We start from the raw sequence: 144,179 nt of genomic DNA on the forward strand, positions 1-144,179 counted from the left end.
AATAGTTCATTTTTCCTTTTGTTTCCCTTGCCTCTGGAGACATGTTGGTAAGAAGTTGCTGCAGCAGAGGTCAAAGAGGTTGTTGCTTTATTTCTCCTCTAGGATTTTGATGGCTTCCTATCTTACATTTAGGTGTTTCATCTATTTTGAGTTTATTTTTGTGTATGGTGTAAGAAAGTGGTCCAGGTTCATTCTTCTGCATGTTGCTGTCCACTTTTCCCAGCACCATTTGTTGAAGAGACTGTCTTTATTCCACTGGATATTCTTTCCTGCTTTGTTAAAAATTAGTTGGCCATATGTTTGTGGGTCCATTTCTGGGTTCTCTATTCTGTTCCAGTGATCTGAGTGCCTGTTTTCGTGCCAGTACCATACTGTCTTGATGATTACAGGTTTGTAATACATCTTGAAGTCAGGATTGTGATGCCTTCCGCTTTGGTTTTCTTTTTCAAGATTGCTTTGGCTATTCAGGGTCTTTTCTGGTTCCATACAAATTTTAGGATTATTTGTTCTAGCTCTGTGAAGAATGCTGGTGTTATTTTGATAGGAATTGAATTGAATATATAGATTGCTTTGGGTAGTATTGACATTTTAACAATATTAGTTCTTCCAATCCATGAGCATGAAATATTTTTCCTTTTTTGTGTGTTGTCATCAATTTCTTTCATAAGCTTTGTATAGTTTACAGTGTATAGATTTGTCACTTCTTTGGTTAGGTTTATTCCTAGGTATTTTATGGTTTTTGGTATACAATTGTAAATGGGATCAATTCCTTGATTTCTCTTTCTGTCACTTCATTGTTGGGTGTATAGGAATGCATCCAATTTCTGCACATTGATTTTATATCCTGCGACTTTGCAGAATTCATGGATCAGTTCTAGCAGTTTTTGGTGGAATCTTTTGGGTTTTCCATATAGAGTATTATGTCATCTGCGAAGAGTGAAAATTTGACCTCCTCCTTGCTGATTTGGATGCTTTTTACTCCTTTGTGTTGTCTTATTGCTGAGGCTAAGACTTCCAATACTATATTGAATAACAGTGGTGAGAGTGGACATCCCTGTCTGGTTCTTGACCTTAGGGGGAAAGCTCTCGGTTTTTCCCCATTGAGGATGATATTAGTGGTGGGTCTTTCATATATGGCTTTTATGATCTTGAGATATGATTCTTCTATCCCTACTTTCCTGATGGTTTTTATCAAGAAAGGAAGCTGTATTTTGTCAAATGCTTTCTCTGCATCTATTGAGAGGATCATGTGATTCTTGTCCTTTCTTTTATTGATGTGATGTATCACATGATTGTTTTGCAGATATTGAACATGCCCTGCATCCCAGGTATAAATTCCACTTGGTTGTGGTGAATAATTTTTTTAATGTATTGTTGGATCTGGTTTGCTATTATCTTGTTGAGGATTGTTGCATCCATGTTCATCAGAGAAACTGGTCTGTAGTTCTCCTTTTTAGTGGGCCTTTGTCTGGTTTTGGAATCAAGGTAATGCTGGCTTCATAGCAAGAATTTGGAAGTTTTCCTTCCATTTCTATTTTTTGGAACAGCTTCAAAAGAATAGGTGTTAACTCTTCTTTAAATGTTTGGTAGAATTCCCCTGGAAAGCCATCTGGCCCTGGACTCTTGTTTGGGGGAGATTTTTGATTACTAATTCGATTTCTTTACTGGTTATGGGTCTGTTCAAATTTTCCACTTCTTAAGTTTCAGTTTTGATAGTTTACATGTCTTTAGGAATTTGTCCATTTCTTCCAGATTGCCCAACTTATTGGAGTATAATTGCTCATAATATTCTCTTATCATTGTTGGTATTTCTACAGTGTTGGTTGTGATCTCTCCTCTTTCATTCTTGATTTCATTTATTTGGGTCCTTTCCTTTTTCTTTTTGATCAAACTGGCTAGGGGTTTAGCAATTTTTTTTAATTCTTTCAGAGAACCAGCTCCTGGTTTTATTTATCTGTTCTGTTCTTTTGTTTGTTTGTTTCAATAGCACTGGTTTCTGCTCCAATCTTTATTTTCCATCATCTGCTCGTTTAGGGTTTTATTTGCTGTTCCTTTTCCAGGTTAAAGAGAGACTGTTTTAAATGATTAAAGAAATTAGAGGGGCACCCGGGTGGCTCAGTCAGTTAAGCGTCCGACTTCGGCTCAGGTCATGATCTCATGATTTGTGGGTTTGAGCCCCACATCAACCTCTGCTAACAGCTCAGAGCCTGGAGCCTGCTTCAGATGCTGTGTCTTCCTCTCTCTCTGCCCCTCCCCCACTCACGTTCTGTCTGTCTCTCTCTCAAAAATGGATAAAAATTTAAAAAATTAAAAAAAAAGAAATTAGAAGTCCTGTAAGAACAAGAAACTTTGAAATATTAGCTAACAAAAAGGAAATGAAATAAAATATTTAAAGATGTAAATCACAGAAATTCAAAATGCAATAGGTTTAAGAGTGAGTTAAATGCCTGTGGGGGGAGAATGAGTGAGAGGGGCAGCTCTGAGGAAATCACCCAGCATGCATCACAATAAAAGAAAAGATGGAACTCTTTGAGGAGTTCAAGAACTATAGACTAGGATGAGTAGAACTGACACATATCAATAGGCATTCAGGAAGGAAGGCATGTGGGGAAGGGAGGAGAAGTGATCTTTGAGAGGTTGGTCACTTTAAGAAATTATTAAAAAAAAAAAAAGTGAATCCTCAGACTGAGGAAGCAGAAACAGTCATGAGCAGGAAAAATGAAAAATGAACCCATGGCTATACCTCACTAAGAATCATTTAAAAGGCAAAAACAAAAAGAAAGTCTACAGAGCACCCAGAGAGGAAAGACCAATGACCTTGCAAGGCAATGACCATCTATCTGACTGACAGCAGGTGTCGAAAGAGCAATAGAAGAAGCCATAAGACAAGAGAAGGAAATCTTCAGCACACCGGAAGCACATACCTATTAACCTAGCATTCCATACCCTGGTGTAGAATAATAGTTCCAGAATGAGGGGAAATAAAGTAATTTTTCATTCAAGTAGAACATGCCATTACAGTCACTCATTTACTCACTCACTGTGATAACTATTTAGAAATGTACTTCTGAAGAAAAACACTGGACCTAGAAGTAAGGAGTGAGATGCTCACAGCAATAATGAACAAAGAATTGAGTGATCTGTAGGTACATCTAAGTGAGCTTAAGCTGTACAAAGTAACACTATGATCAGTGGGCATCACTGGAAACAAGACAGACCTAAAAGCAAGACAATGAGCATGCAAGTTAGGGGGAGAGATACAAAAACAGTTCAAGGTCCTGTGGCTCTTTTATTTTTCAGAAAAATTATAAAAATGCTGATTTTTTAAAAAGCATATTCAACTTTTAAAGAATAGGGATAAACTATATAACAAGTAAATAAAAGTTAAAGGGAATAACAAAAATTCGGTTAATTCATAGAGGACAGGACACAAAAAATGAAGTTGAGGATTGAAACTAAGCATGATAATAATAAATACAAAAAAAGAAGTAAATACAGATTTATTAGTAACCTCAGTTATAAACTGACTATATTTTCCCATTAAAATACAACAATTTCAGATGGGATTTTTTTTAACCCAGCTATATGCTATTTTGTAAGAGATGCAGCTAAACACTATGACACACACGAAAACAGATGAATGTAAAAAGGTGAGAAAATATAGGAGGAAAATATTATTCAAAAGAGAGCAACTGTAGCCATACTTATATTGGACAAATAGACATGACAAAAAGCATTATTAGAGTAAAAAAATCATACATGATGATAATGAGAACAATTCAGCATAAAGATATAAAAAATCCAAATTTGTACATTTCTAACAACATAGTTATAAAACAAAGAAAAAAATCAATACATTTATAAAAAGAAATTGAAAACTCCACATCATAATAGAATTTTATAACCCCCCACTCTGTAATTGATAAAGTAGAGGGAAAAAAATATTAGTAAGGACACAGAACATTTAAACAACACAGTTTACAGGTTTTATCTGACAAACATTTACAGTATACCCAACAATCAGCATCTACACAACAAAACTGACATCAGCAAATACAAAAAAAATCAATACCATGCAGATCATGGTCTCCAACCACAGTAAAATAACATTAGAGATCAATAACAGGGGTGCCTGGGTGGCTCAGTTGGTTGAGCATCTGACTTCAGCTCAGGTCATGGTCTCATAGTTTGTGGGTTTGGGCCCTACTATTCGTGCAGAGCCTGCTTGGGATTCTTCTCTCCCTCTCTCTGCCTCTCCTCCACTCACGCTTTCCCTCTCTCTCTCTCAAAATAAATAAATCTTAAAAAAAAATCAATGACAGTCAACCTTGCAAATGTATTTGAAAATTCAACACTTTAAATAGCTTATGAGGTGAAGAAGAAATAATACTGGAAATAAGAAGTTAGAACCAAACAATGATGACTATATAAGCTTAGAAACTTTAGGATCCACCTAAAGTAGCACTTAGAGGGAAATTTATAGCTTTAACTGCATGCACTAAAATACAAGGAAGATTGAAGACTCATGAAGCAAGAATCCAACTCAAAGTGTTATTAAAAGAATTAAAGCTAAAACTCCAAAAGCATAGAAAGAAGAAAATGGTTTTTAAAAACAAGTTCATTTGGGGAAATAAATGAAATTGGACCTCTACTTCACACCATGCATAAAAATTAATTCCTAGGTGCATTAAGTACTTAAATGGCAAACTAAATTTTTTTGTAAAAAATGTAAGTAAACATCTTTCTGAATTTACTGTAGGAAAAGATCTTTTAAACAGGAGATAGCAGGTACCAGCATTAAAATAAAAGTTTGATAAATTTGACTGTATCCAACTAAGAATTTATGTTTATCAATAAACACCTTAAAAAAACAGCAAAGACAAGCTAACTGGGAGAGAATATTTGTAACATGCACAGCCTACACTAGATTAGTATTAAGAATATGAAGAACTCCTACAAATCAATGAGAAGGACAAACAACCCAATAAAAATGAACAGGAGAAAGAAATGAAGAAGAAAGAAAACACATATTAGGAAATGTTCCCTATCATTTGTGAGTCAACGATCAAGGGAAATCAAATTAAGATTAGGAGATTTTATACTCATTTGATCCACAAAATCTAAGACGTCAATAGCATCAACTATTGGAAAGGATATGAGTTAATAGGATTTCTTATACTTTGCTTGAAGGGATGATTTTTGGAGCAATTCATACAATTGTATTCCTGGCTATTGTCCAGTAAAATATGTCCAAGAGACAGCCCTACTCATGTAATACCAGGAAGCATATATCAGAATATTGATAGGTACTGTATTTATAATTTTAAAAACCTGGAAATAACTGAATGCCTTTCAATAAGTGAATAAATTATTCACCAAATGGCATGTCATACAATGGTGAAAATTGAAGAAGTACAGCTACATGCAGCAACAATGGATGAGACACAGTAGTATAATATTGATAATATTGACTTTAAAAAAACAAGTCCCGGGGCACCTGGGCAGCTCAGTGGGTTAAGCGTCAGACTTTGGCTCAGGTCATGATCTTGTGGTTCGTGGGATCGAGCCCCATGTTGGGCTATCTGCTGTCAGTGAAGAGCCCACTTTGGATCCTCTGTCCCTGTCTCTTTCTGCCCCTCTCCTGCTCACACTTTCTTTCTCTCAAAAATAAAAAATAAACATTAAAAAAAAAGTCCCAGAGGGGTGCCTGGGTGGCTCAGTCAGTTGAGCGTCCAACTCTTGATATTGGCTCAGGTCATGGTCTTGTGGTGGTAGGATCAAGTCCCACATCAGGCTCCCCACTGAGCATGCAGCCTGCTTGGGATTCTCTCTCTCTCTCTCTCTCTCTCTCTCTCTCTCTGCCCTTCCCCATGTTCTCTCTCTCTCTCTCTCTCTCTCAAAATAAATAAATAAACATAAAAAATAAATCCCAGAATATCATGTACCGCAATATTCCCTTTTTATTACATTAAGAGCACCCCAAAATAAACAATGTTCTTTTAGAAATATACACAAATACGGAAGCAAGAAAATGAAAAGCACATGGTCCAGAATAGTAGTACTCAGTTGGAGGAGAAACCTGAGGGAAGGGGGGAGGAATAAATGGGTAGATGTGAACTACTGGGGTTGTCCTCTCTCTAATGTTGAGCAGTGGGCTCCAGCCTGATTATTATTACATACATAAACACAATAAAACAGGCCATGGCAGGATAATGATGAGCATCCTGAGCCAAGAATTCTCGCTTATCCAATTCTGAGCACCTGAGGTCCATTAGAAAGTTAATAACATAGTAATCGAAGAAATAATAGAGAGAATGACAAAACCTAAAAGCTGGTTCTTTGAAGAGACTAATAAAAGAGACAAACCTCTAGCACAATAGCGAGATTAAGGAAGGAGAAACACAAAAACAATCTCAGAAACACAAAGGACCATAATTACAGGTACAGTCAAAATTGAAATAACCATTTGAAAATCAGATGAGTTAAGTTTATGCCAATAAATTTGAAAACCTGGATAAAATGATATATTTTCTACAGAACTATAACAATAAAGTAACACAAAAGGAATGAAAATGCAGAATAGATTCGTACCTATTTAAGTAGAATCAATAGTTGAAACTCTTCACACAAATACGGACATATACAGTAAAACAGGTGGGTTCTTTCAAAATTTCTAGGAACAGATAATCTTACACATATTACTCCAAAGAGTTGAAAAAGCAAGAAAACTATCCTAACCAACATGTATTCTAAACAAGAATAGTACACAAAAGGAGAGTCATACTCTGGATTCGTTTATGAACACACATGCAACTACCCTACATAAAATAGTGGCAAATGGTACCTAACAGTATATTCAAACATAGTAGCAAAGCGGGATTTATCACAGGAATATAGTGATGGTTTCACCTTAGACACCAGAGCAGTGTGCTTCATCACATGAAAAGATCAAAGCAAGAAATAAAACCACAATCACCTCAACAGATGTAGAAAGAGGATTTGGTAATATTCAAAAACCCTTTTGTGATTACCATTCTTAGTAAAATCAGAGAAGGAAATTTCCTTAGTCTGATAAAGGCCAGCTACCAGAACCTAAAGCAAATATCATACATAATAGTGAAACCTTGAAATCATTACCTTTAAAACAAGGAATAAGAATTTTCTGCAGAGGAAAAAGCAAGAGACCCTACAGATAAAACTAATAGACCTAATCAGAGGATTCAATCACCAGCTGATAAATACATCAACAAATAATGAGAAAATGTACATTTCTAAAAGGTATTAATCCCAATAAGCAATAAAATCTATAGATACGTTTGACTAAATCTAACAAAATATGTGTATGAACTTTTATTGTTAAAAGTATAAAACTTTACAGTAGGCTATAAAAGACCTACATAAATGGAGAGCATACCATGATTAATGGACTATTCAAATCATAAATACAGCAATTCTCACTAAAATAATCTATAAATTCCATGCAATTCTAACTTAAATCCAAACAGGATTTTTCATAGAACGCAAAGAGCTGATCTTAAAATTCCAATGGGAGGAAAAAAACCAACAACATGAAAAGCCAAGTCTGTTCTAAAGATAGAGATAATAGACTTTCTACTTCACATATCAAGTCTTACCACAATGCTACAGAAATTGAAACCATGAGATGTTATATATATATATATATATATATATATATATATATATATATATAATTTATATATATATATATTACATATATTTTTATATATATTTATATATTTTATATATATTTATATATTTTATATATATGTATAAATATATATATAAAATCATGTACACATATATTGTATGTGTGTGTATGTAAAACCTGTTATCTGACAGAGGTAAAATTATCAGAGGAGAAGAAATAAATAAATTATGCTGGGTCAATCAGCTATCCATATGGAAAAAGAATCAGGCTCCTGTCTCACATCATCCACAAAAACAAATTCCACACAGATTGAATACCTAAATACAAAAAAACTTTAAAACTTTAAATGAAAACACAGATGATCTGGGGCATCTGGGTTGCTCAGTCGGTTAAGCATCCAACTTCTTTGGCTCAGGTCATGATCTCACAGTTTGCGAGTTTGAGCCCCACGTTAGGCTCTGCACCGGTGGTGTGGAGCCTGCTTGGGATTCTCTTTCTCTCTCCCTCTCTCTGTCTCTGCCCCTTCTCCACTTGCTCTCTCTCTCTCAAAATAAGTGAATAAACTTTAAAAAATTAAAAAAAAGAAAATACGGGGGGGGGGGGGGGCACCTAGGTGGCTCAGTCAGTTAAGTGTCCAACTTTGGTTCAGGTCATCATCTCACACCTGGTGAGTTTGAGCCCCGTGTCGGGCTCTGTGCTGACAGCTCAGAGCCTGGAGCCTGCTTCAGATTCTGTGTCTCCCTCTCTCTCTGCTCCTCCCCGACTCATGCTTTCTCTCTTTCTCTCTCTCTCAAAAATAAGTAAACATTAAAAAAATGTAAAAATAAAATAAAATAAAATAAAATACAGATGATCTTTATGACATTGGGGAGAGGGAATGATTTAATAAACATAGGCTCAAACCCTAATAAAAAGACTAACAGCTGAAAACTTCTCTGATAAGAGATACCTTGTACAAAGTAAAAACACAATCTACTCAGAAGCAGCTTTTGCAACATACAGATAGAAAGACTGGTGTCTAGACTATGTAAGTCAGTCCTAAAATCAGTAAGAAAAGAGTAATATAAATAAGCAAATGATATAAACAGCCAATTCACAGAAAAGGAACATGAACAGTCTCTTGAGCAAATAAAAAGATGCTCAACGTTCCTAGTAATCAGAGAAATGAAAATAAAACAATGAGATACAATTTCACTATCTATCCATTTAAAATATATTTTAGGGGCTCCTGGGTGGCTCAGTCAGTCAAGCATCAGACTCTTGTTTTTGCCTCAGGTCATGATCTCACGGTTTGTGGGATTGAACCCCACCTTAGGCTCCGTGCTGACAGCACAGAGCCTGTTTAGGATTCTCTCTCCCTTCCTTGGCTCATGCGCTCTCTCTCGCTCTCTCTCAAAAATAAGTAAAAAATTTTTTAAAAATCACTCAGAGGGTGCCTGGGTGGCTCAGTGGGTCAAGCATCTGACTTCGGCTCAAGTCATGATCTCAGTTTCGTGGGTTAGAGACCTGCATTGGGCTCTGTGCTGACAGCACCAGGGCCTGCTTGGGATTCTTTCTCCCTCTCTCTCTGCCCCTCTCTTACTCACATTCTCCCTCCTTCTTAAAAGAAATAACAACAACAAAAAAAAAATGAACAAAAAAATTCCATTTAGTGTATGGCTAGGCATATAGTCAATAAATAAAAATATGCCTGGAAGAACACAGGTCAATTTTAGAGGGTTAACATATGCCAACATTAGGAATCTAGTTACCTCGAAGAGAGGACGTGAAAAGGAATTGAGATGGTGGATCCCTTTGTCACATTTAGTCTGAGAAACAGATCTGAAACAAATTTTGCACAATCTTCACATTTGCAAAAGCTCGGCAAAATATTCTGCCTTCATGAAAGAACATAACTTAAAAGGTACTTCATTGAAAACTAGTAAGAATCTACTTAGAAAAAGGGGAAATGCAGGGGGTAGGGAAAGCACCATACAAATGAAGATTTATCCCCAGGAGTGAGAAGCTTGAGAGTCGGGGCTGAAATCTCTGAAGAACAGGTGAGCAGTAAGGCAGAGAGTTACCTGGGTGGAGGCAGAGAGAAGCAGCTGGAAACACTATTAAGATATCACCTTCCTGGGGCACCTGGGTGGCTCGGTCAATTAAGCCTCCAACTTCGGCTCAGGTCATGATCTTATGGTCCATCGTCCATAGGTTCGAACTCCATACTGGGCTCTATGCTGACAGCTTGGGAGCCTGCTTTGGATTCTGTGTCTCCCCTTCTCTCTGCTCCTCCTCCACTCACGCTCTGTTTCTCTCTCTCAAAATAATAAACATTAAAATTATATATATCACATTCTTGCCTTGATATCTCAGAATGTTTGAGGTTCCAAAGTGTGGTTATTAAATGGAGGGAGACTCCTTTTTAATGCAAATCAAAATTATTCTAAAATGTGACCTATTATAATAGTTCGACAAATGAAAAAGAACTTTAAACCCACTTTGTCCTCTTAAAGGCAGAACAGCTGTTTACATCTTTCCCTGTTCCTCTGCCTTTTACCCGGATACAAACTCATCTTATATGGTGCACAATTCTGCATCCTGATTTCTTAACAGTGAAATGTGTGGTCCCACAGTTCCCAGGGTCTCTGCGGCCACTCTCCCAGGGGGACATTCTGTGCACCCCAGGTGTCACCCAGGGCACAGATTTTCCAACCCTGAGCGCCCTCGGGGCTGAGTTCCATCCACAGCACCAGCAGCCTGGACCGACTACAGCACAGCTTTACAAAGCCATTTTCCTGATATCATGGGTTTAAAAATGGAGCTTTGGTTATTGCGATTACTGGTTATGACCCACTAAAAACCAAATGGAGAGGAGGCAGAAATGTGAAAGAATGAGGAAGAAACAAATGAAAGCAGGGAGAGATGGTGTTTCAAATTTAAAGTAAAACTTTACCTTGTGAGATAAGCCAGGACGGTCTCCTGGGAGCAAGGGAAACCTGAGGCACCTCTGTCCCTTGCTGACCATCTTCTCCCACCCCTGGTGTTTGTATCCAAACAAGACCCCTGCCCTGGAGGTGTCGGCCTCTCCCAAAAACTAAAGTGGACAGCCACAGTTGCAAAGGTCTAACTCCCACCCCCCCACAGCCCCGACCCCCCGCCAAGGCTGGAGAGTTAAACGCCTAGTTTTCAGAAGCCGTATCACTGTTTTCCAAATTACAGTTAGAGCCCTAAGGTCAAGGTTACCAGAGAATGTGAACCACCCTCCTCTCTGGGCCTCCTCCCTGAGGGTCCCCATGTTGAGTGGGAGTGGTCTGGTCTACCCTGTCGTGAAAAACAAAAAATGTTTGTAGATTTCTTTGTACAGTGCCTACAAGGTTGAAAGCACCAAATTCGTTGCGGAAAAGAAAATGATAAATGGAGGTGGCCAATATTCAGATACACAGTTTCTCAAACCAAGATTCAAGCTAAGGTGCTGTCCTATCTTCTCCTCCAAAGAAGCAGCGTGTTCTAACAAGCAGCTTAGAAGAAGTTATTGACAGTGACAATACTAATGAGATGCATCAGTCAGATGTAAAGATGTGTTTGTCTTAAATTCAGACTCTATCCAAAGCCATAATCTAGATTGAAGCTGGTTTTCGACTTTTTTCAAATCTGAAATCCACAAAACAGGTAAAGGAAATAGGCAGAACAAAGGTTTTTAGATCTGAAATCTACAATACACAGATGCAATACATAGGTTTGGGGGCACAGGTCTCCCACACTCTTGCTGGGTTGGTCTTACCAGGGGGCAGGTGGTCGTAGAACTGCAAAGAGCCTCTTCTGTGGGGATGAACTGATTATGGTCCTGTTAGATTCTTCACCTCCCAAATTTCATTCCTATAGTTAGTGAAAAGTATTTTCCATTTACTCTCAGGTTACTTGCTTAGCAAAATGAAATTTTTATATTCCAGGGAAAACAATTTCAAAATTACATTCCAGGCATTAATTTGAGGATTAAAACATGTCCAACAGACTAAAAATGTTAGTTGTCATTCTTCTCCTGTAGATAGTTACTTAGTTTGCATTCACTTCAGACACTTGTGCCAATGGAGGTATAAAATGTCCCCTTGGTGTGACTGGATCATCAGGAGGTTACCTTCCCTTCCCTCACTGCATAAATGAAGCTCCCAGAGATTTAACAACAGAGGACACTGAATGGGAAAGTGAAATTCAACTTCTGAAAGAACCATTCCCACTTGGGCAGTAAATTAAGATTCAGATAAAAAATATGTTCTAAAATTACTCCCATGAATTAAATGTTAATACATTTAGGTTAAAGAAGTTAAATCGGAGTCATTACATGGAGACTGAATGAAATGGTAGACTGAGCATAAATATTTGACACCCCTTCCAGACAAAATATATATACACATATAAAAATAGTTACATATAGTTGTATGAGATATATAGATATATCAATAAGTGTTGGAAGATGAATAAAGGAGGGCCCACTGTGAATCAGAAATTATGAAGCATCCCTGAAGGGCAGACACAATGGGATGAGAGCAGGTGGCGGCTGCCAGGGTGGGAGTGGCTGGGTGCTGAGCCCACAGTCAGCGGTTCTGCAGGCAGCAGCAGGTCATTTTGTTAGGATGAGGCAGAGGTTGGGCTCTCTCCCCGCGACCTTCGCCCACCCCTACTGTGGCCTTGCAGGCAGGTACTTGAACAGAGGGGCTTTGCCATGCCCTCTGCTGGAAGCAGTCAGGAGAAAGGGGGCCCGCACGCACCTGAGACTTGCTTTGGAACTCCCTCCCTAGCAGCAGAGCCCGGTTCCCTCCACAGTGCTCAAGACAGGTTAGGATAAACATGAGCATCTGTAGACAGACCGACAGAGGAGCTCAGAGATATCGATGCAAACATTAACTAAGAATCAATCATCAAAGAGGAAAACCAGCACCATAAAAATTAGTACCAAAACAATGAACTGCAGCACTGGAGTTCAAGGAAAGGAACTGACTAGAGGCAATGAAAGGAGATATTAAAGATAATTAACACACTGGAGGGATAAAAGAGCCTCATGCATCCATGACAAAGGAATAGGATATTAGGAAAGAAGGACCAATGACAAATCTCAGAAATGAGCAGTATTTTGTGAAATTAGAAGACACACAGCAGGGCATAGACAGACTAACAGAATTAACATTGCTAAAGATCAATTTAATGAATGGAAGGATCAAGCAGAAACATTCACCCAAAAGGACCAAACCCAAAGAGTTTTACAAGCATCCCATCAAATGTTCATATAAATTCCCATGTTGTATGAAATCTTCTTAGAACAAGGTGAGAAGTGTCCCGATTCATTTTCCAAGAGTAATATAACCTTCATACACACACATGTGCACACACACACACATGTACACACACACAGAGCACATCAAAAAATGAGAAAAAAACCTGTAGAGCAAATTCCCTTATGAACTAAAGGGTTAAAAATCAAATGAAGTATTAGCCAACTGAAACCAGCAATATATTTAAAAGCAAACTATTATCATGACCCGATAGGGAACCCCCACCTCCAACCCAGTATTGAGAATATCCCAGGATTGATTGAATGAATTGATTCAACAAAAACTAGATCGACTATACTAATTTCTGTAGCAAATTAAGGAAAAGTCTTGTCATCACAGTAAATGCAGAAAATGCAAATGAAAAATTAAACATTCATTCTTAATAAAAATAATTTGTAAGCTAGGAATAGGAATAAAAGTTTTTAACGCATTAAAAAGTATCAACCAGAGGGGCACCTGGGTGGCTCAGTCAGTTAAGTATCCAATTCTTGATTTTGGTTCAGGTCATGATCTCACGGTTCATGGGATCAAGGCCTGTGTTGGGTTCCACGTAGCACAGAGCCTGCTTGGGATTCTCTCTTCCCCGCTCTCTCCCTCCCTCACTCGTGCTCTTTCTCAAAATAAATAAAAATAAACATTAAAAAAAAAGAAGTATCAACCAGAAACAGCACAAATACTCTTAAAATATGGGAAGTGGCCACCCTTATCACCAATCCTGGCTATCACTGGGCTTGAGAAACTAAGTAAGAAAAAAATAAGACGTAATAGTATTGAAAAGCAAGAGAAAATTCTGTCATTATTTACAGATGATATTTGAAAGACCTAGAATATATAAGAGAATCAGCTGTCAAAATCTTAGAACTATAAAGATAATTCAACAGTAACAACAACAACAACAAAATAATAACAGCTAAGCTCTTATTTTTTGTGCCAAGCACTATTGTAAACCCTTTTTACCAACATGACTAATCAGAAAATACCATAGTTTCAGCAATATAACACATAGGATCATCTAAAGGTCTTTGTAAATAAGAAACATTCTATAATGTAAAAGCTGAGCTCTTCACAAAGTAAACTGTCAGAGCCTACAAATGAAAAAGAACCTGAAGAATATAGAGTAGTGTATGCACAGTGTAAAGTGCTATTTCTGGGGGCACCTGGGGGGCCCAGTCCGTTGAGCGCCCACCTCTTGTTTCGGCTCAGGTCACAATTTCATGGTTTGAGCCCTGCGTTGGGCTCCACGCTGTCAGTGTCACTGACAGCGTGGAGCCTGCTTAGGATTCTCTCTCATTCCCTCTTTCTCTGTCTCTCCTTCACTAGCGCACTCTTAGTGAATAAATAAACTTAAAAAAAAAAAAAAGTGCTGTTCCTGAAATCTAGAAATTTAGATTTACTACCAAAACATGGATAAGAGACAAGGGAGTCAGAGCAGGACCCCCACTTATAGCCACAATCCTCAGAAAAACAATGGGCTCCTCCTGGAACAAAGAAGCGTTTCTCTTTGAGCCTGAATTCTTACTGGGGGTTTTCCTCTCCTCATACCTCACCCCTACACCCACTCTCTGAGAATTTATAACTATAGGCTCATATGGGTTAGAGTTCAAATTTACACACTACCATGTGATCCAGGAAGCCTCAAGCCAAGAAATAAACACAAAAATTGGTCTCAGGCTGATAATATCATGGGACATCAACAAATGCAAAACCACATTGGAGAGGCATGGTTTACACCCACAGATAACCATCCCTCTGAAGAGAATTCACATCCAACGTTAGAAACCACACAAAACAATCCACTGTGGGGAAGAGCCAACAGACACAACACAGAACAGGACAAATACCAAAAACTTCAGCCCTTGCGGTAATTGGATGCAGTCTTTAAAACAACTGCTTAAAATTATAACCATAAAAGAAAAATTCAAAGAGAAAGATAGTGTGAAACAAACTCAGGAAGGTTTGGGGTGGGGAGCAGCTTTAGAAATAAAAATTTTAGTTTTAAAACTACAAATGGAGTTACAAAATAAAAAACTAAAAATGCAATGGATGGCTTAAATAGAAAACTAGAAAGAAAGTGTTCCACAAGGATGGGAATAGAGAAAACTGGGAGATGCATATTCAAAGAAATAATGCCTACAGTTTTCCAGAATTATTGAAAGACACAAATCTTCAAATTCAGGAACCACAAAATCCATATATGATCAAAATAAATCCACACAAACTAGAATGAAATGCAGAACACCAATGACAAAGAGATGATACCCACAAAGGAACAGCTTTGAAAACTTAGATAAAATGCACGATTTTGCAGAAAAAAATGTAACTTACCATATTGACTGAAAGCAATATTGAACACCTGGAAATATTTTAAGGGCTCTCACTTAAAATTCAGTGGCCTTTAGTACATTCACCATGTTGTGCAGCCACCAACTCTGTTTAGTTCCAAAACATCCTACTCACCTCCCAAAGAATACTGCGTACGTATTAAGCAGTCATTCCACATCCACTCCCCTACTCCCAGCCTCTGGTAACTTCCAGTCTACATCTAGCTCTATGGATTTGTCTATTCTGGACATTTCATATAAACAGAATCATACAGTATATAGTCTTTTCTGTCTGGCTTCTGTCACTTAGCGTAATATATTTGAGGTTCATCCATGTGGTAATATGTATCGGGCTTTCATTCTTTTTCATGGCAGAGTAATATTCCACGGCATGGGCATGCTATATTTTGTTTATCCATTCATCTGTCCTCCTTTACTCTTTTCTTTTGCATTGAATTCTTTTGTAATGTAGTATTTTAATTTCATTAATGATTTTTCACTATTTTTTTAGTTATTTTCTTAGCAGTTGCTCTAGGGTTTACCATATACCAGTTAACAGAATCTGTTAAAGATTGTTTTTCTAGTTTAATTCCAATGATGTATAGAAACATTATCCCTCTATAGCTCTATTGCCTTTTCCTCTTTTTTGCATTAGTTATACAGATTTATTAATGTTACAAACCCAACAGTACACTGTTATAATTATTATTTTGTCACCTGTCGCCATTTCATCAGCCCATTACAGCTCTGCTCCCACCCACCTCCTTTGTGTTGTTATTGGCAAAGGGTTGCACCTATACTACATTTCTGCATGTTATAGGCTCAACAATACAGTACACACATACTATTTTATACAATTGCTTTTTGAATCAGTTTAGGAAAGAAAGGAGAAAAAATATGCATTTATAGTGTCTTTTATAATGACACGATTACTTTTACTGGGGCTGTTTATGTGGACTTGCATTTCTATCTGAAATCACTTGCTTTCAGTTGGAAGAACTTCCTTTAGTATTTCTTGCTAGGCAGGACTGCTAGCAACAAACTTCCTGTTTTTATTTGGAAAAGTATGCATGCCATTTTTGAATAATATTTTTGCTGGATCTAGGATTCCTGATTGATAGTTTTATTTCTTTGAGCACTTTGAGTGTTGTCCCTGCTTTTTGACCTCTATTGTTTCTTCTGAGAAATTGGTCATCTTACTGAAGTTCCCGTGTAAATAATGCGGCATCTTTCACTTGCTACTTCCAAGATGTTCTGTCTTTGATTTCAGCATGTTTACTATGATGTGCCTGTAGGTCCCTTTGTGCTTATCCTGCTTGGAGTTCCTTGAGCTTCACGGATGTTTTTCAATAAACTTGGGAAGTTTTCAGCCATATTTCTTTGAATATTTTTTCTTTTTCTCTTCTCCTTCTGGTACTACCATTATGCACACATTGGTGTACCTAATGATATATTACATTTTTCTGAGGCTTTGTACATTTTTCATCATTCTTATTCTTCTCTGCTCTTTGGATAGCATCATCTCTATCAATCTATCTGTAAGTTGGTTGACCCTTCTTCCCTTTCAAATCTGCTGAGCCCATCTAAATTTTTAAATGTTATTATACTTTCCAAATTTTTTTTTACAATTTATTTATTTTTGAGAGACAGAGCACCAGCTGGGTAGGGGCAGAGAGAGGGAGAGACAGAATCTGAAGCAGGCTCCTGGCTCTGAGCTGTCAGCACAGAGCCCAATGCAGGGCTTGAACCCATGAACTGTGAGATCATGACCTGAGCCAAAGTCGGATGCTTAACTGACTGAGCCACCCAGGCACTCCTGTTATTGTACTTTTTAACTCCATGAACTTAATCCCTGCAACTTGGAGCTGGAGGGAATGAGAAATGCTGGTCACATACTCCTCCCAGTGAGATACTGTACCCTTTGGGAACAGACGAAGGGAGCCCTGTCTTCGTGGCTAAATCCACCTGGATTACAGCATCTGTCATCACAGTGAGGTGGGAAAAGGCAGGGAAGAAATGAGTTGTGGCTCAAGAGTCACAGACTCTTGCTGTTCTTACCAAGATTTAGTTGATTTTCTTGACTGTGTCTTCATTTGCAGTATGTCCTTAGGACTATTTCCAGAAACATTAATCGATCTGGCAGGGGAGGGGGGCTCTCTTGATATTTTGTCCAGTTATAGTTGCTTCCTGGATAGCAGGTCCATGGACTCCCTAGCACTGTCATTCTGGAAGTCTAAGAGATATTTTAATGCTGGAAAACTTGACTGTACTTTATGACACTAAGAGAGATATTTAAAGGAGAAAAACAGATCAGTAGATGCAGAAAAAGCATTTAATAAAATTCAGCACTGGATTTAGGACTGGAAAGGGCATTTTCTTAACCTGATAAAGACCATGTGCTAGAAAATAACAGCAACTGCATATTTAATGGTAAACTTTAGAAGTTTGTCTTTGATGTCAGGAATAAGACAAAGATGCCAATGGTTGTCACCTACATTATCAGGTTACCATATTGGAAGTATTTAAAGTATATAAGAATTGGAATGGAAGAATCACAATTGTCATTATTTGCAGTTGACACAATTGTTACACACACGACAATTTAGAGACTAATTAGTAAAATAGTTTAGCAGGGTTGCTACATACACACCACTATATGAAATCAACAGTATTCTTATCAACTAGAAAATGTCTTTCTAATGTTATTTATTGTAGCAACCAAAACTATAGGATAATTAGAAATAAATGTAAGATGTATATGATCTTATTGTAAGTGAAAGACCCGGTGGAATTAGGTCTTCATAATAAATATGTATTAAAAATGCCCTATTTAAAATATGGAACTAGGAACTAAGGCATTTTTGGAAGATGAGGGAAATCATTCTATCATATACAATAACCAATTATAAAGCTACAATGATTAAAACAGTGGGTTATTGGCAAAGTTAGATAGGTGGACCAATTTAACAGAAGCCCAGAAATATTCCCATAGTTACATGAAAATTGGATATAATCATAGCGACAGCCTCACAAATCAGGAAAGGATGAGCTATTTTTTTTAAACGTGCTAGAAAAATAACTATCCATATGGAATTTACAAGACAATTTATGAGAATGCAATAATGACATCAGGTTAGGAAAGGGATCCTCAAATAAGGAAAAATATGTAAAGACTGAATTTGACTACACTTAAATTTAAAACTTCTGTATGATAAATGGTATCATAAGGAAAGTAGATACATGAATGTTCTGATTCTCCAAATTTTTATGTAAGAAAGATCTCCAACGAAAACTAAAAATCTATATAATACCTAGGAATAAGCCTAATATGAAAAGTGGCAAGATCTTTATGAAGAAAGTTATTAAAATTTTATCCAAGAATATAAAAAACTTAATAATTAACAAAATGAGACCTATCATGATCCTAATGGGAAAATTTGTATTAATTTGAAGAAGTCTATTATCCTCAAGTCAATAAACTAATGCAATCCCAATCAAAAGAACAATACAATCTCAGTGACATTATAAACTGATTCTAAGACTCACCTGGAACAGGAAATATACAAGATGACAATGGGAGCAGAGGCAGGGAGGACTAGGAACTTGCCTATAGAAAGCAAAACATAGTACAAAATCAAATGATAGTGAAGAGTGTGGTTGGTAGAATAGACATCTAGATCCATTCTCCTTGAAAAGACAACTTAGCATATGATACACCTGGCATTTCAAATGGGTGGAGAAAAGAATGAACGGAGAAAAGAATGAACAGAGAAAAGAATGAAGAATGAAAAAGTTCAATAATAGTTGGGGCAATTGCCTCTTCATTTTTCTTTGGGGGGAGGGACCCTGAAAGATTAGTAACCAATTGTAAAACTAGACCAACATATGAACAAGCAACACTCAAGAGAATCTACAAATGGCCAAAAAACATGGAAATCTTTGGTTTTCAGGGAAATTCAAGCTCAAACAAGGTGTTTTCAAACACAAGACTTGTTAAAAACAAAACAAACATCCCAAGATTGATGCTACCTACTGTTGGCAAGGGTGTGGAGAATGGGGTCCTTTCATGGATGGAGTATAAACGGAAGGAAGCAGTTTCACTATATCCATTAAAATTAAAATCTATGTAACTTTTAAAAAAATTTTGAGAGAGAGTGTAGGTCAGGGAGAGGGGCAGAGGTAGAGAGTGAGAATCTTTTTTTTTTTTTAATATTTATTTCTTTTTCGGAGATAGAGCACAAGCAGGGGAGGGGCAGAGAGAGAGGGAGACACAGAATCTGAAGCAGGCTTCAGGCTCTGAGCTGTCAGCACAGAGCCCAATGCGGGGCTTAAACTCACGAACTGCGAGATCATGACCCAGGCCGAAGTCAGACGCCTAACTGACTGAGCCACCCAGGCGCCCCGAATCTTAAGCAGGCTCCATGCTCAGTGCAGAACCCAATCCAGAACTCAATCCCACGACCTTGGGATCACCCGACTGACTGAGCCACCCAGGCACCCTGAAAAAAATCTAAGTTTTAAACCAGCAGTTCCATGAAGGTAAAGCCATAATTGTAGGGATGAAAAGATATCTTGCATATAATGTTCAATGAAAAGCTAGCTGCAAAAAGGATGACATAATCCCATCTACATAGATCACATACCTAAAACAAAACTGGAGGCTGTAATAAACAGACTATAAAAGGCAGCGGTTAAATCAGGAATTTATTTTATTCTTAAGGAACAGGTAAAAAGAAAGCAGTTCAAGGCTGGCAGGCCAGCTTTTCCAGCCTCAACACACGACCTATGTCGATCCCATGTCACTGCTTAAGGTCCCCCGGACGTCTCGGCAAGAAGAGTGTACACCAGTCCCTTATTTAAGGGCCCGATCTGGAAGTTCTGCTCATATCCCATTGCCCAGTCACAGGGCCACACTTAACTATAAGGGAGGCCGGGAAGTCAAGTCTGCAGCTGAGTAGTCACGTACCCAGGTAAAACTCAGGAAATCTTGTCAGTAAAGGAAAAGGGGAAAACGCACATGAGAGCAGCAGTCTCTGCCATGGGTATTTATAAATGCCTGGGACACAGCCTGGAAGAATACACACGACATACAGTACTTATCTCTGGGACAGGAGCAAGAACAGCGAGGAGACAAAGTATTGCCTGAAATTTTTTACACAGTGATAGTATATTCATGTATAAATTAAGGAAGTTTTAAAATTACAGAAAATTTTATAGCTTGATACCAATATAACATGTTAAATACATTAAACCTATCTACATTGTACAAAGCCTTTAAAGTTCCAAAAAGTAGATTTTATCTAAATGAATAAGTTACTATTATTAAAATCATGACCCTTAGAGCATCGTCCTCTAAGCCTGTCCACCTGGGAGGCATGGTGACAGTGTTCATAGATGTCACACTGAGACACAGGCAGAGCAGCGACCTGCCCGAGGTCCCAGCATGCCAGTGGTAGTGCTGAGACAAGAACTGGAGTGAGGACCACCCTGCTTTGACTGCATCATCCCTTTTGATAGCATTTTCTACTTGACAAGAAGGCTGCAACTTCTCTTGCTCAGCAGACTTCAGATCTCAGACAAGAAAGATAGAGTGAACTAAATTCAATCAAAGAACAAGGGGGAAGTAGTTTTCTTATAGGCTGATTATTACAAAATTAAATAAAAAAAAGAACTTCCCAGTTCTTCCCAGAACTTCCCAGGGAGTTTTAACTCCCTTCTGAGCCAAATTCTCAAGTTCAGGATTTATTGAGCTGTTTAAAAATCCCATCTATGACTTCTAGATAAAGACAGCAGACTAAAGAAAATAATAGCATCTTCTTCCTCTAACATATAAATCACTCTAAAAACAGAATAAGATGAATAAGACAGATTTTTTTTTTTTAAAAAAGCAGAAAATCCTAGTGGGAATGACTCTCTGCCATCTCCTGTCTACGGGTAGGGATGCCTGGGCCCAGGCTATCAAACAGAACCTCAGACCAGAGAGGTAAAATGCAAATCCTCCAACCAGGGCTGTGTGGTGCCCAGCAGAGGCTCTCCCGGACCCCCAACCCAAGTCCTTTCCCTTCCCTCTGCGTCACAGGGAAGAACATACAGATATGGGCAGAGCGGCTCTCTTGCAGCAGAAGCAAGATGTAAAGAAATGGCATAGGAGGAAGGCAAGCCTGATACAGAAAAGGCAGACAGGAAATATAGCAGGCCAGAGAAAACAAATCCAAGAAACAAACTGCACTGTGACCGCTCTAGAAGAAATGCAAGCAATACAACGAACTTAAGAAAACAAGATTTCAGAGCTGAGATGATAAAACAAAGGGCAGGAAACGAGAAAATCAAGGCTAAGAAAACAGAGGATCAGAACAACACCATCACAACGGCCAGGAAACAGCTACAAAGCAAACCTCTGGAGCAGGAGAGTCACAGCAAATGCAAAGCACAAAGACAGATGAAAACCGCTGGACAGAAGATAACACACAAGGGGAACGACGGTGCCTAACACAAAGTAATCAGCATCCTCAGAAAGCAAACAACAAATAAAATAAAAAATGCTCCAAGTTACCGCTCGGCATGTGAACAGAGGGAGCAGTCCGCCAGGGTGGTCACTACACAGTAATCATGGTATATCGGCTGTGGTCTGGAATGACATTTGCGTGCACGTGTATGTTGGTGGTTTCATTTGTACTTACTTTTGGTTCTGCTTAAAGTTTTGTGTATTTTTTTAAGATAACACATTTTATATTCCTAAAAGACAGTCCCCATAGGGGGGAAGAAGATGCACTTGGCTTAAAGTAAAGCCAACATAAGCTTAGTAACACTACAACCTTCTGCAAGTATAGGTCTTATTTATTACCAAGCTATTTCATGCTTTACTAATGAAAATGCCTGCTGATTTAACAGTACCTTAAAAGGAAGACTATGAGACAGATATATTCATAAGACACCAAATCTCATTTTTTATGGGTAACAAATAAGTTTAAATGTTTAAAACCTATGCCCCCAAAATAAGTATCTGTTACCAGATATTGATGAACTAATTTATTGAACAGGTCTGAATGAATATAAGACATGTTTTTAGCACCAATAAAAGAATTCTTGAGATTTCTGGTCTACAAACATCTAAACGAGCAGTAATGTGCTCCCCGACAGCATCTTTTGGGTAGAGGAACAAATGCGATCCAAAGATTAACTATCAGGTCCCTGATTTTATAACATAATTCATAGTGCCAAAATGAAAATATCAACCCAAGTATTTTTAAAACTTTTAAGTTTTGGAGATGAATGTCTTCTTCCTTGAAATTTTAAATTATGAGGTAGATATCATTCAAAGTAAACATCAAATGCAGCCAACTTCTGTTGACAAACATGATTATTAGTTATAGGATTAATAACCAGAAATTTCCATTAGGAAAAGTCAACTGAAAGTTTAGAAAGTAATGTCAGCAGTATTCTGGCTTGAGTTTCCAAATTCCTTCACCACTAGAAGTCCTATGAAAAGTGCACAGATTTCTCAATAGTTCTCGAAAGACACAAGACTGTGAGGCTGATAACTTGCACTCGAACTCCTGCAGGATCTCCCGAGTGCTGGCCTGGCCATCAACACGGGCCTGAAAAGCAATGAAGTTTCTCATTTCCACCAGCAGATCATCGTGTTCCGTGGTGGCAGATGGCGGAGCAGATGCCTCTTGGTGCGCACTGTCACTTTCCAGTCGCTCTGGCAGAATCAGGTGGTTCCTAGCTCTCATTTTAGCCAACAGTGAAGACGAAGGGAGGGCCCCGGGTGAAGACTCTGCATCTTCCACTTTTCCACTGAAGTGCTCACAAGCATTATCCTTTCCATCCTTTCTCGTGACACCGTCCTGGAGAAAGAAGACCACTGCAGTGATATGCCAGCTTCTAATTCACGCTCCTACTACTTCCCCCAAAACACTGAGGAGCCATAAGCAAATACTAGAGCCCAGGGTAGTGAGGCTGACAGGAAAGAATGAGATGGCATCGAACAAAAAGGGGCAGGGGGCATGTCAAGCACTGAAACCCACCCACCATTATATACCATTTTTCTAAAAACCCAATTCCCCCAAACTACACTCTTCACTCCATCCCTTTCTGTGTGGTGAGAGGACGGGGATGGGCAGGGGGCAGGGGTTGCAGCCTCCCTTCGGTGGGAAAGCCGGCTCTAGGAGGTGCGGGTTGTGCAGACTTTTCCTGTCCTTCCTCGCAAGCCCACCCTGATCCAGGCACCGTGGGCTAAGAACAATCATAGAGCTGCACTTCCTTCTCTTCACTTTTAAATCTTTTGACTCTTTCCTACTTTACACCTCATGTGAGTTTCCCTAGAGCAACAACACAAATCTAACCTTTTTCACATCCCTATTGCTAAAAGAACAGAACATGGAAAGTCAAAGAAACGTTCTCTGTTCTACACATGTTCATATTAATCGAAAATAGGAGTCTGAGGGGTGCCTGGGTGGCTCAGTCGGTTGAGCATCAACCCAACTTCAGTTCAGGTCATGATCTCACAGTTTGTGAGTTCGAGCCCTGCGTCGGGCTTGGTGGTGACAGCTCAGAGCCTTGAGCCTGCTTCGGATCCTGTGTCTCCCTCTCTCTCTGTGCCTCCCCCACTCATGCTGTATCTCTCTCTCAAAAATAAACATTAAAAAAATTTTTTTTTTTTTTTAAGTTTGAAACAGGAGTCTGAACTTGGGGAGTTTTCAACTTTTATCAGTAACATAACCCTTAACTAGCAAAGACCAAAGAGAGCACTGAATGATAGAGTCTGGTCCAGTCTTTACTCAGTGAAGCACTCAGGGCATCCGGGGGTTACAGGACAGGGAGAGATGGGCACAAGGTTCTAGTGGCTAGTAAATTACAAACAACATCCCAGGCAGTTTTCTCAACATTCACGTTAGAGGGTAGGGCTCTCCAGAACTGGTACGTCACCACCGAACGGAGCAGGCTGCAGGGGCAGCAACTCCCACATCCTCTATCCCTGTGTTAACTTTCTGAGGGCAAAACAGAGATTCTGCTGTAGATTTGGGTTAAAGACTGTCTTTTACAAAGTTGGCTGGTCCTTTCAGTTTCACATGAAAGTGCTTCATTAATCAGAGCATACAACACAGATACTGGGGGCCATTATGCCAGCGATTTTCTTCACATCTGAATCAGGTTAAATTTTCACAGCAGTTCTATTAAGACTCACACACGAAAAGCAGACAGGCTATCATATTACCTGGCATTTCTCCTTTGAAGATGTTGAAGAAGGATGCTGCAGAGAGAAGTTGGAATTCCTTTTCTGACCAAATCTACTCCTAAATAAGGAAAAGAGCCACAGTAGATGAAATGTTTGCTCCTGTGGTCTTAGAGATGAAAATGCCCTTCCAAAACTTAATCTTTTGCTGGAAAATTTTCTTCTTCATGGTTACTCTTTCATAACCATGATGCTCATCCCCTTCAGTCTTTCTACGTTGCTCTCCTGGGAAGTCACAGCTGCATCTCAAGTAAGAACCACTCAGTATCTTGTTCAACAAGTGATGGCAACTACCCACAAATTCCAGGTAGAAAGATTATTCTGAACAAATGAACCGAATAGCATAGTAGTTACTGATTGCTGAACACTGGCTAATCATCTTAAGTTTAGTTATTATTCTGTATCTCTTATTTTTAACATCTCTTGAGCAAAACAGATCATGCCGCCTTCCCTGAAAACTCAGCTTTGGAAGGCAGGAGACAGTGTGAGGAAGAACGTAAGACTATAAATGTTTTTCCCCAAGTCATGCAAATCTGATTGACCCAACCCCTCCCTGCAAGACTTTCTACCACGCCTGCCCTGGCTTTATTCCTGGCCTAGGCGGTTTGGCCACCTCACATGCATGGGAGAGCAGCAATCTCTTACTTTATTCCTGCTGGTGCACCAGAAACCCCCCGATGGCCTGTCCAGGTGGGAACACCGGACACTGCTCCCAGACACCGTTGACGAGAGAGCCTCAGCGCTTTCAGGGCATCCTGGGCCACTCGGTTGGCCTCTGCCTCCACCAGCACATAATCTGGATTGGCCCCATCTATGATGGCATCGTGTTTCATGACACTGTGCACACCAACTAACAAGAACAAAGGAAATAGTAATATGTTATTCCGGTTTGTACACAATATGTTTTCTTCTATATTGGCTAGTCTTGTTGTGGGTGGAGGAAAAACAATGAACATTTTTAGCTGCCATTTGCCAAGTTGACTATCATGACCCAGGAACTTTATAAATGCTGTTGCTAGTCACCTTCATCACCACCCTACAAGGTATGTGGGGATTACTAATGACCCTCAACATATCTGCTACCTGGAAATTTTTAAAACCGTCTATTAATTCTTTACTGAAGGGAAAAATGTAAAAATATAAGCCAGAATTACAGAGTTTCTAAAAACTAATGATCATGAAAATGCCACTTATCAGCAGAATTTAATGAAGTTTTCAGTGGTAAATTCATAGCCTTAAATATTTATGTATCAATAAAAATGAAAGAATAAAAATGAATTTCTTTTTTTATTTTAAAAAAGCATTTTTCTCTTTTTGAGTTAGAGAGTACCCTTGGGCTTGTCCCCTACATGCACAGACGAGGTGGGGAGGGGCAGAGGGACAGGGAGAGAGAAAATCTTAAGCAGGCTCTAAGCCCATCACAGAGCCTGACTCAGGGTTTGATCTCACAATTGTGAGATCATGACCTGAGCCAAAATCAAGAGTCACGCACTTAACTGACTGAGCCACCCAGGCGCCCCAAATGAATTAACAAATTTCTAAGTCAGTCTTATAAAAATTAAGCCAAAAAAACTCACCAAAACGCAAAAAAAAAAAAAAAAAAAAAAAAAAAAAAAAAAAAGGAAGCACGGGGAAGAAAATAATAAAGATAAAAGCAAAAATTAATGAGGTAGAGAACGATAGACCTAATTAATAAATCAAAATGCTGATTTAAAAAAAAAAAATCACAAACAAACCACTAGCTTAACCTGACCGAAAAAAAAGTGTGGCAGAAATCTACAAAATTAGAAATGACAAGGGAGCAACTGTCTTGAAACAGAAGCAAGTTTCTAAAAAATTACAATAACATTTTCAATGCCTCTATGCAAATAAACTTGAAAACTAAACAAAAGAGATCATTTCCTAGGAAAACAGACCAGTAAATGGAAAAGAAATAGAAGGTAGGAGGCCCAGAGGGTTTCCTTCTGAAATGCCATACAGAAACCTGCCCTCCCGAATTGAGACCCACAAACGGTGATCTCTGGTCACTCGGGCCATCACACTGTGAACACGATGACTGCAGAGGCCTGAACAAGACAACATTCCCAGGGATGACTACGCTGTGCAGGACTGCCTGTCCTCCCTGGTCCTGAGCAACTGTGGAATCTGCTTTCCTGATTGTTCTCCCTCGATATTAGTGATCAGCTTTCCCACTTCCAGAGTGCCTGCCTCTGGCCACGTCCCTGCCTCTCCCCTATGACGGTTACTTTAATCTCCTGTGCTGGAAAATGACATAAATATAGCATGTCCAGGAACTTCCTATTAGTGTTCAGGTCACACAAATCTACTTAAAGCACTGCACCCCTCCTGTATGTGGTTGTAAGTCAAGTACTGTTGTTCCCCAAAGGTTCAATTTCTTTGAGGTCTTCAGAAAAGAGAGGTGAATAAGATTTTCAAAATGTCACTATATTCCAAATCTGAATTTTAGAAGAAAAACTACTTCCAGCTGAGAGCCCATTTGGCCCTGTGAGTAAAGGCTGCTACTGCTACAAAGAGCCTACCCATCTTCTGTTCCTAGCACACCTGTGGCATATTCAGCAAAAAGATTACCTGACTTTTTGAAAAGCTTTTCCAAGACATAATCGTCATTGCTCTGCGGGCTGGCCTCATTCTCATTTTCACTGTCTTGCTTCTGGTACCGCCTTTTCTTCACTAGGTGTGGAATTCGAGTTCCTTCAAACTTGGCATCTCTGCGATGCTTAGAGTTCTTAGGCTTTTGCTTCAGCCTGCGATGGTGTGGGGTCTCTTCTTCTGGTGCACTATGTTTTGTTTTAGACTTGTGCTTATAAAAATTATTTTCCGTTTGCTTATTCTCCCGAAGAGGGTCTGTTGGAGCCTGGCAGCTTTCTCTTTTGTCAGAAAGACCTTGTTTTTCATGGATGCTTTCTTCACTAGACAGTCCATCCATTTTGCTGATTCCTGGAGAATCTGAACATTCCCCATGTCCACTAATCACTGATGACTCCTCTGGTCTAGACACTGCACTCGTCTCTTCTCCAGGCCCATCATCACCAGTCAGATCTCTAGGCGTTCGAGGGGCATCTTTCAAAGGATCAGATGTTACTTGATCAGATGTTACTGCATTTACTTCAGCTCCTGTCGCTGTAGACTTTTCTTCAGATGATGTGGCATCATTTGCAGATGCATTAGAATCAGGGCACTTTTTGCACATTGAAACATTAGGGTCTGTTCCAAAGGCTGGCAGAAGTTTTCTTTTTAAAAAGCGTTTGGGAGTCTGAACATCTGAACCAGTTCCTATAAAGGGGAAAAGCACACTCAAGTTACACTACATAATTCTGCCGTGATTTACTACTCTAAGTTAAGTTACTTTATGTAATACCTGCAAAAATAGCACTTGTTTCAGTGCTCTGGGATGCATCGGGGCTTGTCAGAGTGAACAGCTCATAAAGATCGTTGGACTTGAAAAATCGCCTTTGCTTCGGATCTTTCAGCACTCTATTTGTCAAAAACTGCTTGAAAATTTGTCTAAAAAGATAAAAATTAAACTCGTATGAAACAATGCTTAGCCGTGCCTCAAAATCCTAATTATAAAACTATGACTGATATGATAACTGCAGCTGAACAAATGTCTAAATAATACCCAAACTTCTTGCCTTGGAAAATTACAATTCAGAAAGTACATGAAACATTGGATGGTCTCCATGTTTTATAGAATCTGAAATACAAAGAATATCATATTATTTATACCCAGTGAGCTTTTTCAACCTCCAAGATTCATCACATGTCAGACAACACTTTTCTATATGTAATCATGTGATTCACAGCCTCTCTGAGCTGGAAGGAGTCAGCTTCCTGGCAGGTCCCCTGCCCTGCCCTCTTCAGGACCCTTCCATGATGGCATTCGGGAAACTCTCTTAACTGAGCTTTGTACTTGAAGCCGTCTCACCCACTTCCGCGTGCTGATTCACACTCTATGCTGAAGCTCCACACCATCATCACCCCTGCCCAGACGTCCCCACAAAGCAGTCCTGCCCCTATCACCCAGGCTACAACATGTCTCTCTAAAAGGAAGCTCTCCCTCACAGGACTCAGCTCATCTCCAGCCTTCTCAGAATAAGGACTTGAGGGGGCACCTGGGTAGCTCAGTCAGTTAAGCGTCCAACTTCAGTTCAGGTCATGATCTCACGGTTCATGAGTTCGAGCCCCACGCTGGGCTCTGTGCTGACAGCTCGGAGCCTGGAGCCTGGAGCCTGCTTCAGATTCTGTGTCTCCCTCTCTCTCTGCCCTTCCCCCAGTCACACTCTGTCTCTCTCTCTCTCTCTCAAAAATAAACATTAAAAAAATTACAAAAAAAAGAATAAGAACTTGAAGAACACACACCTATCTGGCAGTAACCCAGTGCAGGGTAGAAAGCAGGAAGCCTTGCTTTAAGAGCTGGGGTACAGTTTGAGAATAAAGTCTTCAGCAGAGGAGGGGGGAGAAGGTGGCAGTATCTCCACCCCACTGTTAAAGCGACCTTTGCCCAAACCCCTACTCATTGTAGAGAGAGATGGAAAAAGAAACAGGTATCCTGGTCAACCTGTCTCTCAGGGGCATCTGAACCAGGCTACCCCACACTGATCACACCTGCATGTTATGTGAAAATTTCAGTATGTATTTCAACTCTGTCACTTCTTAAAATTTTTGAAAAAAGATGGTACACTATAGTAGATAGGTACGTTTCTCTTAAATAAGTTAACATGAAGTTTACACATAAGCAGTCCTTGATGTTTAATAAGGTACGAAGACATTCAGGTTCAAAGACTTTTACTTTTTTTTTTTTAATATTAAGTAAACTCCATCCCCAATGTGGGGCTTGAACCCATGAACCCGAGATCAAGAGTCACATGCTCTACTGACAGCCACCCAGGCACCCCAAAGACATTTTCTAAAAACTCAAAATAAGCCATCTGAGCTTACTTTAATAAGAAAAAATACAAAACCAAAACAACAACCAAAAAAAACCCCCCAAACCCTCACATATCCTTTAAGTTACAGCAACTATTGCTCTAAGATGAAAAGACTTTTAAAGCAATACATGAAAAAAATTCCCAGCTCCAAGCCCTGGAGGCATACTTCTAGATCTACATCCTGCACACGCCGCAGCGGGGAGAGCAGTCTCCAGTCAAGGAGCGAGCAGCCATCTGTACTGACCGGTGGTAAATCTTTTCTTCGATGGTGCCTGCAGTCAGCAGCCTGTACACCGTCACTTGCTTCTTCTGGCCGATCCTCCAGGCTCGCTCCCGGGCCTGCAGCAGAGAGATGCATGGTAACAAGCACCCTTCCCAATGACAAGCACTTACCAAAAGAAAAGAGAGACAGCCGGTTGCTTCCTTCCCCTGCCAAAGCTAAAATTTTGGCTACTGATGCTAAAATACATATAAGGCCTATTAAGGAAGATAAATAGGCAGGTGACAAAGGCAGACGGAGCCATCTCCACCTGAAAAACAATGTGTGTAACTCTGCACTCTCTCTCTGTACCCCAGGTGTAGCGATGAATGTTACAGATAAACTGCTGGAGACTCTTCCTGTCTGTGAGGCCAGACGGTATCTTCCTCCACGCTGAAGACTGGGCAACAACCAAGATGTCAGCTCCATGCAGAAGCGGACAGGGGCGCCGAAGGACACTCCCAAGTGCTGGCCACTCACCTGTATGCCACTAATACACTCCCTTACCTGTGTGTCTGTACTTGGGTTCCAGTCGGGATCATAGATGATGACTCTGTTTGCCCCCGTCAGGTTGACTCCTATGCCACCCACCCGAGTGGTCAGAAGAAACACAAATATAGATGTGTCCTAGAGGTAAGATGTGCAACTTTTAGCATGCTCATTTAAGACTAGTTACAGCTCTTCACCTCTGTCTTTACATACTCTACACATGGAAACCTCTTCCCAATACAAAAAATGGGTTATGTCCTGGAGACCGTGGGTCAGTCAAGATCTCATCTCACAACTCCTACTTTTAGTATCAATTATATTAGAAATATCTCAGAGTTGGCTTTTCAAGAAGGAATACACATTCTTTGTTTAGACACACAAACATACACAAAATACAGAAATGCACAGAGTTTAAAGCAGTAAGTCTCTCCCTACCCACTGCCTATTCCCCATGTACGCATGGCTCAGGTGAGTGAAGCTATTCTCCTTCCTTCCTCTGCACAGAGTAGCACTACTTGGTTTTACTGTTATATACACTGGTTACCTCGTTGTATCTTGTAATCAGTGGTTGTCTTGAAGCTATTGCAGTGGTACCATCCATCTTGAGGTAAGAATACTTTTGGGCTCTAAGGAATACTTCAAGTATGTCCAACATCTGTTTGGGAGAGGGGGGAGGGGAAAAGAGTTTAAAAATCAAAAATACACTTGCAGTGAGTACTCTCACATTTCTCTAAACAGTCAAACCTTCCCCAACAGGCTTAAATTAAAAGGGGCTTCTTGCTCTGAGGCAGATAAATATAATACTTACTACAAGAGTATTTTTGGTATTTCTCTACTATTAATTCTTCTCAGTTTTGTAAAGAGCAGGACATCTATTTGAGTTCAGACCCAAACCTACCCACACCCTAGAATCACATGGTAAACCTTTTTTTTTTTTTTTTTAATGTTTATTTTTTTTTTTTTTTTAATTTTTTTTTTTTTTCAACGTTTTTTATTTATTTTTGGGACAGAGAGAGACAGAGCATGAACGGGGGAGGGGCAGAGAGAGAGGGAGACACAGAATCGGAAACAGGCTCCAGGCTCCGAGCCATCCGCCCAGAGCCTGACGCGGGGCTCGAACTCACGGGCCGCGAGATCGTGACCTGGCTGAAGTCGGACGCTTAACCGACTGCGCCACCCAGGCGCCCCTTAATGTTTATTTTTGACAGAGAGAGACAGAGCATGAGTGGGGGAGGGGCAGAGAGAGAGGGGGAGACAGAATCTGAAGCAGGCTCCAGGCTCGGAGCTGTCAGCACAGAGCCCGACGCGGGGCTTGAACTCACGGATCGCGAGATCATGACCTGAGCCGAAGTCAGACACTCAATTGACTGAGCCACCCAGGCGCCCCTTTGGTAAACCTTTTTAAAAAGCTAACTTCTAGGCACCAATTCTAGAGAAAGATCCAAGCTCCCAAAGACATCTGTAGGCTTTCCACCTTAGTATCAGGGGGTGAATTTGCTTTTAAAATCATTATTTTAAATTACATCTCATTTTTAAAATTACTGGTTGTTAAGTCTTAAAGAATTGTTGTTTCTTGTATGAGGTCTGTATACTCACTTGTCTTGACTGCGAAAATAGCAATACTCGTTGACCTTGTTTGTGCCATATTTTCAACAAGGACTCAACTACTATCATTTTCCCAGAACGTTTCCAGTATCCAAACTGATCTTCTTCTAGTTCATCATCTGGAATACCTCTGAGATTCTTGGGGCCTCCAGAAAAGAGATCAGGGTGGTTGCAGATTTTTCTTAGGGCTACAAGTCCAGAGAAAATCTATGGTATAAAAGAATTACGTGCATTTGATTATCCCACTTAAATAACATTCGCTTGGAAAGGGAGGGAAGGATGATATTCAGTATGTAACACAGATTAAAAAGGAATTCTTCACCAGTTTCTTAGCTTCCTCCACATCCACAGCATATTAGGAGCTGGAAGAAATCAACCTTCATTCATCTTCTATCTTGCTAAGGTAAGTAAGTTCTCTAGAAACAAAAACATCCTATTGGACTGAACATCTACTGGTCATATTTAATTTACTGATGATTTATTTTCTCTCACTAGAAAAAAAGGTATGCAGTTCACAGCATATAAAAACTGACTCATCTTTTATGTGAATAAAAACATGCCCATCTAAATGTGGAGAAATCGGGCAGGTGACTGAACAAATGCATTTAAATATTACTAAGTACACCTCACTGAAAGTTCTGCAGTTGAACATGAGTCAGAGGTTGAAGTTCCATTTACTTTTAACTTTTTTTTTTTTAATGTTTATTTAGTTTTGAGAGAGAGACACACAGAGTACGAACAGGGGAGGGGCAGAGAGAGAAGGAAACACAGAATCTGAAGTGGGGTCCAGGCTCTGAACTGTCAGCACAGAGCCTGACACAGGGCTCAAACCCACAAACCATGAGCTCATGACCTGAGCCAAAGTTTAGACGCTTAACCGACTGAGCCACCCAGGCGCCCCAAGTTCCATTTACTTTTATATTAGAATATCAGAAAACGTGTCTGCCTGGAAAATATGCAAATGGGAAAGACATGAGGGTGGTTCATTCAGCAGAAGGGCGTAAGAAGAGACCAGGAGTGCCTGCCCTCCAGGCTCCCAGCAGAAGGGCATCCTTCACAGCTTTCTGAGTATGACTCAAATCAAGCTCAGGAGTATAAAAGCTCAAGTAGAAAAAGATGAACCATAAGTGAAGTCAACAATGGTAGTTTTAACTAGCAAACAACAGTTAAACAAAATAAACAATAAAAAAATCTGAACAAATCAGGAACATTGTCAAAATTCCTCCAGTCATCTGTAACTCTCCATCTGCCTCTAGATCTGTGCCTCCAATACAGTGGTCACAAGCCACAGAGGGCTACTATGCACACACAGTGTGGCTAGTGCAGGGGCACCTGGGTGGCTCAGTGGGTTGAGCATTCAACTCTTGGTTTCAGCTCAGGTCATGATCTTGTGGTTTCATGGGTTCAAGTCCCACATCGGGCTCTGAGCTGGCAGTGCAGAGCCTGCTTGGGATCCTCTCTCTCTTTCTGCCCCTTCCTGATTCGCACTCTCTCTCTCAAAAATAAATTAATTAAAAAAATAATAAAGCATGGTAGTCCAAATTGAGATGTGCTGCAAATGTAAAATATCCAATTTTAAAGATGTAGTTTTAAAAAAGGTAAAATATTTCATTAATAATTTAAAATGTTTGATTATGTATTAAAATGACATTTTAGATACATACATCAGGTTAAATAAAATTCATTATCAAAATTGATTTCACTTCCTTTTACCTTTTTTAATGTGACTAGGACAATTTAAAATCCCATATGCAGCTGGCATTGTGTATCTACGGGTTGGTGCTAATCTAGACCACCTACGGCTTCCCAATTCAGAGGCACACGAAGCTAAGTTAAGGGACGATTTTGGAGAGATGAATAAATGTGAATGATTGAAGAACCTCCCATAGATGCCAAAGACAGATGAAGTAAGAAACTGTGCACTGAAAGAACTGAAATGACTTCATCTGGAAGAAACAGCACGCAGACAGTACAGGACACGGGCAGCCCGTCACCCATTCTCATCTCTTTGTCAACCTCTGTGTATAAGCAGGGAAGTGTGTTTTGGAGAGTAAGGTGCTTGCCACTCAGCTGTACCTCCCAGGAGGACAGACCAAAGACTAAGGAAGTTTTATGTGTCAAATAAACAAAACACAATTCACACTTTAGGACACTGAAGCACAATGAAATTGAACAGTTTATACGGAGCTTCAAACTAAATGCTGATTATAAGGCGACTATGCTTATTGAATAGACCTTTACCCCCACCTACTGCTGAGTACTGCCAGTAACTAAAATGTTATCACTCACACAAACATTTATAATCCTAATTCTTCCTTCATGCACCTGCTAACCCCAGCAGTCCAGAGCCACTTCCCTGCTTTCTGCAAAGGACGAGACATCCCTGCAGGACTCACCACTACAGACCCTGTGTCTGGCACTACTCTTCTGGACCACGAGACGTGGGGCTCAAGTGTAACCGTGCTGCAATACAGGCAAAAGGAAGCATGCTCAAATGGAACTGTATGTTCTCTTACTTCTGGAAGGGCTTTGAATTAAGTGACGGTGCACACCCGAATGTTTCTAAGAGGTAACCATGAATCCTTGACTAGTCCTAGGTTCCTTTCCTCCCCTGCTTCCCTGCTCCACAATTCATTTCTCTACTTTCCATTATTTAGCTGACCTGCATATCTCCATTAAGAATTCTGTAAACTTCTTTGGAATCAATAAAATTTTGGTAGACTTTAAGTTGTTCCTCTGTAAGACGGCAAAATAGGACCTATAGGGGAGGAAAAAAAGAGAATTTTTTTTTAAAAACTGTGAAAATAATTAAAATATCAACAAAATTTTCCAATTAAAAATGCACAACACATACAATTTTAACAATGTACTTCTTATTTTAAAAAGCCAAAATTGTGCCACATCTCAAGGTGAACAAAAACATAGTCACCCCTTTACATCAGCCCCTCCATTTCTGTCATCCATCCACCTCCAGATTCCCACCCACTCTCCCAACAGTCCCTGAAGACTGGCTTCCTCTCCACAACAAAGTTCAGGGACAGGTGCACAGAGCCTCCTGCATCCTAGCCTCCAAGAGTTCAGACCATGTCACCACCTGTGCCCCGCTCCCACCTTCACTTCCGTAGACCTGACCAGGGACCCTACCCTCGCCTGACTTGTTCCCTTTCCTGGAGATGGAAGCACAGGTCCGTAAGTTTACCAGACTCGCCCACCCTCCCAACCCAACTGTGCCTGTTACTCCATGCCAGAACATTCCTTGATTTTCTGCCTCTCAATCCTCCTTTTTCCACGTCCACTGCCGCCACCTCATGGCTTGACACTATTCCTTAGTCATTAAAACAAGACATTCTCCTTCAGCTACCCCTTTGCCACCCGCTATGTCTGCCTTGTAAACTTTCAAATGAAGACTGACTCAACCACCTGCCTTCTCTAATCCTTTCTGGTAAAGTACTGAGCACTGCTGAAGAACACTACCCATCGGGGCAGTGTCCTGCCACTCCTGCTCCTGGTCTCCAGGGGAAGTCTCTATGCACTCCCCACTCAGCACCTTCTATAAACCTAGAACAACTGTGACAACACTCCTCATTCTCCCCAAGCCTCCCACCTACCCACCACCTTTGTTACCCACCTTTGTCTCAACCTCTACTTAAAAGCAATCAAACGGACAAAACATCAAAAATAGAAACTGAAGCTATCAGTCATGATTCCCTGACTTTCACTTCCTAAAATTCATCTACTTTATCCACCTCACCTGGTTTTCCTTTATCCTCAGAACAGCTTCCTATTTGCAATCGGGGCAACCCTTTGACCTTCACACTGGATCTGAAAACCCTCTCCTCTTCCTTACACCTAAGTGCTCCACCACCTTACACTTTCCAAAATCTGAGGGGGAAAACTGCCTGAATGGATTATGCACAATCACCATCCCCACATCCTCTCCTGGACCCAGCACAAGCCTGGAGCACATCCACCAGGAAACTGCCGTGGATGAGGTCACTAATAACTTCCTGGCAGCCGGCCACACAGGGACCCTAGACCTCATGATCCATTTCCCCTACCCTACCTCCTGCCTTTCTACGTAGGCCTCCTATCCTCCTGGCTCGTCCCTCCTGATACCCTCTCCACAACACTGCAGCTTTTCTCTTCTCGTTCCGTGCATGGGCCTCAGGCAAACTCATCCCTGCCTGTAACTTTCACCCCTTCCCTGCTCAGAGGTCACAACTACATCCCAGCCTAGAACTCTCCTCAGAACCCAAGACTCATTTATAATTGCCTTTTAAGCAGGCAGATATTTCATGGGTGCTTCAAACGACCCAAATTAAACTCGTCAGCTGTCTCCTCCATGTTCTGTCCTTTGAAGCCTCTGGCAGCAGATCCATCCCATCAACTACACAGGAAACCCCTCCTTGGTTCAGACTCATCTTTCCCCTCAGACTCTATAAGGACCGGCTAACTCATCCCTGTGCCTCCATTTTCCTTCTCCTCCAATGCGTTCATATGCTGCCTGAGTAATCTTTCTAAAATATGAACCTGAGTATATGTAATTCCTGATTTCTTAAACTCATATTTCAGTCCTTTGAATACAAAGGCAACAGGGAAAAGCACTTCCTGTTAATTACAAAGTTAACTGAACAAATTATTCACCAGATGCTTCATGTACGCAAATCACTGTTTTAGGTGTTACGTGGCATTTTAAGATGGGTAAGACAAAGTCCCAACCTCAAGGAATTCTAGTCAAGAGCCTCGTGGGATCTTAAAACTCCTGTGTGTAGGTTTGCTGGAGTGTGGGATGGGTGGATGCAGTGGGGTGGAAAACCTCCAGGAAGAGGGAACGTCCAAGCACATGGAAAGACAAATGGCTCATGTTTGGAAAACAAGAAGTGATTTGCTTTGGCTACTACATGGAATATAAAAAAGACACATTCTGGGACTCCACAACAAAAATAAATTGGTGCAAATAAGCTAAATCAGGTATTCTTGATGGGAAGAGGGACATTGAAGATAACTGGCAGGAAGATGAGCCTTGGAAAAACTAATCCAGCAACACTATGCAATACTGAGGAGAGTGCCAATCAATGGTGGAAAACGAGACAGACACTGGCTGCATTAATTTAGGAGGATGTAGAGCAAAGAAGTGAAAGCATGAAAAAGGACAAATAAAACAGCACAGCAACTGGTGGATTTGGAATTAGACAAAGAACAGAGCACTGTGGCCTGAGACACTGGTGGGAAAGAGAGACCTGCAAGGGGAATGCTAAGATCAAGGGCTAAGTTTGGAAATAAGTCTGGGGGAAGGGAAGAGGCAGGGATAGAAAAGCCTTGGTGACAGATCTCCAAGATCTTTTATATTTTCAACACTGAGAAATCTACAATGTACTTACTTTCAAAAGAAGGTGTAGTCATTGGTGGAGATAACAGACCACCAGGATGGCCTTTAAAAGGATGCCCCTTTTACAACCTAAGTCAGATGACATCATTCCTTGGCTCAGTATCTCCCTGTGAACCACCTCCTCCCTCACAGTAAAATCCAGTCTTCAGCGTGACCAGCAGGCCCTGTTGATCTGGCCAGCCATCTGACTTCTCCCTCTGACCACTGTCATCCTTCTTCCTGCCCTCAGGCCACAATGCCTTCCTTGAAGGTACCAACGCCCTTCCACTTCCATCTACCTAAAATGCTCTTCTTCCAAAAACTCCATGATTCACTCCTTCACCTTCTTTAGGCCTCTGTTAAATGTCCGTTTACCAGAGAAGAGACCGCTAGCCATCCCTTACAAGAAGCCCCCTTCCCCAAATCCTCGCCCTTACTCACCCCATCCCCCTTACCCTGCTCATTTTTTCCTCCACACTACTGCTGCCTGCCATGTGACATATTTACCTATGACTATCTCCCCTCCTCAAGAATGAACGTGAGTTCCATGAGAGTGAGCGTTTGCTCTGTTCATTGCTATCTCCCAGGAATGTGACTGGTACCTACTATGATTTGTGGCAAGAATGAGTTGGGGCTTGAGGAAAATAGAGAAGTTTACAAGTGCAGCTGGAGGAATATGTGTGTTAATAAGCAAAAGAGCAAAGCCTGTGGACAGAGGAAGAGTCCTGCCGAGGGCAGATGACACAGCAGGCTCACCTGTCACATACAGATGTATACAAACGTAAAGCAGCAGCCCGGCAGCACCAGCGACCACACCTGTTAGCCTCGCCAACTTTGTGCATGAAAAGTAAACAGAGAGGTACACCCACGCTTCAGAAATGTTTTGGTAACTCCTCGATTTACAGACCTGTTCATTTTTATCTGGCAAAGAAAGGCTCATTTTGACATCTGACTTCATTCTCCGCAGTAGGTATGGATTTATGGTATCTCGTAAGACACATGCACATTTATAAGCAGTTTTAACCTTTAATAAGAGAAAAAGGTTAACAATTACTTATGTTTAAGAAATACATTTGTTCTTACCTCTCAACTGATTCCCATGTTTAAAACAAAATTTTTTAATGACCTCTGGTTGTACAAAAGTGGCTGGAAATGGCTGGAAAACGGTTTGGAAAAATTAGGATAAGCTCCATATATTCCATTAGGTGGCAGATTTCATAAGATCTCATCAGTAAAAAAAAAACTGACTAATCAAATTTACAAAAAAGAACTGGTAATTCTGTGCCCTATTTCTCCTCCATACTTTGCTTTAATTATTATTATATAGTTAGACCTTAAAGTAGAGATTGGTTTGGTTCTCGACTACCCTCTAGGGAAAAAACAGCTTTCAAATGAATCTCTGTTTATAATCTTGCATTCTCCAAAAGCAACAAAGAAACTGCTGCCCTGCAAGACTGAAGATCAAAAGCTAACTCTGGGGGAAAGCTGCAGCAATGGGAGCAACCAGATAATAAGCTGAGATTACTGCCCACTGGGGACTTAGGAGAGTAAGTTCAAGAAAAGCCCTATGATCCCAGAAATAAAAGGTCACTCTAGCCTAAGACAGAGCATATGGTTCTGTAATGGAGCATAGCCACATGAGATGGGTATTAACTGTATGTAGAAAAACAAAGACCCACAGCTCGGGAAACACTCCCTCTGCAATTCACTTAAAGGCAAACAACGAATTCAATAAATTATTGATACCTGGAAAAATCTAAATAGGCTTAACAACCTAGTAGGGAGGACTATTTAATGAAACAAGAAAAATTCCAAACAAAGTTTAAATTTAACAGAGTTAGCTGCAAAATGAAGGGCAATAAAAAGAGTATGACTGTGTAATACATACAGAAAAACTCATGTTAAAAAGTAACATGTAAAAAACATTTTAAAAGACCCTAAGAACACCTTACTCAAGTCTGTAGACATGTTACGTGCATGTATGTGTGCGTATCTTGTGTGTATGGGCATATATAAATATAAAAACAGGATTTACTTGGAATAGTAGACAATAAACAAACAAGTTCAATAAACAACTTTTAATTACAGGTAACCTCATAAATGTATCACTCAGACACTGATAAAAATTACCCTGAAGATGATGATCAGGAACATATTATTGTTTGTAATACAGAGATGATAAATTTCAAAATTTAACATGACATTATAGTCCCACCAAGGAAGCAAGTGCACGGTTTAAATTCTTCCTAAAAATATACACATTATGTTAAGGAAACTGTCCCCACATCCCCACCTCTACCCACATTTCTGATCTCCAGAAGCATGGGTGAGTAGATGATGATTCAGGAAAACCAGGGCTGGGCTGGTGGATCGCCTGGCTACTCATTCCCACTCTTTCTTCTGTCTGTCCACCCCTCTGGAGAGTTCTCCTTCCCCCACCCCTCCCTGCTCCTGGCCTACTGTGGTGAACTCACAGGGGTCAGACCTCAGAGTGGCTGGGGATGGGTCTGTTTTTCATACCCAACTCTCTTCAAAGAAAGATCTAAAGCTCTGGAATGGGGTGGAGATAGGAGAGCAAGGAACACCAAGAAACCCAATTTTAGCCTGGATGTCAAGCCATGTTCTCAGTGCAACTTTCCTAGGCTATCCTGTGCTTCATGCAATAAAGCTGATTCTATATTTACTCCCCCTCTGCCTCTCTGTCTCTCTGTGAATAAACATACATGGTGGGGATCCAACTGTATTTCTCTTAACTATCCCTCCCAGCTCTCTAGTACCATGGAAAATGGAGACCTAGCTGAGCACGCCCGTGCTTCCTTCCTACTCCTGTCAAGGTGGAGTGATCATCACTCCCCAGTTCTGCCTGTTCCAGAGCTGAGTGACCTTAGGCCAGTCACCAAACCACCGAGTCTCAATAACCTTGAGCAAGAAATGAGGAGGTTCTTTTCAGTTCTAAAATCCCTGCACAAGCTTATTAACATGCAAATCCAAGAAGCAGTCCATATTCTTGGCAGTTAATGTTCTTCTCCCTCACCTTCCTCAGCCTAGCATAATCCTCTCTCTCCCAGGGAGCCTTTCTTGACTCCCACAAGCTCTGATATTGCATTATCTCCCCTGATCACAGTCCTCATTACCCTGTACTACGATCATCTGTTTATCACGTTCCCACTGTGCACCCACCACTGGAGTGGATACTATTCAAGGTAAGGTTCTGGTTGCCAGCCACTTCTCATCATTTTAGCCCCAGCCTGACACAATAAATTATCTGCTGACAGACTATCTTCTTGGGATTCAGTAATTGATGGCAACCATGGACGTATAAAAGCAAATGTAAAAACAACACCTCTGCTCCCAAGGACCTCATAACCAAAAAAGAGAAAAAAAGAGAAGTACACAAACTTCTGAAACAAGGCCTTCAAAGAAGAAACAAGACCATGTTTACAGGTCTCAAAGTCTCTCCCCATAAGTGATTTATTAATTCCGAAGGAAGTGGTTAACTTCAAAGAGTTTAGAGATCTGGTAAATACCACCTTACCCAAGTAATCAGACCACCACCACCAACTACAACCACCACCAATGAAGGGACAGACCAACAGCATGAGCCTCCAGATGTGAAGAACTGAGAAACGCAAGTCACAGAGAATGTGAGACAAACCCAAAGTGAGGCACTTTCTACAAAACAACAGGCCTATAGTCTTTAAAATTATCAAAGTCATGAAAGGCACAACAAAAACAGAGGAACTGTTGCAGATTAAAGGAGGACTAAGCAGGGAAAGTACTGGAACAACTGGCAACATGTGAATGACTACACCTCAGAATTATACCAGTGTTGAATTTCCTTCTGATTTTGATGTTTTTACTGTGGCTATGTTCTTAGGAAATACACCCTGAAGGATCTGGAGGAAAAGGGCATAATGTCTGCAACTTGCTCTCAGATGATTCACACAAATCAGTATAAATTTGCATGCACATGTACAGAGATGGGGAAGAGAGAGAGAAGGAAAGACCTAACAAAGGTGGCAAAATGTCAGCAAATGCTAACAAGTGGTGAATCTAGTGAAGAGTATAACAGTTCTTTTTACAATTCTTGCAACTTTCTGTTAAGTTTGAAATTATGTCAAAGTAAAAATTTGTTAAGAGAATGGTATAAATGATGGACAACAAGAACTCAGTGGAGGAAGAAGGCTCTTATAAAAGTTAGTTATAAGTCATTCCATCTCAAAATGTAAAAGGTATTAAAATGGTTTTAACAATCCTCTAATTTTAAAGGGCTAAAATTCTTTCTCTAAATATTTTAAAACACGTAAATGTCTCTTTTGGTGGATGGCTTTATTTCTGGGTCAGTCATGACCTGGCAGGTACAAGTCCCGCAGGAGGTCTGTGCAGAGACCCTCCTCCTCACCGAGGCCGAAGCCTGCCTCCAAGTGCCACAAACTGCCCTCAGGTCAGCCTCCTGACATTCCTCTCGGAGCAACTCCCTTTTCCCAGTCACCCAGACCTAAAACCTCAGGGTCTGCTGCAGCAAGCTCACCACGTCCGCTCCATTTCCTTTATCTTGTCGGCCCCCACATCTTGTTTCTTCTGCCTACAAAGATGCCACTTAGAGCTTTTGCTCTTCACCTTCCTCCTAAGAACCACCGCCCAAGTCCAGACCCAGGTCCTCATCACCCTCACTCCTAACGATTCCTGAGGGTCCCTCAAAGCCAGCCTCCCTCCCACAACCATCTGCAGCCTGGGTGACTCTCCGAGAGCAACCTCCTTTCAGCCTCCTACTTGGATACCTTCTGTGGCTCTTTGCTGCCTGAGCACCTCTGCCTGCATCCCTTTCAAGGCCCCCATTTCTGGCATCCACACCTTCCCTGTGATATATCTCACAAGCATCTCCAGTGCAATCAGGCATGTCTCTTCACTGCCCATGGCCATATAACGTGGCTGCATTCATATTGCTGCCCTAATCTAGAATGCCCTCGCTCTTCTTAGAGGGAGGCAAACCATACGAAACTCTTAAATACAGAGAACAAACTGAGGGTTGATTGGCAGCGGGGGGAGCAGGGGAGAGGGGAAAATGGGTGATGGGCACTGACGAGGGCACTTATTGGGATGAGCACTGGTTGTTGTATGTAAGTGATAAACACAGGAATCTACCCCCAAAACCAAGAGCACACTGTATACACTCTATGTTAGCCAACTTGACAATAAGTTATATTAAATAAATAAATAAATAAATAAATAAATAAAATGCCCTTAAATAAATAAATAAATAAATAAATAAATAAATAAATAAATAAATAGAATGCCCTCACTTTTCTTAGGCTGTTTTCCCAGAATCAGGTTAAGGGTCACTTGAGTGTTGCATTAAGTCCTCTCTGAACAACTCAATCCTCCCTGGCTTCCCCTTTTCTAAGCTTTTACACTACCTTGTAAATATACTAAATTATATACTGTCCAGAACTGATTCATCCTTGTTTCATAATTCTGACTGCTCCTGAAAACTTTACATGAGTTTTTAAAACTCATCTGGAAAAATATATGCTATCAAGCACAAATGATTTTGTGATTTTTGGCAGATACTGGTTTATAAGCTTGGCCATTTCCCTTATATTATGAATGACTTGGCTACAAAGTATAGTACTTAGTAGGCACATTTAAATATTAAAATGCCTGAAGTGTTACCTGCCCAATACATTACCTGTACTGGGGAGGCATTTGAATATCCCCCCATGGTGATAGGAACCGAGAACTGCTCCATGAACACAGGCAACGTGCCTAACTTTCCTGGGAAGATGAAGTCAAAGAGCGACCACAGCTCCCGGAGGTTATTTTGCATCGGTGAGCCAGACAAGATGATGCGATGAGGGGTGCGGAACTATTTCGGGAAAGAAAACACTTTTTTATTAAATTCACTTTCCAAGGGATGACTACCATCCCAACCCCAAAATACTCCCATGCAATCCTGTTAAATTTTAACACTTTTACATATCATTTTAGTCATCTCCAAAACATGGACACTTTATGCAATTTTAATTCTTCAATTACATGTAAATAAATAGGGAAGAATTTTTCTTATTGTTCAAGCTGAATACTACAGATCAGAGTCAGGTTTGGTTACATCTTAACAAATGACCCCTACAAGAGACATTTAGTAATGTGAACAATTAGAATTTTTAAAAACATGATAATGGGCAAGAATAAAGAATTTTCTGCATTAAAGCAAAATGTGTATTTCAAATCCCTTATGCAAAGCCCCTAAGTGTGTTACTCTCAATTAAACACTATTTTTCACCTGGAAATCCCCCAGTTATAAAAGGTCATACCTGTTTGCAAGCAAGGGTGACAGCAGCATTTGGATTTCGAATTTTGTGCCCCTCATCCAATATCACATAGTGCCAGTCATGCCTGCTAATGTCATCTTGCATCAGCCGAATGTAGGAGTAAGAAGTGATCAAAATGCCATGACAATGAGCAATATCTCGAATTAGTTTCTCCTAAAATATAAAATGGAAAAGCCAGTTTTAAATAAGCTCATTTAAATAAGCTAAATGAGTGTTACTCTTTGAGTGGCAACCTTTCAATCATGATATAATCTAATGCACTTTTAAAATATGTATACAAACATAATATACACAATTATGCATTATTAGCACTGGAAGTTTACTTTGTTTCATTAATCTGTAAGTGGTAAACACAGACTGCCATATCTACTATTAAGCGGGGGAGCCTCAAAAGAAGACTAGAAAAAGTTATAATATGTAAACACTTACCCAATTTTTATTTTTCTAAAATATCCTTCCGTGTCAATCCTTGTTAAATTTAAATCAACAAGGAGGATGGGAAGTGATTATTTTAAAACCAGAAAAAGAAAATGAGAGAAAAACCAAGGAGACAAGACAAATCCAGGAGCTCTACCAGTATAAAACATGAAATCCGAGAGAAGAGAGTAGAAAAGGACATAAAAGCAATGATTTTTTTTTTTTTTTAAGGTAGCAAAGGGACAATCTTTCCATAATTGTAGGGGGAAGGCTTTGACCCTGGAATTCTGCATTGATCCAGACTAGCAGTCATGCCTGAGAGAAACAATAAATTCACCTTCAGACAGGCAAAAACAGAAAACAAACTAGAGACAGATTAGGTAGGGTATGTTATATATCCAGCCAGTGAGAGGTGACTGCACCAAAGAACATGGTACCTTTCCAAGGGCAGAAGAAACACACAGCACTCTGCAGAGTGGCGACAGCAGAGCCTAGAACACATAGCACTCTGCAGAACGGCGACAGCAGAGCTCCCTGAACCGAAATGCTCATCACACACAGAGCACTTGCAGCAACTCTATGAAAAAGGACAGAGGTCCTATTACTAACCCGTTTTACAGATTTTGAGGAAACCAGTAACAGACCAGGTCACACAGGTGGTAAGTGGAGGAGTCACGATTTGAAAGTATAAAGGCAGCCAACTCCAAAGCTAGTATTAACTAAATATTAGGCAATGCTGCCTCATACTTAACTGTAAAAGAAAAAAAAATTTAAGGGAAAATTACATGTAATATATATATACCAGTTCTCAATATAAATAACAGGTATCCTCTGCTTCCAACTAGCCACTTCACTTTTAGGAAAGACCTATATTAGTATCTGTTTTTGCCAACCAAAAGAAATCCAAAGAGGATTTCGCTTTTATGAAAACAGGTGAAAAGCAAAATTAGTGTTCAGTGTTTGTTTAGCAGGGAGCCATTCTAGAAGCATTATGCACCCCAGCAACTAGAGTGGCGCCACCAGGCTCCTTCTCCAGGAACTACACTCAGCATCTTGGCAGTAAGCTGCCGTGCGCGGAAGCGGGTCCATATGCGTTTGGTGACTTGTTTCGTGCATGTTAGCAAGATGTGTCGTAAAGTATCAGAAAAGCCTTAGAGAGGTTATTTTTGCGGTCTGGGGATGCTCAAGAGTTTTTCCATATAAATTAATGGCAAGGGCTTCTTCACTTCATGCCACTTCAGTGTATGAAAGGTTTTATGGGAACGCTCTACTTTTGGGTAGTGGGGAAACCTATATTAAAACAGTAGGTGAATATGAAAGCATTGTTTTAAATGCTAATGAAACTGTTCAGAATAAATCTAAAACACAAAAAGGGATATATTTTTAAGCGTCACTGTAATTCCTGTTTGGTTTAACAAAACCTAGAGTGTGTACCGGAGAAAATAAAAGTGTACTAAAAGTGCCACCCTAAGGACAGAAAGGGGCACAGGTGACACACACTGTGTGGTTCTTAATTGTGAAATAAAAATAGGTTGGATTTACATTTGTAAAAAACAAGCCCACCTACTGATCCACAGTTGCTACTTCAACTGTGTACAAATACAAGAAAAGAAACAGACTGCAGAATTATCAAGGGGGAAAAGTAAGAGAATATAGGGGAAAAAAGTCAGGAAAATAGAACACAAAAAATACAATAGCTGGTTTCAGACTAAATGTACCAGGGGTCTCCACAACGATAGCAGGTCACTAGCAGCGAGACTTTCCAATGGGTGGGTACACACTGCCAAACCCTTAGACCCAAACTAGACTGGCACTGAAAGTTGGAAATATGGGAATTACCCAAGAAATGCAAACAGAAACAGGGCAGATGTAGAAATACAAATATCAGACAAAAGGAACTGACCAGACAAAAAGAGAGGCATTTGATATTTTAAAGGAGACAACACACCAAGGAAGAGGAGCCAGGCATGGCCAGGCACCTGTCTACCAAAAAGCCCTACAACAACCCACGAGCACAAGCGCTCAGAGCTGCACTGACGAAACAGTACATCCACAGCCTGCAGGGCAACCGACCACAGCCTCCCAGAGTTTTTGACAGGTCAGAAGAGAGAAAGTAAGATTAAAGAAAACAAAAGGTCAAAAATTAAGATACAAATGTTCTGATGTGCACTCTCCATGAGCTCCTTGTAATAGCTATCGGCAGAGCTTTCGACCACACAGAGAATACTCGTTCTTTACATGCCACTGAGGCAGAAATCAAACTAAGCGGTCAATGCAATCTGCTAAAAAAGGAAAATGAGAGAACACGATAAAAACAACAATTAGTGGACATTAAAAAAAAACAAAAAACAAAAAACCCTGGTAGAACTAAAAAAGTAAAAATCTAAACAGCTCACTGAAAAGACCAGACAAACCTCTGTAAACTCAGCCCAGAAAGCAGACTCAGATGCACAGCATGAGAAATGTCAAAGGAACACAACCCAGATGTAGACAATACACAAATATGTATTCTCACCAACACCACTGGTGAGCTAATGCCAAAACCCTGAACACTTTGACAGAAGATGACTATTAAAAAAATAAAGTACCAAAATGGACCCAAGAAAAATGAGACAAACCGATCAGACCAATTACTGAAAAACCTGAAAAAGATGGTATGCTCTTCTCACCAAAAGTCAACCAGACCCAAAGGGTTTCATGAGTAAAGTAAGAATCCATCCTGTTGTTTAAACTGTTCCAAAAAGCAGGAAAAGACAGGACACATTTCAATTCATTACTGTAAGACTAGTAAAACCTTGTTTTCAAAACTAATAGACACAACACACACATGTGTGCACTCCCTACTAGAGATCCATTACTTTATAAATAAAATCTAGTAGTATATTAACCTAATAAGGCTCATCGCAGGAATACAAGAGCGAAATATTAGGAAACCTGATGTAATAATTCATGTAATCACAATCATACCAATTTTGTAAAACTCAACATCTTCAAAAATGACTTTAATATTACGTTAATAAACTAGGATTGGAATATTTTTCAATTCAATAGAGTATAAAAGGGTACAATAGGAGCCAAAGAATTTTGAAAGAGAAATATAAAGTGGGAGAAATGACCTCCTCATGTCATAACACACTCAAAACTTCCAAGTTAATAAAACTGCCTTAGAGGATAATTAGGATATCTGGTATGTTAAAGGTTCAACGGGGAGATCTGTATTATCATTATCATTATTATCATTACTATTATTATTATTATGACTACTACTCTGCCATCCCCCTATTCCCAATTTTCAATGCCTGCACAGTACTACACTGAAGACCACACCTGATTAACCATTTCCCAACTTTGTACCTTATGATGAATGTACAGTAAAAACCTCAGGGCTCACAGCTTTACAAACACACATATAGGTTCTCCTGGGACTCACCTCCCTCCATTTTGCCCTTGCAACACTGCTATTCCAATGCCACTGGCCCCACCACAGCTACCAGTAGCGCCCATGAAGAAAAACAGGCTGTCCAAAGAAGCACTACTCTACCTCAAACACCTCATCCCGTCAGTCCTGCGATTTTTTGAAGCCAGAGTAGATGTTAATAATTCCTCTGCATCTAAATTTTCCCCTGAGACTGTGGACAGGCAGCTACCACAACTCTACCCCCATTTTCCCCTCCAGGAGAGCAGTGGCTGCTCAAAGTCATGAAGCAGGTAGGACCCAAGAAGATAGCAAACTGAAATACAGAACGTGAGTGCTTAATTTCTCCTCTAGACCTGGAGCTCTGTGTATACATAGAAGAGGCGGGTGAAAACAAGTACAAATGTTTGGGGCTTCAAAAACAGCACAAGTCAAATTACCACTCACGTTTATAAAACATCCACTGCATTGTAGCCAAACCCTGCAAATGTAGGCCTACTTGCGCATGACCCTGAAACTCCTAACTGTTAGATTCAGGATGGTCATTCCATTAACCCCCCAGGAATACTGCTCCAAACTGGATTCTGGACATCACTTCAACCGAGTTAAACAAATGAGATGCCAAGCCCCTCAAATACACACCAGTGGAACCATGTTCAGCTTCTTTTGCAGGTATAAGGATCAAAGTTTATTTGGAAAATTCTGTAATGTTAAGCTATAGAAATACAGAATTTCTACCATATTCAGAAGATATATGACAGTGATTAAGAATCAAAAGGACACTTTTATAAAAAGAGTAAGAATCTTTTTAAAAAAATATCCCTATTGAAAATATAACCTCCACTTAACAGCCACTGGGTAAAAACACCATCTAAGATTATTTGTTTTCACCTGATTCAATCTCAGAATTCTATAACTGCCTAGACTGGAGTTTCAATAATGGTGAATTGTTGAATATTATGGACGTCTCTATCCAAACACTTAAGACAAATCATCTCGGGCGGTTTCAAATTAAAAGCTTGTAAAATATGTAACCTCTCCTAGTTTTTGCAATTAATAGGGTACATCTGCAATTAGCCTGACTTACTGAATGCAGTGCTGTTGTCATTAAAAGATGTCTGTGGAAGTGCTGCTGTTATTATGGAGGCTCAGGAGACCAATCCCTCCTAGAGGGCAAACAGTGGACTGGTAGAAAACAACAGCCATAAATCACACTGTCAGGCAGCGGGGAGAGCGGAGTGGAGCACAGGCACATGAAGGCCATTCACGATAAACACAGCACGGCAGCTTCCCGGGCAGGATTTACTGCACCTGTAATTAATTAAAATTTCCTTCAAGCTAAATCTTTAATAAACAAGGATTTGTGCTGACAATGAAGAAAAAAGGGCTCCAGCAACATAATTTTACAATATACTTCACAGAACAAGCATAGCATCTATCATTTCTTGTATCAGGTGTATACACTGTCTCCAAAGTTAATAGGAATTACATCACTTTGTGTTATAATTTGTGTACTTGGAATGGGTCTGAAATATTTAGGATGTTTGAGGGACCATGTGGTCCTTTTCTACTTTTATCTGTTATATCTCTACTTGACTCCCTTCCAGCTCGTTAAAAAGCCAAGTCTTTTGACTCCTAACATTCCAGAAAACAGGCCTTTTTAAAAACACGTGATGGCAGTTTCATCAAACAGCCACGTTTTCCTGTGGTTTGTTCTTTAATCGTACCTTGCATTTTGCAAAAAGAATTTCAACATGCTATTTCATTGTTTCCATTTGGGGCCAAACGTACCTGGATGTGAGAAAAAAAGGTCTAGAAGTGAATGCCCACGAACGTGTTTGATAAAGCAAGTGTGAACCTTCTATCTAGAATGTATTTATACTCAATCAGTCAGAAACATCAGAGCATCTTTTCTTGACTACTGAGAAGAAGGAGTCTACAACATTCTTTGTTTCTAACAGTAAGAATTGTAACTGAGTTACATGCCAAGGACAACACTAAGCTTTTGTGTACATCTGTTACCCCAATAACTCTTCACAAAATTACCAAAAAATACTCATTTTTCAGGACATCAAACTAGGCTCAGAGAAGTTAAATGACTTGCCCAAGGTCACAAAGCTATCAAACGGCAAATCCAAGATTGGAACCCTAGTCTGGTAATGACAAAATTTATGCTTTGGAGCCTTTAAGTTATTGTTGCATTTCCCACTCTTCTGCCTCTAAGTGCCACAAATTTGTCACAGTGAGATTAAACTCTTTGAATTATCGAAAATATTCCACATAATTACTATATCCTGCGTAGCAGGAAAAGGTAGGAGAGACAAAGTGACAACTGTTTCAGAATATAAGCATGAAATTTCTCATTATGTATCTTCCAACAAATTGAAAAAAGGGTCCTTAATAATTAAACTTCATAACAGTGCTAAAGACGCCACCACCCACTGTGAATTATGTGAGAAGTATCACAAAACTGCCTTCTTTTATTATCTTTTCATATATTTTCTTTCCCCAAGAAAATGGTTAGCTTTTCAAGGTCAGTTAAAAACATCACATCCATTTTTTAGAGCCCTAACAGCATCAAATACGTACAATATCATGTTTATAGTTATTCAACAAATGTATGCTAATTGACTCATATCAAGTTTCTCTATGTTAGAAAAAAGGGATCATGAAACATAATGAGAAATGGAAAATCTTAGATTCCTATTAGATGAGATTTCAATTGACCATTAAAGATGATTCAGAAGACTGAAAATGTCTTTATCTGATTTGATTGTTTGGCTGAAATATTAGCCACATATATTTTTGCATGGCTCCTGGGTTTGCACTTGATAATTCTAAATTATGCTGTCAATCAAATACAATATTAACAAAGACAATATAGGGTCACATGCTGAGAGAGGTGGGAAGCTACAAGGCAATGTAAGGAAGAAGAATGATAGATGCGTTCCATTCAGAAATGGTTTGATCATTTGATGTCTGTTCTCTAAATGAAATTTTTTTCTAGTTTTTAAATTTTTACGCCATATCAGCTACAACAAATCATTACGAAAATCAAGACAATCTACTTGAATAAGTAGAACAATTCTTGAGTTATTACTTTAAGTTTTCTAAAGAGAATTTCTCTTCTGTATTTTCTCTATCACTGAATGTCCCTATGCCAGAGCACCATTATCACATTTAGATAGGACAGCTACTGGACACAGAAAGCCCCACCATGGAGAAAAAGAATCTCAGCTGATAAGGACAGAAAGTAAGTTAGGCATTACATGCTGGGTTAGACGCCAGACTAGCAATGACAGAATATTTGAAATACGATTAAAAAACATAAACTGTACTGCAATGTAACACATTATCTGTAAGCCAACAGGAATGCATGGGGTGGTGACAAAGATCTTCACACATAAATATAAAAGGAAGGGGCAAAAGTATCAAATGTCACTTTGGTGTTTGAATCCAACAGCTGGAGTTCTGATCTCAGGAAGTGTTAGTAACAAGGTCTGTGCAAAGGATTTAAAGTATTTTCAATGTGTCCTCATCACAAATAACAAACTGATACTAACAATAATGAGTAATAAACTGATTGTGTTTCTAAGTCAAGACTAGTCTGTAAGATGCAAAAAAAGATTTTATCTTTTGCATAACAACTTACATCTTTAGAGATCTGGAATACTTCATAATGGAAAAGAAATGGTAGAGTTAATTAAGGGTCAGAGGAAAAACACAAGTCTACAGCTTTTCCTCAAAAGTTAAATAAGAAACTTCAGGTTAAGGTCCTTGGTAAATGGTAAAGCACTGAAAAAATTATGAACATTCATATGTATGCAGGTGTCTGTGTGTGCAAAACGACCTCAGAAGATGAAACCACTGTAAACAAAAGTGAAATATCTATTCTTTAAAGTTCTGCCCTCCAAACAAGGAAGCAAGTCGCACCAACAGAGACCTTACACTTACATGAAGACAGTTCTTCAGTTTAAAATAAAAGAGGAAATGCAGGTAAGCCACGATATACGGTGAAAGTGAATAAATGCCCTTCAGTATCCCAAAAGAAAAGAAAAGGTTAAAGAGGAACATATGAAAAGTGTACCTCTTAAAGAGAAGCATCAACTAATGAATCCTGCTGCAAGAGTTTGCAACATAAAACATTAAGAAACATCAATAGACAAACAAGTGAAAAAAGGCATCAAAAATGTTTTACAGGGTTGACGAAAAGATAGTTACAATTTAGTTTGACTAGAAAAAAAAAATCTAAACTGTTATTTTCATGTTGTTAAAAATCACTGGATTTTTTTTTTTTTGTTTTGATCACAGCATTAACCCTACTTCATTAATTATTTTAATTCAGTTTGTTACCATCACTTAAAATTCAGGGCAAAGTCGACTGATTTTAACAGCAGCTACTATAAGCAAGATTCCATCTCATCAACCTTGAGCTACCAAATTATAAACAGTCCTTACTTACTTTTATCAAAAGTTCCACTTACGATCATGAACAAAATGGGACTCTGGGAGGAAAGGGGTACTGGGTGAACCCACGGAAAGTGGAGTTTAGTGGCTCACATGCATCCACCTCAGTGAAGCAAACACTCAGCAGCTCTTTCAGGTACACTGCTCTTGTGGGGGGAACACAAGAGCTCACTCCAGAGCCCCAAAGACTTGGGAAAGAAAGAACTCATAACAAACTGCCACTTCCCGTCAATAGTGTAACCTGCAAACCCACAGCAAAGAAGGGTAATTATTCATTTAGGCAGAGTCTGGATGGTCAGAGATGAGAATTTAGAAGTATAATACAACCTCTCTATGCTACCCATTGGAGCACAGGTAAACTTCCTTTTTAATGTGACTAAAACTACAGATAAGTGAAGAAATTCAACTTTCAAAATACAGTGGTTATGCTTACATGATGACCAAGAATTCAGAGACCAAAAAAGCAATTTAACTAAAAAGCAACAATACAAATTAGGAAATTCGCAAAAAGAAGATTGTTCTTTCGTCACTAAGAATATATTTAAAAGCACGTTAAATGCATTTACCAATGAGGTGTTCTATTACACTTTCCTTAAACTGTGTAAGGCCACTAATGCCCCAAATCCAGCTGGCTGACTGTTAATGTAAGCCCCGATGTATGGTCCCACTCATGCTAGTAGGCTTGTGGTGTGCCCTGTGACCAGTTGTATTTTGCTGGACAACAAACATGTCTCAACACCACTATGAACTGTTAGAATGATAAAGCCTACATTCCTAATTGTTTTGAAAATACACAGATCTAAATTAAATCAGTGACAATAAGATTAATGCAGAAAAGAAATAGGAACATACATGTGAGAAATATAGGCATCAGAGGGAAAACAAATATGTAAAATGGAAGACTTTAAAACCAAGCAAACTATAATTTACTGAAGTATTATAGTGTTACCTTTTTGTGAGTGTAGGAGCCAGTTTCATGCAGAATTGCCACTCTGAACGGAGGCCACCACGTGTGAAATTCCTTCACCCACTGATGCATCACTGTCGTTGGACAGACAATTATAGTCGGACCCAACCCCTTGAACCTGCACCCAAAACATCCAAGAAGAAAACACAACCATGAATGACAGCATATGGGTGATTAAGCACTAAAAAACAAAAAAGGAAACAAATAGAAGGCTAACAGTTTAAAAAAGAAGAGCCTAGCTATGGAAATTTATTTTTTCTTTAAAGAAAAAGCTATTGAGGTTAAAACCCAGTAAGTGAAATCTAGAGTAAAGTAAATGGAAACTGAACAAAAATTACATAACAAAAATACTTTCCTTTCCTCTTCTCCAGATTAGGGAAAATATTACAGGTTTCTTCAAACCAAAGAGAATCTTCTGTTTGAAGCTTTACAGCCTATGAAGAGTTTTCACTCACACAATTTCAATCAACTGCACAGCCCTAGAAAGTAAGCAGGACAGGAATGCTGCAGTGTTCCGGGGCTCTGGAGGCCGGCACGCCTGAGGCAACATGGTTACCAGCAGACACGGCAAGGCCTAGAGCCAGTCTTTACCCACCACAGCCTGCCTTCACTGCGTGGTGCTGCTCGCTCCTCTGGAGGGCACCACAGTGACCGCTTCCACTGGAAAGCCCATGCCACGAGCACAGCTGTACTGTTCTCACAGAGAGCAACAGAGCACTACGTGGCAAGAGGCTTAATGACAGTCACCCACTGACCCAGCAATCCTGAAGAAACATTTATGTACCAGGATACGCACCGTAGCATATTTACATTGTGGAAAAAGTGAGTGCTACCGAAACGTCCATAAAGACAACGACTGAACAAACCATCCCATTTCTTTAATTCAGCACAAGCCAGTGGGTCTGGACTCCAGCTCTGCACACATATGTGTGCTCTTGCACACATAAAGTGCAAGATCCTGGGCACATCAACTTAACCTCTTTCAACCTCAGCTTTCACATCTTAAAATGGGAATAATAATAGTACTGATCATATAGGGTTATATAAAGATTAAATCAGTTAACACCTGTAAAATGCTCACAACAGGGCCAGATAGCAAATATTACAAGCTTGTTAAATAAGATTGAATATTATATAACCATTAAAATCATTTTTGAAGAATATTTAAAAACCTGGGATAATATTCATAAGAAGTCTTTTAAAAAAACAAATTATGGAATCATCCCATCTCACTTACACACGGAGAGCTGGTAGATTGGTCCTGGTGGCCACTATCTCAACATCCATCTCTCCTCTCTCCTTCCTAACAGAACCACCATTTTGTTAGGTATCCTCTCTTCCTTCCCACACATGTACTTGATGGGACTGATGACTGCCTGGCTGAGGCGAGAGGGGAAAAGCAGGAACCCTGGTTCACGCACAGCAGTCAGCACACAGTACCCCCTGGCGATGCTCACTCTTCCACTCAGGGCCTGGCAAGTCTGGTTCACTCAGGGTAAGGATGGGACTTCCATTCTAGGCTGGGGCAGAGTTTGCTCTTTTGGGTGCTCCTACCAATGGCTGATGGCCAGTTGGGTTACAGTGCAAGGAGACCTGATGACTAATAAGAACTGGCCATAGGAGAAAACTGAAGTCCTTGGGTCCCTGATCACATCACTGAGCTGCTGATCATACTGTGTCTACTGCCCACCTCCTCCATAGGTTCTTAGGTATACTACACGTATTGTGAACATCGGACTCAACATAAGGTTTCCCTTACTGGCAGTAAAAATAACCTGATACATTGCACACCGCAGGTAACTCACTGCATGTGTACCATCCTGCCCTTTCCCCCTGTTACAGTGGAAAAAGTATCCCTTTTTTGTCTGACCAATCCCTTTGCCTGTCCTTACCTCTCACTCATTCTGGGGCAGAGTCACTGCCACTCTCCCCCTCCCCCACCTTTTTCTGCCCCAAAAGGATGCTGAATATCTGATGCTAGATGCACACTGCATATGCTTTCCCCAAGCTACCTCATTAATCCCCATAGTTGTAATCTCTCCCTTTACACTGATGCCCTCAAATCTAGGTCCCCACCCCAGATCTCTTTCCTGAACTGCAAAGTACCATACTCTTGAATGTCTAATTGCTGGCTGACTTAGATGTCCCCACAGCACCACACATCATTCTTCTCTACCTCGCCCTCCTCCCATGTTTGCAAACCCAATGGAAAGGAACTGTCACCCACTGTCCAGGTATTCGAATTAGAAATGCATGCTTCCTCACTGATCTGTCCCTCTTGTTCTCTACCATACCCAACCTATGCTGACTTCATGCCATGTCTACCTCCTAAATCCCTCTGAAAGGCACCCTTCTCTCCATCTACACTGTTAATGCTCCAGTTCTGGCCACTATCACCTCTTACCTAGGTTACTACACTTTTTAGCACAGTCATTTCAGAAAGGCAAAATCTGAATGTCTCATCCCTTTGCTTGAAAGCCTTTAATGTTTGCCCACTGCGCTTGAATAATCTACACACCTTGAGCTGGCCTATGAGACCACAAGGATCTGACCTCTGCTCACCTCTTCAGCCTCGACTCTCTCACTGCCCCCATCCCAACATCTGCCTCTGTGGTTCAGCACTCCACCTGCCAGTGCTGTCTCCAGTTTCTACGAAGTACATACTCCTCTGATCTCTCAACCTTCCCCTTGTCCCCTCTTACCCTCTTAACTGCCATCTATTTGTGCTTTAGCTCTTGAGCTTCTCCAGGGTCTTCCTCTTTCCCTCCAGATAGGTTAAGGATCCTTCTGTGGTATATCCACACTAGACAGGACCCCATACTAACCCTACCGTGACACATATCACTCTTATTGTAAATGTGTATTAGATCTTTCCTAAGCTCCTTGAGGGTAGGAATGGCCTCTTCTTCAAATGATCTCAATGCCCAGACCACAGGAGATAATGTATATTGGCCTTTTAAAATGAAAACATTTTCTTAAATGTTGTTAGAAAATATACTGAAATGTTAAAAGAGATGATTTCTGAGTTAGGGAATCATGTAATTTTTATTTTCTTGCTACAGCTCAGTAAATAATTCCTGACCTTAAAAAAATTTTTTGTAGGTTACTCAGAATAAATCACACAGTGCTTGATGTATTAAAAATAATCTTCTGCACAACTCAAAAATACCTAATAGAAAACAAGCCATAACCGAAATGAGGCTTACCCTTATATTCCAATGTGACAAAATGCCTCCACCCACTTCTAAATCCTCTCACCCTTCAGCTACAGTCACTGTCTCTGCCCCTCTGCTCCATATTAAGGTCTCAAGAAGTCAGAGGCTACAACAGACTGACACTTCTCACTGAATTCCCAAGCGAGAATCTGCTCCTCACTAAGGGCAGGTCTCATGCAGGACCTCAAGCTCCCTGGGGAGAGCATGACTTTGCTCTGGCCTCTTCCATGGCTACATTCCTTTCTAAAAGGATTAAATGCACCAGCTTCTTTACATCCTCCAAGGGGAACAAGAGTTATCATCAATATGCACTTAGCAGGGATTAGGAAACAACCAACCAAAACCTCTTTAAAATATTCACAAACTCACTTTCAAGTAAGCATGAATATACATACACACTGTATTCAGTTATACAGCATTTTTTCTTTTTATCACATGCTTTCTGCAAACGGCTACATTGATGACTCACACTTTGTCATTTAAGGCCAATATTTTATTCTAGCTAATCATCTATCTGGCATTACTATACCCTTTAATTTCTGCCATTTTCCCTCTATTAGAAGACTATGAAGATTTTCACACTGAGTGGAAATCTAGGAACAGACCTAGATTGTTCCTGAACCACAGAAGGGTCAATCAAATCCATTAACAGTCACATCAACTGAATCACCCTTTTCCAATCCTCAATACCAGTGAGATGAGCATAAGAAAAGGCTAAATGTACTAGAATGATTAGCATCAATTACCAAACTGGCTAAAATTTCTTTCATCTTTGATTATCATTGATTATCTAATGAGTTTAGGACAAGGCAATAGCTCCAACAGTCAAATACTTCAACCTGCAGGATGGAAATCTGCTATACATTGGTTAGAACTTACCAGGAATTACAAAGTAAAATATTTACCTTTGGAAGTTCATTAATTTTTTCAGACCACTTATTGGTAACCAGAAAATTACTAAATGATATCCAAGACTCTATTAACTGAAGTTTGAAAGGTAAGTAAGTTATTTTCTCTCCATCATGAAATTCAGGGGGCCTATCATTATAACAGGAACAGCCCCGGGAAGAGAAGGTAGTACGTATACATGATGATCTGGGATAGATTTTTACAGCTGCATGTAATAAGCTACTCCCTCTTTTAAAACCAAACACACATGCAAAATACATTAAAAAACAAAACCAAAAGAACTTCTTTACCATCAAGCTTCTTCTTGGCATCCCAGAGATTTACACTGTTTTAATGATCATGGACCATAAAATTGCAACACGAAGACCATCTCAGGTCAGGGCCCCAAGTCTACAGCTTGCAGGGGTTCAGAGAAAATGTAAATAGCCAAGGAAGCAATGTCAGCTCATGCAGAACTTCATGTGACCATTTGTCTATTTTTCTTTAGGACATAAGCACAAAGAAGAACTCCAAGTTCATCTAGTCACAAAGGTGGACATGTTATAAACTTGTCAGGAAAATGTGATACAATTTGGTCTGGCACATGGAAGTGGAGGGGACCGAGCTCCCCAGTACACCTCTATTCATAAAGGGCCCGGTGGTTTGGGTGATACACAACTGCATCCTGGGAAGCCACTTCTACCAATGCTGTTTTAATAAAGACAATCTGGGCTACAGTCCAGCATGCCACACTATTTCATTATGAAACAGAGGATATGGGCATTGATGGTTAAGTGATTACAGCTGCTGCTCACTGTTAACCCTGATTTCCCTCCTCGTCGGACTGCCACCACTCCAGAGAGCAAGTTTTAATTTTTAGATCAAAACTACACTGCAGGGATGACCTCAGTTTTCCTAGGCCCAGCATATCAGACTCTACACAAGTTTCATGATAATAGAAAGGAAAGGAAAGATAAGAGATGGGAAATAAGAAAACCCCAGATATCATTTAAGGAGAGAAGGACAGTCTTAGAAACCATCGGGGGCAGCTTGGAGCATTCCAGTTATCCAAAAAGAAAGAAAGAAACAAACAAAAAAACACCCATGTAGACATGCAGAGCCAAGCCAATCAAAGCGCTTATTTAGAACACAGAAAGCACTTTTTAAAATGCTAAACTGACACTCACAGAGAAGAAAACACACTAACTGTTCATTTTCAACTATGATTTTTCCCTCGGGCTGGAATCTTTTCACCTTTCCAAGCAAAATATGTAATAGAATTCTAATATTTGAAGCAAAACCTCTGCTTCGGTATAACCTCCATGTAATAACAAAATATTTAGTATTTTTAAATCTCCAAATGTTTTTTCCCTTTCTTATGTCATATAAATATTCCTAAAATATTCTAAAACTTTAAGTAACACTCATGAGAAGGCTGATCTGTTAAATTAATGGAAGAGTAACGAAGAAAAATAAAGCACTACTGAAGATTAAAAAAAAAAAAAAAAGTTCTTTACTCAATAGTGTATGGTTTGCATTTGGCTCCCTACTAAACATTTCTCTGGGGATAAACCAGAGTGCAGGACAGTAACTTTCTGCAGTTGCTGACTTCAAGCACATTGACACTATGTTAAAGGTATCTCCAAACCCTATTTAGTAAATGTCTGAGGTTTCTACAACATAACCATTTGGTAGATATCTTGCTATTGTTACCCATTAGATAAACCTATTCAAATACAAGGAGCTCTCAGATTATTTGGGTTCAAGAATAAATACCCCACATGATTTACCTACTATTAGTTTTACCAATACTGATTTACATAGAGCCAGTTTATAGCTTCAATACGGAAATAAATGCTCACTGTATTTCAAGATAAAATACTTCAATCCCAACACACTGAACTGATAGTTTAAATGCTTATTCTTTCAGAATACCAAAGCTTTAATAGTTCATTTCAATTCCTAAAGAAAATAAAGATTGCAATCTAAACATAATTTTCTATCATTTTAGGCAGTCATTTAGGCTTTGGCTTTAGAATTGATATAAAAATCTTGAAGATTAGGAGAGGGAGAAGAAAGCAGAGTGAGCAGACAAGTAATTTCATGTAAAAAAAAAAAAAAAAAAAAAAAAAAAAGCACTATCTATAAATGCTATCGAGCATACTGATTATAAAAGAAATTCGGGAGAATGGCTTCTCCAAAGCTCCAACCTTCCCCATGAATAGACTTTGCACTTACTGTAATGCTCACCTGGTCTCCTGCCAGAACAAAATATTTTAATGTAAAATTTAATAAATGGAACTAAAGGTATTATGCCCAATTTAAAATTCCATATTGTGTAAACTATCGATATTAACATAATTGAGTTTGTAAACAATCCATTTGTAGAAGCTAACCTTAGACACTGTATTGACCCAAAATATCTAGTGGGGCTCATCTGCAAAATGAAGCATCAATGCCTGGAATTCATTAAAAGTGTTACATGTTTAATTTCTCCTGCCCTACAGCTCCATTGTCTCGTAAAAATTTTCCTTTGATGTCCCCCACTAAAAGAATTAAAGGAATATTGTAATTGAAATGTCATCAATAATTCACAAGACCCTCCTCCACAGCAATACATCTGATGAAATATTAATTGAGCTCCACAGACTGACAGTCTGCAGAGGAGCACTTGCCTGTAATTTGAACCACGAGTCCTGATCTTGCTGTAGCTCAGACCTGCCAAGAAGGCAATTATCTGGATGGTCTTGCCCAATCCCATTTCATCTCCCAGAATTCCTCCTGCCTGCTGGCAGTGCAATTCCCACAGCCACCTAACACCTGTCTGCTGGTACCTACAACAACAAACACCAACAAGAAAGAGAAAATGGCAAATGGTGGATAATACAGATCATAACAGAAAGTACTCATGAATTAATCATTTGACTAGGTTCTAGTACCAGTCAGAGAAACATGCCGGATGTGTGTTTTACATGAGTATTATATTTATAAGGTCATACATTTTTGATTACCTAGGCATAAAATCACAAATTTTTCTTTATAGAACACATTAACACATTTCTAATTAAACTGATAGATGAGGTAATTAGGGACTATTTCATTTCTTTTTCAACATTAGAAATAGCTTAGTAAACAAGCAAAAATTTATTGTCTTTTATTCAATATCTTTCTGGAAAAAAATCTCACATATCTTTAGTTATATAAAGTTCCAATAATTTGTCTATGAAAAAGAGGCATTAACATTTACGTTTTCTATCTCAGCAGCATCAAAAAGCAAGACAGAACACCACAATTTACAGCATATACTGTTGAAAAGTCACTTGACAATTACATTATCTTTTTATAGGAAAATTTTAATTGAATTTTGAGGCCATAAACAAGTCTGAATAAAAAGGGCTGCTCACAAAATTAGTACATGACAGATGATTCTGTCATATTATTAGCAGATGCAAAAAAAGAACAGTTTAAAGACAATACAAAAAATCTTTTTAATATTTTAAAGCAGAATTTGATTCAGGGAGTTTATCATAAATACAAAAAGATCAGAGCTATTAAAATTTTAATTTTTTTAATGTTTATTTATTTTTGAGAGAGAAAGAGTGTGAGTGGGGGAGGAGCAGAGAGAGGGAGACACAGAATCCAAAGCAGGGTCCAGACTCTGAGCTGTCAGCACAGAGCCTGACGCGGGGCTCAAACCCACGACCGCGAGATCATGACCTGAGCCGAAGTCAGATGCTTAAACGACTGAGCTGCCCAGGCGCCCCCAGAGCTATTAAAATTTTAAATAAGGAGTACAAAACAAAAAGAAATAATATGTTCCCCTCTAAAAAAAAAAAAAAAAAAAAGTTGGTATTTTCCTTTCTCCACTAAAGGCATAATTTATAATCTAAAAATGAAGCTTAAAAAAAGGAATAATGCAAGAGGCATTTTTGAGAGTGAAGGAAAGACAATATCATGGAATGGTATGAAAATTACCAAGTTTAAAAAAAAAAATCTAAGGCAAAAAACACATACAGGACAATAAAATCTACAGTTTTTTCTTTTTTTTTCCCCAAAGAAAATACCAAGGCTTATGAGTGCTCCACCCCATCACAGTTTGGGGGCAGCTGGGTGGCCACTGGTTAAGCGTCTGATTCTTGATTTTGGTTCAGGTCATGATCTCCCAGTGGTTGGTGAGATCAATCCCCATGTCAGGCTCTGCACTGTCAGCAAAGAGCCTGCTTAGGATTCTCTGTCCTTCTCTCTCTGCCCCTCCCATGCTTTTGCGCACATGCACATGCTCTCTCGCTCTCTCTCTCTCAAAATAAATAAACTTAAGAAAGAAACAATACAGGTGGTTTTCTTGTTGGTTTACTGGGTCAATATTTAGTCTAGTATGTGATCTGTCTACCTAGAACCTCTCTGTGAACTCCAGTCCTTGCTGAACCACTCTTATCTAATCTCTTCTTAATTATATGTTATAATTTCCCCCCAATAGTTTGCAAATCAATTCCAAAAGTGTAACTCTAGCTGTTGCCGTTACTATCATATTAGGAAAACTTTGAATAAGAATGCTGCTGCTCATTAAGTTTGCTAATATATACACTGATTATGTCCCCTGAAGAAGAGGATTAAAAATCAAAACATAGTAAAGTCTAGTATGGATAAAAGAACTTTAGATCCAGGAAGAAGGACAAGTTCTATTAACACACGGTATGTACAGAGAATGATGGCTACCAACTCCTTTAGAAGCCAACTGCTGGGGAGGCAGCTGGCCAGGTGGTTTGGATATAGCCCCACAACCATCCTGCATAAAGATGATCAACCCATTTTATAGTTAGGAAATGAAAGCACAGAGGTTAAATAACTTGCCAAAAGTCACACCGCTTGGAAAAAAAAAATGAGCAAGCCAGAATTGAAATCCAGAACCTCTCCTTCCAAAGTGACTCCACTTAGGAGATAATCTTGACCAGCAGTTCTCAATGGGGAGTTATTTGGTTACCTAGGGGACATTTGGTAATCCCTGGAGTCATTTTTGGCTGTTAAAATTAGTAAAGCATAATTGTCATCTAGTGGGTTGAGTCCAAAGATGCTGTTCAACATCCTACAATGCACAGAATAATTCTTACAACAAAGAATTATTCTGCCCCAAATGCTCAGGATGAGAAACACTGATCTAGGCTAAAAGCTGCTGTGAACCAGTTACACTGGACCAATTTCAGCTGTGGATAAAGATGTGGTTCAGGGGTGCTGGGGTGCCTCAGTTGGTTAAGCTTCCAACTCTTCATTTCAGCTCAGGTCATGATCTCATGGCTGCAGGGTCAAGCCCCATGTCGGGCTCTGTGCTGAGCAGGGAGCCTGCTTGGTCTTCTCTCTCTCCCCTTCTCTGCTCTCTCTCTCTCCAAATAGAAAAAAAAAAAAAGATGTAGTTCAAAAAACTCCCCCAAAAAACTGATGTACGATTGGAATCACTAAATACTAACAAACCTCCTTTTTCTGAGGTGCAGAACAACTATGAGACCAGCTCCTCCAGGCAGAGCAGGGACCTCAATCTCCCAATGATCATTCTAGTGTTTCACTTTTAAACTACACGGCCTCCCTCCAATAAGGGTGCAACACCTCTCTTCGTTTGGGGCCAATCAACTTAAGGCAGGAAAAATCTAGAGGAGCACTTGAGAAGTCATCAAAGGAATAAAAAGTGGCAACCGGCATGGTATCCCAAGGGGAGTTTGGGAGGGCATTAAGACAGCTGCATCCTATGTGACCCAGGAGAGGCAGTAATAGCGTGCCCGGTGGTTCCTCACCTCCAAATGTAATCTCCAAGGGTACCTGAATAGCATATGATTATGTGTTTATAAAATGAATAACACTAAAGAAATGGTTTAAGGAAAAGTCTCCATTAGGCGGCCCTGTAAGTCGTATCACGACTTTCTACAAAGGCTCTCAGACTGCACCCGCATATGCTGGCTGAGGCGTCAGGGGCCCTGGGTTCTGGTTTCAGCAGCACCACTGACAGACTAAGGTTCTGTTGCTTTCATTTCCTAATAAAAACTGTAAACAATTACACACTTCAAATGAAAGTAAGTTAACAGAATTCCGTTTTCAGAACCTTTAAAAAGCATATAAAAATTACTCCTTCAGAAAAAGTTAAAGATTTTTTACAGGCTATTATAAAATAGTAAAAAATGACTATACTGTGCTTCCCCCATGAGACTGAAGTATCACCAAATAACCACAAATAATTGGTTTTTCTTGGCACTGTCACACTAACCCAAGACTGCATTTGCTAGTGTGGCTAAAAGTCAGGTCAGAAGACTGAAGTTTGTCATTTGATTGCTACATTATACAGATGAATGCATTTGCTGGGCAAATTTTCAAAACAGAATTTTAAAAGTTAAACACGATCTTGCAGAAAATAGCACTTAAATAGATAATTGTACCTTCTGACTCCCTTGTGTACAACTATACCCTGTTAATTTAATTCCACAGAGGGCGGTAAATACAGCAAAAATATATCTACAGCTTAAAATTAAACTGGCCTGGCTAAAACTTAATCATCAAAGAAAAATGGAGACACATCAATCCTATTAATTTTTCTCATACAGCAGAAGAAAAGGAACAGAAGTTTAATAACACTTATGAAATATTTAAAAACCTGTTTTTGAGAAATGAACACAAAATACTTTCCAGAAATGTGCAATTAAGACTAATTAAAACAGGGGTGTCTGGGTGGCTCAGTCAGTTAAGCGCCCGACTCTTGGTTTCGGCTCAGGTCATGATCTCACGGTTCGTGAGATCAAGCCCCACATCAGGCTCTGCGCTAACGGTGCAGAGCCTGCTTGGGGTTCTCTCTCTCTCCAATCTCTCTGCCCCTACCCCACTTGCTCTGTCAAAAATAAACAAACATAAACAATTTTTTTTCTTAAAAAGACTAAAACAAACAAGCAAACGTACTTACATTAACTACTATAGGGTTAATAGTCAATACCCTGAATCCTATATGCTCCTAGTAATCAAAGTTTGGTTCGACTGTGAAATTTCCTTAACAGAAAATCTCACACTTTCACAAAAATGCACTCAACTTGACTCTTGAGCATATTTGCCAACTCACTTACTACATGTGTAGAAGCATCCTTCTTTGTTAAATCAATTTAATTTATAATCTGGGTATTCCTTTTGCTTGTACAACACTGATACTATTTGGCCTGTTCCTTAAGAAGCAATCACTTTAGAGCCGACAAAAAGAGAGTTGTCAATAAATGCTGTCTTTATGAACCCTTCCATAGTTAATTTTCATGTGGGAGAAGCAATAAACAAAGAAGCCACCTCTCTGGGCTATAAAATGATTCATCTGCAAAAATTACTAGGGAGATTCCGGACTAAATTTCCACATAGGTCTTCTTCTGTCCAGTTAGGACAACCCAACCAAGACACTTCACATTTTCAGGATTTCAGCTTTCCTATACATTAGTGGGATAAAGTAATTACTCCCAACTCCTTCTGCCCACCCTCTCCTCATAGAGATAAAAACTGAAACTATAATATAAGACCTCTGAGAGAAAAGATAAAAAGCATGTTATTTTTCAATAGAGATCTTGCACAAGTTTTCAATAGAGATTGTCTATTTTCAATAGAGATCTTGCACGGTTGACAGGTGAATCTATGAAGGAGATTAAACATAACTGTCTCAAAGAAATTAAGTTCACATCCTGCACCCAACTACCAAGTGATGCTACTAGACAGAAAGCTATTTAATGGTTTAACTTCCTCTATGCATTGAAGAAGCCTTCCTAAATTATCTTGTTAAGTAAATCCCAGGAGTGATGAGACTGAAAATGTGCCTCAGTATTTACATTCATCATAAGAGACTGGCCCAGGCCAGGTAGGCTACAGGCACACATCTATCACACAGCTCCCAGTTATCTGGAACACTTGGCCACTTCACACATGAAACATAGTCTCACATAGCAACTTAATGCTAAAGGTATTTGCCTATACCTTCTCTTTTGACATTAGAACAACATCTGCATAAAATATTTAGATGCACATTTGGTCAGCTCAGAAGTATTCTACCCTTAGGTACAATATAAAACACTTAGATACTACTCTCAATAGTTTTTTATTTCTACACAGAAGTAAAAAAACAAAAACAAAAACAAAAAACACACCCCAATATTGATTTTAATATACATCTCTTCTTACTTAATCTGACTTAAGAAATTAGAGATTTGGTCCCTTAAATTTACTAAGAGCAAAAAAATAATCTAATGGAGATGGCTTTTAAATGTGTTGCTTCTAGGCTGCAGAGACAGGTCCACATAGACTCAGCAGCTTACAAACATGCCCAATGTGAACATTAGTCAATTTATTATCATCTACTTTTAATGAGCAGCACGTGGCTAAAATTTCATTTGATGGTATCCGTATCTGCAATACATTGTTGCAAGTACCTTAAGGGTCCACAGGTAACTACTGTGTAATTCCTGAAATATTAATTTGTACACAATAGCTTGATGACAGACATAAAGGAAAGAACACACAGCACATACTTAAAAAGCTTTTTGAACAGAAAACCCGGGATTTTAAAATCGTCAAACTCGGCATCGCTCTCCTCAGAATCGCCTTCAAGCTTCAGGCACTTCTCTTTGTCCCGCAGCCTCAGCTTATTCCATCTCCTACCATGAAAATAAAAATCATATTTCCATTATTTTGGTTGCATGATTAGAATATAGTTCTAGATAATGCACAAGAAAAAGAAGAAAATTAGAATGGTCTTTTAGCTTTCTACTACCATCATTAGCCAAAACACTGATACTCAAAAAAAAAAAAAAAAAAAAAAAAAAAAAATTCTCTTTTCCTTCTTTCTCAATTCAATTCTTATTTGAATTATTACAGCTGCTTTAGAAATATTTCTGGAAGGTCCCATTTCATTATCAAAACTACTTGTTCCTCTCCTGGCATACCTTAAAGGGAAATTTCTATGCTAGTTCCTAAGATATATGAACTTAATTCTAGAAAAGACTCAGTGAAAATTTCAATATAACTATCTCCATAATGACAGTATAACAAAAAATAGATTTTGTTTATAATCACTATTTCTGTGCCAAAGGTATGATAGCCATAGCATAAAACAGCATAGTATCTTGAACATAAAACAAATTTTTGGTCAAAACTGCTATATATCAGATTAACATATGAGGGGGCATCAGAAGTATCAAAGGACTGACAGTTAACTTAGAAAAAATGTTTCCACTAAATAAAATCTAAGTTATAAATTTAGTAATAAGATGCTTTTAAGATATAAAATAAGATGAATTGTTACTCAAAAACTAAAAATAGAACTACCCTACGACCCAGCAATTGCACTACTAGGCATTTATCCAAGGGATACAGGTGTGCTGTTTCAAAGGGACACATGCACCCCCATGTTAATAGCAGCACTATCCACAATAGCCAAAGTATGGAAAGAGCCCAAATGTCCATCGATGGATGAATGGATGAAGAAGATGTGGTATATATACACAATGGAGTATTACTCGGCAATCAAAAAGAATGAAATCTTGCCATTTGCAACTACGTGGGTGGAACTGGAGGGTATGATGCTAACTGAAATTAGCCAGTCAGAGAAAGACAAATATCATATGACTTCACTCATATGAGGACTTTAAGAGACAAAACAGATAAACATAAGGGAAGGGAGACAAAAATAATATAAAACCAGGGAGAGGAACACATAGAAGAGACTCATAAATACGGAGAACAAACTGAAGGTTGCTGGAGGGGTTGTGGGAGGGGGGATGGGCTAAGTGGGTAAGGGGCATTAAGGAATCTACTCCTGAAATCATTGTTTCACTATGTATTAACTAATTTGGATGTAAATTCTAAAAAATAATAAAATTAAAAAAATAAGATGAGTATTTATATTTCAGAAGGGTGATGCCATGTATGTGTAACGAAAAAATGTCAAAAGATCTGAAAGTCTTTTTTTTAAGTGTTTATTTTGAGAGAGAGAGAGAGAGAACACACGCACACTCAGGGCAGGGACAGAGAGAAAATCCAAGCAGGCTCCACACTGTCAGCGCAGAGCCCAACGCTCAGCTCGATCTCATGCTTCATGAGATCACAACCTAAGCTGAAATCAAGAGTTGGATGCTTAGGGGCGCCTGGGTGGCTCAGTAGGTTGAGCAGCTGACTTCGGTTCAGGTCATTATCTCACGTCTCGTGGGTTCAAGTTCCACATGGGGCTCTGTGCTGACAGCTCAGAGTCTGGAGCCTGCTTCAGGTTCTGTGTTTGTCCCTCTCTCAAAAATAAACATTAGAAAAATTAAAAAAAAAAAAAGAGTTGGATGTTCAACCAACTGAGCCACCCAGGCGCCCCTAAAGATCTGAAAGTCTTAACATCAAGACTATTGAGAAAGTGCAGCCATTTAACCAGACTAATTCTGTATCCAAATAACTATGATGAATATTGGTGTCATGAATTAAAAAATATACATACAAACGTCAAAAGCCTCACACTCTACTCACTCTCAAAATAAAAGGATGACCTTGCTCAGCATGCATGCAGCTCACAATGTGAATTTCACAAAATGGTGGGAATAGGATAAAGCAATATAGATAAATGCCTTCAAAGTCAAAAGCTCACAGGAAGGGAATGAGAACAGTAACATATATAAGAAGACATTTATCCGCCATCGATTATGGAAGAATGCTAAGAGAATACGTGAGGAAATGTAAATGAGAAAGTGGAAATAATATCACACATACTGTCCACTTAAATCAATGTTGTGTTCCGTATTAATTAGCACAGGAGGCCAAATACATGAGTGACAGGCAATCCCATCCAGGTAGCTGCTGGAGGACCTTCAAGTACATCCTCTGATAAATTCTTGCTTTGTTGAGGATGTTAACTCTTCAAGTAACAAAGGGGCTACCTGAGGTTTAACTGTGATCAATAAGGAAGAACTAGCTGATGATCTGAAACTCCTTCAGGGCACTACGAGTACCAACAAATAAGCACTGTTGGTAATTTCCAGAGAAGAACAGCAAATTTAAGAGGCAGCTTATAGCCAAGCCTAATAATGGTCACATAGCCATGAAGTTTAATGTAATATACTCTTTTTATACAAAAATTGTAATGACCTTTTTGTGCTCTAACTTCTAAAGGCAATCTTTTCCTCTCTTTTTTTCTTCCTTAAAAATTATCTCCATGCAACTGACGAAATGAAGTGCCCCTTAGTGGCTATAATCAGCTTTGATCTTCTTCTGAGTTTCCTAGTATCTACAAATTTAGTTAAGTGCAATGGTATACAGCACTGGATCTCAACCAGGGGCAATCTGGCCATCCTCCCCCCTACCCCAAGTTAATTTGACAATGTCTAGAGACATATCTGGTCATTACAACTGCTGTGAGGAGTGAGATATACTACTAGCATCTGGCAGGTAGAGGCCAGGTGCGCTACTAAACATTCTGCAATGTACAAGACAGTCCTCCATAACAAAATGTGACCTGTCAAATGTCAATAGTGCCAAGTCTAAATAAAAAACCCTGGTAGATCAGTATACCCACTACTGGAACTTAGAAACCAAAATGAGGGGTGGTGCCTGGGTGGCTCAGTCAGTTGAGCATCCAACTCTTGGTTTCAGGTTGGGTCATGATCTCACAGTTTATGAGTTCGAGCTCAGCATCAGGCTCTGTATTGACAGTGTGGAACCTGCTTGGGATTCCCGCTCTCCTTCTCTCTCTCTCTCTCTCTCTCTCTCTCTGCTCCTCCCCGACTTGCGCAAGTGCACATGCACACCCTCTCCCTCTCTCAAAATAAAGAAATAAACTTTAAAAAAAAAAGAAATCAAAATAATGTACATACATTTCCCTGTGTATATATTTGGATTCTTGCTACCTACTATGTGAAATTTAGCAAGCAAGCAATTTCACATGAGATATTCCTCAGTATCCAAATTCCTTACTATCAGAACTCAAAAACAAACATCTGCAAAACAAAAGATACTTCTATTTAGTAAACTTATGAATAATACAAAACTCATAAGAATCACAGAAATTACCATACTCACTTAAAAGTACTCCATTTTGCAATTACACAAAGATAACTCATAAGAATCACAAAAATTATATCCACTTAAAAATACTCTACTTTGCAATTACACAAAGATAATTTTACAGGAAGAAAAAGAAAAACACCAGAAGATACTGGTTTCACAAGTTTGGCATAAGGTCACTGAATATTTTACATACAAGAGTATCACATATTTAACTCCGCTGATAGATAACAGCTATTTCCTTCAACTCAGCCAGTAAATCTTTGGGACTGTTAAGCTTCCCACTGCATCACTCTGTGTCAACAGGGTTCAGCTTCCTCCTTCTCCTCCCTCCTAAAATGTACAGGCATCATGTCTCCACAGCACACAGCACCTAGGAAACCACATTAGCCACTACAGAAATTATTGCATTCTAGTACCTTCCGCTTCATAAAGATGAGAAGAGCCAAACATTTATTCAGTTTGGCTAAAGGATGACTAAAGATGGTAGGGAAAAATCATTATTGCCTACAAGTATTTGTACCATTGTGAAGACAAATCGCCCCAGCAGAGTCATCCACACATATTAAAGACAGAAAATACCAGAGTTATAAAACCACATGCATATGCGGCTCAGTCTAAGCGATCCTTCTGTTATATAAAGCAGTAATTCCTCATGGGGCTTGGAGCCAGAACAGACCTCTGACCATCTAACCAGTGCCCATTGAAACAGTGCAGCACCTAGTGCTGATGGACAAGAAGGACCACATGGCAGACTGGGGACGGGGGGGGGGGGGGGGGGTGGCGGGGAGGGGGGTGGTGGAGAAGTATCACATTCACCTGATGCCTTTCCCATCCTAGATGCTATCAAGAGTCTTAAAGTTGCTCTCAACCTGCTTGTCCTGCAACCTGGCAGGCCGGGTGACCTGTCTGGTCAGCAGGTGTAAAGGGATCTCTGTGTTATGAATAAACTGGGTTTAACACACAGAATAACCACAGGCCAAAACACAGAAGTCTGCACCCGGATGGTCTAGAATCAAATCCTGACTGCTATTTATTAGTTCTTTAACCCTCAGCAAGTAACTTCACTTCTTCAGCACCTAAGTCTACTCAAGTAGGAGATGGGGAGAACAATGGCATCTACTTCCCTAGATTTAGGGAGGATTAAATGAGGCGTCACATGTAAAGCACTTAGCATGAGCCTAGAATGTAAGTGCTTAACAAATGACTACACTATTACACGTAATCATATCTGCTTACTGAAATCCTCACACAAACTCACAATCCTCAGAGCTGTTACTATGTTCATGTACAGAGGAGGAAGTGGAGGCAATATATAACCCAATATAATCCATCTGTGATAAGGTAATGCACCACCAGTGTTTATTAACAGAATTCAACAAGTATGTGTGAACAAAAACCATGTTTATTAATCAAATCGATGCTCAGAAATTATGAGTACCATGCTCAACATGCATGAACACACTTACCCATCAGAAGATACCTGCTGGAATACTTCAATTTAGAAATTCTGTAACAGATTTGTAAACAGTAAACTGTCATGAAGTATGGCTGCCTTTTATATGACAGTAACAAAAAAATTGATACAGAAGGACTTAAATTGGTTGGGGATGGGTCAAGATTAAGATCTGGGCTCCAGTGATTTAAAATCTTAAAAATCAGATATGGTCCCAAAACGTCTAAATTCGGTGTTTCAATAAGTAAGGCAGATAATGGATTTTAAAAGTGGAAGGGGGCAGTAAATAGTCCAATATTTACATTTTTGGAAAAGAAATAACTTTTCCATGTTTTTTATCCTCGCATTTAAAAACATTCCGCACATGTAATAGTCACAGCTGCAGCCACATAAAAGCAAGTGGGCCTGGTGTTCCCTGGCAGGGTTTCTAACTCTTTGCGGGACTGCCACAGTCAGCCTGCTAGCGACTCCACTGGCAGCCACTTAGAAAAGAACCCAGTAATAAACATAAACTTACAATTCCAATCAGATGCAGGCAGAGAAAATGCTCCCTGGCTTTGCTACATTCATGCAAGAATGAGAACCTGGCCCAGGCTGTGGGGCCTGGGGCTGATACCACAATAATGATCTGTCAGAAGCAATTCGGACCCAGGGCCAGGCTCCTGGCAACAAGGCACAGCTAACCAGTTGAACTATACCAGGAACAACACTTCCTCCAGTTGCTAGGGCACCTTGTCAACAGAACCCTAAGAATACACCTGAGAGCTAGTTGCCACCATTTAAGGTTATTTATTTTCAAAGAATTTCCCGAACACCAAGAATGTTTAAAATATATAAGTGGAAAAACACAGCTAACTGCCATTATGCCATACCTTGCAGTTTCTTCATATCTGTGCTATCTGCATTCCTGTACTGTCCCCAAGCTCCCCCCAAACACATATATCCCCACCCCAGATGGACCATTGAGACCTCTGCCCAAGCCGTGCCTCCAGAGACGCCTTCTTCGATCAGAGTTAGGTGTCCTGTCCTCCAGGTGCCTTCTCAACCCCACAGCACCTTGGACACACCTGGTGTTTCTACTAGAGTACTCACCAAGTGTTCAGCACCACTTGAAAATCGTATCTAATCTTCCCCATTAGACTGGGAGACACCTGAGGCCACAGACTGTTTTAGTCATACTCCTAGAGACCAGTGTAATGCCCACCTAAACACAAATACTCAGTAAATGCTGAATGAATGAATGAATGAATGAATGAGGTTCAGAATTGGGCTGGAAATAAGGAAGACATCACAGACAGAAGCATGGCCTGAAAATGGTCAAAGTGGGTCATTCAAAAATGAGTTCAAGAATTGTCCTATTCTGGGTGCCTGGGTGGCTCTGTCGGTTAAGCATCCGACTTGGCTCAGGTCATGATCTCACAGTTCATGAGTTCAAGTCCTGCATCAGGTGAGCTCAAGCCCCGCTTTGGGTAAACACGAACTCCGCTTCGGGTGAGCCCTGCTGCTCTCTCTGCCCTTCATGGGATTCTCTTTTCCTCCCTCTCTCTGCCCCTTACTCACTTTGTGCCCTCTTTCTGTGTCTCAGAAAAAAAAAAAAAAAAAAAAGTCCTGTTCTTTTTAAATTTTTTTAATGTTTATTTGGGGGGGGGGGGAGAGGGAGAGAGAGAGAGAGAGAGAGAGAGAGAGCAGGGGAGGGGCAGAGAGAGAGGGAGACATAGAATCTGAAGCTGGCAGCACAGACCCGATGTGGGGCTTGAACTCACAAACATGAGGTCATGACCTGAGCCAAAGTCAGACACTTAACTAATGGAGCCACCCAAGCACTCTAGGAATTGTCCTGTTCTATCTCATTTACAGCCTACCTCCTGCTGCATGCCTGCTCTTTCTACATTTATGATGTTAAAGAACTACTCCTAGATACATCCACTAGGTAAACATGAGTAAGGTCCACTACAAAGAATGAGGCATGACAAGGACAAAGTCAGAGAAATTCTTGATTGTATAAGGAGGAAAAAAAAAAAAAAAAAAAGGACAGGAAAGGAAAGGAAACTCCTTTATTAATAAAAATTTTGTAAGTTATTTTCAAGTCCTGAATTGTGTTTTGGGTTTTCCAGTGGATTCACTTTGTAACAACACTAGTTTCTGCACACCAGATCTTGGGAAGAATCAGAAGCCCCAAGTTTGCATCCAAGCTTCCCTATAGGACCAGGTGGAAAAGGGTGGGCAAAAGATTCAACTTTTTAATGAAAGAATTCATCTTCTGAGAAAGGAAAACAAAAAATTTAACTAGCCCTAAACTACAATGACAATACTAGAAAGGAAATAATGTTTTTGATGGTCCCACCATCTTTTTCTTTAATCTACATATGTAATAATCACAGCTGCAACCAAATAAAATGAAGTACGTTATTCACTGGGGAGGTTTTCTAACTCCTACAGTTCCTCAGACTTCGGTGGCAGCCCCTAACGGAGAACCCAGTAAAAAACACAGATTTAAGATACCCACTGAGAAGTGAAAACCAGATGTGGGCAGAGAGCTGCATTTCAGGTCTCTAACTGGCAAGGAGAGGTGTGAACTTTAGAAGCATCATTTAACACCACTGCATTTGTCTCCTCTGCCACAAAATGAATCAAATAAAAGTTTCACACAGCACTAAATGGTAACATATGTACTACACCCTTGGGAAACTACTTTTTTATATACTACATGCATATCAGATGCTATCTTACAATTAATTATTGGTAGATTACACACAAAAAAAGTAAAACTGAGAAATTTTTGTTAATTGCAGGTTATATATGAATACAAAATAACTGTTAAAACACCTACTATAATCTTGGGCAGGCAGGAATTAGGTGTAGCTCCTTAGTCTAGAAGGCCATCACGCTATTCCACCCATACCATCAGCAAAGATTAAGATTATCACAGTCCACTTAGGGAACAATGTCCTGCATATCTAGCACAGCAAGGAGTGTGGAAATCAAGCCTTACAAGGCACAAAAGAATGATCTGGAACACGGACCTTAGAACAGAGAAACCTGTGAGGAAGCAAAGTGTAATCCTCACCTATCCACACTCAGAAGCAAGGAGCAGGCTGTGAAGTTTGAAGAATGCCCCCTGGGCAGAGGTCTAGTGCCCCCTAGTGCATTCAAAGGAGAAATATTTTTTGATTTCTCCCAAAACAACTACTGACAATGTGCTTATATTTGTACAACTTTTTTATCACTAAATGGACCTTATCATATTAATAAAAAATGTATGAAAGGGAAAAAAAGCCTAATATCAACAAAACTAAGTATATAATAGCTAATGACCTGGCTATGCATACTAATACCAATTGTTAAACTGCCTTTTACTTTAGAAAGAGGACACCTTTTCATAGATATCATTATTTATAGGCTCTTCATGATTCTCACAGACCTCTTACCAACTTGATGAAATCTTTGTAGTAAATGTTTTACCTGGTGGGCATGCAAATAAGAGCAGCTAATATTTATTGACTGCCTGACATAAGCCTAATATCTTAGACATATTATCTTTTGTAATCCTCATACCATCTGTGAACAAAGTACTGCTATGATCCTCATTTTACAGATGAAAAGATGTACAGAATCTCATGGTTACTAGGTGAGACTCTGGCACTGGACTCCATGGCCTGTGATTTCTAACCCCTATGTCACATATCACCTCCTTGAGTAACAACGACTAGCTCTGGACCAGTTGTGTTTTCAAACTACACATACAAACATCCATATTATGTATATATTTTTTAAACTCAGAGTCAGAAAACAAATACTAAAGAATGACAACAACTAATAGTTACTGATGCTCACCGTGTGCCGGGCACTGTTTTAAGCAATTTACCTGTATTAATTTATTTACTCCTTGCAAACCCAATGAGGCAGATACTATAATCTGCCTTAATCTTTTTCACAGTTAAAGAAAAATAGGGACAGATTAAGTAGCCTGGCCAAGATCACCAACATGAAGATTCAAACTCAGATAATTAACCTCTAGAGTCTACTCCTGTTACATAATCTTGTCTCTCAAATGTATTTTCCAAACTCCCTAAAACCACCTCTTTTCTCATAGTGCAAGCCAAAGAGTCAATAATCGCTTCTTTAATGGCTACACAATGGAAACAACTGTACAAGAGCAAACCAAGTTCTAAAAGTCCAATTCACAGATGTCTCAAAAGATGTCCTTCCCTACCTCAATATTGCACAAAGTGAGTCAAAACTCCCTCTTCACTGCACAGTTGCCAACTTTTTCAACAGTAAAATCAGCTTAGCAATTCTTTTGACTACAAATAATCTAGACTGAGCAAACACATAAGACATATTTAATAAACAGACAAACCAATGAACTGCCTATACCAACCCACAAAAAAGGCAAAATATACCTATCAATAGGAATTGTCAAACATTAGTAGCTTCAGACCGTATAGTAAGAAAATGAACATGCCTGCTCCAAAACTCCAAGGAAGTCATATATTGAGCTGCTTGAAATTCACAAGGGACCTAACTGCTCTGCCTTCATTTTTACACTGCAAGAGCCACCAAGCCTGGAGCACTTCAGACCTGCACTGTGAGGGAAAAGTCACACACCATATTGTTAAATCATTCTCAATACAGGGTGAAATTTCAATCTCTGGCTCATTCTGCACTTACTGCAATATCCATGAAAGAAATCTACAACAGAAGCACAATGAGTACAATTTGATTTTTAAAAATATATTCAAGGCACCAAGCTGGGTATTTAATATAGTTTGCATTTCTGTAGTGCAATAGGTTTTCTATTTCAGACAGCTAAGAATCCCTTACAGATTAGTCTAATTTGCTAAATTGAGATACTCAGTGTTTTACTTTTCTTATCTGCCTTTTTATGGTCTATCTGGGTGGACTTAATTGGCACATCTGAGCAGATGAAATACCCTCAGTTAGGAGTCCAGATCTCACCGAGTAAATTAAGACTGATGCAGACAATTATGCACTGAAACTGGGAATGAGAGGTGTGTGCAGAGCACGAAGCAGAATTAGTCTTCATTTGTGTCTTAGCTTTGTCATTTCAAAGAAGCCAAGATTCTAAGAAAACTCTTTAAGGGAGTAACTTTTCCTTCTGTCTAAAATATAGAATCCTGGGGGGGGGGGGGGGGGAAGAACACAGGTTTATTTCTTGAGACATTAACTCCTAGAAACTGATGGTAGTAAGAACAATCTTCAAATCATTATGTTTAGGTTTCTTGAATAAATCTAGATTAAACTTAAAAATTCAGATCTTAGACATCAAATAATTTGGAGATCAAATGCTTTTTACAAAAAGTTATAAGCTCTACAATGTAATTTGGCCTTTCCTACATGTGACCTTCCTGAAAGTGCTAAATCATCATCCAGTGCAAACAAAGATCCAATTGAAGAATAAATGAGAAAATCCCAGTGCAAAGGGAGCCAGCTCTAGGCAAAACAAGACACAGAGGCTCTGTAGGGATAATAAAATGGAGACAGAGCAGCTAGGAGAGGGTTCTAGGAGGCACAGCCTTCAGCAGCATTCAGGCATGGAATGGGACCCGCAAACAGTGTGGAATTGGTCCCCATCAAGTGAAGGCAGAAACCTGTTGCTGAGGCAACGCTCCTCCCAGTCCATCACACCAACCAAGCTGATAGATCACTCCCACCTGACCCAATCCTCCTCGGATCCCTTTCTCTTCTCCAGCCTTCTCCATTTACTGCTGTCTTGGACAAATTATATCAGCTTTCTGGGCTCAGGTTCCTATCTCCTAGGGTTTGTGAGGATTAAACCAAAGAACCCATCTGACACAAAGCACTGCCTAAGTAGTAAGCGTTAGGTGATGCTACCTATAGTTCTCATAGAACCTTTCTTCCAACCCCCACATGCCACCCTTGCTCAAGCCATCAAGGCCTCCAAATTTCCAAATCCAAGAGACTTCTCCAACATTTATCCTACTTGGCTTGACCCCTCTAAGCACCTGAAAATGCTGACAGCCTTTCTCCTCTAGAACTATGCAAGTATACAGCCAAACCCTCCAAACCAGGATCCAAATCGCCTCTGGCCCCAGTAGCTCCAGTGCTTAAGGGGAAGGACAACAGAGATACTGTTTACCCAGATGATTAAGCCTCGCAGTGTTAGAAGGTAATCTGTAAGATTTACATAATATATGGAGTCATTAGCCTTTTCTAACTCAAAGTTAGTCATACAAAACAAAGTAAAAAAAATGGGGCAGAAAAGAAAAATCTTTAAGGTTTAAAGATTTAAATAAATATATTTATTTAAATAAATATTTGTATTTATTAAAAGCCAGTTACAGGGGTGCCTGGGTGGCTCAGTTGTTTAAGCGCCCGACTTCAGCTCAGTTCATGATCTCACGGTTCACGAGTTCAAGCCCCGTGTTGGGCTCTGTGTTGACTCAGAGCCTGGGGCCTACTTCGGATTCTGTCTCCCTCTCTCTCTGCCCCTCCCCCACTTGCACTGTCTCTGTCTGTCTCCCTCTTTCTCTCAAAAATAAAATAAACATTAAAAAAAAAGTTACATCAACAGGCATGACTACAGATGCAGGTTACACAAGACCATGAGGCAAATTCTATCCCCATCCACACCATACCTGTCAAGTCTTCTAGACTCCCTACAATCACCCCAAGTCCCCATCCAACTGGTTGAAGTTTTTGGTTTGGTTTCCATTACAGGAAGGGGGAAGCAGCTAAGTGCTGATTCTTAGTGCCACCCTGTGGTCACATCTAGATATTACACATTCCACCAATTCACAAATGCAAGGAAAATGACATTTACAAAACCCTCTCCTGGCTTCAAATCCCAGCTCTACCTCTTAACAGATCATATTGGCAAGTCGATCAATTTGAACAAGGCATGATCAAGTGTTTGAATAGCCTACTATAACTGTAATAAATGAAAGGTACGTATACATAAGATCAAAGCCTAGAATGAAATGTAGACAAATGACATAAAAAAGAGGTGTAAGTAGTTGTTTTTTTTTTTTTCCATCTTAATACTGTCATAATTTCATTATTTAAAAAAACAAGGAATCATCCAAAGTTCAAGGTGGGGGGTGTGGAAAGCCTTCAAACCATTTGCAGGTAGCCGCTCAAATCAGTTTCAGGCTGTGATCTCAGCAGCTTAGCCCAGAGTACCACTAGATGATATATGAGGAGACTCAGGGACCACCTACTGAAAAGTCTGTTACCTTGTTTCACTTACTGAGGTGGAGGTAGAATGGGGGCGGGGTAGGGGGGAGATTTATTGCAGTGGTAATACCAAGCTGACATTGGGCTAGAGTAGAGAAAAAAGCATTACATTTTCAAACCCCAATGTCCTTAACCAACAATTCTCTCCAACTGCATCAAGGGTTTCCTAAATGGGAACATAGTAAGGGCCTGTAATACTGAGGAACGCCACCAACCTCGCCTCAGAATTAGTGGGAGCCCAAAGTACGAGCGCCGCACCCAGCTCCTTCCGCCCCTGACCTGCTGCCTCAGACACTGCAAGCTGAGTCCTGAAGATGCTTTCCAGGTGATTCTGAAGCATATGTTCTGATAAGAAGCAGATGATCTATTTTACACAGCACTTAGCTGAATGAACCGACCTCAAAGTTCCTCTCCAAGCCCTTTCCTATATAAACACAACCCACTTGTGCAGGGTACATAAAAGAGGATTTTAAAGTAACATATACACCTCAGCACTTTCGACAATAGCCAAATCATGGAAAGAGCCTAAATGTCCATCAACTGATGAATGGATAAAGAAGATGTGGTTTATGTACACAATGGAATACTACTTGGCAATGAGAAAGAATGAAATCTGGCCATTTGCAGCAACGTGGATGGAACTGGAAGGTATTATGCTAAGTGAAATAAGTCAGTCAGAGGACAGATATCATATGTTTTCACTCATATGTGGATCTTGAGAAACTTAACAGAAGTCCATGAGGGAAGGGAAGGGGAAAAAAATAGTTACAAACAGAGAGGGAGGGAGGCAAACCACAAGAGACTCTTAAATACAGAGGGTGGATAGAGGGGTGGGGGAGAGGGGAAAATGGGTGATGGGCATTGAGGAGGGCACCTGTTGGGATGAGCACTGGGTGTTGTATGTAAGCCAGTTTGACAACAAATTATATTTTTTTAAAAGTAACGTATAAAAACTGAATCTGCCAAAAGCTACCACCTCAAAAAGGAAGAGTATATAAAACCTACTTATACACATTAAGTAATTCCCAAAGTTGACAGTGCATCAGAACGATCTGGAGAAGCTTTTTAAAAATTACGACCTGAAGCCCCAAGCTAGATTTCTTGAATCAGCACCTCCAATGGCAGGGCACCCAGGTGATTCTGCAAAATCAGCCTGTAGGCTGGGAACCTCTGCTTCAGTCTATGCTCACTGACAAGAAAATAAAGCCTGTTACTATTATATACTGTCTGGCACACAGAAATAGAAAGAAGAGCTTCAGGGTATGGGTTTAAGTCAAATTATAAATGCTAGCCCTAGTTGTGTCAACAGGAAACAAAACTTACTTGGAAGGACATCCTCTCACTTAGGATACAACCTGACCTACAACCCAAGTCTGACCCAAGCAGTGCTCACTGCAGCTGGAGAAGGAAGCCAGAGTTGGTGACATTTTTTTGTCTGTGCTATCTCTCAAGTTGGCATATAACTGGTATGAATGCTGCTGCTTCCCTCTGAGGCCCCCGTGTCCACGGTAGACATCACTAACGGACTGTAGCACTCTTTCCTAGAGAGTCCAAACAGGGCCTCAGTCTCCCCCCTGAACAGAATGCCACTGCCTAAAATGGGAGCTGTCTGGTAAGGTGAGGGCTTGTGCCCTACCTTCCTACAGTGACTGCTTAGAAACCAGACATCTCTGCAGACCACAGCCACCACACCACTATCCAAGGCAATCCAAATGAGAAATAATGTGTCTCCAAAGCAAAGCAAGCATGTATTTTCCTTTTCAATAACCTGTACCTTAGGGTCTTTTCCAACATATCTGAACTACTCAACAGACCAGGCCTTGCGCTGGGATGAATCTCCTCCACAAAGTCTTCCCCAAATACCTGTCTGAATTCATTCTGTGCCCATGTCCCCTAAAAGACAAATTCCTCTCCGGAAACCCTAGCACCAGTCCTAGAGCGCACACACACATTCATGCAGTGAGAGCAAAGATGACACAATGAGAGCTGCCTCGTATCTCATCTGGAAATCAATCAGAAACACCGAGGTAACGAGGGCTGCTGATCTTTGATCACCTCAAGGGGAAAGGTGCACATATGAAATGTCTGGTCTTGTAGGCCACCCGTGACCCATTCCGGCTGTACAGACTGGGTAAGTAACACCTAAGTGTTCACCAGAGACACCTATCACTCAAACGCTGCATGTGTGTCAATCCTATTAAGTCTTTATTTGGCTCCTGGAGCTCCCAGGCCCTAGCTTTCTACAACAGCGATGTATTTTAAGAAAAGCTAAACCTCACAACTAAGAGCAATAGCCTAATAGAAACTCTGCTGCTACAAAATTAAAATGAAAAAATAACGATGTTTTCTAGGATCTGCATACCAATGACATGAGTAGGAACCGACGGAATATTTACTTCAAAGAACTGGCTCATCCTTCCTGGTATATCCAGAAGTATGAAAATCAGGGAACACCACTGAGGAGGCAGCCTCAAAATGCAACTTAGTACAGAGACAGAAGCAGGATACAAATGTGAGACAGGCAAAAAACACCTGAGCAGTTTAAAAAATGGTAACACTTCCAAGACTGATCTGAGGTCTTGGGGCCAAGTCAGAGAAAAGAAGGATCCTAACAGTTATTATCCTGTTCCAGAAAAGGTTACGTTGTAGAAAAGTCTTGATAGCAAACTTGCACTTAGCAACAGCTAAACACAAAGTTACCAGGTTGGGACTGAACTAGAGCTAAGGGAAGACCTCAGACAGATGCTCCCTCCAGCTCAGAGAAGAAAGGGGATGAGATGTCTAGGAGTGACCCACTTTCACTTCTAAGTTTAAATGAGCATTACAATGAACAGGGTTATAACCAGTACAAGTTCAAAAAAGGCACCTAGCTTAGGTACACATTTCTAAACTCTAACCATTAAGAAAAACTCATTTTCTGTGTTGCAAACTCTATGGGGCTTTACTCTGATTATCCATCCTCAAACCACTGCTAAGATACAGAAGCCTAAAGTCTTTTTTTTTTCACTCAAGGGAATACCATTACAATTTCAATCTGTCTACAAAGATCAGCAACAAGAAGTAACAAAATATAAAAAGCAACTGGCAGTTCTAAACTGTTCTTAATAACGCTTCTCAGTCCAAAGCATTTTCTTTTAACATCCCCCAATCCAAAGAGTATCAAAGGAGACGCAAAACAAACATTTCAATGTGGTATCTGCAGTTTAACAGCCGTAATAACTGTGGCCATAAAATTTTAAGAGCTATAGTATTTTGGTGGCAATTAGAGTTATTGATATTTCTGAAATTCATCTGAGATTTTACTGTAACTTTAGCAAAAAACTGGCTTTGGTATGGCTTTGGAAATAATTGTTCTACAATCTTAACATTATTAAGAAAAACGCATTGCAATTAATTTAAACTAAACCCATATTTAAAATTCAATCAAAATAAACTGCTTCTCATCATGATACTAATACATTTAAAAATTAATTTAATATTGAATGGGAAGAAAATATTGCTTCATTTACAATCAATACGTTGAGATTAACACTTTTATTAATTCTCTACAGTAGTTAGAAAGAGACTGACACCACTCAGCATTCAAGAGCATCCAGTGATATCCTTCAAATACCTCTACAGATATTAAATGTGCAAAGTAAAGTTAAAGTTGCAATGAGAAGTAACAAATGTAAGCCACTCCTCAAGGATGCTACTTAAGGTCTACCACAGTAAGTGTAACAGCTCTAAGAACTGGATTTAGGTCACAGGTCCTCAAACTGTGTGAAAAAAACTATGCCACCTCTGCTTTTAAAAGGTTAGGCAGGGGCACGTGTGTGGCTCAGTTTGTTAAGCATCCTTCTCTTGGTTTTTGCTCAGGACATGATCTCATGGTTCAGGAGTTCGAGCCCCAAGTCCTGGCTCTGTGCTGATGGCATGAGGCCTGCTTGGGATCCTCCCCTCTCTTTCCCTCTCACCCTCTCTGCCTCTCTCCTCCCACCCCCGCCCTTCCCCCATGCACACTCTCTCAAAATAAATAAAAACAAAGTTTAAAATAAATAAATGGGGCGCCTGGGTCACTCAGTCAGTTGAGCGTCTGACTTTGGCTCAGGTCATGATCTCGCTGTCCACAAGTTCAAGCCCCACGTCAGGCTCTGTGCTGACAGCTCGGAGCCTGGAGGCTGCTACAGATTCTCTGCCCCCCCCCCCCCACTCATGCTGTCTCTCTCTGTCAAAGATAAACATTACAAAAATTTTTTTAATATAAATAAACAAATAGATACATAGACAGACAGATAAAAGGGTTAGGGAGTGTATGAGACAATCTGGATGTGGGTCATCAGTTCTAAGTAACAGAAGAAAAAATATAAGGACAATCTGCATTCATAAAGGCCCGTGGAAAGCTACAAGAAACAATAAACTAGACCTCCCTACATAGAAAAGAAGAAAAAACTGTGGAAGACTGGGAAAAAGCCATCCCAGGAGCAAACACTTAAAAAGTAATCTGCTGGGGCGCCTGGGTGGCTCAGTTGGTTGAGCGTCCAACTTCTGGTCAGGTCATGATCTCACAGCTCAAGCCCCGCATCGGGCTCTGTGCTGACAGCTTGGAGCCTGGATCCTGCTTTAGATTCTGTGTCTTCCTCTCTCTCTGCCCCTCCCTACTCTGGATCTTTCTCTCTCAAAAATAAACATTAAAAAAATTTTAATAAATAAATAAATAAATGAACAAATAAATAAGGGGATCTTTTTATCTTATTTACCTGTTTTATTTATCTTTCAAACAGATCCCCTTTCCCTTGGACCTTGTTCGTGCTTAGTAAGCTTATGTGGGAGACCTGAGGCATGGCAGGGTCATGCTCAGTGGGACACACTGGTATCTGCAGCATACAGACCATTTTCCGGGGCTCAGAAAAAATATATGGCAGCTGACTTCCTGAATGAACACATTCACCTTCCCTTTTATCTTATTTGCATCTTATACTGAGAGAGCCATGGAAAAAAGCCAAAGTCAATCTCCAGCATAAAAATGACCTTGAAAAGGAAGGGTATGCAATGAGCATGAAATACACTTCTGGCAGCATGACGGGTTTATAATTCTGTAGGTGACTACTTTCTCAAGATAAGGAAGGAGGCATTTAAGAAAACAAGCTTATTCTTTCATACACCAAAGCTTAAATTTCAGCTTCTTTTTGGGACAAAGTCCTCCACAATCACTTCCCTGCTTCAAAAGAAAACAAAAACCACCACTATACAAGCCAGTCTTATCCTGACCCCTGCTACAGGTGACCTCTCTGAGTATAAAGGCATACATCTCACACTTCAGTCCTCTGCATGCATCTTGCCCTGGCCCTCCCCCAAGCCTTTCTTCTGAGACTCGTCCCAAATCTGAACGAAGATACAGAAATTAGAAGCATTCCGTATCAGCTCCTCTGGGGACTTGGGGGTTCTGCTGGTTTAGGAGGTTAAGGATGCAGGAAGTCCAACCTTTGGATAAACGGGGGTCTAATACATTAACCTGAATCTAGAATCCTTGTTTAATAAACCTGCTGCCTAAGACAAAGCAAGCAGTACAATCTCTACAATCTCTGCAGACTGACCTTAGCCGCTGCTTATAATAATCTTCATCTCCATCATCTCGGCATCTCACTACTTTCCGACCTCCTCCTCCACAGGTGGCTTCTGCTTCTTCCCCAGAACTTGGAAAAAAGTCATCCCCCATCTCCTGCACCGTGACTTTTTTCTGCCGCTTCCGGTGCTTGAGCACGGGTTTCAGCACGGAGTCAGGGCCTTCTCCGGTCAGCTCAGCCCCCTCTGCCTCCTCCTGCTCCTCCTCCGTGGGGAAGTATTCGGACTCTTCGCTCTCAGAGGTGCCCTCTGCCTTCGGCCTCACGTCAGACTCCAAAGGCTTCTTTCCTTTCGGCAAGCCCACTTTCCCTTGGAAATGAAGAGCCCTTTTCTGCAGCTTCTTGATGTGCTTTCTCAAGCGCTTATCTGCTTTCGAGAGAACTTTGCTTCGCTCACTTGGTTTGTTTGCACTGAGTGTTGCGCTCAGCTCAGAGGTGCCCGAGGCCGCAGTTTTCCTAGCTGCTCTTTTATTACAAGCTTGCTTCTTCCTTTCAAAAGACAATTTTGCTTGATCTGCCAAATACTTTTCAAAGCCTGATGCTTCATCGAGCATTAGTTTTCTAGGCTTTTTCTCCTGTTTCTGAGGGATCTGGGTTCCAAAAGGTGTCATCTGGCCAGTGCGGATGAGCTCTTCCCAAGCAGCCTCCTGGACAGGCATGAGCATGCTGCCGAGACAGGATGGCCCCGGTTCTGAAAGAGGGACGACAATGCACTGGGCACTAGTGTGAACCTTTCCAAGAGTACGACACAAGGACTCACTTATTCAATAAACAGCACCTACAAACAACTCACATTTAAAAAACATACCGTGGATGTACTAAAGCATATTGTATATAAAAGAACAGAATAAAATTTATTATAGCATTCATCATACCACGTTCAATACACTCCTATTCAAAAAGGTGTTGTATGGAAACCAATCTGACAATAAATTTCATATTTTAAAAAAAAAGGTGGTTTCTCAATAACTTTTTCTAAAATAATGCATTATAAATACACTCTCTGTGTATCTAAAGACAGAGCTACTCATATACAACATACACATTTCTCTGTGTTTCCTCATCAATTAAAGAGTAGCCCCCAAGGAAGCAATCTCCCAAGTTTCCATGTCACTTCAAATACCAACATTCACATGGACTTAAATTCAAGAGATAGTAAAACAGAAAACATAAAGAATCAGCATGCACCTACATAGATAAAACATAAACATTCACTCTGCACTGCCCAATATAATAGTCACCATGTGGTTATTTAAGTTGAAAATTCAGTTCCTCAGATGCACTTGCCGTATTTCAAGTGCTCAATGAGTCATATGTGGCTAATGGCTACCATAATGGACAACACAGACAGCATTTCCAGCATTGCAAACAGGTCTACTGGACAGCACTGTGTTAAATGTGCAAAGTTAACTAACAGAAAAGAGAAACTAAAATTGGAAGTTCTGCCTAGCAATATAAAGTCACCCAGATATCATCCCTCTTTCGTTAGTTGAACTTAATCTCTGGCAAAATTATTTCACCCACAGCCAAAATACAAACGTAAGTAAGGCTGAACAGGAAGAATCCATATTCTAAAAATCTGCATTTCTTGTAACCAGTGTTTCACTAAACTTGCAGTAAAGAACAATACATATCAGAAAGGGCACAAATACTAAATGTACAGCTTAGTGAATTTTCAGAAAAAAAACATACCCATACACCGACATCCAGATCAAGAAACAGAAATCACTACTACCCCCAGATGCACCACCCTTCATGGCACCCTCCAGTCTCCACCCCCCCTAAAATAATAACTGACCATACCATTAACGCTATAAACAAGCTGTACCTAGCTTTGAACTTTATGTAAATGGAAATGTTTGTACTCTTACGTCTGGCTTTTTTGCTATAAACATTATGCTTGTGAGAGTCATCCTTATTGTTGAATATCGTTGCAGTTTGTTAATTCTCATGGCTGTTAGTATTATATTATATAAGTATACTATAATTTTTCCATTCCACTGTTAATGGACATTTGGGTGGTTTCCAGGTTTTAGCTACTATGAATTATGTTGCTATGAATATTCCAGCACACCTCCTTCAGAAATACATTTATACATAATTCTTTGGGTATGTTAAGCTCTAGCAGACACTGCCAAATGGTTTTCCAAAGTGGTCCTATTAATTTTAAGTTCTACCAACAGTGTTTGAGAGTTTCAATTCTTACCATTTTAGCTATTCTGGTAGTTGTGTAATGGTACCACTTTGTGGTTGTAATTTGTGTCTCCCTACTAACTAATGAACTAGGGCACCTCTTCATAGGTTTACTGACCTTCTGAATAGCTTCTTTTGAAGACAATGTTCAAGTCTTTAGCCCTTTCCTAAGAGTTCTTTAATACACTCTGGATTTGTGTGCTTCAATTATACATGTATTGCAAATATCTTCTCCCACTCTGCAGCTTGTCTTTTCCCTCTCTTAATGCTATCTTTTGATGCACAGTTTAGTTGTGATATAGGTCACTTATCAAATCTTTTTCTTTACAAAAAGCATTTTTGTGTCTCGTTAAGTCTTTGCCCCAAAATCATGAAAATACTTTCCTACGCTATACTCTAAAAGCTTTGTGTTACCACTCACATTTATATTTTTATAATCCTTTCAGAATTTATCTTTCTACATAGAGTAGCAGGCCAAGACTCATTTTACCTTCATGTGAACCACTTACCGAAAAGACGACACTTCCCCATAGCACTGTACTGCCACATGCATCATAAACCACACATGGGTGGGTTTGTCTGCTGGACCCTATATTCTGTCCCACTGATCTATTTGTCTTTCCTTGTGCAAATACCCACTGTCTTACTTACTGCACCTTAATCACGGGCCTTGATATTCTGTTCCCCTTCAAGACACACTCTTCTCGGGATGCCTGTGTGGCTTAGTTGGTTGAGCATCTGACTCCTGATTTCAGCTCAGGTCATGATCTCTCAGTTCGTAAGATAGAGCCCCCACATTGGGCTCTGTGCTGACGGTGCAGAGCCTACATGGGATTCTTTCTTCCCTCTCTCTCTGTCCCTCCCAGGTTCATGCGCTCTCTCCAAATAAATAAATAACCTTTAAAAAAAGAACGGGGGGAAGGCTGCCTGGGTGGCTCAGTTGGTTGAGTGTCCGACTTCAGCTCAGGTCATGATCTCGTGGTTCAGTTCATGAGTTCGAGCCCCACATCAAGCTCTGTGCTGACAGCTCAGAGCCTGGAGCCTGTTTCAGATTCTGTGTCTCCCTCTCTCTCTCTGCCCCTTCCCTGCTCATGCTCTGTCTCTCAAAAATAAACATCAAAAAAAATTTTTTTTTAAATCGACTTTTCTTGGCCCAATACATTTTTATATCAATTTTAGAATTAACTTGTTAATGCCCCCACCCTCACCCTATACTTCCCACCCCACACCCTCTCTCTAAAACAAAAACAAAACAAACAAAAAAAACCACTATGGAAATGGTCAGAGGGCCAAAAGGAAAACCAGTAGAGACTGGGATCCTGGAAGGCACAGAAGTATCAGCTGCTACAGACAGGCCAGGTGGAACAAGAATGAAAAGGGGCTTTTGGAATTGGGGAAGTCTATTAATCCTGGATAGTTTTACCAAAGAAGCAAGAGAAGGTACAATGCAGTGGCAGGTTTTAGGCAGCCGGACAGGAACAACGAGAACATGGAACCTCAGCAGGAGAAAGCCTTGGTTACAAGCCCAACGAATTCAGAGACTGAAGTTTTAAAAGTCCATGTCTCTAATTTTTTTTTTCAATGTTTATTTATTTGTTGAGAGAGAGAGAGCGCGTGCACACTAGCACAAGAGGGGCAGAGAGGGAAAGAGAGAATCCCAAGCAGGCTCCACACTGTCAACTCAGAGCCCAACACAGGGCTTGATCTCATGAACCATGAGATCATGACTTAGGCTGAAACCAAGAGTCGGGACGCTTAACCAACTGAGCCACCCAGGTGTCCCAGTCTCGTATTTTTTTCTACTGCCCTAACTCTTCATAAAAATTCCCCTGTCTTATTGAATAAGTTTCTGGAGCTGGTAGAAGATATTTGCTTGGAAAGCTTAAATGCTAAGAAGCTTTAATCTATATTTCAAGTATTAAATGACTGAGCCACTACCAACAATTTCTAAACACACACCCACACATACACACAGACCACAAAGATATTTCATTTCAGAGCTTACGCATTTTCCCAAAAGGTTTTCCAAAAGACATTCATCCTACGCAGTAATTAAAACAAAATTACAGCCATAGTATAACCTGAATGAAGATGCCTTTTCATTAACGAGAAGTGATGCTTGGAAAGCCTGCCAAACATGTCCCAAAAAGATATGTAAAAGCAATTCTATGAATGTTGACTGATGATGTTGGGCTTAAAAATGTAATTTGATCAAGATGTTAGCTGTCTCTACAAAATTACACAAGAAGGCTAAGCTCCCTAATTTATTAAACATAATAAATTATGTGCACCAGCAGCCTCTAGTAGATGCAGTTAAACATCTACTTTCATTCTTTAAAAACCCCACATGACTTAAAACAGATTTGGTTCTGCAGAAGTAGAGAATAAAATTTTCCTAATTCTGTTTCAACACTAAGGCAAAGAAACACATTTTTGGGGAACCCTGGCCATGACTGAGGAGATACCCTCCACCAACTTCAGGCATCAGGCACCAATTCAAGAACAAGGAGACACTGTTCCTCACCTGTATCCTCTTCCTCCAGACCAGCATGATCTATTTCAACTTGTACCTCTGCTCCTCCAAGGATGGCCTGGAGACGTTTTTGTTTTGCCGTGATCTTCTTTAACTGTTGTTCCTTAAATGGTAAATATTGAATACAGAAAACAGAAATGATTTATTGCTAAATACCAAAGATAAATGTAAAAACCTTAATCAAGAGCAAAATAAAACAGAAATTCCGTATGTTACTATTATTAGATAGAACCTCATTTGAGCTACTGCCACTTTTCTAGCAGGAAGCAGGCCTCTAAGCATTTCCATCAGGCAGGCATCCCTGTCTGTACTCCCTCTCTTGGCTGGGCAGCACAGCTGTCTATGTTCACATGCACTGGCTCTCCACTGACTTGGGAGGTGGAGCTGCTCTACTCGGTTTTCCCCCATTACACACAGGGCAAATTATTAAACTTTTGTTTCTGACCTTACCAACTAACGGGCTATGAGGTCAATAATATTCTCTGGAATAAGAAACATAAACACAAACGTTCAAACACTTGAAACAGTCAGCCCCCTTTGATAATCTACCATATTTATGATTGTCCTTTATAGTATTCTACCCAATCACAAGATTTTAAAAGGAATATAGGGACGCCTGGGTGGCTCAGTCAGTTGAGCCTCTGACTTTTGATTTTGGCCTGAGTCATGATCTTGCAGTTCATGGGATCAAGCCCCATGTCAGTCTCTGCACAGTCAGCTCAGAGACTGCTTGGGATTCTCTCTCTCTGCCCCTCCCCCACTCATGCACGTACTCTCTCTCTCAAAATAAACATTTAAAAAAAAAAAGGAATATACATTTTGATATACCCTTTTACCCTCCCACCCATGACCCCTCTTTGTCTTTTCTCCCTCTACACCACCAGAACTCAGCTATGCAGCCATTCTTAGGGCCTCTCCAATTAATTAGGCCTAAGGTACCTGGTTCCTCTCAAGGTCAATGTTTAAACACCAAATATGAGTATAGGACAAGGAGAAATAATGAATATAAATGCCACATTATACTAAACTGCATTTCATTTTCTTTTAGTCTTTCCCTCATTTAATCTCATTTAAACAGATTTTAGGTTAAATCTCATTTAAAAATGAGAACATCTCATTTCTCAGGGTACCTGGCTTGCCCAGTCAGTTGAGTGTCCAACTCTTGATTTTGGCTCAGGTCATGATCCCAGGGTCATGGGACAGAGCCTCGCGTTGGGCTCCATGTGAGCGTGGAGCCTAAGATTCTCCCTCTCCCTCTCTCTCTCCCTCTGCCCATCTCCCCAGCTCTCTCTCTCTACACACACACACACACACACACACACACACACACAAAAGATAGCCATTCTCAAAAAACAAAACAAAACAAACAGCCTTTCTCTGAATAGTCTAACCATCAAAGGACTACTTTAGAAAGATGGGAATATACAATTGAGTTACACTAGTACCTAAAATGGCCCAACATTTGGTCCTCCTGCTCCTTGACACCTCAGCTCACCAGAAGCCCAAGATTAGAGGTCTCTGCACATTAATTTGCATATTCCAACAAGAGGCCAGATGTCCCCAAAGCAGAGACCCTGGCTACCTGAAACCACTGTGAGCTCTGACCTTTGGGCTGCTATTCTGGTGAGAGAAGATGGGGTGGTGAAGATAACGGACTGGTGAGCAGAAAGCAGGAGGAACCGAGTCTACATGTGTCCACTAGTGGAGCTTAAATAAGATATGTAAGAACTTTACTCACTGCAGTGGGTCAACTGCAAGCACAAAAATATCTGCTAGTCATTTTGGATGACATTTTGGATCAAATGATCAAAACTAGTCATTCCTATCTACTCCAATATATTTTCATAAAACACAAGTAAATACTAAAAGCTGTTTCAAACCTCATAAAAACAATGTCATAATCTCAGATCTTCCCTAGCCTGAAGTTGTACAACCCTCAATGCAGACCCATCAGTGTGGCTGGGTGATGACTGCAATACCTAATGCTGGCCTCTCAGAACAGTAAGCATGAGTGTGAGGGGGGTATGGCTATACCAACAGGAAACACAGCATACACAATCAGGACAAGCAGGAGCTAAGCAGAAGAAAAAAAGGAAATTCACACCACACAAGGAGACTGGATGAGAGGCCAGCATGCCAAGCAGGAGCCTAAGCTGGGTAAAAGAAAGTGGCAAAGCAAGGAAGACCATAATCCTAAACATGAATAAGGCAGCATGCAACGCCAAGAAGGGAACACTTTCTCAAACGTGTGTGAATGTGTGTGTATGTTTAAAAATATTTTTTTAATGTTTATTTATTTATTTTGAGAGAGAAAAAAAAAGAGAGATCATGCAGGAGGGGCAGAGAGAGAATCCCAAGCAAGCTCCAAGCTCTCAGTGCAGAGCCCAACACGGGGCTCAATCCCGCAAGCCATGAGATCATGACCTGAGCCCAAATCAAGAGTTGGACACTTAACCAGCTTAAGCCACCCAGGTGCCCCTAAAAAATACTCTTTAACAGGAGATATTAAAGGGAAACAGCTGAAAAATTAAACATACAAAAGGAATTCAAAATTTTTTATTATAGACACATGCTTCACATATTTTAACTACTTTTCAAATACTTCCTAAATATTAACTGAACAGAAATGATTACTTTTTCAAAAATGCAATACTTAAATGTGTTATTTGGATTCACCTTATTATACTTCTGTCGTTTTACAGAATCTAGTTTCCTGTTGACGTCTCTGTTGGTGGCAGCTTGAGGGCTAAGTTGTTCAATAATTTTATTGATTTGCCTTAGGGATGTCCTACATGACCTGAAAAATAAGATACAGTGTCTATTTTCCACTCTGGTAACATTTTTTTTTAATAGTGTAAGATGACAGAAATGCTAAAACAATGTCCTTTTACTTATTAACTAAAAGATAAAAGAAACTAAACCAGATTCCATATTCTTTTTGGCCACATATTGAATTTGAAGGGCTGTTAGAAGGTAAGATAACTGCTAAGCGTTTTCTTTGATCTGGCTGATTTAAACCAGCACATTCCCATCTGTAAGCTGTTTCATTCATTCTACAAGCATTTTAAGGGTCTACTCTATTCAAGAGACTGTGCTAAAACAGTGTGCAGTAAGTTACCTTTTAGACGAAAAAATGCGTATACATGGTTTTTTTTTTTTTTTTTAAGATTTTATTTTTTTTAGAACACTTTTAGGTTCACAGCAAAACTGAAAGGAAGGTACAGAGACTCCCATATACTTCTTGCCCCAAACACGCACACCCTCTCCCATTATCAACAAGCCATACATGGGTTTTTAAAGTCCCATTATGGAAGTCACCCAAAGTTTGGGAAAGAACTAGAAATGCTTATACATTTTCTTATACAAGTCAGATATCTGTGACAATTATTTTTCTTTCACAATATTGGAAGACTTACTTGCTGTAGCATTACATTTTACAGTGTGAAGGGGGAAAAAAAATCAACCTATGTTACGCTGCTCCTAAAACACACACCATAGAATGGTAAACTCCCAATTTTCAAAACACAAATTCAATCCTGACACTTAGGTAATTTGCTGTTTGTAACCTTTGTGGATTTCAGGATAAAAGATGTTATCAATGCAAGTTACTGGCAGTCTAACCACGTGTCACCATCGCTCTGTTAACCTGTGTTGTAATTCTGCAGCACTCCGCCGTCACCCATGCAAGCAGCAGGTCAAATGTAAAGGTGTGTTCATTATAAGGAGTCGAGCTCCTCACACCTAGAGGTCAGAGTACAAGTAATCCAGAATGCCTGCTACTCAAGAGGCCAAAAGAACACACCAAGAAGCTGCTGGCAGAAAACATGTCCTTTAAGTTCCCACAGCATCTGTACCTCAGCCTCCCCCACGGAGGGCAGCCAACAGTCCCACCTCTCCCCTCCCCAGCCACCCACATCCAAAACTGCACCATCCCTCCACCCATTCCTCTCCTCCTTCCTGCTTGCCTGACACAGCCTAGAAAACTGGTCATGACAGGGCAAACTGGCAATGGGGAGGAAGTTCAATCTTCCACCTGCCCCACCTTTTAGCCCAGGTCCAGGGCCTGTTTCTCCTCTAAAACACAAATGAAGTCTCCACAGGACATCATCTTTCCTACAGAGTCACAAGTAGGACAGAAGAAAGGAAAAACAAGGAGTTGTTTCTCATTATTTCTAGAAATACAAATCTGAAAAATCACCAAAAGACTGTCACTCGGTTTAGACACAGGAAACTGGAAAGAAACTATAGGACAAGAGAAAAATGCGAGGGGGAGGTGGGTGTGTTCCTGGTATCTTGAGTAGGACACATCACACCTTTAGGTACACTTCTCCTGAGAACCATTTTGTGCACATGCTTGTGAGTTTTGGGGCACTCGGAACAGTACTTCTCTCTAAGACGTTATGCATACACAGGCTATTGTTGGCTGGACTGGGACCCTAACTACCATGTTCAGTGCTGCTCCTGAGGGAAAGGGCTAGGGTTCACACACAAGGCCAAAGACTGCCCTAATTGACCTCATCTTTCAAATTAGAGGTTCTATCAATTTCCTAAATTTCTGGAATACTACAGCTATCATCTGAATTTCTCTGTCACATGTAAACACAAATTCTGCAATCAGAGAAGACGGTCCACACTCACGTGAGGTCATCCAGGACTGAGCGATACTCTTTCTCTGCATCAGCAAGTTGGGCCGCACGGCTGGCCTCATGAATGGCGCTGTCCACCTGCCGAAGCACACCCTGTTCCAGCACGTCCTGGTCATACACATCCACACCCAACCCCTGCAGTTCAAGAGCCTGCGCACTCAGCTCCACCGTCTGTATCTGATGTCTGTCGATGTGCAGCAGGGCTGGCCCTCTCCTCAGAACTTCTGATGAACAGCCCTCGGCAGAAGTGGATGGTCCGCTGGCAGAGGAACAAGAGGGGAGGCTTTCCTCCACCTCTGCATTGCCGTCATTTTCTCGTTTGATTGTCATTTCTTGTTTATCACTGACACACTGACTTTGTAAACAGTCTTGCTCCTGAGCTTGGCTTGAGTGGGGGATTCTTGCATTTTGCATCCTCTACAGACTATCTAAAAGGAAAAAAAAAAAAAAAAGGTATGTAATAAGCTTTTTGGTTATAAAGAGTTGATATTTATATAGTTTCTTAAAAATCTTATAATTAAAGGGGGCGCCTGGGTGGCTCAGTTGGTTGAGTGTCCGACTTCGGCTCAGCTCATGATCTCACGGTTTGTGGGTTCGAGTCCCATGTCGCGATCTGTGCTAACAGCTCAGAGCCTGAAGCCTGCTTCGGATTCTGTGTCTCCCTCTATCTGCCCCTCCCCTGCTCACACTCTGTCTCTCTCTCAAAAATAAACATTTAAAAGGAAAATTTAAAAAAAAAATTATAATTAAAGAAGCCTGATTTCTCAAAAGAGCAAATAATAATCCTCCAATTAGATAAATTCAAGCTTCCAAATACTACTTTTCTTAAAAGGGTACAAGCTATACATATTCTTGAGATTTGATAATAAATAAGAAAAAATTAACCAAAAAAGAAGAAGAAGAAGACAACAATGACGACAACGGCGACAAACCAGTAGGAAAAAATGCAGTAGCAGCAACAAAAAACATTTGGAGAACCAGCCAATAAAGCTGGCAACCAAAATCTTGACTGACGCCCTGCGTGTCTTCTCCAAATCAACTGAAATCATTGACTGCTGCTTTCCAAGTTAGCATTTTCACTGCATTATGGCACAAAAGATTCCCAATACAGTGGCATGATTAACTGTGATATGCAAATTTAGTGAAGTAAGGAACAAGCTTCTCTATGACTCTGACATTAGAAATTTTTAGGCTAAACATTTACTCTAATAAACACAAACTACAAACAAGACATAAGAGCACCACTCAAATCTGAATCTGAGAAAGATTAAATACTCTCAAAAATAACCCCATTTCAATGTGCAATACAATTTGCTGTAAATCAGGCTGGCGAAAACAGTTTGGGCCTGATAATAATCCAGTACAGACAAGGAAGATCCACCCTCACACAATGCTGGTAGGGATATACTAAAGCTCTTCTGGAAACCAATTTAATGGTATCTATCAAGATTTAAAATGCACATGACCAGGTATTTATTCCAGAGAAGTACTCACATGTATATAAGGATGTGTATTGTAGCATGTCAATAATTTAATACAAGCATTAAGTATTTTCAGTGACAAGGATATAAAAGTCTCGTAAAGTGAAAAAAAATTCCCCTAGTATGAACACATTTATGTTGGTTAAAAAAATGTATATCTGTATGTGTGTGTATGGAATGCATCCAAAGTGATCTGGAGATACATATTAAACTATTGGGGAAGGGGAAGCAGAAGGAATAGGGAGGAATAAAAGAAGCTTTTATATTTTACTCCACATACTCAGGAACTCCTTGAATGAAAATGTATTCACCATATTGACTGCATAACTATCTAATAACTACATCAAAAAACAATCCAATAACCAACAGCCTTGCTTTTAACTGTGAATAAAGGAAGGTATCTTTCACCACTGAAACTTTATTCATATGAAATGACCAGATCTCCCAGTAAGCCCCACTGATTTCTCATTAAATAAAACCATTCCAGTGGCCAAACACTAGGATACAAAGATGCCAGGAACTTAGCACCATCCCCTCCAGAGTAGCTCACTTTCTAGGGGAGGAGAAACATGTCAACAACATGGGCAGGTCTGCAGAAGAGCCACCAACAAGAGGCCACCTGGATACAGAGGAAGGGACAATCCATTGGGTCTGGAACTAAAAAAAAAAAAAAAAAACAAAAACAAACAAAAAACCAAACATATACAAGCTAAAATTTGAACACCTGGCCCAAAGTTTGATACACAGAACATACTCCATATGTGCTGAATGGAAGTAAGGTTCAGAGAAGAGTCTAAAATAACAGGTCCAATGTGACAACTGAGTCACTGGTGAATTCAGTCATAAAAATAAGAATCTCAGAAAGAAAGCAGGTGAGAAGCAGGAGGAAGGGCTGGTAGAGAGCTTATAAGCCACAAGTAACATGTCCAGCACGGTCAGAAATGCAAATCTTGGCTCAAGAGAAAGGTCTGAAGGAGATGTGGATGTATCAGCGGAGCAAACAGCCCAAAGAATCCTAAGACTATGACAGGTACCAGAAATCCTTTCAGAGGGTAAGGCGCTAACACTGCAAAGGTTAAAAGTGAACAGCAGAGTAACAAGTTCTTCCTTTTTTATGCCTTCTGATTATTTTCAGAAGAAAGGATCAACTTGGTGCTCTATCATTAGCTAGCCTGCATTTTCAACACAGAGGGCAGGATCCTGGCTCAGGGCCTTCATACTGGCTGGAATTAATAATTCCGTTGTCACTGTTCTTATTTGTACATATACAAACATTCCTTTTTTAGTTTAAAAAAAAGACATTAATTCAATCACAAATCTTAATAATACTGTAGTACAAAAACAAAATTAAAATTATGATGTTTGGAAAAAACTTCTAATAATAGAAAAGAAGGGATGGTTAAAAATGGGAAACGATATGGCAAGTTCATGTAAGGCAGCCAGAAGGGATTTGGAAATTAGGTCACTAATTATCTTAGTAAAATAAGTTTCAGTGGAGCAATGGGGACGAAAACCAGACTGCAGTGAGTTAGGTGAGTAGTCAAGAAATGGAGGCCACAAGTGGGTAATCTACCCCCCCTAAGGAACCTGGCTGTGGAAGGGAGACAGCTGGAATGACAAAGTAATAATGGGTTGGGGGAGGGAAATTAAGTCAAGAAAAACTATAGAATGCAATAGGGGCAAGGCGCTGTATAGGGAGATAACCTACAGTGAAGGTTGTACAGGAGACAGTAGCAGGGAAAGACCAAGTATAGATGTAAACAGAAGAAACATCTTTCTCCAACTCTGGCAGAAGAATGATCTTAATGTATCTAAATCCGTAAGTGCAGAAGAGGAAAGCTGAGGTGGACCACAGAGAAAATATCCTGCAAGGCAGGAAGTTTGGGCATCTCCTGAGCCAAAGGACAAAGTTGGGATGCCCGCTGGAGAAGAATAAAAATCTGGAATAAATGTCCTATAGAAGAGAAAAGCTGATGGGGAACAAACACTGGTGATGGGTGTGGAGGGCCCCCAAAACAATCCCCAAGGCTGTACAATTTCCTCCTTCAGTAATTAACGTAACAGTCCCAGGGGAAATGTCACTGTTGGGGGTTTTCTGAGCAGAAGTAGCAGAGGACAAAAGGGCATGGATGCAGATGCTGAGGAGGAGACTAATTCAAGTAACTGAACTTGGGGTCCAAGCTGGGGGTGGGGGGGGGAGGCCAGAAGGGACTGGAATAGGAAGACAGGGAAGGAGAGAGGGAGACATCAAGAAGCCACTTGAAGAATGACTGTGGACCAAAGGGCAAGCTGGGAATGAGAGCTGAACCCAGGAGGTTCTCATCAGAAGATAAAGGGTTTCAGAAGTGAAATAAATCATCCATTCAACAATTTCAATTATGCCAGGCAACATACTAGGTTAACTAGTTTCTGTCCCCATACACTTTAGAGTCTCTTGGGGAAAACATACATTTTAAGAATTATACACACGTATACATATTTGCACATACAAAATCTATGCTCATATATAAATTATATACACAAATGTAGTTATAGTAACTGTTATAAACAAACAGGATTTTTCAGGACAAAATAACAGAGGAACCTAACTGACAGGGCAGAGGTAGGTGAGAAGGCAGGCTGATAAAGTGATACTCGGGCCAGTATCTGAAGGATGAACAGGATTAATCAGGCCAAAAGTGGAGTGAACATCTTGCAAAGAAATGTGTAATTTCTAAGGCTGATGAGCTGGGGCATTTGGGAAAATGAAAGAAAGGTGGAACACAGTGAAACTTTTTTACTTTATCCTACATGAGTAACTGAGTTAAAGTTGCTGATAAGGACTCCATTCATTGTGTAAATCTTACAGAATATCTTCTAACACTCTGCAACCCTTAATCATCTTGGAATAACGGTATCTTCATTATCCTCCCCTTTGAGCACTGGGGCTTCTGTGGGAAGAGCTGAATTGTGGTATGCATATTTTATTGTAACCATGCCTAGCTGGGGATGGAGTGGGGCGTAAGCGAAGATGGAGGAGTTGGCTGGGTCACAAAGGACCTGGGAAAACATTAACTTGGATTTTATTCCAAGAGCAATGGAATGATTTTTAAGGGTTTTAAACAGGGTGATGATGGTTATGACCTATTTCACGTTTGTAAGAGACCACCTGGGCTACTGTATGGATAATGGATTAGAACAAACAGTACAAGGAGATGATGGGAGACACACAGGTGAAAAGTGACGGCAGCTTGGAAAAGGATGACAGCTATGACGATGGATGCTACGTGGGAAACCAATGTAACAGTATTTATATGTGGACAGCTCAATCCTCCTCCACATACTCCCACTTGACTATGTCAATGCCCAAAGCGCCTGACTTGAATTTACCCCGATCCTCTCTTTCAAGTAACAAACTCCAAACAGGGCCGCGCTGACCCTACGCGCCGGAGCCCACACAAAGCTCAGAAGTGATGTTCCGTGGCTGGCCGGCTAGCCTGCGGCCCCAAGGTTGCTACCTCCCGCCGCCCCAGGTGGGCGCGCGCTACTTCGTCAGTTCCGGCCGCAGGTGCGCCGGCACGGAAGGCGCGCGTCAGGCCCGAGGGCCAGCTCCCGGCCGCCCCCGCGGATGGGATCCTTCAAGGCGGCCAGATGGCCGAGGCGAGGCCGTGGGTGCCTGGGAGTCCGAGCGGGGCCCAAACATCCCCTGCCCGACATTTAGCCCGGCCATCCGAACACTCACCCCAGGGCCGCGCGGCCACCCGTACGGAAACGTAAACGCCACCACCGCTACCAGCCGTGGAAACTAGACTGGGGCCAACTGCGGCGCATGCGTCTTCAGCCCGCCGTAAGCACCGCCCCCAAGCGTGACCCGACGAGCGTGCGTGGGTGGGGCCTACTGTGCATGCGCCAGGCTCCCTGGAGTAGCGGGCGAGGTCACGTGATTTGAGGGTGCGGTGTAGCCTTCACTTTTTACTTAGAGTTGTTCTTGAGTGTCGTCTGGGCAAATAGTCGGCTGTGTGTTTTGGGCCCGGGCTTCACTCGTGGTCAAAAAAATACCGCTCTAGGAAGGCGATTATAAGAAATACAAGACATGTTTACATAGAGAGAAAGAGAAAGGTGCACGTGTGCCACAAGAATGTAAATGCTTGCAATTAACCGTGAAGTCCAAAGAAAGTAAGCTTGGGAAGGGAGCTGGTTTGAGTGTAACTTTTCAATAGCCACGCGCGGTAGACGTTGTGATCCCTGTTAGTCATCTGGCACGGCTGTTAGCACGCCAAAAATAGGGAGAGGGCTTGTATATCTCTGTTGCCCCTCCACCTCCCACACACATACTTGGGTTGGGATGGTGTACAGTAGGCTTACAAGAATGTCTTCATTGCATTAATGAGTCAATCGTTTAATAATCTGTCCTGATATCAAAGCGGTAAAAAGAATTTTGAGCCAAAATGAGAAGTTTTGTTTGGAGCGTTTGAAGAAACAAAATGTCCACACCTAGGTTCAGAAGGAAGGAAGGAAACCGATCTTTACCTAAGGAATAGCCCAGGATGTAGCCCGGCCGCAGTGGTAACGATACCAAACAAGGCAGCATCTCAGCCCAGGGATCCCAGTGCTGGGAGAGGGTACCAAAGCCAGAAAGTCCTCTGGGAGTAAGAATCTTTGTGTGGTTTTTTTTGTGTGTTTTGTTTTGTTTTGTTGTTTTGTTTTAGGGAAGGATCTTTGGTTCCTGGGTAGGGAAGTGCCTTCTTCGTTTTGAAGCCTGAAGTCGGGCTATAGAAAAAGGGGGCTAGGAAGCTACTTGGTAATGGTCAGTAATACCCCAATATCTGTCCCGTTAGCAAGGTTAATTTACATATACTTCAAGTCGTCCCACATGAAAATGTACCTGTTTTTTTAAAAAAAAAAAAAAGGAATAAAGAATTCTAGTGATCTCCTGAATACAATAATTGAGAATAGAAAGGCATTCGTAAGATATTAGTTTTAATGCTTGAGTATGAAAGTTGTTTCTCCCAGATGTATAGTGGTTCCCAACCATTTTGAGAATGAGATCCTCTTTTCAATGGGCATTATTTTGCTGAGCCCATACGTATCAATCAGAATTTGGACAGGAAGCAGATGGTACACTCAAACTGGATAGTTGAGAATTAATAACTTTTACAAAGGTGTGGACAGGGTTAGGAAAACAACTCAAGATTGCACAAAACCCTGGGGCCAGCAAGACCTCAGAAGCTATTCCTATATGTTATGAGCTGGACTGCATCCATCCAAATTCCACAGAAATCCTAACCCCAGTAGCTCAAATGTGACTGTATTTGGAGAAAGTTTCTCTAAAAACCCTAAAAAACTTTTATTAAGCTAAAATGAGGTTATTAGGGTAGGCTCTAATCCAATGTAACTGGTGTCCTTATAAGAAGAGGAGATTGGGGCATGGACATGCACAGAGGAAAGACCATGTGAAGACACAGGGAAATGACAGCCATCTACAAGTCAAGAAGAAAGGCCTCAGAGGAGACCAACCCTGCCAACCCTCGATCTCGGACTTTCAGCCTCCAGACTGTGAGAAAATGAATTTCTCTTGTTTAAGTCCCCGAGTCTGTGGTACTATTTTTTGGCAGAACTAACAAGTGAATACATCATCCCTAGGCATGAAAAGCGTAATGGGAAGACATAGGTTCAGAAGAGAATGGTTGAATGGAGAAAAACCAGTTGACGAGAGAAATGCACCAACCCGTGGTCACTAGGTGCGGGGGGAACAAGGGAAATAAATAGGCTAAACTCACTACTCTTCCATTATTTCATCTGCTGCTGCCTCCCATTGGTCAAAGCCGGAGGGCAACAGAGTCTGTTGATGCCACTCTGTATAGATCAGCTTCTTAGAGCCCAGGGCAGGGGAGAGAGAGACGGAGAGAAGGTTTGGAGCATCAAACTGAAATATGCGTCATACTCCACACAATTGTAATTATCCCTTTAGTATCCCTTTAATTTGGAGAAGGTGTAATGAAACAGAGCTACTATTAATTCAGTAAAGCTTTTTAGATGAATTTGTGTTTAGTTAATGAAAGGATCTATGCGCTTTCTCTAAGCCAAGTTTCTCCTGACCTCTGTGGCCTGAGAGTAGTAATAAGGTCACATTAGCAGCAACAACTCAGATTTTGGTGACTCCTGTGCCCACCTGAATACTCAGGATTGCTCTTTTCACTCATGGCCTCATGAATGGAATTTAGCACCCTTATAAAAGAGGCCCCAGAGAGATCCTTCACCCCCTCTGCCATGCGAGGACACATCAAAAAAAAAGAATGTCCGTGAACCAGGAAGTCAGCTCTCACCAGACGCTGAATCTGTCAGCATCTTGATCTCAGACTTCCCAGCCTCCAGAACGGTGAGAAATAAATTTCTGTTGTTTATAAGCCACCCATTCTGTGGTAATTTGTTAGCAGCTTGAATGGGCTAGGCAGAAGAATACAAGAAGTGAGGGTTTTAGTAACTTACTTATAATACTCATTTATGAGCTTAGGTGCTTGAATGGTTTTGTCAACCAAAACCTCTCTCCTCTCCCCCCATATCCACTCGGTCTCCAAGTTCCATTGCTTTTGCCTCCCGCTTAGATTAGGCACCTATACCGTCTTCTCCATCCCCTCTGTTCAATCTTGACTGCTGCTACCGGTTTCCTACCTCCAGTCTTGTTCCCTACCCATACACTTGCATGCCAATACCAGAGGGATTTCAGACACTTCTGATCACGTCTCTCCTCTGCCTCAGATTCACCCCCATGGGATAAAACCCAAGCTGTTTAACATGTTGTCCAAGCCGTTTCATTATCCTGCCCAATCTAATTTTTCTGTCCTTTTCTCTCTGGATGCCTATGCTCAAGATTTAAGGAAGTATTTACTACTCTAATTGTGATGTGCTGCAGTCGGCTGGACTGGCTAGACAGCCGTTTGTGTGCACCTCTTCCCAGCTGTCTTAGTCTGCTCAGGCTGCCATAACAAAATACCATGCACCAGGGGGCTTACACAACAGATACTGATTTTCACACGATTCTAGAGGCTGGGAAGTGCAATTCAATTCTGGTGAGGACTCTCTTCTGGGCTTGCAGACAGCTACCTTCTCACTGTCCCCACATGGTGGACAGAGTTCTGGTGTCTCTTCCTTTTCTTATAAGGGCACCAGCTCCATCAGATTAGAACCCACCCCACTCTTAAGACTTTATTTACCTTAAGTACCTTCTAAAGGCTCTATCTTCTAAATACAGTCGCATTAGGGGTTAGGGCCTCAACGTGTGAATCAGTGGCCTCACATTGGAAACTCCAACTTGGCCACGTAGGAGTATTTACACTACAGAAATAGCCAAAATCTGTGAACCAGGGGCTTTGGGAGGAGGAGGACAGTTTATTTTTTCCCAACCTACCCTAACTTGTTATTTTCAGGTGGATGTGACTTTGCACATGGGTCTCTCTTCCTGGAATTCTCTCACCCATTCCAAACTCAGCCCAAAGTTTCTTTTTTCTGAAGCTTTCCCTGACCCTCTAAACAGAAATAGGCCTTTGTAGCAGCTCCGCACCCTGAACCGGTATTTTCAATATTTCTACTGTAGCACTTAATACTTTGGATTTTAACACATTTTATGTTACAAGCACTTTTACAGCCCTGACTATGGGCCAGATTGTCCTGAATGCTTTACAAATATTAACTCATTTAAATATGACCAGAATTTTGATTGTGCCTTTACTTTCTATCTAGTGTTCAGTGTAAGAAACTCTCTCCCTATGCTTACAAAGCAGAAGGACTAAGTTGACTCCCATTTTTCAAAACTTCAGGGTAGTGTCAATGCCCCAATTTTGTTCCCCATCCCCCATAAACATGGAAAAACTGATGAAAACAACAATAGAAATATACTGGAAGTGCATTGAACACTGTGCAAAATTGATAAATCTAAAAATAGCAGTAAAAGCATATTATTTAGAATTATGTTAGCAAACACTACAAAAAATAATGTTAAATATATGTTGAATAAATGAACAAGTAATTTTAAAGGTGAATAATATATAACAATGAACAATGGTTCTATGATTCCATTGAAATATATATGTATATATGTGTGTTTATATGCATGTGTATGTACGGTGGGGGAGTACAGAGTGGAGATGAGGAACAGTTTCCCTGCTTTTTTGGTCACACCTCCACCATGGCATTCTGTGTCATTATCTCTCTTAGTCTCACTGTTCCATATGTTCTGTCCAACTTCATCTTTGCCCTGACTTTTCCTCAAATCCCTCCCTGATTAATTTTGGGCACTGCTTTTTTCCTAATCTTTTAGGGCCATTTCAGTAGCCTTCAGCAAGCACCTTACTCTCCAGAGCTGATCTGTAAAAGAAAAGAATAAGAAATCTTGTCATTTGCAACAACACGGATGGACCTGGAGGGTGTTACGCTAAATGAAATAAGTTAAACAGAGAAAGGCAAGTACCATATTACTTCACTTGTATGTGGAACCTAAAAAACAAGACAAGCAAAACAAACAAGTAAAAAACCAGAAATAGACTCATAAATACAGAGAACAAACTGGTGGTTGCTAGAAGGGAGGGAGCTGACAGCTCAGAGCCTGGAGCCTGCTTCAAATTCTGTGTCTCCCCCTCTGTCTGCTCTTTCCCCACTTGTGCTCTCTCTCTCTCAAAATAAATATTTAAAAAAAAATTTTTTTAAGTACAAACTTCCAGTTAAAAACTAAGTCACACAGGGGGCACCTGGGTGGCTCAGTTGGTTAAGTGTCCAACTTCAGCTCTGGTCATGATTTCACAGTTTGTGGGTTTGGGCCCTCTCTCTCTGCTGGCTCGCTCTCTCTCAAAAATAAATAAACAGTTAAAAAAATAAAATAAAATAAGTCACACAGATGCAAAGTACAATATAGAGAATGCAATCAACAATGTTGTAATAACTTTGTATAGTGACAGATGGTAATTACACTTAAAGTAGTGAGCATTTCATAATGTATATAATTGTCGAATCACTATGTGGTATGCGTGAAACTAATATATCAACAATGCTTCAATTAAATATTAAAAACAAAAATGATAAAATTAATGAAAAATAAATAGGAAAGAAGAAGAAAAGAACAGATATGTATGAACAACGCTCTGCTCAAACTTTAGGAAAAGGTACAGGTTAATTTCAGCGTGCCCTGATTTTAACGGACTCCACTAGCTCTGTGTAATTTTTATTAGCAGTAACCAGCATTGTAACTAAGGTCTGCAGTTGAACGTTAAGGAGATTCTGACGGGAATCATGATGACTCTGAACACATGAGAATAAAAGTTATTGCTGACCTAGTCTTCTAAGAGTGGAAACTAATTGAGAGTATAACGCAAAAAAGAATTTGGCAATAGTAAGAATAACCTGAGGATGTGGACATGTCTACAGGATATCTAATTCCAGATAAAATCTGTCGGAAGAAAGAAGAATCGTGTGATCTTAGTATGCTGAATACTGTGGGGCAGTGCACTTGTTTATTCGTTATGTGTGAAGCTCCCTTTGAGCAGCCAACTCGCAGAGAGAGCTATTCAACAAATGGCCACTAGGGAAAGCAGAGCACCAACTAATGGGTTAGAGTAATGTCATTTCTAAGAGATGCATCTTATTGAGCGGCTTCTCTGAGCCAGGTGTTCTGTTATTGTGGGGGACACAGAGGTGAACAAGGCAGACAAGGGCTGTGCTCTCCTGAGACTTCCATTCTACCAGAGAGGGGAAAAAAACCAATAAACTTATTAAGCAGATAAAAATACAAAGTAGTAAATGCTATTAAGGAAAATAAAATAGGATTATGTGTGAGAGAGTGGCTGGAATACCTCTTTAGTGGGTATAGTTTCTGAATAGGAGACATTTTGGCTGCAATCTGAATGACAAAACAAACATCACTACCTGAGTATTAGGTAGAAGAGGATTCTTCACAGGAAGCATTAGTGCAAAGAGGCTAAGACAGGCACAAACCTAGCAAATTTAAAGAGTAGAATTTCGATTTTATTCAAATCAAATCCATTGAAGGGTTTTAAGTAAAGAAGTGACATTATAAACTTACATTTTAAAAGTATTATTTTGGCATAAGGACAGTCATATAGATTAATGGAATAGAATCAGGAATCCGGAAGTAAACCCACATATCTGCTGTCAATTGATTTTCAATACATGTGCCCAGTCCATTCAATAGGGAAAGAATAGTCTCTTCAACAAATGGTTCTGAGAAACTAGATACTGACATGCAAAAGAATGACATTGGAATCTACCTCACCCCATGTACAGAAGTTGACTCAAATGGAGTAAAGGCCTAAAGGTAAGAGCTAAAATTATAAATTCTTAGAAGAAAGCTTAGACCTTGGATTTGGTAATGGATTCTTAGATATGACACCAAAAACACTGCGACAAAAGAAAAACTAGATCAATTGCTCTTCATCAAAATTTGAAACTCGTGTGCATCAAAGAACACTCACTGTCTAGAAAATAAAAAGACAACCCACAGAATAGGAGAAAATATGTGCACATCATATCTGATAAAGCACTAGAATCCAGAATATATAAAGAACTCTTCCAACACAACAACAAAATAATTAAAAACGGGCAAAGCATCTGAATCCACATTTCTCAAAAAATGTATGTATAAATGGCCAAGAAGCACATGAAAAGATGCCCAACATCATTAGTCCTTTCAGAAAGGCAAATCAAAACCACTATTTTTTTACATGGTTATTTATTTTTGAGAGGGGGGGAAAGGGGACAGAGAAGAGAGAGAGAGAGAGAGAGAGAGAGAGAGAATCTGAAGTAGGCTCCACGCTGACAGTGCAGAGCCTGATGTGGGGCTCGAACTCATGAATCATGGGATCATGACCCAAAGTCGGATGCTTAACCAGCTGAGCCACCGAGGTGCCCCCAAAACCATTTTAATTAGTAGTTGCCAAGGTCTGGGGGAAAGGGGAGTTGGAGAGTGATTGCTAGAGTACAGGTTTCTTCTGGGGGTGATGAAAATGTTCTGAAATTAGTGGTAATGGTAATGTTTGCACAATTTTGTGCTTCTTAGGGCTCACCATAGCAGAGAGGACCTGTCATTTACACAAAGGCAAAGGCAGCCCGCAGGTCACTGCACTGTTACCTATAGAGCAAGCATACCCACGGGGACTCCAAAGGCTGCACAGATCGCTGACATTCTAAGGGGATGCAGGCATGAGCAAAAAATAAGAGAACCACTCCTCCCCTACTGAGAGCAGGTGGTCCTTAAGGGGGGCCCTTCCATGCACAGGCATATGCCTGTGCCATGCCTGGTGGGCACAGACACCTGGGGCCGGGAGGGGAGGCCGGGAGGGAGGGATGCCACGTGCTTTCCTCTGCCAGCAGCACGCTGCTTCTGAAGACCTGGGCAGAGAATCCTAACACCCAAATAACCTGCATATTTACCCGAAAGGACGCAACGGTTTTAACGCCACATTAGAATACGGGCCAGATGTGACCTGGGTAATACTGTCTGGCAAGAGACCACCTTCTCTTTCTCTCCACTTTCAGGAACAGCAAAAGAACCTGAAAATGCAAAGTTGATAGTAATGGTGATCAGAGGGGGAGCAAAAATCACATTTGTACCTTGCTAAGTTAAAACTGCACAATTCAGCCTATTACCTTCTGTCGCTCATTTTTCTCTCCCTAATATGTGGTGCTAGCCATGTGCCTGGCCCTTGGAAAGCAGAGGAATAAATGTCTGAGTCTTTGCTCATGTCCTTCTCCTCTGTGGTGATGGATATTCTACGAGTCCTCCATGATTTAGCTCAATTCAGCCCTTTCATAAAGCTCTCCTGATGCCCAACTTCAATCTGCAGGAAATTCTCCTTGTTCTTTGTCCTCAACTTCAGCACAGCGCCGCCCCGCGCCCCCGCCCCCCCCAAGATAGCTTTGTAATTGGCTGGGTCACCATCCGTTTCCCAAGATCTCTATCTCAGTTGCTCCTGCAACTTTGACCCTTTCCCTCCAGGGACACAGATGCCACTCCCAGCTTTGTCCTCTCTCTCTGAGCCACAAGGACCGTCAGGTGCTACAGATAAAGAGACGTGACCGCTGACTCTCAATGCAGCAGCCCCTTGGGGACCACAGATCCCAGAGCCAACAGCTGTTCTCAGGTCGTCGGAAGTGGTGAAGCTTCAAAAACACGCTTCCTCCCGCCTGGCAGAGCCCCTACCCACAACCCATCTCATTTCTGTGAGGTCTGTGTTTAGAGACCCACAGATTCCTCAAGATGCTTTTTAAGACTTCCTGCTCTTGGCTGGCAAATTGTTAATCAGTTTGTGGCAGCATAAATAAAATTAGAGGGTTTAATTAAAACTAATGAATGAGTGAGCGGAGACCAGCCTGGCCGCGTTGCTCTCTGAGCCTCGGAGCAGTAAATAATGAAAGTGTCACACAGCGAGTGAGATGTTTTAGCAGAAGTGTAGGGCCAGCAGAAACGAGGCCACAGAGAGCTCCTCCACCCAAGGTGCAATTTGCAAGTTTGTGGAAACCCCATTTTAGTGTGTCTTATTAATTAATTCTGCAGAAACTGCTCCAGTTTTCTGGCCTTTCAAAAAAAGAAAGAAAGAACAGAGTAACACACAGGATGTGCATTCTCTGTGTGTCCTTGGCACGTGCTTTCACAGGGCACTCCTTAATGTCCTGGTCCTTGTGGAGGGGAGCAGGGGGCACGACAGGCATTTCAGGGGCAGGGATCTGGAATTCTGACATTCTCAGCATGTGGGACATAAAAGGGAGAATTGTCCTACATCCCACTTGAGTTTCTTTTTTTTTAATTTTTTCTCACCTTTATTTTTCAGAGACAGAGAGGACAGAGTGTGAGTGGGGGGAGGGCAGACACACACACACACACACACACACACACACACACATACACACAATCCAAAGCAGGCTATAGGCTCTGAGCTGTCAGCACAGAGTGTGACATGGGGCTCGAACTCACAAATAGTGAGATCATGACCTGAGCTGAAGCCAGATGCTTAACTGACTGAGCCACGCAGGCGCCCCATCCCACTTGACTTTCGAATACACTCCCAAAGATTTGTGTAGGTTAAAAAAAAAAGCTATTTATAATTATCTGGGCTTCTACCTGAGCTCCATGTAAACATAAAGTCCTTTTTTGCACAATTTTACTGAGGACATGCTACCACCATGTAAGTGAGGTAAGCTAGGACTTTGCTTGGCAGCATTTTAAAAGTCACATCCCCAGTGGCAACAGCCCTCTTAATTTCTATATTTCAAGTATAACACCTACATGAGTTCTCCTGTAGGCTGTCACTTTTAAGGCAATTCCACACACAGGTATAAGCATGTTACTATTCGTTTGTGTCCAGGTGTAGGCCTGCCGGGGTATTTCCATGTTGAAATGAATATTAACTTATTATGAATTACTTCCCTTGTATTTTACCCAGCTCGGGCATTATACCAATTTTTTAAACACTGTGTGTAGGGGGTGTGAAGAAATATTTGTTACAGAAATGGGTGCATTGGGGGTGCCTAGGTGGCTCAGTTGGTTAAGCGTCTGACTCATCATTTCAGCTCAGGGCATGATCTCACAGTTCATAGGTTGGACCCCCAAGTCTGGCTCTGTGCTGACCGTGCAGAGCCTGCTTGGGATTCTTTCTCTCCTCCTGTCTCTGCCCCTCCCCAACTCATGCTTGCTCGAGCACTGTCTCTCTCTCTCTCTCTTTCTCTCTCTTCTCTCTCTCTCTCTCTCTCTCTCAAAAATAAATGAATACACATTAGAAAAAAGAAATGGGTGTTTCAGATCAGATGAGTTTGAGATTTTGAGAACCACTGCTCTTGCCAACATGTGAGTGTGAAGATGGTTGAGAGAATTTTGGAGAGTGTCTCTCCCACTGCTCCTTCTGTTCCCTGTCCCCACCACCTCATCAGAGCTGATTCAAGTTTGAGGACACTTCCTGAAGTCATTTCCAAGGCCCTGGAGCAGCTCGTCAGCCTGGCAAGTAGTGCCAACTCTAAACCCTCTATCCAGCTGGCTGCCACGCTCAGTTCTTTCCCCAGCGCTCTCCCCACATGCCCTACACCCAATCCAGCTCCCATGACTCTTGAAGAAGCCCAAGAATGTTCTTTACTTGGTTTTCCTTATTTTTCCACTCACTATTATGTCCAGAAGTTTGGGGTTATAGAGGTAGGAGTCCCAGACTGAGCCTGGACACCAGGACAATGTGACAGGATAGGATTCCAAGATGACCCCCATGATTCCCCCAACACACTGCTGGATATGCCCTGCATAGTCCCCGGGGCTGTGAGTATACTGGATTTTACCCATGCGAGCAGGTTATGTTATACAGCACAGCTGACATTATGATAGATTTTCTATATGGGCCTGATATAATCACCTGAACCCTTTAAAAGCAGTGTTTTCTTTGGTTGGTGGCAGAAGGGGAAATCAGAGATTCCCAACCTGCCACTACTGTATCCAACATGTGGACAAGTCCACATGTTGAGGAATGCAGGTGGTGTTTAGGAACTGGGAGCTACCTCCAGCTGACTTCCAGCATGGAAACAGGGACTGTAGTCCTACAACCACAAGGAACTGAATTCTGCCAAGAATAAGAATGTTCATAGAAGTGGATGTTTGCCCCAGCACCTCCAGACAAGAACTCCATCCCACTGACACCTTGATTTTCAGCCCATGATGCTCTGCACAGTCATGCTCTCTTGGTCGTGCTGTGCCAGACTTCTGACCTACAGAAGTGGCTGATAGTTGATGCTGTTTAAGCTGCTAGAAATCCAGTAATTTTTTGTGCAGCGATAGGAAATTAATGCAGACAGGCACTATTTTCCTGACAACAACAGAGCAAGATATTTGAAGAAGGATTTGAAAAGTAGTGCCTGTGAGGCGTTCAAGTCAGCACCTGGCGGAGGCAGAAACCAGAGGCCAGGAAGATGGAAGGTCCAAGTTGTGGTGGAGGTGGGGGGGAACCAGCCAATGTATACCACACTGACAGGGTACAAGCAGGGGTCAGTTCTCTTGCAAGTGTTTCCTTTTAGGGACGCCTGGGTGGCTCAGTGCATTGAGCGCTTGACTCTTGGTTACTGCTCAGGTCATGATCACCAGGTTTGTAAGATCCAGCCCGAGTTGGGCTCCATGCTGATAATGTGGAGCCTGCTTGGAATGCTCTCTTCCTCCCTCTCTCTCTGCCCCTCCCCTACTTTCTCTGTCTCTCAAAATAAATGAACTTAATAAAATAAAATAAAATGTTTCCTTTATTATGGAAAAGTCACCACCAAAAAGTAGTAAGAAAAACCCAGAAATCCCAACCCTGACAGACAACCATTGTCAACTTTCGCTTACACCCTTCGGGTACCTATGCAATATGAAAGTAAACAATCTGACACAATAATTACAATTAATTTTAGTTGTAGGCTTGCCATGGGTCAGTACTATGCAAACCGCTTTACACATGTTAACATTTAATCCTTACCACGCTTAGGAGTACTTACGTATTCATATGTACCGATGAGAAGTATAGCTCTTATCCCCATTTTACAGCACATTCACTGAGACCCAGAGAAACTGCATAATTTTCCCGTGGTCACTCAGCTGCAAGTCTGGATTGGAACTCAGGCAGTTGGACTCCAGAAGCGGAGTCTTAACTGGTACCTCTCTACTGCCTCGCATAAACGGGATTTTACAATGGGTACAATTATACAAACTGCTTTTCTCGGTAAAAGGTCATGGGCGGTATCCTAAGTTGGGTCCTGCAGGAAATAGGTGCTAAAGCAGAGACTGTGCGTTGGAGACTTACAGAGAATGAAGGAAACCAGACTGGGCAGAGGGAAAAACTGGACCACAGTGCAGTGTCAACGTGGGCCTTGGCTTATTCTACATGGAGCTTTGGGGTTGGCATAGCCCTCCAGATTGAGGCCCTGGGATGCTACCTTTTGCCTCTTCCCTCAGGGGACAACACTGTTTTTGATTTACTGTCCTGCCTGGAGGTGGGAGGGCAGCGGTTCCAGAAACCCCTAGTTGGCCTTCCCTTTTGCAAGAGCTCTTAGTACTCGATAGGCCAAGGAACCACTGTGGGAATTTCATCAACCATCAAGTATATGCTTCCCAGATATGCATTTGGGGATTAGGGGAATAACCGCCAGGTGGGTCTGTGAGTCCTTCCACAAAAATAGTCCGCTTAGCTGACAGGAGCTACTTTGTCCAACGTCTAATGACTGACTCATACAGGTGCACAGAAAGCCTCTATGCCACAGTTCAAAACATCTGCAAAGGGCCAGCCCACCTCCAGAACTCTGAAGGGATTAGTGCTGCCTTTCTTGCAAATGCATTTCCAGCTGAACTGCCTCCCTCTGACTGCTTCCCTCACTTCCATACTGCGGGGTTACCAAGAGTACTTTCCAATAAACTTCCTCTGCCTGAGAGTCTGGTTCCCAGGGATCATGACCTAAAACAGTCAGGTTCAGGAGTTGTTCAAGGAAGCAGACTTGAAAACGGGATCTTAGGACAATGAGGACCCCATAACTGGGTCAGGAGGATTAGACAATCCCTAGCGTGCTCACTCAGTGCAATTTTTAAATTTCACCAGTCCTGCACTGGAATGGGACAGTGGGAAAAGGATATGACAGGTGCAATGTCTCGGGATTCTGAGAAGTTCAAAAGAAGTAGTGATCATAAAGACAAGGAAATTGGTTGGCTCTTACTAGGTGCTCAGATCACATGCTAACTTGGTGGCCCATGGTTAAGTGTTCAGTCTCTGCTAAGACCCAGTAACAGGCCAAGGGCTTTCTCTCAAGAAGAGAGTAGTTGTCTGTGGAGGATGGCAGGGCTTTGCCCCCAAATCCCAAGGGCTTGCATTTCAGTTCACCCATTGGGACCTGCCAAACGCTCCAAACCATATCCCTATCTGCCACTCACACTTCAAGTATTTGGAAGTCTGGATTTTAAGAAACAGAGGAGATAAGCATGGCACTTCTTTTTTTCTCTTGATTAATAGTTGTTTCCATGATCCATAAATAATACTTTAAAAATACAGCATGATGGCTTTATTAGTGTGGGCATGGATCACACAGTGTTATAAGGCCTGCAAATGTGTTCCTTTCTTACTCAGCCTGAAGGCAGGGACAAAAAGAACCCATTGTACCTCCACATCCTCCCTGCCTAATAATGCCTCAGATGTGGTTCTGTTTAGTGTTCATGAGATGGATGGATGTGAAGCTGGCATGTGGGGTCCCAAAGGGGTCTGTCTGCCAGGGTTTCCTTCTACCTCCTGAGTCTAGCACACTCTTTTAGCTTGGAAGAGTGGTTCCCAAAATGTAGTGTGAGGCACACTTGCATCAGCATCGTGGATGTGGTTGTTAAAGGCCGATTCCCAGGCTCCGTGGATGTAGTTGTTAAAGGCCGATTCCCAGGCTCCCTTCAGGCCACCGGAACTGGAATCCCCAGGAGTGGGCTGGGAACAGGCTTGTCTCCCAGCTCCTTGGCTCCTGTGGCTCCTGGCACTTGCTGAGTGGTGGCTTCCAGAGCTCCAGACCAGAGGAGCCATTTCTGAACCCTCCACCCTCAGGGAAATTCCTCTCCTCCTTCATTCTCATCCTCACTGAGACCTTCCCATGTTCGGCTGTTTTCTTTCCTCACATTTTCCCCCACCTCTGGGTTATCTCCCTCCTATCACACCAAACTATTGTGAAGTCCAGTGGTAATATGGTTCACAAAGTTACACTGTGTCACATTTCCCACTCAAGAGATGTAGTGTTTTATTTGTAGCTGGCTGTTCCCGCCTGAGTCAGTACAGAACTGATACAGGTAGGGATCCAGGGAACAAAGGTACAGAAATTAGCAAAGGTCCCAGGGTAAATCCCAAATTTAACAAAATAACATTCAAGAAAAGAATGCAAAACCCTCTCAAACAATTAATGCCTTGGGATCACAGCTTTAATTTATAATTTTTAAATCCTTACTGGGGATGGGAGTTGGGAATCACAGCCAGAGTGGTATGCGTATTGTTTTTTTTTGTTTTCTTTTTGTTTTTTTCTGACTGATAGAGGCATTGAGGCCTTTGGTCCAGGGGAGAAAATGCCAGGCTCAGCAAGATTCCAAAATGGAAGCAATTTGGAAATGGTTTGGAGATCAATTCCCTGCCCAAATGGTCTAAACAAACCCAAACCAGAGCTTTTAACACAAATGATTAGAAATGAAAGCAAAAATTTCGTCAAAGCAAAGGTGTGTGTGCAACATATTGGCCCCTTGGTGTCATTTGAAGGAAATTAATGTGGGGGCCAAAGAGATGGAGTCTGCAATATGCAATGCTCCAGAGACCTGCCTGTGATTTTGTTCCTAGTGTAGCAGAAATAAATGCTCCCGGCAAACCTTCAGGGAGAACTAAGACATGTGCATAAGTAAGATTAATCAGTAAAGCTAGCATCGACCTAATGAGTCATCTTTGACATCATAAAACTTGAAAAATACAAGGTTGTAGCTTGTCAGATCTGTGCATGCTCGGAAGAAGCAAAATGGGGGCTGCCCAAGTGCACGGTGGTGGGCAGCTCTTGGGTATATTTGGCCTAGCACAGCAGAAGAAATAGAAAAAGGGCTGCATTGGGGCTGCATAGGTCTGTTTCTATGGAGACTTGGGGTTGGGTGCTGGGGTGGAGAAAATCGAAGATGTGGGGGTTCATGCACCTTTTACCCTCAGGGATCCCTTTCCTTCTATTCACACGGAGCTCCCAGGGAGACGGTGTTTCCATCCAAACACATCATCCCCCGGGATTTCCTGCGATGCAGCATCAGCTGGGAGCCTGGGGAGAGGAGGGTCACAGAGCGTGGCCAGGACAGGATCTCCATGAGGCAGGACCTTCAGAAGTTTCCAGCCCCCAGAGAAAAGGGTTTGTCACAGCCTTGTGTCTAACTAACCGAGCTGCCGATTCTCCACTCCCATTTGTCATCAGATCCTGTGGGCAGCCTCCACCTAGAATTAGCCCTTCCTCTCTGTTGTGCACCCACACCTGCTCACACACAGCCTTGCTTCCCTTGAGCCGGAAAATCTCTTCACATCTCTCCCTTTGCAGTCTGATTATCCCCAGACTCGATCAGGAAGAAGCTGAGGGCCATGTGCTGTCTGGAAATCGCAGGCTGTTTTGGAAGGTAGTCTGTGCCACAGGTATCGTTCGCCTGCCACCCTTAGCCATCAAGATACCAAACCTCCTCCTCAGGGAATCATGATTGCATGGCAAGCCAGACCATGGCCTCTTGACCATCCACTCCCCAGGTACTTCCTGGTTTGGAAAGCTTCTTTGCTTTCCAAACTTCCCGGTTTGAAAAGCTGAAATCCACCTTTTCTCTGTTGACGGATTCCATGCTGATGGTGGACCGCACACTCCCATCAGTCCTAGAAAGTCCCTCCATGGTTAAAGCCTCCTGAAAGAACAGCCAGGCCCCTCTACTATGCACAGCTAGGTTCTGTGGGAACAGTGTCCTCCCTGCAGGGACCACACCACGTCACTCCAGGGCTGGCATCTGAACCGGTACCTTGACCTCTCCAGTCCTCTGCACACACTGCCAGCCATGCTGTGTGTGGCTAGATGCCTAGCTTATTCCGCAAGACTCAGCTGCCGCACACAGCGTTCTGGGCACACACCACCACCCCACCTCCAGTGGCCGATCCCAGAATCCTTAGCAAGGACATCAGATCTGGTCCACTTTCCTGGGCATGTGCACACTCCCTGTCCATTCATGCAACTAGTGGAGGGGTTTCTGGGACGCTTCCTCATGACAGTCATTGATATATAAAAAGGCACAGACTTTGAGGCCATATGACAACATGACTGGCCTGATGTCCTGACTCAGTCACTGATGTGTGCCCTGGGAAAAGAGTTAATATCTTGGAACCTTGATTTCCTCATCTTTTATTCATTCAATGACTATTTACCATGCCTACTGTGCACCTGCTGTGTTCTAGGCGCTGAGGAGACAGCAGCAAGTAACAAAGATACAATCTCTGCTTCCCTGGAGGTGAGAAAAGAGGTCTGAAATAGAAAGAAACTTAAATTTGGAAGTCTTCAAGTGGTGGATGGAAAGTGAAGCCATGAGATCCAACACGAGGGCGCTAAAGCAATATATAAATAGAAAAGATGGATCAGAGTGCCTGCCTGGGTGGCTCAATCCATTGAGCATCCAGCTTCAGCTCAGGTCACGATCTCACGGCTCGTGAGTTCAAGACCTGCATCAGGCTCTGTGTTGACAGCTCAGAGCCTGGAGCCTACTTCGGACTCTGTGTCTCCTCTCTCTCTGCCCCTCCCCTGTTTTCACTCGTGCTCTCTCTCTCTCTCTCCCAAAAATAATAAACCATAAAAAATTTAAGAAAAAAAAAAGATGGCTCAAGCTCTAGAGCCTCCAACATATACAGGTCAAGCATGACAAACGAGCGAAGGAGACTGAGAAACTGGGGTAGGAGAAAAAATGGGAAGGAGAAAATGTCACAAAAGCCAGGAAAGAAAGTATCTCAAGAATTAGGGACTGGTCCATTGTTTTTATAGCACCCACTTCATAGTACTGCTTCAAGAACTGAATGGTGTCTGCAAAAGCCCCTATGGGCCATGCCCCAAATGTCCACCTTTTACTATTAAAAGGCCCTATGTTGTCTGCCTCTCATGAGGTTCCTGTTGTGTCCCTGTGGGCCACTCTGTCCCAAATTGCCAGTGATTTTATGCAAGGAAGGACAATCACAGTACTGTTTCCTTCAGGACTATGAGAAATTGTAGTGATCATCGGATAACAAGAAACTTTCAGTGGAATGACCCAGAAGGTTTAAATGAGAGAGGAGAATGGAAAGAGGAATGAATTTATAAACATCATGCCTGAAACCATAAGAGATCCTTAAATACTGAGAACAAACTGAAGGTTGATGGGGGGTGGGGGAGACGGGAAAGTGGGTGAAGGGCATTGAGGAGGGCGCCTGTTGGGATGAGCACTGGGTGTTGTATGGAAACCAGTTTGACAATAAATCATATTTAATATAAAAAAATAAAAACAGAAATACATAAAAATTCAAAGATCATGCCTGAGAACCGGAATTTTCCCCAAGGATGCAGAAAACAAATTTTGCCAAAGAAAGAGTAAAGGATCATTCTAAGCCTCATTAAGACACTGAGACCGGGGCGCCTGGGTGGCTTGGTCGGTTGGGCGTCCGACTTCGGCTCAGGTCATGATCTCATGGTCCGTGGGTTCGAGCCCCGTGTCGGGCTCTGTGCTGGCGGCTCGGAGCCTGGAGCCTATTTCGGATTCTGTGTCTCCCTCTCTCTCTGCTCCTCCCCAGTTCATGCTCTGTCTCTCTCTGTCTCAAAAATAAATAAAAGTTAAAAAAAAATTAAAAAAAAAGACACTGAGACTAAACATTAGTCCTGATTGCACATTGATTGATAAAATAGGCTGTCTATAAAGTAGTTGGGTTGACCGAGATGTCAGTAACTTTTGGACATTTTGTAAAAAAGCATGCAATCTGAAACCATTATTTCAACAGGTAAAATAGCCCAGTCATTTCCAAACATCTCTATTGTTCCTCCATGTCTTGAACAAACCACAAGAAAACAAGAACACTTGAGCTTTAACAACACATGTTGTTCACAACAACACCCATGAGCTTTAAGTACTCGACTCGCATGTGTGGTGTGAGTGTCTCTGTGTGTGTGTGTGGGTGTGTGTGTGTGTGTGGGTGGGTGTGTGGGTGTGTGTGTACAGGAGAGGGGAGGAAATTCACAAAAGAGAGTCATGTTGGGGGATAAATTAATCTTTTGAAAATCTATTTCTGTGTGAAATACTGTGTAAGATGTTTCTGCTTAAATCTTTTACCCCTCTCTCCCTCTCTCTCTCCTTCTCAAAGTACAATGGCTTTTAAAATTTGACATTACAGATACAACTCCTTCTGGCTAAACAAGGTCCTACATCATATTCCCTATACTAAGTAAAAAAGAAAACACAAATAAATTGCTATTTTTTAAAGCCTTTCATTCAATTTTTTTTAAGTTTATGTGTTTATTTTGAGAGAGAGAGAGTGAGAGCAAGGGAGGGGCAGAGAGAGAGGAGAGAGAGAATCTGAAGCAGGCTCAGCACTGTCAGTGCAGAGCCCAATGCAGGGCTTGATCCCATGAACGGTGAGATCATGACATGAGCCAAAGTCAAGAGTCAGATGTTTAACCGACTGAGCCACCCAGGTGCCCCTAAGTCGTTATTTTTTTTTAAATAATGCAGATTATTTTGCATTCTCATAGACCCCAAGCTAGCCCCAGTATACGATCTGTTTAAAAGAGCCAAGGCCATGGGCACCTGGCTGGCTCAGTTGGAAGAGCCTATGACTCTTGATCTCAGGGTCATAAGTTTGAGCCCCATGTTGGGTGTAGAGATTACTAAAAAAATAAATAAAACTTAAAAAATAAAATATAATAAATAAAAGAACCATGGCCAAAGATGAGAATTAGTAGCTGGTTTATACCTCTTGCTGATGCTAAACTGACTATCACCTTGAGAGGGAGCACAGAGGTGCCTGTGGAACAGTCCCATCACATCAGAACTTCACACAGACTTTACACTCTCATGGTCTTGCTCCTTTGCCTTGCTCCTTTGTTAAATACCACAGAGCTACCTGGCTAGTTTTCATGTCCATGCCAGCTCTTTGACTGGGTCTGAGTGGGCTTTTTCTCTGACATTACACTGGACTCTATTGACTGTCCAGTGGTCTCTAGCCTCTTCCCAGTCTTTGGTTCTCAGCTTTGTCACCCTGTGCTGATCCTGGCAGCTCAATTGGACCATGTTCTGCTTTTAGTCAACCAATTATTCACTAACCTATACACAACACAACATCCATCCACCCACCTGTCCATCCAGTGAGCATTTATTGATCACTTTCTCAGTTCCAGATCCTATACTTGACGCTAAGAAGTCAGAAATAATGAGAAAATCAGAATATAACAAAACTAGATTTTGAGAGGGAGTAATAAGGACCATATTCACCCTCTCAAATGGAACAGCCAAAACTCCAGTCAAAATAACAAGAAACAATGAATACGTTGGACACCAGGCAATGAAATATAGAAATTCTTAAGAAGTGGCAAACAATCAAGATGAGCCCTAAACTTGCCTCAGCTTTCCACCTTGAGGGCATTTCCAGCCTGTAATACAAAGAGGAGGGGCCCAAACAGAACCAGAAGACTCTCTGATTTGACAACAGGGAGCTGAGAATCTGGGACAACAACAGCAGCTAAAATTTAGAGGGCAGAGTACCAGAAAAGGATGAGAACTACAGAGACTTACAGACTTACAGTCTCCTTTGAGTATTTAGCAGAGTGTTGACCAGCATGTTTGTGTAAGTAAATTACCCAGGTCTGAGGAAAAAGCCATCCAAAAAGATTGGAGGAAATAATGCCTATGCTTATACAGTGGCTGGAATAGCGCCTGTTCCTACCAGGCAGACTGGAAAACCTCATAATTCACGATAGAAGTACTGAGAATAGTCTTGTCTCATAATGCCAAATAGTTAATCTGAGACTGGGTACTACTCCAGATCCACCAAACAAATCATAAATCAAAACTTAAAGTATCAAACTGTCTCCAAGTAAATCATATTGCATCCCAGGACAAAGCTCAGGAAGATTTATAATAATAAAACACATTCAGCACCCAAGGAGGCAAACTCATAATGTCTGACATTCAAAGATTACCAGACATTCAAAGAAGCAGGAAAACATGATCCGTAATGAGGATAAGGAAGTTATAAAGAGACCCAAGTTAAATTTCTGAGAGGAAAACTGCAATGTGTAAAATGAAAAATACAATGGGTAGGATTAATGGAAGAATATAAATTATAAAGAAAAGAGATTAGTGAACTTGTAAACAATAAAAGCTACCCAAAATAAAACAGAGAAAAATGAACTTTAAAAATGAAAAGAGCATCATTGACTTACAAGAAAATTTAAAAAAAATTTTTTTAATGTTTATTTATTTTTGAGAGAGAGAGAGACAGAGTACAAGCAGGGGAGGGGCAGAAAGAGAGGGAGACACAGAATGAGAAGAAATGTCCAGGCTCTGCACTGTCAACACAGAGCCCAGCGTGGGACTCAAACTTAGGAACTGCAAGATCATGACCTGAACTGAACTTAGATGCTTAACCGACTGAGCTACCCAGGTGCCCTGAGTTATTGGACAACTTTAAGCAACCTAATCTGTGTGTTACTCGAGTCACTGAAAGAGTGGGGGAGCAGAAAAATTTGAAAAATAATGGCTGATAAGTTTCCAAACTTTATGAAAACAATGAACCCACAGATCCATGAAGCCTGACAAACCCAAGCACAAGAAATATGAAGAAAACTACACCAAGACATATTATAATCAAATTGTTCAAAAAAGTAAAAAAAAAAAAAAAAAGAGAGAGAGAGAATCTCAAATGCAGTCAGAGGAAAACAAAAACATGTTATGTACAGAGACACAACAATAAAGGTAACCGAAGATTTACCTTTGGAAACGATGCAAACAGGAGCATGGTGGAGAACATCTTTAAAGTACTGATAGAAAAAAAACATCAATCTAGATTTTTATACCCAACACAAGAATCCTTCAAAAACCAAAGTGAAATAAAGCCTTTTTCTGACATAGGAAGGCTTAAAGAATGTATCATGAGTAGACCTGCAATATAGGAAATGTTAAAGGGAATCCTTCAAACAGAAGTAAAATAATACCAGATAGAAATCTGGATCTATACAGAGAAACAAATAATGTCATAAAAGGTAACTATATGGCTATGTGTGTAATGCTTTTTTTTCTATTATTTAAGTTGATTTAAAAGATAACATAGTTTAAACAAAAATGATGATAATGTATTATAATAATCATAACATATGTAAAGTATATGACAATAGCACAAAGACTAGGGAAGACAGTAAATACACTGTTATGAGGTTCTTTATGCTATCTGTCAGAGTTTCTCAATCATACCAATATTGACATTTTGGACCAGGGAATTTTTCATTGTGAGGTACTTTCCTGTGCATTGAAGGATTTTTAGCATCCTGTCTTCTACCTTCTAGACATTGCCAACTGTTCTCTGGAGCACAAAATGGCCTCTCATTCAAAACCACCACTCTATGTGAAATAGTTTAGTATTGCTTGAAGGTACTGATGATTTAAAAATGTATATTACAAATCCTAGAGCAACTACTAATGTCACAAAACAAAGAACTAATAGGCCAACAGAGAAGATAAAATTGAATGTTAGAAAACATTCAATCCAAAGAAAACATGAAAAGAGTTAAAATGGAACAAAGAATACTTAGAAAACAAATCATAAGATGATACACTTGAACTTAACCACATAAAAAAAATCACATGAAATGTACATGGTTTACACTTCCAATTAGAAGACAGAAATTGTCAGACTGGGTAAAAAGCAATACCAAAACTACATGCTAAGAGAAATGCATTTTAAATATAAAGACAGAAATAGATTAAAGATCAAGGTGAGAAAAAACATATGCCAAGATAACACTAGATGAAAGAGAGCTTCAGTTGGCTATATCGATATCAAACAAAGAAGACTTCAGAGCAAATAATGTCAGGGGTGGAGAAGGTCATTTCATAAATATAAAGAAGTCAATTTACCAAGAGACCAAAACAATCATAAACATTCATGATCCTAATAAGAGAGCTTCAAAATATGTGGAGTAAAACCAATAGAACCTTATTGAGAAATAGATAAATCCACATTCTACTCAGTAATTTCAATACTCCTCCTTCAATAATTGATAAACCGAGCAGACAGAAAATGAGCAAAGATACAGTAAACTTGAACATTTTCAACCAACTTGGCCTAGTTGACATGTATAGAATGCTCCATAGCAAAGTATTCATTCTTCTCAAGTGCTCATGGAACTATTTACCAAAACATTCTGGGCTATAAAATAAGTCCCAGTAGTCCATTTCATTACAGTGCAACAATCATATTTCTGAAGATATCTAATTTATTTTTTAAGTTTATTTATCTATTTTCGAGAGAGGGGGAGAGAGAGGCAGACAGAAACGGAGACAGAGGATCTGAAGTGGGCTCTGTGCTGACAGCAGAGAGCCCGATGTGGGGCTCAAACCCACAAACCATGAGATCATGACCTGAACCAAAGGCAGACTCTTAACTGACTGAGCCACCCAGGCGCCTCTGAAGTCATCCAATTTAAAACTACCTTCTACTTTAGGCCCTACCTGTCCCAGACTAAGAACTTAAAGGAAGCCTGGAAGATGAGGTTCACATACAGAAGAACGTAATCATCTTCAATATTTCATAGTTTTGCACCCACTACCACCAATGGCTGGACTATGTTGAACCAAAAAGGAGAGATAATTAACAGAAGGTACAAAATGCCTGGTCATCTAGTAAAAGTGACCCCTGAATACACTAGATGTGTAATTGCCAATGTGTTCTCTCATTGGAGGATTGTGTAGGTTCATGGGCAGTCCCCTTTTGGGAAGAACCATCCTCTTAAGAGCCCAACAGGGGCGTGGAGAATAATGGCAAAAAAAAAAAAAAGAGAGAGAGAGAGAGAGAGAGAGAGAGAGAGAGAGACTGGGGCCTTGGAATCAGAGGAAGCATCGCTCTTCTACCTTCCCACAGACTGTAACCCAGATGGGACAGGGACCCAGCTTCAATTATGAAACTAGGGCATTCATTCTCAAAGTGGCCCCAGACCAGCAGCTTCTGCATCACCGGAGAATTTGTTAGAAAATAAATTTTGGAGTGCATAACAGACAGAACTAGAAACTTAAGAGTGCAGACCAAGTCTCAACTCATGGAAACCATCCATGATTCTCTCACACCGCAGTAGCTGCCCCTTCTGTGGTACTCAAAGAACAACTTGCTCTCTCCGCATCTGAGCACCTATGCCACAGCTTCTGAGTGGCGTGGCCAGGATCTGGACCACAGTCGATTCAAAGTGAGACCAAGGGCTCTCGGTTCATAAGTAACAGTGCTTCCCGTCGCACTTCCAAGGACCCATGGAGAGGAGGGGTTAGCACCTTCCACCACAGCCATTCTGCTTACCAACAGCCCAGCTCAGCAGCTTACAGCATAAAGCATTTATTTCTCCCTCCAGGTGGTGGGCATCTGTGACTTATCTGGGATTGGGTAGGGTTGGCTCCAGACTAGGACAAATGTCACTGGGGCACAATTTTCTCAAGGAAGAAGACAGAAGCACAAGATTCTCAACTACATCATGCAAGCACATGAAAGCCTCTGATCACAGTTCCATCAGCCAAACCTCACCTCAGGGTGGGCAGAGAAATACAGTCTACCAGCGAGCCATGACAAGAATGGATGGGGGAAGACAGATCATAAATAGTACCATGAAACACAGAATTCAACAAAGAGCTAGCCTTACCAACCCCACTAAATGGTGGGACTGTGTGAAGAGATATACACATCACACACTTTTATTGACCTTCACCCTCGCCCCCAGCACCTAACTCAGTGCTCTGCTCATGGTGTGTTTATGAAAGTAAAAGATACTTTCAGACAAAGACAAATAAAGTCCTGCTTCCTTATTTGGGAAGACTCATTCCTCATGGACCATCAAACACATCTGTCCTTTGAAGCCCAACCTCTGACCTTCTCCCATAGTGTGACATCCTCCCTAGAGCCCCATGGTGTGAGCTGGGGATGATCTATGAATGGTCATGGATCAAACTGGAAACCTCAGAACACAGAAGGGTCCCAGAGCAACAATCCCCAAGTCATTTTTTTTTTTAACACACCAACACTTATCCAACATTTAATCCCTTAAAATGATCCTCAAGAAAAGTAGAAAGGCTTAGCGATCAAATAAGTTTAGAAAACACTAGATTAGGGGCACTCGGATGGCTTAGTTGGTTGAGCATCCAACTCTTGATTTTGGCTCAGGTCATGATCCCAGGGTTGTGGGATCGAGCCCCATGGCAGACTCTGTGTCAAGCGTGGAGTCTGCTTGAGATTCTCTCTCTCTCTCTCTCTCTCTCTCTCTCTCTCTCTCTCCCTCTGACTTTCTCCCCCACTGGTGCACTCGCTCTCTCTCTGTCTCTCTCTGTCTCTCTCTCTCAAAAAAAAAGAAGACAGTAGATTAGTTCATTAAGGTTTCCAAGAAGTTCTGCAGTAAAATACATCACAACAATAGGAGTAAGGCTTCCAAATCCAAGTTTAAATTTGTTTAATGTAGCACAGGACCCTGTTCCTCATTCTCAATCTGAAATATCTTCATAAAATGATGCACCCACTGACAGAAGTTGAAGAACTTAGGGAATTAGAAATTAGGCAAGCAAAAGTCAAATTTCAATCACGAAATAGTTGGGCATTTAGTGTCAGCATTTCCCCAAGCCTAAATAAAATAATATGGTCCTTGCTCTGAGAGGCCTGGGAAAATGCCTTGGTTGGGGCTGAGCACAGCTGGGAAGTGATCCTCCCGCTCATGGGGATAGATGGACAGTAGAGTGTCCTTTGTCCTTCATCAAAGCACACCTACCAAGACCTCTGTGATTTCTGAAAGAAAAATGGTCTATGAATCTGGTCTGAGGGAGGAGGACACCTATCTTCTGTTTCAGGTAGATGTTTGAAAGCTCCTTTCTTTAAAAACCCTGCTTGTTTTGCTTAAAGACCAGTTTGAATGTGTTACATATAATAAAGACATACATAATCCATTTTTAAAAACATGCTTGTTTACTCTTTTGATATATGTCTTAAATAAATTAGGGAAAGAACTTGTTTCTTTATGGTCCTAATAGAACTAAGGAGATGTCTCATAGCTGTCTCTGTGGACCTACAATTCTGCCCCAGAGAAGGTGATGTTGGTCAGAACAATCCCCACTTTTTGCTGAAACAGCTGCTTAGAGGGGCTTGACTAGGGCTACAGGAAAACCCAATGAGTCCCTCCACCCCAGCCCATTGCCAAGCAACCCCCCGACCAGTTCTGCAGACCAGAGCCACGTGTGTGGATTGTCTCTGAATCTGAGCTGTCCCTGGAGATAATGCCTGGATGTTACATGGTACTATGTATGTCTGGGCATGCAAGAGTGACAACTTCAGACTACACTTGGTCTCCAGGTGATACGCTGTTTCCATTTCTGGGAGAACAAAGCATCAGAACATAGCCCAGCCCAGGCAGGGACAGACACAGCCCAGGCTTTTGCAGATCCTAAAACACCTACAATGTGCCAAGGGCTTGACAGACCTCATCTTACTAAATCCTCAGGAAATGGAATATCAATAAGTCACCCAAAATCACACCAGCAAACAGCAGATCCTAAATTCAAAACTAGGTCTTCCAACTGTGATGATTTCAGATTTCCTGAGTCATCTCAGAAAGAGGTCATTTTATAATTCTGAAATTACCCAGACAAAGCAGAACATTTTGACCCTGCCCATTTAATTTTTGCCACATTTTTTTAAGCTATTTATTTTTGAGACAGAGAGAGAGCGTGCACAAGTGGGAGAGGGAGAGAGAGAGAGAGAGAGAGAGAGACATAGAATCCGAAGCAGGCTCCAGGCTCCAAGCTGTCAGCACAGAGCCTGACGTGGGGCTCAAACTCACAAACTGTGAGATCATAACCTGAGCTGAATCCAGACACTTAATTAACCGCCTGAGCCACCCAAGTGCCCCTAACTTCAGCCACATTTTGACCAAATTTCTGGCGGGGGTGGGGGGGGGGGAGGGATAAATTTGTGAAAAATAGTCAACACAAAATACAATTGGTAAAACAACATAGATAAAAATTTTAATTGATTAAAGAATTGATTAATCCTCCCCTAAAGAAAATTCACAGAGGTAGAAGTCATACTGGTGAAATTTGATACGGATTATTAAAGCCCAGTGGGTAAATAAAATCTTGGGGCACCTGGGTGTCTCAGTCAGTTAAGCATCTAAATTCAGCTCAGGTCATGATCTCACGGTTCATGGGTTCGAGCCCCATGACAGGCTCTCTGATGACAGCTTGGAGCCTGGACCTGCTTCGGTTTCTCTGTCTCCCTTTCTCTCTGCCCCTCCCCTGCTTGCGCTCTCTCTCTCTCTCTCTCTCTCAAAAATAAATAAAAACATTTAAAAATTTTTGTAAAAAATAAATAAAATCACCAAGGAATTTTCAAGAAAATAATTCATCCCAGTGAAGATACTTTCAATGAAATAAACATTAAAACCAAGAGCTAGTGAATGGATGCATAGTTGGCACGTGGGAGAAAGAGTGTGCCATTCTCAAGAGTCACCAGGCGGTGGCAGCAAAGACCAGTAATGGAATCAAAGTACGGTCTCAGAACCAGCAGCCTGTTCAGGAACGGTCTAAGATAATTTCAGGCAAGGGCAAACAAAGCTGGGAATTTGTTAAAAATACAGATTCCCAAACCCACTCAGAAACTGGTGGGCCTAGTATTCTGCATTCTAACAAGCCCTCCTGGTAACTCTGATGCCCACTCAGGAAACTGCAACCAAACACGAGTCAGTTTTCCCCCTTTTCATGTGTCCTCCGGGGGCATCTATTCCAGGGAGGGGAGACAGATAGTAGACAAAATCTGTAAACTATGCATATGAGGATTCACACTGGAAGAGAATAAAAGCAACCAAGGGGGATAATAAGTGCTGGGTGCAATTTTAAGCAAGGAGGTCTGGGAAGGCTTTGTTAACAAATGCAGATCACAAGGTGAGGAAATGAAATGTGCAGATGGATTACTTGCCAAGCAGAGGGGTGAGCACATGAAAAGGACCCAAGGTGGGTGGAGCAGCCATGCAGAGGACCTGCAGAGGTAAGGCTGGGATCTAGACCATAGGGCCTGGAGGCCACTGGAAGGACATGGTCCTGATGTCTAATCATCAGAGGGCAATAATTAAACAGATGACATCATTCCCCTATTAGATTGTTAGGGTTTCTTTTTAATTTTATTTATTTTTATTTTTGACAGAGAAAGAAATATTGAAAGGAAGCAGGGGAGAGGAGCAGAGAGAGGGAGGAAGAGACTCTCAAATAGGCTCCACACTCAGCCCGGAGCCCAATGCAGGGCTTGATCCCACAACTGTGAGATCTTGCCCTGAGCCGAAATCAAGAGTTGGACGTTCAACTGACTGAGCCATCTAGGTGCCCCAGATTGTTGGTTTTTTAAGGTAATAACTCTGGGTGCAGTTGGGGGGAAAAGAGTCACCTCATGGTTAATGGGAACGGAATGTGACATCATACTTGTAGAAAGCCATCTGGCTTTATGTGCTATGAGATGTAAAAATGCCCTACTGATTGGAAGAGTCATTTCATATCTGGGACTGTACCCTTAAAAAAAACAACAAATACTGTATAGGGATTCTTATATTGTTCCTTTCAACTCGCCACAGAAAGCTAGCTGGCTCCCAGAGGTTTGGCACACAGCCCCTCTAGTCCCAGGGCTTTGCACGCCAACATCTCATCCCCTCCCCATTCCCACACATGACCTCCCACCTGAGGCACCTTCCTCCAGATGTGGTCTCCATCTTCTACCTGGACAGCACTGCTCAGGGTGTGCCTCTATCCCCTGACCTCTGGCCTTGGACAGCCCACTCATGCTCCACCCCCGCTCAGGAATGAGTTCTCTTCCTCTCTTTTTCCAAAATGCCCGGAACTGATCTTGTAACAGGTGCATCTCTCCATCCCTCCTGCAAGGGTCTGAAGTTGGGCCTGTTGGACAGGGGCAGAGGGGACAACTTGGGCATCTCTCACTCTCACCACAAATAGAGGATCTTATCTAGGGGTCTCCTGTGTGGGGTATAGCCTGGACCCTTCCTGAGCCCCTTGGGAGTGCTCATTGAGTCCCAGGGCTCACTAGGGATGGCTGAGAAGGGCTATTCACAGAAACGCCTGGGCCTGCTATTCTCTTTCTGGCCACTAGAGGAAGAACAGAGGCTTCCTGAGCCCAGCAACCCTGCAGACTAACTCACAAAGGAGGCTGGAGTTTGCTCAATACCTGGGGTCAGACAAGAGGTACATTCATTCAATCTGCTATCAGATGGCATCGGAGAAGTTCAAGTGAGGAAATGGTACCTGTCCTCCTGTCTCTTGTGCATTTACAAACCCACAGACTGCCCGCTCTTTGTTAGCATGCAGCCTGCTGATGACCAAACACTGCTCAGGCCTCACAGGACACAAGACACGGGCATAGTCCTTATAAGGGATGTGTGCATTTCTCATCAAGAATTAGTTTGAGGGGCGCCTGGGTGGCTGAGTCAGTTGGGCATCCGACTTTGGCTCAGGTTTAATCTCAAGGTTCGTGGGTTCGAGTCCCGGATGGGGCTCTGTGCTAACAATTCAGAGCCTGGAGCCTGCTTCACATTCCGTGTCTCCCTCTCTCTCTGCCCCTCCCCCATTCATTCTCTGTCTGTTTCAAAAATAAAATACAATTTAAAAAATTCCTTTAACTAAAAATTAAATTAAGAAACTAGCATCTTACTGCCTAAGAAAACAATGCTCTGGTTAGTCTTCCTGACACTCAGAGCTGATCATGTTTTCAACTGAATCTGAGTGCCTCGCTGTCCTCCCCACAGCTGCCACTCCTGGCTGCCTAGTCCCCACACACCTGTGGAGAGAAGGAGACCACATCTGCACCTACAAAGTCCCTGTGTCCCTGCCCACGTCACCACCTGGAGCTCCAGTACTAGTCAGGAGATCCCCTCTCCCTCTCACACAACCCTGAGTCAGGCCTCACTATGGAATTGGACTCATGTGGCCAGTATGGTTAGAGTTAGGGTCAATCAGAGGTGTCCCTTGCCACCTGCCCACACCTCATGGGGCCAGTTCTTTCCATTGCAATATAGTTGTTTTTTTTTTTTTTAGCTCCAGAACCTGCCACGACATCACCGGGAGTTTGAGGGATGGGATTCCCAACTTCCCAGCCCAGACTTGCTCTCTCACAGAGACCTCCTTCTGGGGCCTCATCTTGGCACTGGGCCACAGAGCAGGCCTCGGAGGCTCTTCAGATGTGTTTTAACATCTTTGTCCCTCAACAAGAAGGGGTCAGAACTCTGGTCACTTTCCTCCCTGTGAACACCTCCAGAAAGAGTCACTTTTTATTCATTTGTTCCACGTGTGCAGACATGGTGCCCGCTGCTGGGGACACGGTGGTGGCAGACCTGAGGGGGTTATTAATGCTCATGTATATGAAGCATTAGCCATCATCAATCCTCCCTGGCATCCATGCTCTCTACCTGATCCCTAGGCTCACTCCCGGAGCATGGATCACAGAGGAGGAGAGAATCCTGATGCCCCTCACTCGGGCACAAGCTAACTTCCCTCTCACTCCTGGAAGTGCAGGACCAATGTTCTGGACAGAGTCACCCCGGAGCTATAGCTCAACCCTAGAGGGGAGGTGATGCTCTAGCTCTTACGTTCCTGTTGGTCACTTCCCAAGGGTGTGTAGGGAGCTGGAACTCACTCCTGCAGTGGGCTCTGTGTGGCCTCCTATCCACCACGTTTGCCCAGCCCCTGGAGCCCTGATCCATCAGCAAAGCTACATTCGTGCAAGTTGAGAGCATGGGCTCTTAGGGCCGCCTGCCTGGGTTCTAAGCCTGGCTCTTGCTTCCTAGCTGTGTGAGGTGTCTCTCTTTCATCAAATATGAAATGGAAGAAAATAATAGTACTAGCACGATAAGGTTGTCGTGAGGAATAAGTGAGCCAGCGTAAGCTTTCCAAGCCACGAGTCACCAACCATTTGCTGGTTATAAAACCAAGTTAGTGGGTTGTGACCAGCACTTAACATAACTATAGTAGAAACAAGAGTATGCCTCACTTTGGGTAGTAGGTCAGTATACACATCTATATGTGTGTGTGGCAGAAACTATTCCCAGATGCTTTTCTTCCTGTGAGGCCCCATGGTGGACTTGGGAGATGTTAGATGGATTGAATATAGGCCAAGGTGGGGAGAAGACATGCAATCAAGCCCTACAATCCCTCTTGCCAATGCAAGGGTAAAGGTATGTGTACATGGGCCAGGATGTCCCCCACGGTTAGTAACCCATTCTGCTGGGAAAGTGAACATGGACAACAGTGGGACTGGGCATGGCAAGATGCAGGTGTCCTGGGCAGGCCACCATGTGCATGTGGCAGGGAGTGCTAGTAGAAGCAGCGTGAGGAGGAGCTGGGGACATACACTTAGGGCCCTGAAAGCCATGGTTAGCTTGTGAACTTGGCCATAGGCAATGGGAATTTAAAGCAAGAGGATGGCCAGTTTAACAAATATCTATTAAGTGCCTACTGTGGGGAAGATTTATGTTTTAAAAACTTGACTGTGAGAGCAGTTAAGGGGGTCAGGAGCTTGAAGTAACACCAGAGGCAGGGAGAATCTACCAAGAGCCTACTGCAATAGTCCTAGCAAGAAATAATAAGGACAGAGGTAAGAATGTCTCAGGAAGGAGGAAACAGATATAGCCTCTGTGCCTGGAGCTAGATGGTCCCCAATACCCAGAGGAGGATAGTAGTCATGACCCTGCACACAGGATTTGTGGGAGAGCAGTGCTTTGAAGACCACAGAGAAATTCCACAGGTCTCCAGAGAATGGAAGCCACATAGCCAAATGGATAAACCCATGGACATGAACCAGACGGCCGGGTGACCTTGGCACATTAGTCAACTCCCTACACTGCCAACTTATAAAATGGGGCCCAGAAGAGGACTTAGCTCATAGGAGTTTTATGATATTGAAAGCTAATAATGGTAAAAGCCTTTTGCAGTGTCTGGTACAAGGCCAGGGCTCGCACTGGGGCTGTTTGCTGACCTCTCTCTTACGTCACAGACACGCCTGGAAAAGGCCCTGGCAAGCAGCCTGGGAAAGAACAAACTTCTGGCCACTCAGACACAAGTCAGAGAGACTGGGCTGACTTTGTAGTGTCCCTGCCCCTTCCAGGCCCATGTCGAAACTCAGACCCATCCATCTGCAATGACGTGGAGACTCAGGCTGGCAAGCGGTAGGCAGGCCCTGAAGGGCCAGCGGTCTTACCATAATGGGCCTCCTCCGTGCATCTCCGCTGTCTGTACCTGGGTGCCCTCGGAAAAGGACTCTGTCTTCAGAGGCTTCAAGATGAATGATCTTGAACCTGTGGCCACACTACACAAGCACAGAACGTTTCCACAGTTCTCAGTGTAGGCGGTCGCTACATACCCATTCAGAACAATTCACTCCCAAACAAGTATCCCCCTTGCATTCTCACTGAACCTTTCTAAATGCAGACAATGCGCTGGGTGATGGGGATATACTGACACAGCCCGCGTCCACAAGGGACATCCTTCTGGAGTAGTCGTCTGCCTGCCTTCTGTTCAGGGCTCTGAGATTTCCCTGCCCCAACCTTACACTTTTCAAGTCTAAAAATCGGAGTGACTCTGACTGATCAGTGCTTGCTTTTCTGATCACGACAAGCCTCTAAAAACCAAAAGGGATCTCTGGCAGCCTTCATCTCTCTTCCTGATTTTCCCAGTCATGCCAACCCTGACTGTAAAATGTAGTTTCCCTTAAATATCTTTCTGCCTACCCAACTAGTCAATCAGGGGAGCTTTTCAGGCTAGGCTGCAGTGTCAGTGTGCCTTAAGGCAAATCTATTTCCTGGCTCTCCCAGGGTACATCTAGGGCATTTTTCAGGTACACTTTAGCTTTCCCCTAAGTGTGCCTCTGTCCATTCCAAGCTCAACAAAATTTTGGCAAAATGAGGAAGCCCTATTTTTTTTTTCCAAAAGTGGCACACAGGCTAATTCTTCCATTGCACAGTCATCTATGGGGTGTTGTATCCCAGGCGCCGAGTGCAACCCACCCACCTCAGACCCTATCCTCTGGTAGAGGAAACAGACACGTGAACACACCCTCATAATACAGTGTGACAAATATAGTGATAGACACATGGTCTTGGCACAAAGGAGAGAGGAAACTGTTTTATTTGGGAAGTAGGACAAAGAGGCTTGATTTGATCACAACGGATATGTAAGAGGCATCCAGACAGATAGGAGGGGGAATAACTCACAGCAGCATCACCTTACTTCACAAGGAACCTCATTCTAAACCCTGTGCGACCTTGTCCATGCACCCATTTTATAGATGTATTAGTAAGGTTTGGGAGGTTAAGTAACTTGCACAAGGTCAGAGAGTTAGAAACTTGCAAAGAAGGGACAATTGTATGCTTTTTTAAATGACAGAACCTAAATCCAGAGCATTTAAGTAAATGAGCTCCAAGTTAGATGGGTGGAAAGTGATGGAATCAGGAATCAGATCTGGGTATTGTATGGTGACCGTGGAAGTAGATGGATTACAGGGGCTCTGTTAGGTCTAGCTAAAAAATTTGGACTCTCTCCCACCGATGAGGAGGAGGCTGTGAATGGTTTTAACTGATGTTGCAACTTCATATCCACCCCAAACTATCCTTCCCAATAAGTATCCACCATCAATTCCAGTAGGGAAGAAGTAACAAAAGTTTTCAGCCACAATAGATATGCCCAAGGGAAATATATTTCATTTAATCAAGTTATTCTATTTAATAATGATATTCTACATAACAAACATTCCTATAACTCAGGAAGAAAAGAACAAACAACCTAATAGAAAAATGGGGAAAGTAAGAGGCGATTTACGAAAAAGGAAATACAAATGGCCAATAAACATAAGAAAAGGTACTCAGCCAGTTAAAATAATCCTCTAACTAAAACAATATTGAACACCATTTTTCTCCCATTAGATTGACAAAAGGGAAAAAGACAAAAAAGAACAAATGTGCTAGGGTGTTGGGAATTGTGTACTCTTCTGTACTACTTGTGGGGGATACATTTTTGCAGATGCTTTGGAGGGCAATTTGGAAATTTCTTTCAAAATTTAGAATGTGCATAGACTTCTGGGATCGACCAAAGTGTTTGGGTATCTCTTGAGGAAGCACCTCTACCCAAACACAAGGAAATCCATTGCAACATCATCATGCCTAAACATTAGAAATAACCTAAATGGGGGTGCCTGGGTGGCTCAGTTGGTTAAGTGTCTGGCTCTTGACTTCTGCTCAGGTCATGATCTCATGGTTTGTGGGTTCGAGGCCCATGTTGGGCTCTGCGCTGACAGTGTGGAGCCTGCTTGGGATTCTCTCTCTCTCTCTCTCTCTCTCTCTCTCTCTCTCTGCCCCTTCCTCTCTCTGTATCACAAAGTAAATAAACTTAAAAAAAAAAAGAAATAACTGAAATGTCTATCATAGGGAAATAGCTGTAAACACTGGGGTATGTTCATAACAAAAAATACTCTGCAACAGCTAAGAAAATTGAGTTAGTTTTTATGGACTAAATTTTATGGACAAATATTCTTGAGTGGAAAAGGAGAGAACTGCAGAATGACACATTTATAACAACCTTTATGTCAAAATATACATGTTTAAACATAAAGGCTGCTTATGTTGCATTTTATAGGTGTTCATAGATAAATCTGGAAAAGGGTTTAGAAAGATCTTGGAAAATACACATAAAAACAGTTAATGGTAGTAGCTTCTGAGAGGGGGGCAGAGAGGACCAGGATTGGGGGCCACAAACAAATATTCACAATGTTCTAATTTCTATGAGTATCTCTATGAGCAATTTCTATTCACATATACTTACATGGTTAATTTTCATTTTAATAAACATAGAGATAGATTTAAAAACCACTGACATATCCACTTCTGTGCAAAGTGCTGTGGCTGATGCTCTGCAGAATACATGACAAGCAAATCTTGTTTTTAGACACACTCGGTAGATAATGCCTTCAAGAAGCTCTCAGGCTGGCAGAGGGTAGAGGGAATAGGTCCAGCACTGTGTGGAATAAAATTCCTGAAGAGGAGTAGAAAAATGCAGTAGGAGTCATGGTGGGGGGAAGGAGAGGGTGTTCACAATATATTAGGAATCAGGGAAGCATCTATTGCAACCAAGGAAAGCTAGAGGCACCTGGGTGGCTCAGTCAGTTAAGTGTCAGACTCTTGATTTCTGCTCAGGTCATGATCTCACCATCATGCAATCAAGCCCCACAAGGGGCTGTGCACTGAGCATGGAGCCTGCTTAAGGTTCTCTCTCTCTCTTTCTGCCCCTCTCCCTCTCTCTCACTGTCTTTCAAGAAAGAAATAAAGAAAGAAAGAAAGAAAGAAAGAAAGAAAGAAAGAAAGAAAGAGAAAGAAAGAAAGAGAAAGGCAAAGCTGGGCATGGGCTAAGAGAACTGCAGTTTCAAAGGTGCAGAGGCAGGAGTTTCAGGGGGCTATTAGGGAAGACAAGAAAGACATGAAAGGTTGGGGACTCATTGTGGAAAGCCACAATGCTGGAAGAAGAAGCTGGAGTCCAGTCCTAAGCAGCAGGGGGCCCTGCAAGGTCCATAATCACATGGGAACCTGCCTGAAACTTTACAGAAAAGAAGTTTGGCATCCATGCACAGGTGGATTGGTCAGGTCAGGAGGCAAGGGACAAACTAAGAGGTGACTGACTTCCACAGTTTGGGGGAAGATTAGGTTTAAGGGAAGATTAGGGGTCTGGGCAGGGATGGCCTCAATGGAGGAGGGAAATGAGCCTGAGAGACTCATTGGATTGTGATGAGAAAACAGGAGGAAGAAGAAACGGAGTGATTTTGAGGCCCTGCTTCCACTTCATAAGTGTCAGGAGCCACAAGGAAAGCAGGTAAGGGCAGCTTTTTCTCTGAGAGCTGTAGAGAGGTGTTCCAAGTCCTGCTCACAGTACAGGAATTTCAGCCCCCTTATTCCCCAATTAGAACCCAGATGTGCAGTGCACAAGACAGGTCTGAGTCCTGAGGACACACTAGCCAAGGGCAGGCAGGCAGGCACGTAGTCCTCCTGGCTTCTAGCCACCAGACTCACAGGCTTCCAGGAAAGGCTGACAGGGACTGCTCTGTTCCTTTGAATCTGAGAATATGTGACTGAGGAAACCTAAATTAATTAAGTGATTCTGAGGCTCTGAGGCCTTCCTGAGGAAGCACACAGGGTGAGTAGTAAGATCAGGGTAAACGGCACCCCTCCCCCAGTACTGGAATCCAAAGAGGCTTCTGAGCTTCATTGGAACTAAGCCTGCACTTAAGTGGTTCCAGGGAGACAAAGAAATAATAAATCAGAAGCAGGTGCCCCGCCCACACACCGCCACCACCACTATCAACCTGCTTCTCTACAGAAACATGGTCATTTTGAGTCTCTGAGTCCAGATGTCTCAGTGAAACAATAAATGGAGTGGCCCTGGAATTAACTTGGCCCATGACCTTCTATAAAAGATTCCAGGATGGGCTGATGCCTTCCTCCAAAGCAGCACCCACATTACAAGTCCCTTGAGATCCATTCTGGAATACACACGCCATACCTCACCCAGGCACAGGTGCAGGAAGGCTATCCTTCCACACCTTCCTCATGGACACCACTACTCCCCAAGTCCACAGCAAGCAACACTGGGACACCAGTTCAAGCTTGAGGAAAGGACTATGTTCTAGCAGACAGAGGCCACAACTGTATCCAATGGATAAAAGGAGAAGAAAAGTTGTCAGGAAATCACCAAACTGTCTCTATCTACACAAAATAATAATAATTAAACTCCTACTAAGTATCGGGCATTGAACTAGATACTTTCAAGTAAGTTGACTCATAATCTCCAGCCACCCTGGATCAGGACAGCATGGCAGTTGACAGCTGGATGCTGGAGCTAGATAGCCTGCATTTGAATCCTGTCTCCACCACCTATGAACTCTCCAACTGTGGGTAAATTACTGTCCCTTGGTGTCCTTGCCTGTAAAAAGGCAATATGAAATTTGATAAGAGTATTAAATGAGTTAATGTTGTAAAATGCTTAGAACAGTGTCTAGAATGTTATAAGTACTTCTATGTGTCTAAAAAATATTTTTTTTCCTTTCCTCATTTGACTTACATTGAGTAGCAGATAGGTACTCTGTAGCAACAGTTCCTATATCTAATTGAGAAAGGAGAGAAGAAAATGTTGCCATTTTCTCCAACAGGATTGGATGGGAAGTTCTCTTTTGCCTGCAAGTTATGGTCAGATAGAGAAGTCTCTGGAAAGGAATTTACCAAGAGTTCTATTGAAGAGCAAGCCACAGACACAGGAAGCCCAGAGGAGCAGGGCCTTTGTGTAAGGCTGGTTGGCCAGAGACGGAGCAGGGACCAGCACCCTGGACAGCTCCCTGCCAGCCAGGGAAGGGAATCCTTCCCAAGTTCTGCCAAGGCTAGGGCCCTAGCCTTTCGCTGAGGCAGGGGGTCCTCAACTCCCAGAGATGCCTGCTCCCTAGTTACTGGGGCTGCTGATCAAAGGGGTAGGGGATTGCCTTCTGAACTGGAAGTTTGAGGGTGAAGGAGTTTAGTGTCCCAGGAGTTTCTTTAGGGACCAGCCAAGCCTTCCTCCTCCCATGGATCTTGATCTGTCCCTCTCCCCTACACTGCCAGGTGTGGCTGCTTTGCAGTTGGAGCAGCAGAGGGACAGTGAAGCACAAGAAATAGGAAGGCATCATGAAAATCACAAGACAGGTGGTTTAAATCCAGGCTCTACTGTTGGGACCTTAGGTAAGTGACCTGATTTCTCTCTGCCCAGCTTCCTCATCAGTAAGACAGGGAAAAGAACACCTGCTACCTGCACTGCCCCAGGACTGAGTGAAATTAAATAACACAGCACACATAATACCCTTGGCACAGAGTCCTCAATAAATGAGTCTGTTTCCTCCCATTGGTGAACGGAGGACTGGAGAGTTGGGCATGATCTCAGAGATAACTTGGCTCCATGCTCAAGAAGAGTCATGAATTATGAGGGCCAGTGGGCTGGGAGAGGTGTCTGCACCTTGAAGTCTCTGGAAAAGTTTCCTTTCTCTAAGATTCCTCTAAGTTCTAAATTCTTCAGCCACTAGACAGAAAAACATCTGCTTTAAACCATCCCCCCCCCCATTAAAGCAGACAGGGCAAACAATATATGCATAAATAACAATTGCTCTGCAGGCTGGAAGACTGACCCTTTATTTGTATTTATTTATTTATTTATTTATTTATTTATTTATTTATTTATTCATTCATTCATTCATTCATTATTTTTAATATAATTTATTGTCAAGTTGGCTAACATACAGTGTATACAGTGTGCTCCTGGTTTTGGGGGCAGATTCTTGTGATTCATTGGTTACATACAACTACTCAGTGCTCATTCCAATAAGTGCCCTCCTCAATGTCCATCACCCTTCTTCCCCTCCCCTGCCCCTCACCCATCAACCATCTGACCCTTTAAAAGCCTCACAATGGGAGAGTCAGAAGAGGCCAGAGGTCTGCTTTGGGAAGCTGGAGCTGGTATACTCAACTGAGAATATGCAGATTATGATCTGCTGAATGAGGAAGTGTAAGCCACCCACACAGGGGCAGCAGGTAGCCCCCCACCCACCACCCCCCACCTCCCCAGCATCTGAGCTCTCACTCTGGGAAAGTGAAACCCATGGGATCACCTCAATTGAAGGTGCAATTTCAATACACCCATACAAAGGAAGTAGAGTCACAGATATTACTTACAGATCCCAGAAGCAGAGGGGAGGCTGCGAAGAGCAATGGGGGAAGGGCAGACTCTGTCCCAGGTCACCAGTGAGCAGGAGATAGACAGTAGGGTAGCAAGCACTTTTTACTTATAAAGTGGTTGAGGCAGAGGTCACTAACATTTTGTGTGCTTATTTTTAAGTGGTTATTTTTAAAGGTGCCCCAGGAAAAGCCATGTGAGAACTTAAGTCAGAAATCCTAAACTCAAGTCCTTATCTAAATGTCAGATTCTGGGGGTGCCTGGGTGACTCAGCCAGTTGAGTGTCCAACTTCAGCTCAGGTCATGATCTCTTGGCTCATGAGTTCGAGCCCTGCATCAGGCTCTGTGCTGACAGCTCAGAGCCTGGAGCTTGTTTCGGATTCTGTCTCTGTCTCTCTCTGCACCTGCCCTCCCCACCCTCCATCTCAAATATAAACAGACATTAAGGAAAACTTTTTTAAGTGTTTAAATGTCCAGATTCTGGGTATGAGTAGGGCTATCAAACTGTAAAATGCCTAAGCAGCAACTTAGAAAAACAAAAGTTGTTTTTCTCATCCCCAGGTTTCAAACTCAAATGACTGGACAAGCAAGTAGGTGACCTAAATGTGCAAACAAAATCAGTCGGAGGGACACTGTGATAAGCTGAAGAGTGTGTGCTGACTCAAGGCCTTCAAATAAAATTTAAAATAATTCTGTCACCCTGAAAAGCCCTTCTCCAGTACCCATTTCCCCAGGAAATGCAGTGAGGGAGGGGCTTTCCTCTCACCCCTTACTTAACAGAGACAAAAGCTGGAGTCCAGAGAGAGGCTGTGACTTGCCCAAGGTCAATCAGAGCCAGATCTGTCTCCATAAGGGGCTCTTTTCCTGTCTCAGACAGGAAGGGGGAACACATTAGGCTCAGCGCACAGCCAGGGCAGTTTGGCCACTGCAGAGCACGTGCTGGGAACTCCTGAAGTGGAAGGGTTTCTCATCCTCTCTGGGGTGCCTGGGTAGGTGGAGAGATTGAGTAACAGGTACCAAAGCTGCTGGCTGTCATCCTGACACCCTGGTCTCTATCATCTCACCCCACAGTCATCTCAGGGATAGAAGATAACTTCCCAATGCCCTTGGGCCTCCCATCAGCTAGGACAGAGCCTGGAATCACAACGCCCACCTAATCACAAGGACTAGCCAGGAAGCCAAGGTGTCCCTGTATCTTTTACCTGCTCTTTACAAGACCCACTACTGTGGGAAAGGAAGACAAAAGAACACATTTTACAGATAATAATGACAATAGCAAGCACTTGCATCACTCTTACTATGTTATGGGCAGTTGATGCAATGATTACCCCGTTTTACAAATAAAGAAACAGGGGGACAGAGAGGTGAAGTCATTCCCTGACGCCCTAACTGGTAAGTGGCAGAGGTGGGAGCCATCTTCAGCCATTTGTCTCTAAAGCCCAAGTTCTTTGCACTGCATCACCAGTGCCTCCCTCAGGGTGGGGAGCACGGTAGAGAAAGAAGATGGATCTAATGCTAGTTTACTTTTGAGACCAGAAGAACGGGAAAATTCCTCTCTGACTCTGGAAAGGACACACTGTAATCTCAACAACACAAGTCCCCCAGTCCCAGCTGCCTCAGAGCCTTTCCCTTGCCAGCCCGCAGACTGGAACACGGACTCCGTGTGCCATCTAGGGTCCACGCTCTTTGGGGGAACACATTAGGCTCAGCGCACAGCCAGGGAGTCTCAGCCAGTCTGCAGAGAATGAGGTGTCTGGGCGTTGCAGCCCTCTCGGCAGGTGAGCCTCCCTCCATCCTCTGATGAGAGCAAAGCTGCTGGGTCCTGCCATGGGAGTGGGAGCCGCACCCACTCCCACGGGCTTTCTTACAGCTGCCAAGAGAGGACCCCGTCCACGTAACTCCCAGAGCCCACCTGGGACGTGGAGGCAGCTCTGGAGACGCGGGGCGGGACCTCACTGAAACTGAGGGAGGACTTGTTCCAGTGCTAAGAGGGGCTGGGAGGAGTTAGAATGGGGAGGGGTCAGGAGGAGGGAAAGGAGAAGAGGCGGAGCTGGGAAACCCGGACAGTTAAAGCTGAAAGGGGGAGTACGGGCTGGGAGAGGGTGGCGAAGCTGTACGGGAGGATGGGAGGGGCAAGGATGATATTCGGGGCCCCGGGTGGGAGGAGGGTGACTTCTCCCCTCGATCCCCAGAAGCTAATAGTCAGGAATTCTCTGCTATGACATTCTCCCGAAGGGCCGGTCTGTCGGAACCCGGCCCAGCAGTCTCTGCGTCTCCCCCTCCCTTCCCGAAGGTGGAAGGGGCCAAGGGGGTGGGGCCGGAGAAAGGGTTGGGGGGATCTATACCGGGCCCCCCACCAATAGCAGCCCCACATTCCAGCTGCGAGAACAGATGGACGCAGCGGCGGCTCACCTCGGGGGCTCTTTGCCGGCTGTGCGCGGAGATCCAGGCTGAGGCGCAGATCTGGAGTCCCCGGCGCCTTCCTCTCCAGCACGGCTGGAGGGTTGGGGGACGGCCGCTGAGCGACCCTCTGGGGAGGGGGGAAAAGAACTGGTGCAAACCCCTCGGGTCCTAGAACTGAGAGGGGGCGGAGGAACAGACAGCCCGCTCCTCGCGCGGCGCATCCATCCTCCAGGGCTTGACCAGTACTCTCTTCACACCAAGACCCCTTTCTAGGGTTTCCAGTCCTGGCGCCTCTGGGAAGGGGACCCCTGCCCGGCCGCGCCCCGCCCCCGGCCCCCGCCCCGCCGACGTCGCATTAGCATGAGCGACGCAAGTGGCCGGGGCACCACTCGGGGGCCGAGACTCGCCGCGTCACAGCCCCGAGTGGAAAGGAAAAAAAGAGGAGGCGGAGGAGGAGGAGGCAAGAGCCGACGCGAAGGGAGGGGAGAGCGGCGGCGGGGCGAGTGAGCCAGCGGGCGGGCGGCAGCAGCATGCCCTTCGGCCCGCGCGGGCGGCCTTTCAACGCTTCGGGGACCGCGCCTGACGAGCCCAAGGCGCCGCGCGCTCAGTCTCTGGCCCCAGCCACTCGGCGCGCCCACCTTCCCTGACAGCCCCCGAGCCCAGCAGCGGCGGGTCCGGGCTTGACTGCGAACGGCCGGAGGCGTCTCGCCGGACAGGGTCTTTGCCTTTCCCGGGACAACGGGCCATGAGCCCTGCAGCCACCTGAGACACAGGGGGCGCTGCGCCGCGCGGACCGCGCCCGCGAAGTTCCGTGCCCTCGGCTCTGCACTGCAGGGCGCCCGCGCCCAGGCGGCCCCAGCGGAGGCGTCCTCGGAAGAGCGGCGGAGTAGAGGCAATGGAACCCGCGGCGCCCGCGGGCCAGGCCCGGGCGGCAGCCAGCAAGCTGTCGGAGGCGATGGGCGCAGTGCTGCAGGATCCTCGGCGGCAGCGGCGCCTGGTGCTGGTCATCGTGTGCGTGGCTCTCTTCCTGGACAACATGCTGTACATGGTCATCGTGCCCATCGTGCCCGACTACATTGCCCACATGCATAAGGCCGGCAGGCCCACCACGAGCCCCAAAGTGTACACCCTGCAGGCGCCCACTCCAGCCAGTGGCAGTGACAACATGGGCAACACCTCAGAGTCCCCGACGGAGAGTGAGGACGTGAAGATCGGGGTGCTGTTTGCCTCCAAGGCCATCCTGCAGCTGCTGGTGAACCCCCTGAGTGGGCCCTTCATTGACCGTATGAGCTACGACGTGCCGCTGCTTATCGGCCTGGGCGTCTTGTTCGCCTCCACCGTGCTGTTCGCGTTCGCGGAGGACTATGCTATGCTCTTCGCTGCACGCAGCCTGCAGGGCCTGGGCTCAGCCTTTGCGGATACGTCCGGCATTGCCATGATCGCCGACAAGTATCCTGAAGAGCCGGAGCGCAGTCGTGCGTTGGGCGTGGCGCTGGCCTTCATCAGCTTCGGGAGTCTGGTGGCGCCACCCTTCGGGGGCTTCCTCTACTGGTTCGCGGGCAAGCCTGTGCCCTTTCTGGTGCTCGCCGCTGTTTCGCTGCTCGACGCGCTGTTGCTGCTGGTGGTGGCCAAGCCCTTCTCGGCCGTGACGCGGGCGCGGGCCAACCTGCCGGTGGGCACACCCATCCACCGCCTCATGCTGGACCCTTACATCGCCGTGGTGGCCGGGGCGCTCACCACCTGCAACATCCCCCTCGCCTTCCTCGAGCCCACCATCGCCACCTGGATGGAGCACACGATGTCGGCGTCTGAATGGCAGACGGGCATGGCCTGGCTGCCAGCTTTCGTGCCGCATGTGCTAGGTGTCTACCTCACCGTGCGCCTGGCGGCGCGCTATCCACACCTGCAGTGGCTGTACGGAGCACTAGGGCTGGTAGTGATCGGCGCCAGCTCTTGCGTGGTGCCTGCCTGCCGCTCCTTCGCACCACTGGTGATCTCACTCTGCGGCCTCTGCTTCGGCATTGCGCTAGTTGACACGGCACTGCTGCCCACGCTCGCCTTTCTCGTGGACGTGCGCCACGTCTCGGTCTACGGCAGCGTCTATGCCATCGCCGACATCTCCTATTCTGTGGCCTATGCTCTCGGGCCCATAGTGGCGGGGCACATAGTGCACTCGCTTGGTTTTGTGCAACTTAGCCTTGGCATGGGCCTGGCCAACCTGCTCTACGCGCCGGTCCTGCTGCTGCTGCGCAACGTGGGCCTCCTGAGGCGCTCCCGCTCTGAGCGCGATGTGCTGCTGGATGAGCCACCGCAGGGTCTGTATGATGCTGTGCGCCTGCGTGAGCGCCCTGTGGCCGACCCAGACGGCGCCCCTCGAAGCCCTTCGGGCCCCTTTGACGAGTGCGAGGACGTCTACAACAATTACTACACCCACAGCTAGCAGCCCAGCTACTCTCCCGGAGCCATCCCCTCACCGCCCACCCCCGGGGTCAAGGTGGCTACTCTGTGAGAGTACTGGCCAGCTTAGACTCAAGGCCCACCCCTCCAACGAGTATCCTACACTCTTGCCCATCTTGACTTGCCTGCCGGGATCCCCCCACTTTGACCCTTTCTGTGTTTCCCTCCCTCTAGTCCGGTGGGACGTGGAGCACGGAAGCATACAAAACGATACACTCCTGGCAGAGATAAAGAGGTGCGCAAGCCGCCACCTGGGGGCTCCCCTGTGTAGAACCGTCCGTCTGTCTGTCTGTCTTTCCTTCCGTTCCTCTCAGTGCCAACTTAGCCCCCAGCACCGCGGTGCTTCTGGCCCGAATCAATAAACTATATCTGTTCGAGACCGAGTCTCTTTACTGATGAGGGTGGGCGGCCCGGCACAGGGCCAGGGCAGAGGGGAGGGCAGAGGGGAGGGTGAGCTGAGTCTAGCCCCGATCCAGGTCTGAGCCTGGCAAGCACTCGGGAAGCCTGTGGCTCTTGCTACCTGGTAAAGGAGATACGAAAGAAGCAAAACCAACTAGGGATCCCACCCTCAGACACCGTGTTGTACACGGCTCTCTTCCCTCGAGACAGCCCCTCCCTCCCAGTCCCAACGCAGCGCCCCAGGGCGCCGCCCGAGGGAGCCTGAGGATCCGCTCCCTCCGGGTACGCTAGTCCCCGCCCCTTGAGGACACTCCCAGTGTCAGCCACTGAGCTCTGAAACGCCAGAGCCCCGCATCCTGCCCTGTCCAGGCTCCGGTGAGGAGTAGGGGCCGAGCTGTTCCGGGCAGAGATCCGCTCTCTGGAAAAGCGCTTGTGTCGTGTGTGCTCGTTAGAGAGTTAGGCTCTATCCTTCGAGGAGTGGGGGAACTGTTGATGTGTCTGCTGTGTCCTGGCTGTGCGGGTCTGAGTCGTGACTGAAGAGGGTGCCAGTGTGGGAGCTGGTGCCAACCCCCCACCCTTACCCCCACCCTTACCCTGGCCTTGGTGGAAGCAGCTGGCCAAGGCTGTCAGAATTCTCCCCACCTCGATCGCAGGTCTCCGGAGCCGCAGGCCCCCGTTTGCAAGCCACTCCCAGTCCTGGAGCCTGCGGCCTGATGAAGGCCAAAGAGCCCTCCAATTCTGGCAAGGAGAGGCAGCAGAGTTGGGGTACGCCTGTGTATTAAACAATGCCTGCAAGAGTCTTCACTGCTGGTGTGTGCACGTCTGTCCTCGTCTGTGTGTTGGGCTGTGTTGCATGCGTTTGGGCAGGGTCTGTCTTTGTGGGTCTGTCTGTACGTGTTGGTGTGTAAGGATCTGTATCTGGGGTGGGGGGAGGAGTGCTTTGTCTGGGAGGAGTGTCTGCCTCTGGCTGTGTGTCTATAAGCATCCCCAGGTCTGTATCTCCACTCCCTCACCCCATAGTGCCAGCAAGGATGGGGTGGGAATAGAAAAGGAAGGAGGACCTTGCAGTGATCAACAAACAGGATGATGATGATGATGATGATGATGATGATGATGATTTTGAAAGAAGTTGCGGTACGGTTTGAGCCTGGCCTAGACGGCGGGGAGGGCAGATTTCTCCAGACCCAACCCTTCCCAGGGTGGTGCGGACGCAACCGGGGCTTGGATAATGGAGTTGGGAGAGCGCGGCGACTGGGGATGGCTGGGCGGGGTGCAAAGGGCAAGGGAGGGGGGCAATGTTCTACACACCTATCCCCGGCCCGGATTCCGCTGCCCTTACACAAACTCATCCGGGAAGCCGTCCGAGCCGGGGCTAGGGGCCGGGAGATGGGATCGCGGTAGGGAGCCGCGGGGGCGGGGGCAATGAGGAAGAACGGGAGAGACGGGGTGGGGCTGAGGGAGGGAGGAAAGAGGAGAGAGGGGAGGGAGGAGGAACAGGAGGAAGGAGAAGACAGGAGCGGTCGGTTCGCCGGCAGCCAGTAGGGAGGCCGCAGGGACCCGGCGACGTCGGAGGCTCTAAGGTGGACAGAGGCCCCCACCTCCGTACTGCTGACGCGCCCCTGGATCCCTTCTGGCTCACACTCGCGCCCCCAGTCTTGCTTGGTGCCGTGGAGCGGCGGCAGAGGCGGAAGATCCGAGGAGGGCAGGTGAGAAGGGCTGGGCTGGAGGACCGCAGCGCGGGGAGCAAGCAAAGCTCAGGGACCGGAGGGCCGCGGAGGAAGGCTCCGTCCAAGGACCGCGCCGGGGGCGAGAGACCCCAAGATCCTCGGGATTTCCGAGCCCTGAACTGAAGCGGCCGTCGGGGAACTGCCAGGAGACTGGGCTTCCGCGGCTCTGGCTCTTCCCCACCAGGAGTGGGGGCAGGGGGACAGGGAGCTGAACGCTGAGAAGTTAGGGGGAAAGGGCTTGGAGAGAACTTGACCATCAGGCTCCGAGGTTCCACGTGCGTATCCTCACTTCTCTCTTCTCCTAGATCCCCATCTGCTAAATGCCAAGGTCTGCACTTTCTGTGCCCAGTCAAGGCGTTGGCGGATCTCACCCAGCCAGACCCCTCTGAATCGCGGGTGAGCACCCAACTCTCGCGAAGGCGGAGGTGGGGGAGCCGCCGCAGGTGGCAAGTATGAGCTGGGTCCCAAGGAGTCTCTAGAGAGCACGGACTGCCTGTGTTGCCCCGGGTGGAGCTGGGGTTGGGCCTCCTGGGCAGAGCAGAGACCCCTCCTGGCAGTCCTCGGAAGCCATGCTGGTGGCAGCAGAGAGTGGAGAGCACCAGAGACAGAAAGACACACACACATACGCCTCCTTGTTGTGGGCCCATGGCCCAAGGAGGGAAAGCAGCCGCTGCCTCACAAGGACCAGGCCCTCCCATTTGGTCCCCAGGAAGCTGTCCCTGCTCCAGTCTTACACCTTTCCAAGATATGGAGTCTCCAAGAGCACTAGGGCCTTTACCAACTTGCCCTTGCCCTCAACAACCTTTCCAATCTCCGCGGTGCTGTGATGGACCCTAACTTGGATGCTGCTGCTTTTATGTTACTGGGAGTGGGAGCAGCTACTACCCTCCAGGGAAGGTCCAGGGACCACCTAGTCTGTAGCATCCTGGCAAAGTGTTCACATCAGTTCTATAGTCTCTGCCTAGCACTGCCAGGAAGGCTAGGTTCCTCCATTCTGGAGCCTGATTCATCCATCTTTCTGGATGCTCTGCCCTTGGGTCAACTGGGCCTGGACCCTGGCTCCCACCTGGGCCATGCTTGCCTGGGGGGTGGGGGAGGGCGCAGGGGATAAAATGGGCTAAGCATCAGCTTTCTGCTCTTGGGAGAGAATAGGCAATGGGTGAGTGGAAATCATGGGTGCATGGCTCTGAGGCTTATGCTTAGCGCATTCTCTGAAGGTAGAAGGTAGCCTTAAAAATAGGCCTTTGCCCCCTCTTGGCCTGTTCACTTGTACTGTGAATAAAAAGTTAATCCTCTTCTCTCCAGGTTGAGTCAGGTGGTCCCTAGGGGCCTGGACTGTGCAGCTGCCCTGTCCCATCTCCCTCAGCATTCCCATGCCACCTGCTCTAGGAGCCTGGGAACCAAAGATTGCCTAAGTCCAAGTCTGTCCAGCAGGCCCCAGGGTCCTCCACTCCCACCCCTGCCTTGGCCACAGGCCAGGCTCCCAGTCAGCCCAGAGTACTCCTGGAACCCACAGCCTTAGAGGACCTGTGTTCATTTACACATGCACTGATGCATGCGTACATTCCTTTTACTCAGCTACCCAGCACTGATCCTAC

At 42.4% G+C, this 144,179-nt stretch overlaps 2 protein-coding genes across 3 annotated transcripts; one reads left to right on the forward strand and one right to left on the reverse strand.

Annotated features, from left to right (window-relative positions):
- Positions 1-19,990: 19,990 nt before the first annotated feature.
- Positions 19,991-97,870, reverse strand: ERCC6 (ERCC excision repair 6, chromatin remodeling factor). Of its 2 annotated transcripts, XM_042907829.1 has the most exons (21): positions 97,796-97,870; positions 92,586-93,021; positions 90,624-90,744; positions 87,939-88,050; positions 83,195-83,912; positions 65,437-65,562; positions 59,584-59,742; positions 52,788-52,923; positions 43,522-43,692; positions 42,897-43,073; positions 38,115-38,231; positions 34,502-34,597; positions 31,831-32,046; positions 30,779-30,889; positions 30,253-30,372; positions 29,731-29,825; positions 27,917-28,062; positions 27,127-27,831; positions 25,183-25,387; positions 24,520-24,598; positions 19,991-23,149 (listed from the first exon to the last, which is right to left on the reverse strand). In XM_042907829.1, the coding sequence occupies exons 2-21, from the start codon at positions 93,005-93,007 to the stop codon at positions 22,730-22,732; spliced, it is 4,452 nt and encodes a 1,483-aa protein (XP_042763763.1). In that variant the 5' UTR covers positions 93,008-93,021; positions 97,796-97,870; the 3' UTR covers positions 19,991-22,729. The 2 variants fall into 2 exon arrangements, with proteins under 2 accessions (XP_042763763.1, XP_042763764.1); XM_042907830.1 differs by lacking the exon at positions 19,991-23,149 and having other exon boundaries at positions 24,520-24,858.
- Positions 97,871-138,893: 41,023 nt separating this feature from the next.
- Positions 138,894-140,438, forward strand: SLC18A3 (solute carrier family 18 member A3). Its single transcript, XM_042909298.1, has one exon. The coding sequence runs from the start codon at positions 138,894-138,896 to the stop codon at positions 140,436-140,438; it is 1,545 nt and encodes a 514-aa protein (XP_042765232.1).
- Positions 140,439-144,179: the final 3,741 nt, after the last annotated feature.

This window comes from Panthera leo, chromosome D2, assembly GCF_018350215.1.
Source record: "Panthera leo isolate Ple1 chromosome D2, P.leo_Ple1_pat1.1, whole genome shotgun sequence".
NCBI lineage: Eukaryota > Metazoa > Chordata > Mammalia > Carnivora > Felidae > Panthera > Panthera leo.

Coding starts and splice junctions, on each gene's coding strand:
- ERCC6 (XM_042907829.1), bottom strand. CDS start 93,007: ATGCAAAATGCAAGAATCCCCCACTCAAGCCAAGCTCAGGAGCAAGAC. Junction 88,051..90,623: donor AACGACAGAAGTATAATAAG/GTGAATCCAAAT, acceptor TTACCATTTAAG/GAACAACAGTTAAAGAAGAT. Junction 32,047..34,501: donor TTCTTAATGGAGATATGCAG/GTCAGCTAAATA, acceptor TTTATACCATAG/ATTTTCTCTGGACTTGTAGC.
- SLC18A3 (XM_042909298.1), top strand. CDS start 138,894: ATGGAACCCGCGGCGCCCGCGGGCCAGGCCCGGGCGGCAGCCAGCAAG.